The sequence below is a fragment of the Patagioenas fasciata genome, chromosome 5 (assembly GCF_037038585.1).
Source record: "Patagioenas fasciata isolate bPatFas1 chromosome 5, bPatFas1.hap1, whole genome shotgun sequence".
NCBI classification, from domain to species: Eukaryota; Metazoa; Chordata; class Aves; order Columbiformes; family Columbidae; genus Patagioenas; species Patagioenas fasciata.
In genome coordinates, this window is record NC_092524.1 from 5188370 (window position 1) to 5332548 (window position 144179).

At 38.7% G+C, this 144179-nt stretch overlaps 2 protein-coding genes across 7 annotated transcripts; one reads left to right on the forward strand and one right to left on the reverse strand.

The window, feature by feature from the left end:
- The first annotated feature begins 1156 nt into the window (after positions 1-1156).
- Positions 1157-88989, forward strand: GAS2 (growth arrest specific 2). 6 transcript variants are annotated; one of them, XM_071808821.1, is made up of 12 exons: positions 1907-2013; positions 6423-6517; positions 6840-6881; positions 8245-8309; positions 11521-11554; positions 11832-11993; positions 20234-20358; positions 38511-38652; positions 48677-48740; positions 52238-52382; positions 55523-55630; positions 87620-88989. In XM_071808821.1, exons 6-12 carry the CDS (start codon positions 11852-11854, stop codon positions 87836-87838), a joined length of 945 nt encoding a protein of 314 aa, XP_071664922.1. In that variant the 5' UTR covers positions 1907-2013; positions 6423-6517; positions 6840-6881; positions 8245-8309; positions 11521-11554; positions 11832-11851; the 3' UTR covers positions 87839-88989. The 6 variants fall into 6 exon arrangements, with proteins under 6 accessions (XP_065694949.1, XP_065694952.1, XP_071664923.1 ...); XM_071808822.1 differs by lacking the exon at positions 6423-6517 and having other exon boundaries at positions 1890-2013; XM_065838878.2 differs by lacking the exon at positions 11521-11554.
- A 3730-nt stretch (positions 88990-92719) lies between these two features.
- Positions 92720-99695, reverse strand: SVIP (small VCP interacting protein). The gene is made up of 4 exons (XM_065838883.2): positions 99533-99695; positions 97596-97646; positions 94995-95108; positions 92720-94192 (listed from the first exon to the last, which is right to left on the reverse strand). The coding sequence occupies exons 1-4, from the start codon at positions 99593-99595 to the stop codon at positions 94178-94180; spliced, it is 243 nt and encodes an 80-aa protein (XP_065694955.2). The 5' UTR covers positions 99596-99695; the 3' UTR covers positions 92720-94177.
- Positions 99696-144179: the final 44484 nt, after the last annotated feature.

Genomic DNA, 144179 nt, shown 5'->3' on the forward strand with positions numbered 1-144179 from the left:
CTTACAGTGCAATTATTGAGAAATAGCGGGGCGTTAATTGTGCAAATCAAGTTTTCCCAGCAGATCAGAGTACAAAGCAAAGAATGTAAATAAAAAATAAGGGTCAGCTTGATGTGCTTTTCAGCAATCAGGTTAAAACAATTCTTTCAGTATAATTATACATAATGTGCTTTGGCTAGAACAATTTAATTAAGTGGATATATATCGTGAAAGAAAAAAATAAGTGTGTTATTTAACTGGAGCACTCTTATGGAAAGTGATAACATGATACCATTAGGAAACTTTACAAGACAATCTACATCCATGTTCTCAGAGAAGCAGAAGCTTGAACATCTGTTTCCCGCTATTGAATTCACGAAAGGGGCTTCTCTGTGCAGGGAATAAGAGAACAAACAACAGTTGGAGGAGGTTATCTCTGACATTTAACAAATTGTTGAAATGTCACGAAAATGAAATAAGTTGAGAATGAAATGACTGAAATGCAGGTGTGCTAAGAGTTATCTTGGCAAATGAAACACAGACATACAAGAACAAGCAAAAACCTCTAGCCATCACTCTTATAAAAGTGTAATATAAGAATGATTAATTTATGAGCAGCATACTTTTCTTGTGGTTCAAAATAGACTGCAAGATGGCATTATATAACTTTGCAGAAACGTGTGGTACAGCAGAGTTCCCCAAGGTACAAAGCTGAAATTATGTTCCTGTAGCCAGAAGAGAAAAAAGAGTCCAGCATGTGACAATTAAAAGAGTGCTATTAAGTTTTAAAAAGTCCCTGAGACTGCTAGTCAAATTAAAGAAAAAGAGTTTTATCTTGGATGTGAAATTTTCCTTTCTCTCCCCCCCCTTTTTTTTTTTTCCCACAATCAAGAGTCTTGGAAAGGGAGTAATAACAATAAAAGAGAAACGGACCCAAGCACCAACTCGCTGCCAAGGGCTGTAATACAATGTCTCAGCATTTCAAGGGTAAACCAGTGTGAACTGCGTTTGCCGCCCCTTTGAAAAAAAGTAAGTCTTAAACTTCCGTTCAGCCGGTGCGGAGTGCTGAGATCTAGGAAATCGGCTTCGGAGAGGAAAAAAAAAAAAAGAAAAGAAAAAAAAAAAAAAGGCCGGGTTTCCCAAAGCGAGCCCCGAGCGGAGCGGACAGAAGTATGAAGAGCGGCAGCGCGGCTGCTGCGGGTCTGCTCAGCTCGGCTCAGCTCGGCTCGGCTCAGCGTGGGGGGACGGCGGCGGCTGCTGGGGGCGGGGGGTCAGCGCCGCGGCGGCGGCCGGTGAGTGCGGCCCCGGGGGAGCGGAGGGAGCCCTGTCTGTCTGTCTGTCTGTCTATCTATCTATCTATCTATCTCTCTATCGTATCTGCTCTGCCTGCCCCGGCGGCGGAGGGAGCCCTGCCTGCCCCAACGGAGCTCGCTACCGTCCCCGCAGCCCGGACTCCTTTAAATTGAGGGGCGTTTCGTGCGTCTCGCCGGCTGTCTGCAAGTGTAAAGAGAGAAGGGCCGGGGAGCGGGAAGGTGAGCTTTGCCCGGCGGCTCCTCGCTAAGGATTAAGTGCTTTTGTTTGATTTCCCTGTGTCCCGAGGCGGCCGTGGGTGAGCCCGCCGGGGAAGCGGCAGCGCTCGGTAGCGGCACCGCGGGACGGGGACGGCTGCAGGCGCTGGGCAGCGGGGGCTTCATTCTGGTTGTGAGTTTTTGTGTGTTTGGTTCGTGGTTTGTTTTTTGTTTCTCCCGCTCTCCGTGTGGAGTTTGGAAGCATCGCAGAGGCGGAATGAGAGCGTGCGTGGGTGTGCGGTACGAATCCACGAGCAGTTCACCCGGGGTTGCTGGCGGACCGCCCCGGGCATCCCGCGGAGGGGCCGGGGGGCCGCGGCGGGTTTGCTTGGTCCTGCCCCCGAGGGGCAGAGCTGAGAGCAGCTTCCAGCACTCATGGCAAAGCCATTAGCTCAGCCTTACTGTGGAGGGGCCCCGAGCAGGACAAACGCATCCCTGCGCAGCGCGGAGCCGGGCTCCGCGGCGGGTGAGAGCGGGGGCGGCGGCTGCGCGGCGCTCGGAGCGGTGCGGGCAAAACGTGGAGGGGGGAGAAATCCCCTTGCGGGGCGCTGCGCGCGTTTCCAGCCCATCTTTCGGGTCGTTCCTACTCGCTGTGCGCTCCCCACTCAACCCGCCCCAACCTCTGGCTTATTTTTTGTGCCGCTTCGCGTAGCCCTGGGTTGCTGGTGGTGCAGGAGGGGGAGCAGGGGACGGGTTTTGGAGGTTTAGAGCACTCATGGGAAACGCGAGCGGCTGCAGCGGAGGCTGCGGCAAGTTTGGGGTGGGAGGCGGCCAAGCGCTGCCGCAGGGCGGGTGGTTGTGCCGAGGCGCTCCCGTCCTGCCCCCTCCGCTGCCCCAAAGGGCAGGCGGGATGAGATACCTCTCATCCCCAAATCCATCCTTCCAGGTTCTTGCTTTTCTCTTCAGGCTCTAGATTCAAATCTCAGGAGGGCAGAGCTTGACTTGAAGAGGGCTCTGCTTTTTCAATAGTGCTTTACTTGCAAGAAATTGAGGTTGCTGTTTGCCTTGTCTAGGGTCGCTGTCAGCATCCTCCTCCTATGGTGTGTGTCAGCTGAGCCCGCAGACTCTGTGTGCTCCTAGGGGAGAAGGGCTTTTGGGGTACCAGGCAGGAAGCATGGCAGGCTTCCCAGTGCACTTCCAGCACACTTCTGACATGACTTTGAAATTTAAAATAAACAAAAAAAGGGGTATTCTTCAGTTTCCATGTACATTAAATTATGAATGGTTTCTTCACTGTGGAGTAGATGCTGTGCCAAATGTAATGGCTTTATGATGGTTTTGTGATGTGGACTGTGATTTAATAGGAAATTAGCTGACATTCCTAAATTCATATCATATGGTACCATAGACCATCTGCTCAGCATTATACTGTGGTACCCTGGTTGGAACCGCAACCAAACCAAACCTAGATGGAGCTGCTGAGGAAGAGTCAGTACTATCTTCAGGTCTCTAGCTCTTACTGACTCTAGGCTACTACTAACTTATTTGGTCAATTTTTTTATTTTACCCACAGTCTTATTTAAATTGGCACACTTACTACCCAAAGTACCTCCTTGGCTCCACTTTACGCCTCTCAGTTAAGCTTCACGCTAATTTCAGGATAGGATTTGGAAATCGAACTTAATATCTAAAAGCAAAGCTGATGGTTTGGAGTCAGCTTGTAATACTGTCCGTATAATGTGCTTATACACGCTTATACTCCTTGTAAGATGTGATATGTCAGTTTAAATATGTATTTCCTGTTCTAGTTGGTGGAAGTTGAAACTTCTTTTGTATGAATTTTTAATGGCTATTTTGCTTAGACAAGCACAAAAAACATACAGTAAGAGCCAGGCAAAGAGAAGTCAACTTGAAAGTTTTTGGACCATGTTAGGAATTGGGCTCAGTTTCCAGAAGTTATAATTTTATGAGCAAATAGATATTGAACATTCCTAAAGTTTTGGTTTGGTCAATGTGAGAAGGACCTTTTGCTTTCCTTTTGGTAGGGGAGACGTTATCTAGGCAACAAAATTGCTTCTGCTAGGCATAGTCCTGAAAATGTGTGGGCTTCCAATGATTAGCTCAGATTTTTACATGTGGTTAACTTCGTTTAGGTCTGGCCTCAGACCAAGGGCTTTACAGGTCTAAAGTGTCCGTGAGCTGTTGTGCCAGGTTCTCTATCCTCTGCTCAAAGTATTGCACACATTCATAACAAGTATATTCATAATGTAAAGGACAAAGGCTTCTTGTGATTAAAGTTTAGTTTATCGCTGGAGATCACATTTTGATGTAAGCCCTTAAAAATTCTAATTGATTAATGAGTTTCAGATGGTGGTTCCCCTCCAGTGCCCCTCCCCCTGCTCCTAACATGTACAGAATGCTCCAAGTTAATCTGGGAAAGCTCCAGAAACCTTGGGCTAAATTGGTTGTGGTATAGTTTATACGGATAATAAAATAACTAGAAAAATTGAATTTCCTTACAAAATATGCTTGCTGCATTTGTGAACTGATGTTTTATCTGCCTCTTTATGATAACGCAAAACTTAAGATTACAGATACCTATTTAGGATGATGCAGATGAGACTGATCTGCTGTTTCTTAGAGAAGGGAAAGCTCTGTAATAGCTCTTGAAGAGGAGTTATGAGATAGATGTAGTAGCAGAATCACTTAAAAATGATTGTGTTTGTTTTTTCCTATGTGAAAGGGCAAAAGGAGAGTGATTGCTGTTCTGTAGTAAACTGGAAATTGCAGGTGGCAAAGGCTGCCTGAGTAACATCTCTCAGTGAGTGGTAGCTCTGTATTTTTTCCTATAGCATTTTTTTTGGTCCATTTTAAGGATTTAAAGTGGAGGAGCTTTCACAGTTTTGCCTGGGGAAATTATTCCACTGTCTTGCAGATCTCACCACAGGGGACAGTTTCCTGACAGTAAAAACATAAATTGTTAGTTGTTAGTTACATCTGTAGCTCTCAATGAAGACATTAACATATCCCCCCCCCCTTGCTGCATATATGTGTATGTATACATAGATGTATCTATATGGATGAGGAAGTGGAAAAACAAGAGCAGCCTTTAGTCTATAAACTAATTATACACTCTCCAAATCTGAAAACTATGCCAACACTGAGGCAGGAAAACTGAAATCAGTTTTGGAAATGTGAATGTATTTATGCTTGGACATGCTGTGTGTGTCAAACTGGCACTTGCTTATGTGAAAGTGGTGATTTGAAGTATGGGTCCCAAATTGTGGGCAGCCTCATTTCTGCTTGCACAAATGTGCATTTTGTCGCTGCAACTTAATCTGTTTATGAACACTGAATCTTTTATTTAAGCCTCTTTTACACCCAACTCACAGTTGCAGTAAGTGAATGCTTCACTCAGCCCGCTTAAACTCCAGTAAAATTTCAAACTGTTCTTTTCCATCTGCTTGAGGTGATTAGAACTAGCAGGGAGATCCAGCAGAGACCCTTGCCAGATACTCATGAGCTCTGTTCTGGCTTTTGATCCTCTGTCTCCTCTCTTTCCAGGATGGCTGCTTTCCAATAGCATTACCTTCTCTCTGAGACAGCAGGAGATTGTCTGCAGTTACAGCCGATACCCCTCTGTCAAAGCCAATGTGCAGTCTAGTGCTCAAGTTCCAGTTCCTTCAGAGAAAGCTCTTGCTGCTCTTGTCTAAGTTGCTGTCTGCTCTCTCTCTGCTGTCGAGAGTAAAGCTGTTGCACAGTTGCGTGCAGGATGTTTTGTGTCTTGTACAACTGCTAGCTAATGTGCTTCCTCAGTCGCATTACAACAGACTTCATTTCACAAGTTTAAAGTCTGTGTGTTTAATTCTATGATGATTTTATGACAGAGAGTCTATGAACCCAGTGTCCAAGGCAGAGTTATGTCATCTTCTGTTCCAGTTGTTCCAGCTGTGTGGAGCAGCTAGGCCACTGAATTGGCACATGTGCAGATCTTCAGCCCTGGATGACTCTGGTTTGGCTGCCAACTGAGCAGGGCCAGTCAAATATTATTAGTTAATTACTAATAGCTTTCCTGCTAGGTGATATTAGTGGGGTGGACCGAAACAGATGTGTCTTGCCTGATGTCACAGTCAAGCTGGTCTGGTACAAAAGGAACATCATTTAGGGGACACCTTTGCATCAGAGATTATTCAGTTGATCTCTAAATACAGTTCTGTGTTTGCTTTGTAGGTTTTTTTTCTCTTCATAGACACTTTACAAATTTTTTTTAATTCCTTTCTAACTGAATACAAATACCAAGATAAAGCACTTGTTTTGCTGGATACTTATTTCTATGCTAATTCTTAAGCCAAATCATAAAGAACAAATGACTCGGCAACACTTCTTCATCTCCGACCTGGAAGGATTATATCTAGATTCAAGTTAAAAGGAGTAGTTGAAACCTCTTTTTTTTGGGAACTAATGCACATGCTGTAATTAAGAATAAGGCTGCAGCGACAAAGAAGCTGGTGTAATGCAGAGAGGACCGCATAGCCAGCAGCTGCTCCATCTGAGCCATAATGCTTATGTGCTGGAACTGGATGGGTAATTTGGAGTGAAAACTTACTGGTTTGTATGATTAATTCACAGGGTGGAACATGTGTATTTTCTGCCTATGTATATCTATGCATACATGCACACTTTTGTATATACTTTTTACTGTATAGAATACATTTTTTCTTTCTGATTATACTTGGTTTTGGTTGAAGAGTACTATTAATCTCAATTTTACAGGTAAGGAAAGTGGTTGGAATAGGAAATAGAATTGAATCCAGGGATCTGCAACTTTGAGTGCCTAATTGTGCAGCCAGTTTTACTTTCTGGATAAAACAGTCTTTCCCTCTTCTGTGTTTTGAATACAGAGAGTATCATTCTTAAATCCTTTTGTTCTGCCAGTTAACTCCAAGAAAAGCCAGTGGAATTACAGAAGATTACTTGTTTGATTCTCACTGCTTTCACCTGATGATCACTGACAACAATCACCAGATAGTGTAAGTTACACTGCTGGCAAAACACAAATAGTGAGCTACAATAGGCAGAAAACTAAATGTACTACTGTAAAGCAAAATAAAACCTTCACTGTTTGGTAGGGAGAAGTCTAACCTTTCAGTGTGTTGAATCTGTTACATGTCATTGGGTGTACTGTAAACTATCCCACACTGAATTCTTCAGCTAGACAATAAGTCTAAGAATTTGAGATGTCATCCTCTTATTGAGAGAGGTGGAAAAAAAGGCTGTGCTGCATAAATATGATCTGTAACAAAACAGAATGAAAAGTAGTTAAAGACCTTTCCTTGTCTGCCTTCAAAATAGCAGGGGGAAGAAGTTGCTTTTTGAGGAACAAAGCATTTAGAGGTAAGTTTGAAAATGCTTCTGCGTATCTCATGTCAGCCTCAACCATTTATAGAGAAGTGTAACGTTCTATTAAATATTTCACATGTTTATGTTCCCTAGTTTTAAAGACCTGTATATCATGATTTGATGTTGCTATTAGAAAGTGGTGAGATTAGGAAGATTTTTGGGCTACTTTGTTCATACCTTATATCTGCCAAAATGGAAAGATGAAGCGGTTGTTGGAGCCAAAGAAGCTTGTCTCAGCTGGGGTGATGGATCCTTGAATGCTACTGTCTACCTCTGTGACAAGTTACCCCATTTCTCTGACCAAATTCTTCACTGCTAAATTGTTAATAAACTTTTCTCCAGCTCACCAGAAAATAAATACATTAAGACATTTTAAGGAGGTGAGTTGGTGGTATGTGAGCAAAGAACCAAAAGCCTGGCTTTAACTACAGGTAGAATCCTCAAAGGGTTCTTGAAGGAACTCAGGACCCAACTGCTGTCACCTTCACCTGACTTAGTTCAGCTTCTTCACAGATCCCAGCTAGTATGGGATGAAGTTTTAATAATTAATGTACGGACTATTACAATTGTTGAAGTAAATGAACACTGTAATGGAACTTAGGTGCTTCAGCACTGAAGTATCGTGGAGGCTTAAGTTCAACTCCAAGTTCAGTAGCAGTCAGTGTTTGCATAAAGAATAATTAGGAGCTTCATAGTTTCTGATGCTTGTAGTTTGGTAACTGACCCACAATATCACTCATAGAATTTGTGGTGGAAGCTACAGGTAAGAGATTGTGCTCTGCTCCTTGAAGGCTGATTTTTATTTAATATTTTTTTATTTTTTAAAAATCCAAGGTAGGAATTTTGTTGCTTTGGCTCTACAAGAAAGTATTTTACTGAAGTGTAGGGCAGGTTTTCAGAAAAATGGAGGGGAAGGGGAAAATTAATTCCTTTTAGAAATGAAATTAAAGAAAGAGAGAAGGTAAGGTTGGATTGTACTTGATTCAACTGTGATTCTTCTCAGTGGAGACTCTTCATCAGTAATAAATGTCTCATTCCATGGTCCTCACTTAGCATGCCTGCTTCACAAATTAACCCATGCTTTTTTGTTAATTCAGGGCTACTATTTCAAGCAGCCCTAGCTCCAATATAGAGATGCCTGAATCATTTTCAGTTTCTAGAGATTTTGTCACAGGTCTTTCTGCCTTTCCTCATCTTTCCCAGTTTCCTGTTCTGAGAACCTGTGTCCTATTAAACCTACCTTAAACACAGAATAGTCCTCTTGTTTCTGGTGCTTTTCTCTTGTTACTACCAAACTCATGCACTCATGCATCCTCCAAAATCCAAGCTCTTTATTCTCCAATTTTTCTTCCTGCAGTGAGTCTCAAAATTTCATCGAGACCTTCACACAGCCTGGTTACTGAGTTTTATGAAACAAAAGAGGTAGGTCAGTGTGAAATATATTTAAAGACAGCCCTGGATTTTAGAGCCAAACTGAAGTAATATCTCAAATCCCTGAATTCTCTGCTCTGTGACTGCACAGAGATCAGCTTGAGCCATAAACAGGCTGTAGGGCTTGTTTCACAGAGTGATGAAGAGACCCAAACTGCCTCCATGTAGCTGCTCCAGAAGCCTTCCCTCATTTCTTTAGTGTCAAAGAAACCCAACATTAAGATTGTAGAATTACTTCAGCCCCACCAGTAGCAGGAGCCTATATTGTATCTGGCTGTCAGGTGTATTAGGATGTTGTTGGTTATTAAGTAGCTCCAGGTTTCACAAGGCACTTCATATGCATGGTCTTGGAAATGAAAAGGTAGGTGGACCTTTCCTGAGATGAAAGAAAAGGATGTTATCTCTGTAGTTTTCCTATTAACGCAGCTGAGCTTGGTTGCTGTGCCACATATTATGCCCCTAACACGGCAGAATCCGCATAGGGTCCCAGGATGAATATCAGTGTGCACATCCTTGAAGTATAAAATTACAAAATAGTTCAGGTTGGAAGGGACCTCCGGGGTGATCTAGTGTAACCTCCTCCTCAAGTCATGTATGAACTGTGACATTTTTTCCAGTGAAGAGGTGCTGTGTCTAACTGGGTCCTTTAGTACAGTAGTGCTTATTTTTTCAGGTGTGTTTTTCCAATCTGTATGTCCAAAGAAACAAACTGCAGGGTTTTGTTTCCAGAATATTTAGATACATAGGTGTTAATAAACTGAAAAACTGATGGCAAAAAAATATGTATTTTACTGTGCTTTATCAGTGAATTCTATAAAGAACCATAGGATAGTTTGGGTAGGAAGGGACCTTCAAAGCTCATCCAGTGCCACCCCTGCCATGACAGGGACATCTTCACCAGCTCAGGTTGCTCAGAGCCCCGTCCAGCCTGGCCTAGGATGTCTCCAGGGATGGTTCATCCACCACCTCTCTGGGCAACCTGGGCCAGGCTCTCACCACCCTCAGTGTAAAAAATTTCTTCCTTATGTCCAGCCTGAATCTCCCCATTAGTTTAAAACTGTCACCCCTTGTCCTATGACAACAACCCCTGCTAAGAAGTCTGTCCCGATCTTTATTACAGGCCCCTTTTAAATATTGAAAGGCCACAATAAGGTCTTTCTCAAGACTTTTCTTCTCCAGCTTGAACAACCCCAACTCTTTGAACTTGAGTATTCTGTGTTGAACTCTATGAAGTGAACATTCAGGAATGAGAAGTTTTTTTGTTTCTTTTTACTGATATCATTTCAGAAGTGATTTAAGAGAAGAAACTAATTCTCACCTTATCAGTGGAGTTTATGGACTCCAGAAATCAGTAAAAAAATTACTTTAAGGTTGTTTTTTTTTTTTCTGGAAAGAAAGTATATGAGAGAGGTATTTATACCTCATTTTCCCCATATAATCTTTGAAGACAAGTTGGTGTCAATTAGCAGTCTTGCCTCAGTCTCCATCTGTCCAAAATGTAGCAGTGATTTGAAGCACTAAATTGTGTGGTTCTGAGTGACTTAGAGCAACTTTAAATACGCTGTCATTGTAACTCTTTAGCTGTTAGTATCATCTAGTGTGAAGGAATTTGAGTGTGACATTCCAGATTGATTTTTTTGCAGAGCTAACAGCCTAATTCTTCTCCTTCTACCCCCTGCACCCCATCCCAAATGTACAGGTATGATTTGGATTTAATCAACCAGGAAACCATCAATCCAAGCTGACATTTTTACATTTTTACACCGTTTTCAGAACAGAGCTGTGCTTAGATTCCATACTGTAGTCTGCCTTAAACTCCTCTACTTTCAGAGGAACTTTGATACACAAAGATATTATATTTTGTTCAAAAAAATGTAAAAATCTGCTCATAATACAGAAATGTGCGTTTATACAAAGAGAGACAGTATTTTTAAATATATATTCCGCCCTCCCCAACTGAAAAAAAAGTCTAATTTCAATAAGAAGTCTATTTGTAGTAAAAGCTGTTCCTGTCTCAAAGGCAAGCCAAACGTCAAGATTTGGGGTGAGGTGCTCTCAACAAGAACTTAAGCATATGTTTTTGCAAACAAGGTGTTTAGTTACCCAGGGTATGGTTAAAAAATGTTGGAGTATTTTAATATAAGCATTAAAATATCCAGAAAAGCATTTCATATGTTTGGAAATGTCGGTTACAGCACGGTTTAATGGAAAGGCAATTACTTTTTACATTCAGTAAACATTTTTCCTTTTTTTTTTTTGGGCAAAGGAATTGTTTTTAGTGTTCTTGTTATTCTGGGCCACAGTGGAATAATATAACAATTTATTCTTTCTGCTGGTTGTTTTAAAATCACTATTACCTCTTACCTGACTTCAGAGGTATGCCAAGGACAGAAAGAAATGGTATTTGCAGTGCATCAAAGGCTGAAACCAGCTGACACGTGTCCCCATTGTTGACGTGGATCAGCCAGTTGACAATAATCAAAGACCTGTTCCTTATGGACCTCACACCCCCAGTTAATGCCTAGTGCTACCTATTTAAGACCTGGTGACTTGCTGGTTGGTGGGACTGGGCCTTCAGCAGGCTACAGCCTACCAGGCAAGAAATCAGCTCATTGCTATGAGCTTCAGGGTCCAGATCTGATTTTCTTTTCAGAGAGAAAAATAACCTCAATTCCTTTGCACACTTATGCCACAGGTTGGGGAATTAGTGCTTCAGGAGCAGAGATACAGGTCCAGGGGGCCTAACGTCTCTGGCTGCTGCAAGAGTCAGAACACATAACTAATATTTAACACAGGACACATTGTTTCACCTGAAACTAAAGTTTTGCTAAGTTGTCACTTAAGCGGAGGAGTATTTGTGTAGAAGGTGGAAATGGGAAGTATGGGTGACCAGCGCTAGTTGTTGTGCTGCTTTCTGAAGAAATAATGCTATTCAATAAATATATCTACTGTGTTTTGTTTTGTTTTTAATAATTCTAAAGCTTTGGAATAGACTGTTTCAGTTTGGGAACTGCAGTTGTTAATTGTTAATAAGTTTGCTGTAGTAGTGTAACTCAGTTGTTCCCGTGTTTTTCTTGGGCCTGATCCAAAAATCTCTGAAGCTTTCAGTTTATTTTGAATGGAGATTGGATCAGGCACTGTAGTAAGTTTTTAGCTTTGTGTAAAATGTTTATTTTGATTTGATCTTAATCGTTCCTTGCAGAATATTTGGTTATGTGTTGGCAACGTGTAGCTTGGTGAGTACAACTGAAATTGACGTTTATCTGTATGATTTAATCCCTTGCAATATGATCCATTAACAAAGCAAAGCTTCGATCATCGGTGTTGTATTCATGTGTTAGATCCACATCTGTTTGTCTGACATCTGGTTTCTTAGAATCATAGTTGCTGTCGTTATCTTCCACAATTCTAGAAAGAGAACCTAATAACTTGATTTGGTATAATGAAGTAATCAAGTACTATTTTTTTCCCTTTTTTTTTTTTTGTTTTGTTTTGTTTTTAATAATAAAACAGGTACAGCAAGCGGATAAGCAATGTGCACTGCCCTGAGCCCGAAGGCACGTGGGCCTGGCCTCTCTGATATGCACCAGTACAGCCAGTGGCTTGCAAGTAGACATGAGGCCAATCTGTTGCCAATGAAAGAGGATTTGGCCCTGTGGCTCACGAACCTACTGGGTAAGATACAAAAAGATTAAATGAAGATACTGGGTGGTAAGAGAACCCTGTGCACTGTTAGCTGGGACCTCAGTCCTTCACGCTCTTGCATTTCACAAATACAGGTAGTTATGATGAGATTGCTACCTCTGCATAGGGCAACTGTTAATGAGGGCAGAAAAAATAATTATTAGTTTGCTTCCACAGTGTGTCTGTGAGTAGCATAATTGAACTTCACTATTAGTTTCATTTATTTCCTCAAATTTCCTTTTAAATGTTCTTTTGCATGTGTTTTCTGTATTAATACCATTAAGCTGAATGGTGCTATCAAGTACGTCTTCCATTTTTATTGTTAGGCCTCCTAAAGAGTATGGGTATATTGATTGTCTTGAAGGGAAGGAGCCATTAAATAATTGTCTGCTGACCAAGCAGCACAGTGATTGATGGTTGTCACCCAAGGCAATGCATAAGACCTGGGGAAGCTGGTGCATGGAGGGGTCTGACCAGTGGCCCCAGCTGGGACCTGCGGATCTGCTGGTTGCAGCCGCACATCTTGGTGTGTGAAGCCAAAACATGTTGGTGATGAAAGAGGATGCAAACCAAAAGACAAGAAAAAAACCCAAACAGGTACACATGAAGAAGAGCAAATGAGAGTATGTCCCTGGTAGGAAAGAGAGAGAGATTTCTTTGGGATTTATGACTCATTCAGGAAGGTGGAGTTTAGAAACTGAGCCAGGAAATAGTATGTTGTTTGCTGAGAGCACTTAGAGGAAAATGGCTTTTGTATGATCTCTGTATTTCAAAAGGATTCTACCAAAGAAATCCGTGGCTTAGAAAATACTTCATTCTAAGGGAAACATGCCAATATATCCTGTCATTAAACAAAGAGGAGAAAATATTTTAGAGCAGGCGATGTTTACATGAAACTTCTGCTGATATTATTTTGGAGGAAAATTGGGATGATCATTTAAAATTTTTTTGTGTGTGGGGAGGGTTATTTATTTATCTATTAACTTTATTTTTTCCTGAAATTCTACTCTGGTGAGATATAGGCAATATCTTGCCTTGGCCAATGCTGTAGCTGAAACTTCTCTGTGATATCCTACAATAATAAAGTGTATCTGATGCTTTTCATCTGCATGTTCTTCGTTGCTCTATTGCCCCATTTTTTTTACGAGGAAGGGAAGTATTGCTGTGTTACCAGAGCTGTAGTTGATAAACAGTGTCAACAGAATGCAAGGACATGATATTTTGGAGGTAGGCGATTTTAGAGTTGGAAGAGTTATGAATCCACAATTGCAAAAGTGCCACTCGCTTTAGATTACATCTTTGTGTGGTACTTCCATTTAAATTAATCAGTTTTGAATATAAAACTGTCTAGACAATACCAGAACAAAATCCAGAAATCCTGACTCTTCATTCCAATTACCACAAGACAGCAGTCCAAAAGACTGGTTTTTGAATCAGAAGCAGCATGTTCCATGAAGGATTTACTATATTGTTTGAATGTTTTAAACAATGAAGTTTTAGTGAGCCACTCTAAAACAAATAGAAGCTTGTTTGCAGTTCATAACAGTGACAAGTTTAGGAATGAGGTCACTTTTTTAGCAGGAAAGTAGCAACCAGCAGGAGATTCTGAAATGCCAACTATAATTAATAATCTGATTTATTTTTTTTTAGGCACACCAAATTCTGCAATGCAGAATTAAATGAGCACAACCTTCTTTTAATTAAGCAGCATACACAGTTCATTTGCTTAATGTATTCCCCCATACTGTCTCACACCAAGCTCTTTTTTTTCTCAGAGTTGGTTCTGAAAAACTGAAATTATAGTGATTTGTTAAACTGCTTTGAATTCCTCTATAGACATTGTTATTCAAATTAATAATTCAATTAAGTTAAAATTCACATTCAAAATAAATAAAGTGTAACTGAATTAAAGTAATTAGTATTAAAATAAATATATTAACTCGGAATTCAAATTTGGTTTAATTACTGCATAATTAGGTTAACTTTAATGAAAGCAAGGGAATGCGAGTGTGTCGCTGTAAGATAAAATAGGTATGAATTTATAGCATGCTATTACCTTATTGTAAAAACCTGTTTGTGCTCTCACTTTTCAGCATCTAAACCGATAAAAGGATATGCAAGCCTGTTAGTTTGCTTGTTTTGTTGTGTGGTGTTGGTTGGTTGGGTTTTTCTTTCCTTTATAGGAACAATAATATACTTTGCATTAATGGTCAATAGATTTTTCACGTGCATGCCTGTGCAGATAACAGAGCAGATAATACTCTATATATCTGCACCCTAGCTTGCTCTGTGCTATAACTTGTGTGGCCTCACTCTAAGTGTCTTTTTGCCAGTTTCAATGCAATAGGATTATTTGAGTTATAAAAAGATTAATATGCTTTTCAATTAATTTTTGCCATGTTGGTTCATGTTTGCTTTGATCTATATTCATTCATTTGGACTATGAATCAACAAGAGCACATAATCTTTTTAAATAAATGTAGATTTAAAAAAATATAATAAAAAGTATTTTAGACAAGAATAGGGCTGAACATCTTTCACATAGTTTGGTCAACAGATGGTGGTTTTGGAAATTTGTGTGTCCTACACAGTGTAACTATGAGTTAAAATAGTGACAGTTTTGCGGTAGCAAAGCCTGGTGTGGACATTACAAACTGGAAAACATTAGAGGGATATTGCACTCTACAATAAGAACAAAGGGTTTTGATATTAGGTGGAAATTGTGCATAGCTGGGTTTGACCTTACCTGAGTGACAGATTGGAAGACTAAGACACATGGTGCATCTCGAAAATAACACTAAGAATTTTTAATCCCGAGACTTTGCACATTTTATTCTAATTTAGCTAATTATTTTTGGAACCATGTCAGAGAAACTCAGAGCTTCTGAGAGAACAGTTTGTCATTACAGCTCCATTGCTGAATAGATTTTAGCTGCCTGTATTCTGGGGGCTGGAAAAAGAACATTGCAGATGAAATCAATGTGTTGGATGGGAATGACGCATACAATATTGTATTCTGTGCTGTATTATAGCATTCTTATGGTGGGATATAAACATTGCTGGGGTTGGGGTTCCTATGCTGAAGAAGGCTGGAGCTATGGATGATGTGTCTCTTATCCTCACTTCACTCTGCTTTGGTGGCTCAATCAAGAGATCTGTTCAGTGGCAAAGTTAAGGAGATGTGTTGACCCAGCCATCTTGCAAATCATAATCATCTCTCAAACTTGTTTTTATTAGGTATAGAGCCAATGAAGCACTCAGCAATGCTCTTGTTGCTGACACTCATCAAATTTGGTAGATTGTATATATACTTATTTTAGTGGAATGCTCTTGAAGATACCGAAAACTTCTCTTTCCCCTTAAGCAAACTTCACAGTTGGACACAGAATTAGCACAGTTGGGACACCACAGAATCACAGAATGGTTGGGGTTGGAAGGGACCTCTGGAGATCATCCAGTCCAACCCACCTGCTAAAGCAGGTTCACCAGAGCAGATCACACAGGAAGGTGTCCAGGTGGGTTGGAATGTCTCAGAAAGAGACTCCACAACCTCTCTGGGCAGCCTGGTCCAGGGCTCTGGCACCCTCAGGGTAGAGAAGTTTCTCCTCATATTCAGATGGAACCTCCTGTGCTTCAGTCTGTGCCTGTTGCCCCTCATCCTGTTGTTGGGCACCACTGAGAAGAGTCTGGTCCATCGTCTTGACACCCACCCTTGAGATACTTATAAACACTGATGAGATCCCCTCTCAGCTTCTCTTCTCCAGGCCATACTAATCTTCAAGCAGAGGTCAAATGGCAATTTGAAAGCAAAGAGGTTTTGCTTGTCTGCTGTCCTGTCCAGTACTGTCTTATTTTCTCTAACGTGTCTGCAGAGGGGACAAGGCTGACATGCCAAGTGGGCCTCATCACCAGCCTGGAGTTTAAGAAGAATACAAAGGGATGGTTTCTCTGTTTCCCCTTTGGCTATTGTGTAGTCTTCTAATCTTTTTTCCCATTCCTGGAGCCCATTTATCAGCAGAACAGAGTTAGGATATTGTAGCTTGTTCCATCGCACTTCATTTAGTATGTGGGACCACAGAATATATCCATAAGATGTGCCCAAGGCACAACAACCAAGGTTATAACACTGAGGCTTCTTCTAATAGAGCTTTCTGGGCTTCAGAAGCTCACAGAGGAGGAACTGGAAAATGCAGGATGCTGAGGAACTGGACATGTAAATATTTGAATGTTAAATGAGGCATTAGAAGTTGCTTGGGTGCAGAAATGAAGTAGGTTTGGAGAAAAGGAACAGAGAGATGAGGATGTTAGGAGAGGCCTTGGGTTGAAGACCTGGCTTGGAATTTAAAGGTGTATTGAAGGAGGCATAAAGTTGGAGGGCTTAAGGGTAGGAAATCTTCTGCAAGAAAACTGTCTTTCCTAGATTCCAAATGAAAGCAAAACTTGATTCAGTTGCATGATCTTGATCATCTTGCTGTCTATAAGGGTTCTATAGCTGTACCTTTATTTTCAACATCAACATGTTCAGCTCAAGCTAGCGGGAAATGCAGGTTTTAAATATCTGAATATCAAGACATTTGTGATACTTCTAGTGATTCTGCACTGATGTAGTTTCTAATTTATTTGAGGGACTTTATAACTTTCTTTAGTATCAACATGCCTTTGGGGTTGTTTGTATGTCCTTTTGTAAGTAAGTGATAATGTCTCAAAGTTATCAACTATTTTCTTGCTTCTAGGATACAGAGTAGCCTTGTCAGAAAAGAACCAGTTTTGCATGTGCGTAAATCATTGGCCTCTTTTAAAATTGCAATTATTATTTTTATTTCTGTTGGGTTTTGTTATCTTGGGTTTAAATGCCACCCGATTTGAGAGGGTCAGGAAGAGTCGTTCCCACTGGTACCTCAGTATTGTAGAAGCTCATTCTTCTACTGAGTTTGAGATTCGCTTAAGTGAAATATTTCTACTTGTCAACTCGTAGTTTTGTGTTGCCGCTGAAGTGTACAATTAAGGTAGTTGATCATCTGGTTCTGTGGCTGGAGTTGGTGTCTTACTCTGTTGTTTAAGCGTGGAACAACTCAGTGCAAAAATAGAGGAGCCAACTCAATTTTGGTATTTGTTTTCATCTTTGCGTTCCCCCCACCTTCTTCTGAAGGCTCTGCCCTTCTGAGATGCCCCACAGGGAATGCTTTATCTTTGACATTTTGGCCACACACCCTGGGTTTGTGCTCTTTTTAGTTACTTTTTCATAGACCTCCCAGTCTGGTTATATTAGGACCCTGGGACTGGGTGGCCTTAGAGAGAGCTGCCCACAGTTCCGGGTGGTGGGTTTTCAGATATAAAAGTTTGTCTTTTTAAGGGGCATCTGGTGATTGTGGTAAAAGAGGGTAAGTAATGCTTAGAGGTTTGAGAAAGCCTTCATATTCCTGGTTATTTTTTCATACTTTTAGTGTTGTTTTTTTATTATACTTAATGTTATTACCATTCTATAAAAACATTGCAACTGCTTTCTTGTAATTATAGGGGGAGTTATACATTTTTAATGGAGCTTAATGTTTTTTCCATACAAATATACAGAGCTTTTTTTTTTTTTCCTCAGGCTATGAACATTACTCTCATTTGAATCAATACATTTCAACTGTTAAATATGTCAGAGTGTCTGTTTTAGCAAAGAAATGCCACCTTTTGGAGCCATAAAATACAGTGAATTGAAAGCTGACACCTAATATATTTTTTATTGGATACAGATGTTCAATGCAAAACTCATTCTTTCAGCTTTCATAAAAGGGAACAGAACTTAAATACAATATGCAGTGACCAAACTGCTAATGCAATTCAGCATTTAAAATAATATAAACATATTGTTAAGTAGCAGAAGAAGATAGAAGAATTTTTCCATGTCTGTTTAAAGAGAAAATGCCTCTCAATAGGGTTGTTTGTTTGTTTGAAAATAATAAGTCTATAAATTATAAGGCAGAACAGATACATAGAAGGTGATATTTTTTTCTTTTGCCCCTGTGAAAAAATTTGCTTTCTAAAAGAGAATAAAAATCTAAAGTAGGTTAAAAATATTTGAAATAAATTTTTAGAAGAAAATGAGTCTATTATAAAATGCAATACCCTATTAAAAATAAAGCAGTTCCTATAACATAGTAATTTTTCCAGTTTAGCTTTCTAATGGCTTTATACCTTTTGCCAAGAATGCCGATGGGGCAGATAGGAAATATGTAGGCCAGGATGGCAAAGAAGGCTTCTGAGGTGCTGAGATGTTCAGTTGTGGTGTCTGTGGGCTATGATGGCTTCAGCTGAGCTGGAGGTGCTGCTATAATATTGTCAATGATGCACAAGCTACCAGTGAATGTCTGCAGTGCTGCTGCTGCTCTTCTGCCTGGGAAGTCAGTTGTGTACACAGGAGCTATGAAGTGGTCCACATGGTAGAGAGGATTAAGGGGGAATAAAAAGGGGAAAAAACCTCATATTAAACAGATATTTCTGAAGTAAAAATATGTTAGAAAAACAACAGGTTTATGTTCAGCCAAAAATATAAGTCTGTTGTATCTGAAGATGATTTGCTGCAAAGATCTGTAACTTATTTCTTGATTTTAATTGACCAAATTGAAAAGACTCCTATTTTTTTGTCCAAAGGGTGCTGAAGTGTCTAACAGTTTTCAGGCAAGGGCCTAGAGAAGTTTTTGTAAACCAATGCTTTCTAATACTGCTATACTCAGCATTAGAAGGTATAGTGACTATCAGATTACAATGTACCAGCAATATTAGAAGTACAATATTAATATTTTATTATCTACTTCATTTTTCTTACTTGTGAGTGTCAGTTTTCCCCTCTCTTCTGAATGAAAAGGTATAAAAATCTTTACTTCTCTTTTGTAAATGTACTTTTCCTAGGTTTATGATCTGTTCTAAGCAGATTGATGTTTTCACTTCCCAGGCATCTCATGGAAAATAAATTTCCCCAAACTAACGAGAGGGGGAAAGAAAAAGAAACACACAAAAAACCCCCAAACTAACCAAACCCTGGATTTAATCAGACAGCTCTTTGCCAGTCAAATTAATGCGGCAAAAAAAAAGCTTCCACCTACTGTTGGTTTTGCAAACAAACCAGTTTTGAGTAGCAGGAGTGGGTCTGGATGGGATGAAGAGCCACTCTCACTTCAGCGTTTTTTAGTATTATTATTTTATTGGCAGGGTAGACTATTGTTACTGATGATGGCTGTGTAACAGCCTATGAAAAATGAGTTCTCGAATTACAAATTTAGATATCATCAAAAATAAATAAATCCTGTCTTAATAGGAAGACTAAGAATTAGTCCTTGATGTTCTCTTAATATTGGTAGAAGCTAACAGGGCTGAAAAATACAGCAGCTGGTCAAAAAATTGTCCAAAGGGAAGGCAAATTTTCCCATAGAAATGTGAAAATGGAAAACCTTCAATAAAAAAATAGGAATATTTATGCCTGGAGGTGATGTTAAGATCCTGAAAGTGTAGTCCAGTGTGATAAATTGTCTTCTACTCCGGCCTGTCCAACCTGTTTGGAAGGCCCATCTCCTCCTGTGGTAGCTGAAGTACAGCATCATCTAGCATGATAACAACTGATATATTTTGAAATCCGAGTATTTTGGCTTTGTTCATTGGGTGAAAATTTTAATCCGTGTGGCGAGTAGATACATAACATGAAATTTTCCTCTCTCCTTTTTCTTTGTGTACCCAACTTCTGAAAAAGCATTGCAGTCACTGTAGGATCTTGTCAACGTCTTGCAGGATTGTCTTAAAGTCTTTAAAAAATATGTATTTATTCACTTCTTGTTACGGTTTTCTACTTCTGTTACAAAATAACCCGCGGGAGCATTAGCAACTCTTACATTATAGCTACCCATGCATGCTGATGTGAAATGTTTGCCTGCTGTCCTGTGTTTTAAAACACTATGTTAAAAGCACCGGAATTTCATAAGTAAAATGCGATATGCGGAGTCTGATATGCTAGAATTATTTTCCAAATAGCACATGCCTTTCCAAAGCAAGCATCTTATTTTTTTAATAATTTGCTGTATGTCTACCAGTAAAGTAGTAGTGAGGTTATTCACTAAATATTCAGAGTAATGCAAGATTAAAGCATATTTCAAATTGTTGTCAAGACTTCTGTTGATTTTTGTTGTTTTACACAAATGCATTCTATACTATAGCACATTTTCTGCCATGTTAACTTTCTGTTTGCTGTTCAGGTAGAGAAATAACAGCAGAAACCTTTATGGAGAAATTGGATAATGGTGCCTTGCTTTGTCGGTTAGCTGAGACCCTGCAGGAGAAATTTAAAGAAAACAGCTTTGATGCAAACAAGCCTGGCAAAGTAAGTGTTGGTAAATGTTCTAGCATGTATTATCAGGATCTGAGGTGTCCGACTGTTTTGGTACTGAACTTGTTTTGGGCAGTTAAGAGATTTCATTTGTGGAAGTTCTGCAAATGGGCAGGGAGGTAATTGCTCTGTGTAGAAAAAAATACAATATAAAATTGGGGGAATTAATCTTGGGTAATTATTAAGGTAACTATGGGAGAAAGCTACTCAAAAAATGACATGTAACATGGAGGATGAGACATGGAACAAGATTAGCTGTGTCATGTAGTAGCTAATAGCGAAAACGTGGTCCTTATATTTAGTTGCAAGGGGGATACTGTGTAGCTTTGGTAGGCACCTTTTCCTCTATGAACTGTTCTAAGGAGGCCAATAATAAAATTCTGTAGTTGGTTTTGGTGCCTTGGGATTAAAGATCCTGCTGATGGTACTGGAAGGGGTTAAGTAAAGACAAAGTCATGTGGATGATGTGGAAAATATGAACCTTCAGAAAATACAGAAGAGCTTTGCAAAGATCAGGTTAAGGTCTTGCTTGACCACAATGTCCCTTTAATTTAAATGATTTTCATAAGACAGTCTTGGGAGAAATTGAAAAGTACAGCAAATTTATTTCTGGGAGAAGTGAAATTAAATGGTTGACATATTAATGCGTTTACTCTGAAACTGTTTCTATTTTTCTGGTTGAATTTGGCTCCACCTTCCTTGAAAACTAAAACAGGGAAATATACAGCAGGTAAAAAAAGAGCCCAGGAATAGAAATCACATAATGCATCTTCTATTCTTTATGTTTGAAATAACTAGTGTGTAGCAGAAATTAGGGCACAGGATAAATTTTATCGGCAGTTCTGGGAACTGACAGCCTTGTGTCAGCTGCAGCTGCATACGTTGTTTTTCTTGGTTCCAAGCTCATAATTGTTGTTGCAGAAGAAATTGTCTGGCCTAAGGCAGGCTTTATTAATTTAATTATTTTTAACCTTCTGCGGGTTGGGGTGCGTGCAGGGGACCATTATTTGCTTGCTTTGGTGCCTTTTTTTTAAGAAAAAAGGAAGAAATAGCTGGGAAGAAAGATCAGTAGAGAAGGAAGGAAGTCTTCCTTCCTCCACAAAAGAAGAAAAGACAGCTGGAATTCATATTTCATATTTCAAATTTCAAATTCTAATCAGGCTTTGGGTAGTAGAAGGACTGGATGACTTCCGAGTTGCTCTTTATAATATGGTCCAGCTTGTCTTTCCTAAGTGATGGCCTTTTAGTGTTATGGTATTTCCCAAGTTGAGAAAACACTTACGGAAGTATTTTTAATTGAGCCTAGGAAGTAGCTAAGCAGAAAGAAGGGTTACTTGTTCTTTTGTTGTGTGAGGTTTGTTTAGTTGTTTTTCTCTAAACAATCAAAAGGTACCATTATTGACAAAAGCTACTGAAAGCTTCAGTGAATACCCAAAAAGTAAACTTGGCTATATAGTCCAAAAACATTCCCTTTCCATCTCTTGCCCAGTTGGTGCACTAGAAACCCAATTAAATCGCAAAGCGTAAGGCATTTTTTCACAGACTGACAGCTCCGAAAACTGCCTATTTCATACAAAATTCTCAGGAGAATAATACTCATAAATTCTACTACAAAGCTCTAGCGAATATTCAGAAATTCAAACAATATGTTTTTGTTAGCTATCTAACTACTGCTTTTTGGTTTGTGTGTGGTTTGTTTTCTGTTTTTGTGGTGTGTTTGGTGTGTCATTGTTTGTTTTTCTTTTTTCTATCATTTGGAGCGAGCTCTCTTTGGTACATTCCTGGGTTATGTTTCCAACGTTTAGTACTTCTGGTTTTGCCACTGAAAAGAGGTGTAGACCTCCTTCTATGAACTTCTTAGCTGAGAATCTGACCTTCTTTATTTCACTTAGCTGATCCCCTTTTGTTGAGCCTATGCTACATTAGAAGCCAATTAGACATTTGTAATCCCATATGTTGTAATTACTTAGATTTGTTAGTCTTTTTTTGTCAAACTGATAGGCAATGCAATTAAAGGGAGAAAATTCTACTCCACTGCTATTTTCTTAATGTATATTATTTCATATTTAGTATAGTAAGAATTCAAAGAAATGGCAGAGTAATAGATTTGTGTCATTGTAGGCTATTAGAGAGTTATTTATCCTTTCAGATTACAATTCCCTGTGTAGCCGTCCTAGGCAATAGGACTAGTCTGCACATTGGAAAATCTGACTTGTGGTGCCAAGGAAATTTATAAGAAGACTATACCGTATGAAATTTAGCATAGTAAGAATTCCACAATCCTCCCCTGAATCATTATTATGTATTCTGTTCATAATAAATGTGGAATTTTTAAGCCATTTGTCGTTCCTCTGTGCACAGGAAAACAGAAACATTATGGTCTTTCACCCAGGAGCCCTGGTGACTTCACTGGCAGATGGAAGTTCTATAGGTTCCAGCTTCTATCAAAACCAATAACATGCTTTTCTATCTCTATATATAACTTTTATTCTTTTTAGATAGAAGCAGACTGATACAAAATGGGTGGCTGCCAGAAGGATCAGCTTGCAGGCAGCACCAGGTTGCAGCTGAGTGAGGGAGACAGGATAAGACAGACTATAGATAGTGGGGAAAAAAACCCTCTGATCAAGTCCCCCTACTTGAAGATTTAGGAAAAGGTTCTTCACCCAGAGGTGCTGGACACTGGAACAGGCTCCCCAGGGAGGTGTCACAGCCCCAAGCCTGACAGTGTTCAAGAAGAGACTGGACAATGTCCTCAGACACACGATGTGAACTGTGGCGTTGTCACATGCAGGGACAAGAATTGGACTCAATGATCCTTGTGCGTCCCTTCCAACCCAGGACGTTCTATGATTCTATGATCTGGTTTGTTTTCGTAAGTGAAGTTTTTCCTTTTATGGAAGTTACTTCCTAGATGGCAAAGCTCCAACAAATATTTTGGGTTTAGTTTTGTCTTAAAGGAAGATGCTACATCCTGTTCTGCTTGGTATGTACTACTAATCGTGACTTATTTATGAAGCTTTTTGGGGCTGTCTGGCCAGTCTAACAGCTATAGCAACACATGTTAGAAGACATTAAAAACTAATATTGCATACACTGACTCATCAGTTGTTTGCCACAATTCTTTACATTCATATTGCAATGCTCTACAGAATGGCAGAGGTTAAATCCTATTGCTTCTGGGTTAACTGCTTGTGTGATATGTTTCTAGTCACTGTAAGTTTTGGAGTTTGTTTCTTGATGGAACTGTATAATTTCATTTCTTATTAGAGAGAACTGAACTTCCATCAGCTTTCAGGGACCCCCTAGGTAAGCATCAGCCTTTCTGAGAGTGGAATAAATCAGGAATGCATAAACCAAAAAAAATTGTGACTCCTTTTATATCACGTGGTGACACTTGTCGATACTGGGGACATTTTCAAAAGTTAGGAAGCCACTGATAATGTGACTTGGGAATACAGCTTTAAAAAACTGAGAAGGAGATTTAAAGGTGTGGGATGCAAAAGTCTTCTTTCCTTAAAGAAAGGCAATGAAGGAGTAACTTTTTGTGTGAGTAGGTTGGGATTCTTCAGTGTGGAAAGAGTTGGCCTGGGGGCATATGATGGGACTTGCAAAATCAGGAATGGCGTGGTAGATATTCAGTCTTATCTATACAAAAAAAATGAAGTGAGTAGGAGCCGAACGAACAAAAGGGCGTCCTTGTGAACAAACTGGTTGGAAATTTCTTGCTAATGAATGTTAAAGTTTACCTGGGCTCAAGAAAGCACTGGATAAAGTGATGGAAGAGAGATCTCTTGAAAGGTTGAATACACAGAAACACCATCTAGATAAGGAAGTCCCCATAGCTGAGAATGGTTGGAGCTTGAAAAAGTATTGAGAGGTGTAATGTTTGTTACAGTCTTAGTCTTCCCTAGATACTTACAGGCAGTCGGGGTTGGATGAACCTTCAGCTGACTCATCGTTCTTGGTTCTCAGGGCTGAATGCATTATTGGTTGTGCGGGTGGACATAGTCAAACCTATCGTTTCACAAGGGTCAAACTTCAAAGAAATTATTTTAAAATAATTTTGTACGTTTTGCTCTATGTAAAGATACCTCTTTAGGATTGAATCCCTACGGCTAAGAATATCACCTGCGTTCCACTTTGGTATGTGTTACTCAGGGTAGTAACATGTGATGGAGAGCGTGGGGTTGGAAGCCTCTGCTGCCATTTACGCAGCTTCTACTCATTGCCCGTCAGAGCTCAATGCCATAATAGGCAGGTTTGGATATCATAATAAATATCCTGAATGTGTCCTCCACAAGTCTAGCTCCCTCACCTTGTGGTGTTGGATTTGTTAATCATTTTGGTAAAAGCATTTCAGTTTCTGAAGACGAAGCATTTAGCAGTTGCTCATTTCAAAGGATACTGGGATTTTTGCAAATCTTAGAAGACAATGTTCTTCATTCTTAAGCAGCTAAACCATGATTTGAAACCTAATGATTCTGAGAACATTTATGTTGTATCTGATGCTTTGCTTCAGACAAAAAAAATTTTGAGTTTTAAATGAAAATGGAAATTTTAAACAGTGAGGGCAGTATTAGACTGGTGTGAATGTAGGATATATTTTTAAAGAAGTAATTTTTTCCCCTTTCTGGCGATATTACACTCATAAATAAATCTAGTCACGTACGTTTATAAAATGACAAGGAGTTGACTGATATCAGTCTTAATAAATGCTCAAGATTTGTATGGCAGTAAGTTGTTGGAACTACTCGTGCTGTTGCTGCTAATGATCTACTGTCTAGAAACTACAGACTTATTATTATAGCAGGAGTTATTCCATAAAAGTGATTCATGTCACAGGATGCCATTTTGTAATTTTCTCCCATTGGCTTGGATTTCATCTCCATGCTCTCTTGGCAATATTTTACTTTTCCTGACAGATAGTTAATTTGAGAATTTCACAGCTGTACAAACAAATTCAAAGCATCAAGGCATGTATAGTATGTGCAGAGCCCACATTTGCTTGGGCTTAGTTTAGTAAGCCCATTAGTTAGGATTTTAAAATAAACATAAATTGTGTTAATAGTTATCACCATTTTAATAGGCAGAGCATACTACTCTGCCCACCGTCCTTGAAACTGCCTAGATATTTATGAATATTCCATTGAAAAAAATGTTTTCATGCCAAATGAATGAAAATAGGTTGGAGCTGAATTGCCGTTTTTCTCTGAGTTCTCAGAGGTTAATTAGGTGAATCTCAACTCAAATCTCTCTAGGAAATACTTTTGAAGAGTGAATCAGAATCTAAAATTAAACTTCATTTTCAGGAATGCAGGTTCTAGATTTCATTTGGCCTATAAAAGAAATAGAAGTAAGCACAAAATAAATCCAGATGCAAGTATTTCTTAAGTCTTAGAATGTTGAATTCAAATAAGCACTTAATTTTATTCTTTCAATGGGACCTGATTTAATAAGAGTAAAACGAATGTGCCCTGAAATAAAGCTGTTGTGTAGAAAATAATGAGTAAATTCTGTCCTTGGACATGCACGGACACTTCCATTAAAACTGTCTATGGAAACAGTAAATTGTGTGTGCACACACTGATGGATTTCATAACATTAAGAGGTTCTGTCCACATCTTACCCGCAGTCCTATTATCTGAAGTGTATTTTGCAGTTGCTCCAAATCCAAAACTTCCATTTGCTCCTGGGAAATACACTCAGCAAATCTGATGCTCAGTGGGTGCTGATCACTGGAACAGTGTTGGCTTCTCAGAGTTGTGCAGGTTTGCATAAGGTGAGATTTTGGCCTAGTGAGAGCACTTTGAGGGTCACATTATGCACTTTGGGAGTTACAACTAAGAGATCTAAACCAATGTTTGGGATGGAAGTTTTTTGCCCTTAATTAAGTTCTAATGTTTAAGTTGGATCTCAGAGGTGAAACAATTCAGCAATTACACAACTGAAAACTCATAGTTTGTTTTAAATTTCAAGATGTTTGTATTTCTAAAGAGAATTATGTAAATCTGTGGAAGTAGTGGCAGAATTCTTTAAACTAAGAGACTCGAAAAGCCAGGGAATTGACTTGAATTCTGTCAATATTGAGAGAAGGGGCTACTGACAAGATTATAAACTGGAGACCAAAATAATGTCTGGTCTCAGCTCTAAGCTTATTGCTTGTTTTCTGGAGAGCACATTTCTGTGCTTTTGTTTTCCACATCTGTAACCTGGGAATACTGTTCAGTGTACCATAGTGGCTTGATTTGTGAACACTGTAAAGCGCTTTGTGCCAAACAGTATCACTACCTTGTTTTGTGGGTTGTGATTAAGCAGTTTTATTATTAAAACAATTTGATGTTTGACTCTGCTTATTTACAAGAAACATGGAAGCTCATGGTTTTCTAAGTGTAGATAGGAGGCATACATTTCTTATGAATCCATTGCTTCAAAGAGCTTTGAATCTGCCCTGCAATGGGACTGCAAGCAGATGTGGTGAACCCCCTCCTCCTAAAGAAGAGACTGTACCAATGATTTGGGGTTTGACTCATTTCTCAAACCAGTGGGAGTCAGGATTGAGTAACAGCTCTGAGATTACTCCTACAATTTATAAGCATGAAAGATATGTTTATGCTTGTTCTATCTTTTCAATAATTCCTTTGCATAAGGGGAATTATGTGAATGGAGAAATTATCAGTGTCCTGGAGGTTCATGAGAAGGAACAAATGCCTCTGAGTCCCCAAGGCATGTATTGTCAAGGAACACAAAGTGTCTGGCAGCAGTTTAGAAATGAGGACATTTGTTTTTAGAAGATATTATATATCACCATATGGATAATTATCACATAGGTTAAATGACAAATGAATATTGTACTGTAACCCTCACTTTAAGTAATCCAGGAAGATCTATTCAAGTCTTGGACACGGGGAGACACTTGTACAGACACTGTAAGGTTAAATTGTTGGTTTTGTTTACAGAAGACCGTACACATCAAACCAATTGTAGAAGGTGTAAGAGGTTGTGTTAGTATATTTTAACCTAAAACCAGGAAGAGAACTAGGACAATATTTAATAGTTTCCCAAGGCAGATGGCTTGGCTGGTGGACAGGAGGCGGCCTGTGCTTGGCATAATTCAAAGTAGTTGGTTTAACATCTAAAAAAACTGAATAAAGTAGTAAAGACCACAGGACTTTTGAAGGACTTTCAAAAATGAGGAGGCTAGTAAAAAATATATATAGTTTATAAAATCAACACTGAAGCTCTTTGACCTTCCCTTACTGGAGCTGTCAAAAAGTAGGTGTGCATTAAAATTGTACAGGATTATTAAAATGCAAGAAGTAGGCCAAACCAGATAATTTCTTTTCCTTCTTCAAGTAGAAAAGGTCCCGCCCTAAGGAAATCTTCGTCTTGAGAAAAAAATTGAGGTGCAATGAATATTAGTAAATTTATAATTTCCTTTCATTTGGTCTTTCTGAAATATAATAATACTTTTTGAACTTACTGCATTAATATATTCTCAAATAAGAATAAGACAAACAGATTCTCAAGCAGAATCAGGTACGTGTGATTGCTATGAGACCATCCATAGGTACAACAGAAAGAGTTGCTTGAATTTTTTCTTGAATTTGGAAAGGATATAAATTTTCATGCCTTGAAGATACGATTTGAGTTCAAATGGAAAGGGCTGAGAAGAATTTTTCTCTTCTATCTTTGTCTGCATTGAAATATCTTCCTTTGTATCATGTGAATCTCAGTCCTCTTAGACCTTGAGTCACCAAGCTGAAAATCTGATGTGCTCTGATAACGAAGTGGTTCTATTTTTATTGTAGGCTTCAGTTCTCAAGTTTATCTGTGTCCTGTAGATCGAGTGGATTCGCAGGAGACACAGACTCTGTAAGTTTGGTGCCTTCAACCTGTCTGCCAAGCGTACAAAGTCCTCTGCTATGGCAGGGCCATGTTCAGGTGCTCTCTGTAAGTTAAAATCTGACTTTCCAGTCGAGAATTGCGTGGACGTGCGTAGGCTCCGAAGAGATTCGTTGTGGTCTGGGGCAGCAAGTTGCTTCTCTGCACACTTGTACTTTCTGGAGACTTTTGTTTTGCAGTAAAAGCTTGTGGAGCCAATTTCTAATCGTTTACAGTATAGATATGGCCCTCAGTTACTTGGGAGGAAAAAAATTGTAGAGCATTGTCTTTTTGTATATTAATCTTCATAGTGACAGACTGCTGTGGATATGAGAGGAAAAGAATAATCTTGTGAAATGACTCACAAGTGCTAATCCATCTGGAAGGAATCATTTCCACAAGACTGTTGAGCTGTTTGTTAGAGAATTCCTTGTACCTTTCTCAGACATGTCAGTAGTTTGCTGAGCTCATGTTCAACTGGATCGCTACCAGGTTTCTTGCAGATACCACAAGATTTGCCTGCAACAGTTCATGTGAACAAACCCTATATGCCTCAGCAAATAACTCTTCCAAGTGAGGCTTTTCTGCTTGCAGGAGCAATGTGTGGTGGGATGGAGTTCTGTTTTTCACCAGACCATAGAAGGAGAGTTCTGAACAAATTCAGGATATTCTGTGGTTGTCTTCACCTTCTAGATTGAAAAGCTTTTTGTAAGCTTTTGGGTGCACTTGAAGCCATGCAATGTGTTGGGACAGAGCTACACAATTCTGGAAGGACACTGAGATGTCTCTCTCCAGATTTTCTTCCCATTGATACTTGTTGTCTTTGGGAAAACATATTTCATTCCTTTGTTTGGCTGGAGCACATTTAATCCACACAGAATCACAGAATGTCAGGGATTGGAAGGGACCTCAAAAGATCATCCAGTCCAATCCCCTGGAGCAGGAACATCCAGATGAGGGTGTGAAGTGGCCTTGCTCTTGTCAGTGAACCTGAGGTTCTCCTGCATAACCCTCCTTGTGCTCCTGTTTGACATTGCAGAAATAATTAGAATTTGCATCTCAAGGTAGTTGTCACGGAAAAAGCAGATTTAAGCAGTTAACTGGCTGTTAGATCCTGCTCTGGAAAATATCCTCATGATTCAAACTGCAAATCAGGTCATGAGGAGAACAAACTTTGATTTCTAATAATATCATTTAACTAGAAGACATATCAAGTGTTTTTGTTAACTTTTTTTTTTTATGGATTACTAATATGTAAACACCTCAAAACTGGAAGTTTTGATAACATTTTTACCATTACTTCAGTCCAGCTATTGCAAATAGGGATGACATATTTTTTGAGATATATAAGCAGCCATTTTCAGACTTGCTGGATTTTGTCTTTGATGTAAAATGCATTGTAACAATCCTATTATTTATTCTGTTGAGGTTTAAAGCAAATTGTGAAAATGTTTGTAACAGATCTTTCTATGGGACTTTTCATTTAGACTGTTAGGAATAGTCTGGAACAGAAATAGAAGATTAGGGACTCAAACAGAATTTAGCATGCATTTGTATAAATTTGAGAAAACATAATTTAGAACAACTATCTTCAGCCTATTTGTGCAATTTTTAGGTTCAAATTTAGTAGTTTTTAGGGAATAATGAATAAGGAAGAACTATAGAATTTGCTCCATTTACCAGTAGTGAGTCTTGAACTTGGAATAATGAACCAAAATTTCTGAAACAATGGGAACAGTGAATTTACAGCCATAAGTGGTGACTGCAATGCAGAAGGAGAAAACAGAAGTCACTTTCAGGCATAGACACCAATTTATAGATATCATGATTATGTTTAATTTGTTTATTTAAATAAACATGTACTCCCATTTGGGCTTGTGGATGTAAATTATCCCCAAATGCTTCAAGTATACAATAAAGCTTTGTTCGCAACTTTAGAGGCTGATTTAAGGCTGGTGTGGAAATTTGGCTGTATAGATTAACATTCCAACATGTTTTTCAAATCATGGACATTTTTAAAATCTACGCCAGCGTAGAATTCCCAGGGCTCTTGCAGTTTCCTTGTGGTTTCTAATTGGAAAACTCACAGAAAATCAGATTCTTTATCATAAAGGCAAAGATGTAATTTTTCTTACAAATGAACATACAGGGCTTTGGAGAACCAGACTTACCTGCAGTGAGCTACACATCAAATGCTTTCTGAATGTTTTCATCATCTGCATAAAAACTGTGTCTTTGTTAAACATCTGGAAATGCAAAAAGCAAACAGATAAAGCATCTGAAAGAATTCTGTCTTCCTTTAGAGCGTGGAGATCTTTATCACCGTCTTCCTTGACACTTGGCTCATGTTAGGTAAAGCACCATTTGGAATTAATCTTACAGAAAGAGCTCGGAACCCCTCATCCTGCCTCACACTTCACAAAGTCATGGTCACCAAGTGTGAGATTGGTCATTGAGAGAAAAAACAGGAGGGAAAGGGAGAAGAGACATGTCTATAAGACAGCGATATACCCAACATTATAATTATTACATCAAGGAATTTGAATGGCTTCTTACCAGACTGCCAGTGAAAAGTTATCCGCTCTAAATATATATTGGCTATTTGAGCTATATTACACCACACTGTAGGTGAAAGTATGGAAACATCTTTCAGTATGAAATTTTAGAGTGTATAATGTGGTTTGATGGACTTCAGCTCTTCAGACTGAATTTTTCTAAGCATTGTCCTTAGCTTGTGTTCTTCTGGAATGATTAAGGGGAAAAAATGATTTTGAAATTTCTGAGCTTAAAATGAGTTGTTTTTGCCAAAATGTAATATTTTTCATATTTAACTTTATTTTGAGAGAATCACATCCCCTTCAAGAATGTGATGCCTGATAAGAAATTATTGTGGGTTGATAAGATGCTTTTTGAAATGTGTCCTAGGAAAATCCACTCAGATTTGACCAGCGTATATCTCATGGGAAATTGTTACTTATGCATGTAGTGCCATGTGCATTCACAGGTCCTGTTGTGTGACAATGAAATAGCCACAGACAACCTACTCAAATGCAACCCTCCTGGTTTTTCTCATGAAATTACAATACAAATGAGAGAAATTCAGAAACAACAGTTCTTCAACTAACTCTGTGTTAATTCAGCTCTGGTTTCTGTGGTTGTGATGGGGAAAAGCTCATGGTCATGTATTGAAGATAAGGTGTAAGTGTCCTCTGAAGGAGCAACTGCAAGAATTGCCATTCTGTTCTAATCAGGTGTTATCCAAGACACTTATTATGAAATACCAATTTTTAATCCTTTTCTAAACATAAATTCTGAAAACTAGAGGTCTGAGGACAAAGTACAGCCCTGTGCGTTTGTTTTCAGAGACATTGCAAGGAGGTCTTTGCTATGATTTACTTTAGCATCTCCATTTATTACATTTTAGTAAACTTATTTGATTTTTTTTATTTTCATTGCAGTCACTCTCTTTAATGCTATTTAACAGTAGTCATTCTCTTTAATCCTACAATAGCATTAGAAAAAGAACCAAGCCAACTTTAATTTTTGTGTTTGGCCTGCTAGCATTTTCAGATTGTAGATATATAGAAGTAATGGCTTTTAATTTGTGGTGCCTATGTGCCTGGAGTTTGTAAATTAATTCTGCAAGATCTTTGAAAGACTATTAATAAAAGTGAACTTGTCAGTAGGCAAAGATATGTTATAGAGTCAGATGTCTGGAAGTTTTGAAAGTTGATTTATAAATGTCCCCAAGATTTTGGGCTATAGTGACTTAGTCCCATCTTCGATGACACAAATGTAGTGGGCAGGGGCAGGGTTTGAGATTTGTTTAAATGGGCCCTTTGGTGTCAGCTGCCATTACTTGCAGTCTTCCTGTTAGATTGGTTTTTTGATAATTATTTATTATTGTTTGAATGACAATGTTTTAATCTTTTGCTACATGGCCAATAAGCTGCTTTTTAGACAGAGGTCTAAGAAGAACAAAGCAATAAACAAAATTGTAGCTTTTAAAGCTCTATTGTTGTTAAATTAAGCATATTCCCCATCTACGCTTACTCCTAAGAAATTAATGCTACGTGGAAGAAGTGAGGGAATGTTTTCTTTGATACTAACAGCATGGCTAAACCATTCACATAGGTCTGTATTTATTTTAACATTGTACTTTGATGTAAAGTCTTGATGATGCCGTATTTTTATTGGCATATCATAAATCCATTAGGTATTCCAAAGTGATCACAAATGCTTTCTTAGAATCTAGGAAGTTGATAATGAGTGATTTTTGGCTTTTGATGATCTCTGCGGTGATTACATAGGATAAAAATCTGGTCAACACATGGTCTTTAAACTTGAAATCCAACCTGCTATTCCATTAAAATGATATCACTCTACAGTACTTAATGTGACAGTGCAAAGACAGCATTTTGCTGAAAGACAATGTTTCACCAATTGTTAAGTGAATTGCTTAGGGATCCTTTCTTTCTAAGTGCAATGTCATTTTTCATTAATCTGGAAGCTGTTCCTGGTTGAATGTCTGTTGAAAAGTTTGGCAATTTTTATTGATGTCTCCTAAGCCTTCGAAATTTCCATATTGAGCTTTGGATTTTTCTTTTCCTTTGTGGTGTGTGGTGATTTTTTTTCCTTAAATTTTCCTGGTTTTTAACATTTATTATGGCCTTGAGAGGCCTGCAAGGGGATTATAGTTGTTTTTTAGGCCTCTTTTTTTTTTCACTCTGTGACAAATTCTATATATGTATTTCCATATTCAGAGCTCTTTTATCCATTTTGCATATGCGTTTAACACATTCTTTTGATTTTTGGGTCAGTTGTTATATTTGGAAGTGGTCTCTCCTATAGTAAATGGAATGGGGGAAAACAAACCTGGACCCACCTTACCAAGGAGTAATTATTTTACCTTGTAGGTATTACAGTTTAATTTATTTAATGTCTAGTTCATACTTGTCTGTGCTTCATGACTATTCACTAAACCTGAATTTTGGCACTGCAAAGCAGCCTAAGCTAAACTTAATTGTCCTTTGCTGGAGTGTCTGGGACACCACTTCTGTCATTTATAAATGCGTTCCAAAATGGTTTAGGTTTGAGTTCCTGAAGAATTAAGAATAGCAACTGAATAAATGATGGTTGACTAGGTCTATTGTCACCGTGATGAGGTGAATTGTAACAGTTCAATGAGAGTGAGCTCTTGTAGCAATGAGCTTCTATTTAACAAGGAGCAAAATCCCATTTACAGAGAAGTTTGTGGCAGAACTTCTCTCTTGTATTCCCTGTCCTAAAGAGCTCATTCAGATTTTATAAGAGGAGGGGGGCTTTTCTAAGAACACTTGAGCAAAAGGAAGGAAGAATTTAAGGAGGAAAAGAATGGCCCTGTGGTCAGTATCAAAGTTAAAGGCAAAATCGTAAAAAAATTTTAAGCAGATACATCTATCTAGCTGATATACTCAAATTTCAGTATGAATTTATGCTTATGTAACACAAAATAGCCACATGAGACACAACTGCAGCTGATACTGCAGTCTCCATGTGTAATTTTTCCTCCAGTTTTGGTTAATGTAGCTCATCAGGCGATAAAAGCAAATTTTTCCAATGAGTGCCTATCTAACTGTAACTCTCCTCCGTAACAACCAAAATTACCCATCTTTTTCCTTTTATTCAAGTGCGAGTGACAGTTCAAAAAGTTGTGAAATCATCTATTCAAAGAGGGAAGGATGATTAGGGATCTTCAAAATGGAGCTCAAATCTGCTATTGGAAAAAATGGGGGTTTTAACACACATTTGTGGACCCTCATTTTGGAAAAACAGTACCCCAAAAATACATTTTTCCATGTGATTTCAGAGCATGGGTGTAAGAGAGTCCCTTTTGGGTTCAGAAGTGAACCTGACAGCATTTTTCCAGGATTGCATCATATGTTTCACTCACACTTTCACATCCTGCATTAAACCACATGCACGCACATCAACAAGACAAGATTGTAAAAGGAGTGTAACTGGGGAACTGTTTTCATGATATTTGATAGGAGTAATTGCGGCCACTGCTGTTTCAAAGCAACTGCGGTTATGCTACACTATGTCAACAAAAGTCACTTTTGCCATATGGAAACCTAATTACTTCAGAATGATCTGTTAGAAAGCACTTTTGAGATAGTCAGGCCATTTATACAAATCAGTAAAAAATATTTGCGCATGAAACCGATCTTAAATAAGAGCTTTCATATGTTATAGGTTGAACATTACAGTGACAGTTTTGGAAATATGAAAAAAAAAAAAGTAGCCTTCTATTTAGAAGGTGATAGGGAAATTTATTAGGTGATAAGAAAATACAAGTATTTCCCTATGATTTCTGTGATAATCCTGATTGTGCTGTTGTTGAATGGTGAGGAGGTTTTTTTACTGTTCTCGTTAGCAAGACCCTAATATTGTAGAAAATGGGATGAAATCTAGAATGCTGCAATTTAGTGAGATCGTGTGGTGCCTGAGATATTTATCTGTGCGGTATTTGTCCCATACAGTGACTTAAAGCACTTTTGTTTTTCCTTTCAATAATGTAGGTTTTTTCCCTTCTGTAGTTCAGGACATGCCTTGTTTTTACATTTGGGTGTTTGTCACTTCTGAGATGTTTAGGACACCTGTTAATCAGATACTTTCCCCTATGAAACCAAAGAATAGCACAAGTTTGATTAGTTAAGTGTGATAACTGTGTACCTAGACTCTTTTATTACTGTCAATAACTGTTACTACAAAAATGTACTTTTAAAAGACAGTGTAATCTTTATAATTGTAAAAAAATATTGCAAGCTCTGTGAGTGTCTTAAGTTTCACAGTGAAGCTGGGGTGACTGATGTATTTAAAGGTCTGTCAGTTGTCAAGGTACAGAAGCGTTATTTATGGACAGTCCGTTACATACATGAAGTTTTAGATGGTTTATTTGCTGACTCTAAGTGCCTCGATTTCTGACACATAAACCATCTGTTCTGAATTGCTTTTCTTGAAATAGTTTCTATATTCAGCCATTATAGTCTACCTAAATCTGAACACATTAAATATTTAGCACCAGATTTATTTGTGTGTTGTTAGTCCTGGGGAGCAGCGGTGACCCAGGGAAAACTGGAGTTTTCTGCATTCCTGCCAGCAATTGCGATGCCTTCCCAGCAGCCACTAGAAGAAAGGCATGAAGATTCTCCTGGCTTTCTGCTCTCTTTTAGCTGGTTTTGTACCGCTGAGGGCATCGGTGCCAAGGAGCAGCTCCTGTTCTCCAGGGCCATCCCCTCTGGGCTCAGCGCCCAGTAGAGCAAGTTGGTTATGCCCACACTGAGCCCAAGTCTTCTCTGTTTGCCAAATGGCAGCCACTAACCATATAGCACATTTTTTTTGTGTATGTAGTTTGTTTTTTGTCTTCCTAGTTGAAATTTCCTGAAATAATATGAAGATTTTATCACAGACTTCCAGAACAGTGTTTAATACCCTTAGCATGACATGAAAGAATATGGGCTGGTTATTGGAGAATGTGGCAGGACAAAGTGGTTGAAAAGCACAGAATCAGCTGGGCTGGAGTTGGGGAACTGAGTGGAAGGAAACAAAGCTGGTATGACTTCACCTGTAGTGCCCTTCCAGGCTGTTCCTGGGGTTATAAACAGGTTTTACCTTGGAGAAGACTCACTGGTTTTCTGCAAAGGAGAGCCTGAGAACAAAGTAATGTATAGACACTGGAAAATCCAGAGCTGGGAACTGAGTGAGCTGGGAAGTGAGATGATTTGACATTGCAGGTCTGCTTGCAGACAAAAGTAACTGTAGCATTATCTCTTTTCCATGCTCTCTGAGTAGCTTATGCACAAGTCTACAAGTGCTAGGAATACTAGAGCTGGCTTCTTTTCATCTTGTTCCCGTCACAGTGCTGCTAATCCATTATAAAGTCATCCAGGATTTGTACTGCACATCGGACATAATAAAAAATGTCAATGAATATAGTTTTGTCCGATATTATTTGTTTGGCCCCCTTTTGTTCACCTTTTAACTCGGTTCAACATCACTTCAGACTCCGGTCCAAGCAGAGTTAATATGGGAAAAGAATTTAATCCCATTTAAATTTAATGATGTTAAACCGATTTATAGCTGCTGGTAATTTGGTTCTGTGAGGATATGGTCAAGTATGTTGTAAACAGAGTGGATGTTTCATGTAATTGTATTAAAATACAGTGCTATGAAATGACACTTGTTTGAATCTACTCGAGAAGCTGGAGTCGATTATAAACTAGCTTGTGTACTTCTGATGGGATTGATTCTGTTGGAATACTAAGAAATACATAGCAGTTGCTCTCAGGACCTAGGGGAACCAAAATACCTTCATAGTCACGACCAGCCGCACCTGGGACCCCAACCCACCCATGGCCCAGAAGCTCCTCTTGACCTCAGCCCATCTTGCCTGAGCCACATTGTGGACAGACCATCTCCAGCCTGGCTTCGTGGCTGGAGCCTCAGCCTGTGCTTGTAGCCTTGTGTCCAGCTTTATCTCCTGCTGTTTCTGACTTAGTTCCTGGCTTATCTTCCCTCATGGAGCAGCCTAACTCTTGCTGCTCTCAGCCTGTTTCCCATCTTGCTTCCTGCTGCTGTTGGCCAGTCGAACATCCCTGCCTGCAACACTTGTTCCTGTTCTGCACTGGTGGAAAATCAGGTTACATTTTTGCTGTGGAAATCTTTTTGAAGAAGGAACTTCTTTAAGGTTTTTGTTATGTTTTATGTAAGATTTTAGTAAAAAACCATGAAACAAAAGGCTTGTTTTGACAGCTTTTCTCTGAGTGAAGATTGGACTACTTGACCTTCCTCCAGCAGGCTGCCAGAGAATTTTGTGTGACTCCTTTTAACAGAAGCATGTACTCTTTTAAGACTACTAGACTTGTCCAATTAAAATCTTCTGAGAAAGGATATGGGGGGCAAAGATGAACAAATGCTGCATTACTTCTTCCTGAAGTAATCACAAAGGGAAATTCAAGGTGTGAAGCAGTCTCTAGAGCATAATGAGAATTTGCCTCAGGATATCCTCCTCTCTCCTTGTCAAGAACGGAGAGGGATTTAAAATAATGGTCAACTTCATTATTCTCTGGTCTGTAAGGTTGTTCCATATCTAGAGCCGCTTGGAAGAATTCCAGTTGCATTGGTTTTTATTTGTACTGGGTTTATTGAATAGTCAAATAGCCTTTGTGACTTTCTTCCTTCTTCCCCTCTCTAATTCCAGGATGGTCCAGGAGGTGATGTGGTGTTCATGACACAAGGTTTACTTGGATTTTTCTTTAAAATATCACATAGAACCAGTCAGTGTTTTCTGAGAATACAAAATAGGGAGGTGTTAATGTCTCCTTTTAAATATTTTGAAACAGAAGCATGATTTTTGCAGAACAGGAAAATGTAAAAAGAAGTGTAATTGGAATAAGAAACATTGGGGAACGAAAGGTAGATGATGATCTGAGGAACAGGTCTAAACATTTATAAGGCATGTGTGTATGTCTAAAGCTATTTATAAGCTCCCATTGCCATACCGATAGAATGAGTAGAATGGTGTTGATCCCTGTAGCCATTCTACTTGGAGTTTATTTGGTTTATCAGGCATATAGAGGTGAGTAGTTCTGTGCATGCAGATGTATTCTGCAATTACATTGCTGCTGTCATATGTCTAATATAAAATTGTATATAAACTGTTTCTAAACTGTTTTTAAATACAGACATGACTATGCTACCAGCAGCTATTGTACTGGGAAGCCTACTCCTCCATCTATTTCCCTCTCCACATTTACAATTATTTTGGGCTGTTAAAACCAGAATTTTGGACATAGGTCTAGGAACCAGTAGATCCGAAATGAATTCACCCTTAATTTTGGGGAAGCTCAGTTCCTAGTTAAAAGTCTGCCTTTATAATTTTATTTGTTGTATTTTTTTAATGCAGTGAACTGGACCAAACACTAAATCCCCAAATTGTTCTCACTCACAGTCCTACTGTTCTTAAGAAGCTTCTAATATTGATTCAGCTCTGAACTTCACATTGTGTAGCCTGTCGTGATGCTTATGAAAAGACTTTGTGGTTGACAACTTCCTGCTGTTAAATTCACTTCTCATTCTTCTTTACTTGGATTTTTTTGATGGACAAGGAAATATATTGGTGGCAATCACCAATCTAGGCAAAACCTGTATATTGATTTCATAATACTTAAAGATTATACTGGTATGTATCATTATCTCAACAAAGAACTTCTGTTTTTCAGACCTTACCAGTACGGAAAATTCCATGCAAAGCCAATGCTCCTTCAGGGTCTTTTTTTGCACGAGACAACACAGCAAATTTCTTATCCTGGTGCAGAGATGTAGGAGTGGATGACACCTGCCTGTTTGAGTCAGAAGGTTTGGGTAAGTATTTGTTTATATAGTAACTGATAATTTTAAATAACTTCTGTGTTTTGCTGTGAAAGGCAGAATAGCTCTCTTAGTAGATCCTGACTCCAAATCTGACCTGTGTCTGACTGTACTAATTCTGCTGCTTATCTGAAGCATGAACAAATGAAGTACACATCATTTAAAATCCATTTAAGTCAATTTTAAGAGGAGCTTAAATGAGACAAAAATCCTGCTATGATTTCTTGCACACAGATGGCTTTTCACCTTGCACACATTTTTTGATCATGAAATGCTGTGCCTTAGTTCAATGCATAAGAAGATTCTTTCCTGTTTCAGGACAGCAGGACACAAGTGCATGCTCCATTTTGGCTGCAGACATTTATTTATTTGTGCAGATTCAATGGGTTGCTTGGGTGGCAAGAAAATACGGAATTTTTCTCTGCATCCTGTACTGACCTTTTTTCCAGGTGATCTGCTAGCACTTCAGCTCCATCAAAAGAAACGGACTGCTTAGGAAATCACTGTTCTAATAGGACACATTCTTCAGCATTTTAACTTTTCTCTCTTCAAAGGAAACCTTATGAATATTACATTGAGAGTTTGGTTCAGCCAAATATCATGAAATGAAGAGAATCAAATGTTTGTTTTCTGAACTCAGGTAGAAGTGTAAAACAGTTGTGATGATAGACAGCTCAGTGTCCGTGGAAGACAAATGAACAGACTGTTCTGAATCAAGAGGCTTCTTTGTTCTGTTGCTCAAAAGGTCTTTGCCCAGTTGAAATTGTTATCTGTGTTGCAAGCGATCAAATCCCCTTCTTTTACCATCTTGCTCTTCTAGCACAGCTATTTCTGAAGCCATTTTTTTGATTTGTCTGCTTTTATCCTGTAAGGTTTTTGTAGTTAAATTAAATTATTTTATATCCCCAGGAGAAAATGCTTGGCAGAGAAGAAATTAGTATCACAGATACAAATGACAGATAGCAAGGAGGCTATATGTCTCTGTTTTGTTAATTAAATCCTGAATATGAATTTTTTATTGGACATGCTTAATCATGTGAAAGATGAACAATAATTGTATTTCCAAAGATTTGAAATTATGGAGAAGTTGGACATAGCGTAGGACAAAGAAACTTGCAAACACAGGAAGGAAGGAAACACAGGTCTCTGATGTCTGAGATAAACAGAAGAACCTGTGGTTAATCCAACACTGAAATTAATTTAGACTTTTTACTGCTATGGTAAACTCAGCAGTTTGCCATTGTTCCAATAACAGGTTAACTGTCTAGTCAGGAGTGTGTTTATAAAGAATTTTCTTGTGCATTGTTAAAAAACCAGATCTTAATAAGAGATGGAATTGACATAACTAAAATACCAACATTCCTTGAATAAGTTAATTTTTACACATACACGATGCTTTGCCTACCGCAATGTAACACTGAGTGCAAACGCACCTGGAAACTTAATGTTCAGGATTAATTCCTCGCTTGGAAAAGCAAAATGAAATAGCCCAGATACGGAGTGCACAAACCAGATATGTCTGTATTGCATTTGTTTGATTAGTGACTCATTTTTTTCTTCACCGATTGAAAACTAGGTTCTGTTGTTTCCCTTCTCTGAGTGTTACCGTTTATAGACTCACAGAATCACACAATGTCAGGGATTGGAAGGGACCTCGAAAGATCATCCAGTCCAATCCCCCTGGCGGAGCAGGAACATTCCTGGATGAGGTTACACAGGAAGGTGTTCAGGTGGGTTTTGAATGTCTCCAGAGAAGGAGATTCCACAACCCCCCTGGGCAGCCTGGTCCATTGTCTGTCACCCTCACTGAGAAGTTTCTTCTCATATTTAAGTGGAACCTCCTGTATTCCAGTTTGTACCCATTACCCCTTGTCTTACCATTCGTTGTCACTGAGAAGAACCTGGCTCCATCCTTCTGACACTGGCCTTTTACATATTTATAACCATGAATGAGATCACCCCTCAGTCTCCTCTTCTCCAAACTCCAGAGCCCCAGCTCCCTCAACCTTTCCTCGTAAGGGAGATGCTCCACTCCCTTCACCATCTTTGTTGCCCTGCGCTGGACTCTCTCCAGCAGTTCCCTGTCCTTCTGGAACTGAGGGGCCCAGAACTGGACACAATATTCCAGATGTGGTCTCACCAGGGCAGAGTAGAGGGGAAGCAGAACCTCTCTCGACCTACTGACCACCCTCCTTCTAATCCATCCCAGGTACCATTGGCCTTCCTGGCCACAAGGGCACAGTGCTGGCTCGTGGTCATCCTGCTGTCCCCCAGTACCCCCAGTTTCCCCTGTGCTGCTCTCTAATAGGTCATTTCCCAACTTATATTGAAACCTGGGGTTGTTCCTGCCCAGATGCAAGAGTCTACACTTGCCCTTGTTATATTTCATTAAATTTTTCCCCACCCAGCTCTCCAGCGTGTCCAGGTCTCTGGATAGCAGCACAGCTTCCAGTGTCAGCCACTCCTCCCAGCTTGGTGTCATCAGTGAATGTACCTGTTAAAAAGACTTACAGTACTGGAACTAGCATTAGGACTTGATAATATTTTGACTTCTTTTTCCGAACTTGAGAATTGGGATATTGACCATGCCATTTCTAAAAACGATAAAAATAGAAGCTACTGTTCTTCCTTGGTTTGAACTACAATTTTTATAAGTTTTGATTTCATTTGAGGTTTTTCTAATGCATTAGAAATAATGATGAATCACAAAGTTACCAATCTAAGGCTTTTATGTTCCCCTCTCTCCCACGAATCATTTCTTCACTGCACAGGAAATAAAACTTCAGCAAAGGTAAGTAATGGCAAAATTCAAAGTGGTGAGAAACATGTGTGAATGCCATTTAAGTGTTTGTGTTGCCTCATGGAAGTCTGTTCTATTTTTGATAATAAATAGTTGTGGTGAAATTATGGTTACAGAGGTAACTGGTTTTTGTTTGTTTTTCCTATGTCTAATAAACGGTATTGATGTGTAAATTGCTAGTGATAAAACAGCTATTTTCTCTCTATATTGAGGAACTTTACTGTCTTAATGTTCTTAATTGGGTTGAGTTTTGTATTCCCTTTTGCTGTATTCTGTTTGCCTTATTGAATGTAAATACTGTATTATTTAACTGAATGCAGACAGTGATATTTTCTTCATGCCATTGTATCGCATAAAGCATTCCTGAGGCCTTTTTCTGGCAAATTTCTGTTCTAACATTATAAGAGTAATTTTGAAGACTTATTGCACTGAAACATTGGAATGATGGATTTATGACACTCCTGATTTAATAAAAAAAATTCCAAGTCTATTCAGAGATCAGCAAAATTAGATATATACTAGCTAATAAATTATTAATTGCTATTATTTCTCATTGCTTAAAAATATGTTCTCATCCTGATGAGTTCTGAAGTCTTGGAAATCATTTAAGCGTAACTGCACACCAATGCCTCCGACACTCCCACCTTTTTAGCCCTGAGATTGAAGTCCTGTGAAAGTATTTGTGGTTAGGATGGAACTGTGTCAAACGCAGACTATGGCAGAGCGGTGCCATCCGTGCTTGAGGAGCTCGCAGGTGAGGGATTTTAATAGGAATCTTAAGTGTTTCTAGAAGCTTGGTACTGCAAAGTGGCAACATTCTAAGGCTGATCCAGACGAGCAGGTGAGTAGAATTACTAACATTGCTTTATGTCTTTGTCCATCACTTGTGGACTGATTTAGTAATTGATTTAATTATTTGAAGTTAAGCACAGGTTCAAATGCTTTGGATTTGGGATATCTAGATGAGCTAAACAAGGAAACAGGATCAGTGTTTTTCTTGAAAATAAATAGAAGAAAAAAGTGGTATTTGTTATCCTGATAGATACGATTATGACTTCTAATCCATAGTGTTAATTTAAAAGTTCTTGAAAGAGATAAATACAGAGCTTGAAAATTTTAAAACAATGCACTTGTACAAATAACTTGCAGTTAGTAGTCTATAATATGGTGCATTTTGTCTTGCTGAATGTTATAACACCTTAACATAGCTTTAAATACAAACAAATTGGAAATATCACTTTCCATAGAGATTTATAATACAGCCAGAGCTGACTGGTAGCAATCTATACATATTTTACACTTTGCACTTAATGGAGAGACATGGCAAGAGAGTCTCAGAGCTAATGCCTCAGCAAAGAAAAGATGAACACTCTGCATGTTGTATAAGCTGCAGAAAAAACATGAGCATCTGCAACAAATACAGCAACACAGTGTGTAAGGATGAACTTGAATGCTGTAAGATAGAGGGTGACTCTGCCTGCTCCCTGCACTCATTGACCACCTTAGCATGCTTTCCATAGTAGTTGTTTTTATAGTTAGTGTATCTAAAGAAGAAGGGATTAGCTGCTCTGATACCAAAACCTATGCTCTGAAGTCCAAATTTTCTTCATCTGGGCAGATCTTGAGACACACTGTCTTTGAATGAGGTTCTTAGATATCTCATAGGTCAAAATTTGTCCCATGTCTAGGAATCAGAAGATAATGCATTAACTCTTTTCAATCTAAGAAAAGCAACACTGTCTGTAACTCCTCTGTTCCCATGATACGTACACTTTGTAAGTTCTCCATTGTAGGTTTTAGGGCAGCAGATCCGCACAGCTATGGTAATTCAACTTCTGGAAGCATTTTTGGTGGAGATATTTGTAATCATGGTGCTCAAGGCCAGAGAGTGTAATGCTCAAAGAAAACTCTTCTTGGCCAAATAGTGAGAATGGTAAGTTTTTCTATGATTGCCTTAGTTAACTGAACTTAAAGCTTAAGTGATGAACTCTTTGTTGGTAACATAGTGTTGTTGGATGATTATAGGATTTGGAACCAGTGAATATGCTGCATCTCTTCTATGAGAAAGACTACACCCAGCAAGAAAAAGGGTTTGCCACCAAGAGTGACAGCATGCTAATGTGTGTTGTTTGTTTTGGGAGTTGCTGGATGATACTGTTGTATTAATGTTTTGTGCTTGTGTATTCTGTAACTGTGCGTGTGTACACACAATGTGACATGGACTTCTTTTGATGCAACTCGTTGGTTATAGAGTTTAACGGACAGGTTCTCTAAACAAAGGCATCTAGTATTTTAATGGAAATAATAGACTTTCATACAAACACCTCTGATCTCTAATGTTATTTTTTTCTAAGTAAAAAAAACACCACAAAAAATAAGTAAATGTTTATTTTTTTAAAATATCTTACACATGGACAAATTATTTTTTTAAAATTAATACTCTAGTTTATCTAATTTCATATTACAAGATGGAAGTATTTTGAGCAGTCTTTCACAGTGACACATTACAGCTTGGAAGAGCGTGTTAAGTTTCACATGTAGTTGCATCAGAATAAGGCTTTGTCCCATCTTTCACAACATTTAACTAAACAACTCATACTATTGTTGAGTATGTCTTATTTTGAGGACTATAGAAGCATCCTGGACACTGTGTTAGAACCATTGGATCAGAATATTTCCTGTAAAAGGAGGAAGCAACAAGACGGAACCAGTGTGGAGAAAGAAGTTCTAGCTAGAAAGGGGCAGGGATGAAAGCTTGTTAGGAGCTGAAAAAGGAGGATTGCTCAAAGAGAGTGACTGGAAGTACCTTGAAAAGATGCAGGCAATGAGGACAGCGGATAGGGAGGATTTGAAATGAACAAGATGGAAAGCAAAAGGGTCTGTAGCTGTCAGGACACCTAAAATTAGCTGGACTTGTATGCACTCTTTCCAAATCTTCATGCTGGTTTCTTGTCAAGCAAATAGCATCAGTGAGATTCTCTGGCAAGGCAGATGGTTCCAGCTGTCTTATGCAGTAGATCTGTGTAGTTCATGTATCTTCTACATTTCCAAATTGGTACTTGATTATAGTCACCTACTCAGACAATTCACATTGCTAATATTTGATAGTGGAGGACCGGCCAGTGATTCTCCAAGAATATTGTTTTCTTCCGGATATGAAAGTGTGAAAAATTACAGGAAATTGCACATAAAGATTGTATTAGTACTGTGAAGTACTTGGGCTATAACTAAGACTGGCTATGCTATATTGGTTAAACCATTTAACTGTTATGATACACACATCAACTTTTCATGTGGTCCATGGGCTATTTTTCCCCCTGGAATTGCTGTGTTCTCTTTAGGACCTTGCTCTGCCAACATCTTGGTGTGGTATGGTTCATGAACTGAAGGAAACTCTTCTTGGTATGTTATTTTCTCTTCACAAGCCTCATTTATTGCAAAAATCTGAAGACATCTGGACTATGATGGAAGATGCTGAAGGACGGTATTTGGATATTTCTACTGAAGGGTGCCTGAAGAAGTGACACAGAAGTGTCAGGTCCCACATGCAGCAGGAGGGTCCATATCAGGTTTTGTAGTGGGATCAGTAGTTGTATTGGCTTTGCGTTCATACAAAATGTAGCATTAAGAAACTCAAAAATGCCCTGGAGTTCAGGCAGGAAGTATTTTAAAACAGCACCTACATAACTGTGCTTTCTTTGTGTTTTATATATATACTTCCATGTATAAGATAGGGACAGTAATATCCCCTACTTTAGGGAACTGTTGGAGAAATCTTCATTTTTGCTTTTTTTTTGAATTCTTCACAGCATACAGTAGCACTGTTGTGCAAATGAGTTGCGATGTGTTCAGTGTAGACTTATAATAATGTGCAGCGAATTGTGTGCGTAGTTGTAGGTAGAATGAATGTGGCTCCTAAGAATAATTTTTCGGCTTCCAGTGCTTACTATGTTTGTGTATAAATTGCTACAGTTGCAGAAAATGTGTTGCTTAGCAAATGCCTGTTTGTAGAATATCTGGGATTGACTAGCCGGTCAGGTAAAATATTGAGGTGATGCCTACTATTGAAATGCAACTATTAGTATAGATCATAGTAAGGAATTCAGAAAACAGTAGCTGTAGTTTCCACAAGGTACAATAGAATACCATGGGTACAGGTGTTACATTCCAATCTGAACTTGTAACCAGTCACTTCAGAGTTGCCTGTAGTCCTCAAATGATTAGTTATTACCATACATCTGTGCACAATTCCATGTTTATAAAACTGTGTACATGTGTGTAGTGTAGTTAACCATGGACTGCAGTACGGTCAGAATATAAATGTCAATTTAAATTACAGAACAGTGAGAATTTAAATGTGAATTCTGAAGATATCTACGGATTTTCTTTTTTAGTGGCATGCTTATTATAAACAATGAAGTAAGTGATTTTGCTGTGCTGTGCCTCTGAAATAGTTTTTGCCATCTTTTCTATCAGAAGTCTTGAAGTGGTTCGAAAATATTAACTCAACTGCTATGTGTAAAACTAAAAGAAATATAAGTAGTGTTTCTCTTTCTGTACTCTAGGTGGAGAAAAATGAAAGGTAGCTTTTTTAAAATAAAAGCTTAGGCGGCAATCTTTTGAAAATGACTGTAAATACCTAGTTCTTTCAGTTATTGTGAAATAGCACCAGACACAAAGTATCTCAAAGTAAGCACTCAGAAATCAAGATACTCAGAACGGCTGCTTGTTCTGAAAGATAATGGTTATACTGAATGTGTGGGACCAAGATAGGTGTGGAAATGCTGTCTTGTGTCTCTGTGCCTTCTGCTGTAACTCCTGACTGTTGTGAGCTGGTAGCCCATTAACCGGAACAATGAAAATGAAAATTTTGCTTTGAGAATCTCAATTATTTCCAGTGGGTATTGCAGTATACAAAATAACATTGTTTGTCTCTGAAGTCCCCGAATACATATGCTGGTATAGTCCTCAGGAATGCTAACATTTTCTTGTTGGAAGTGCTGTGTCTTCTCACCAGATGAGCAAATGCTTGTTATTGTGGTTGGTTATTGCCTGCACAGCTCTTCATCCTCTAACAACAGTTTCACTGTGGCACGTTGTTCCATGTGAAATGCATGAAGTGTGTCTAGATTATGTTGAGTCAGATTTGCTAAAGGACTTTGAATTTTGTTTGGGTCGAAGAGCTTTAAGCATTGACAGAAAAACATTTTGTCTGTCTTAATCAAATCCTCGTCCAGTTCTATTTATGAATCTTTTTGCAAATAATATTACTTGAGCCTCCTTTTCTTCTCCCTTCCAAAGTCATTCAGATGTGCATATGTGTGAATTGCAATTCAGAAATATTGGACTCCCTTTGACTGTTTAAAAAATGTTTATTCCATTGTATTTGGGGGATGCCTTATTTCTTAAAAATCAAGTTTTATTTTGAGACAGTCCCAACTGATTTAGAACCAAAGCAGTGGAATACATTTCTAGGGTCATGAATGTAACACTTCAAAAATACTGAGTATGAGTAAAGGTAACTGTTTCGTAGAATCATAAAATGTCCTGAGTTGGAAGGGACCCACAAAGGTCATTGAGTCCAGTTTCATAAAATTACTGTGGTGTGGCAAGGAAGAATAATGAGAAGAGCTGAACGTCCAAGTCTGCATCTTTTATATTCCTAAGAACAGCTGGCTAAAGGATAAAACTAGTTTTCCTAGTGCAGTGCCATTTTAGTTTTCGTGCTTTGCAGTTTCACTTCTGGAATTATAGTTGGATGACACTTGAGGGGAAGAATCCATACATCTCAAGGTGCTACATATACACTAAAAAAAGACATTGGGATGAGCATTCAACTCACACAACTTAGCAGAGGTTTATTCAAGTCAGTGGAGCTGCAAGTTGAAGTTGCGGAAGCTGAAGATCTGTCCCAGCATGCATTAGTTATTTAGAGACGTTTAAGCCTGTGGATTCCCGTTCCGGGTCTCATACGTACAAAATAGGACAAATCAATGACTTTCAGAGCTTTAACTAGACATTGAAATATCTTTTTCACGTATGGTATTTTTTCCCTCATGCATTTGAGTTAGGTGAGTCTTTAGATAACCAAGATGTTTATATAGCAGATATCTTGACCTTAACTTATTAAAACCAAAGTAATTTTGCTGCGGTTTCTCTTTTCTAATTTATACAAATATTCACACAATTATTTTTGCTGTCAACTCAATCTGAAGTATAAGGTACAAAGCTTTTTACTGTTGTGGAAATGTTAAGAACTGGAAGTTTATTCACAACATGAGGGTTTTACTGCAATAGATATTTCTGGACAGAAGATGACAGTGTACTCATAATTCCTTTTTCGTCTTTCCTTTCCTCTTTTTTTGACTTTTGGGGAATTGATTATGCAAGTAGCCATGGGACTTTACTCATCTATTCATTTTGCTTATATATTTTGCTGGATTTCTCTGCAGAACATCACCTAACTGAACTGTGGTAAAAAAATAATTATCTTGGATTATGGTGGTATTTCTTAATGAGAAGTTCATGCTGTCCAGCTGCTTCTGAAGCTTAAAACTCCAGGTCTTGTGTGGAAGCCAGGCATGAAAATTTGCACATGTGTGTGCATATGTAGAGAAGAAAAGATTTTGTTTGGTTGGGGATTTTTCTGTGATGAGCTGAATTCCTAAAGTATTCTAGTTTCGTGTTTTCTTTAAAAGTAGATGTATAATGTATGCAGGACCCAATTTATAATGAGATTTATCTTTGCTAGTGCAGTTTTGTTCTTTTTCTGATTTAAATAGGCAAAGGAAAATAGTGCCTAAAGACAGGAATTCTCTTACTTAGTAGAAAGAGAAGTACCATTTTAATGTTATCTATTTTTGACATTCTACTATTTTTTGTGTTCTGCCAGAGCTTTTGATTATTTTTAAATAAATGTGATCTGCTTGCAGGTTACCGAATAGCCCAAGTAATTACTCATTGGATTAGATTTAGAATGATATTTTCAAAGGAACAAAAGGAAAACTAAATGGGAACTTCCTAAACCATCTGCACTCTGAGAACCACTCCTCAATCCCATCATTTTTATTCCAGTAAAAATCCACTGCAAGCCAAAGAAAACCAAGTTTTATCTGAGTCGAGATTTATAGATGTCGATGATTAGGTTCCATTCATCACTAAGATCTTTAAAATAGCTTTTAGTTATAAATGTTTTCTATCTTCGTTTTGCTTTTCCAGTTCTCCACAAGCAGCCAAGAGAAGTGTGCCTTTGTTTGCTGGAACTTGGAAGGATTGCAGCAAGGTAGGCGAAAATATTTAAAGAATGCAGAAATATTTACATTCTTGAGAGCAGTGGCTATTGAGAGACTCACTAAATCGGCACATCTCAAGCAATCTTTTGTGCTCATTGGGTTCAAGGAGAAAGCTTGTCTTGACGTCACTCGCAGTTGTTAATAAATATAATCAAATCTCTGTACCATCACCTCAGTGAAGGTATTTGGGTATCCTCAGAAGGGGGAAGAGTTGACGATTGTTGTCTCAATGGAGGTTTGAGCTGTTTCTCCTGCTAACAGTCAGATCTCTCTGTAAACAACTGAGATTTCATTAACTTTACTGATAACAAATTGGTCTTTGGATGACCTAAATGTGATCTAAGCAACAGTGACTCTTACCTCATTTATGTAAATAAACTTAACACTGATTTTTGGCAAGAGAAGCAAGATGAGAATTGAATTAACCCTCTGTATTCCATCTCTGTCAGATATTTCCACCCTCAATACACTGTATTGTTACCTTGAGCATCAAGACAATGGTGGCTTTTGCTAAACAATGACAACAACAGTAATTAGAATGTGTGGTGGGGTTTGTTTTTGTTTTGTTTTGAATTTTTTTGCAGATGCAGATTTAACCAGTGTAGCACATAAGATTTGCTATAAAATAGCTGTGCAGCAGTTCTGCTGCTGCCCAGTCTTGCATGTAAATTGAAGTTCCATTCACCCGTGTGTGTGGAACTGGAGTGCCCTGCTATTCAAATACTTCCATTAGTTTCAGAAGAATTCCTTATGATTACAAGAAACATGCAGGAGACCTGTGTTTATCCCTACCTTAAGAATTAGTATTTCCATGTTAAAACTGCATTATGGATATTTGTATTTTATAAAAGCAACTCAATTGGGAAGTTGCTTAACTTTGTGTCTTGGTCAAGTTTCAGAAAAGCCATTGTCATCAGTGGGTTTGCATAGGAATAGTGTTGGCCGGAAAAAGATTTCCAGTTTTCTTATTTCTCTAAAACTTGAATTCAGTCTGACATGGAAACAAAACAAAAATCACTTTCCATGAATAAGAGAGTCTTCTGATCTGTAGGTGCTCAGTGACATTGATTTTCATGAATCTTAATTGACCTGAGCAAACAAAATTGTGCTTTCAAGATCCCTGGCTTGGGGATAGATCTTCCAGCATCCATAGACTCCATACCCAGCATAGCCAGGGCACAGCTCTCAGGAATGTCTGCCCCAGCTTCATTACTTGATGGGATCCAGCTACCTCGGGGAACGCTGCTCAGTGATCAGGCAGTGTTGGTGGAGTTAGATTAATCTCACTCTGCAATGAGATTTGACTTCTCAACAGATCTACAAAGGAGTGATGATAATATCTTACCCTTCATATTTGCCTTAAGCATCCATGTCTCGGATATTCTCCAGGCATGGAAACAAATACTGAACCAAGAAATGAACCGTGTTTTCATTTATTATACGTATCTATCCCTTTGCCTTTAAAATATCTTTATTTTTATTTATAATACATGTCTGTTACCGCCTCATACCCCCATACCCACTCACTCGTGCCTTAATCCCAAGCCTGTTGCCATTAAGAAGAAAGAAAAGGAGCATTGACAATACACAGGACTGTTGCAGTGAGTTGCACAGGTCCAACGTTCTCCCAAGTATTTTAAAGTCAGGGTGAATCATTTAAAGTGAACTGATGTGAGAACAGAATCAATCACTATGCGATCTGTGTAATCTTTGTAATCAAGACTTCATGGAAAACGTAATTATTTGCAAGTAGATGTACATATGACGTCTGTGTGTGTGTTTAAAGAGAGATTATACAGTGGAAAACAGCTAAATTATCTTTTCTGCAGAAAGAATGAAGTTCTTGAGTAACTTTAAACTCTGGGGGGTTAAACAACCCCAGCAGGTCTTTTGAAATTACTGTTGAGCAATTTCAGGATCTTTCTGCTATTGTATTCAATTTTTCCTTGGAAAAAAAATGGGAAGTGGTGCTCTCAGAAGGCTGTTGGAGATCATGTTACAGTCCAGTGCTGCTTCATTTTTAGTTATGAGAAGACAGCCTAGAAAACATCAGAAAAGGAAATTGTCAGCATACCTTCCAGACCAGAATTTGCACCTCTACCCCTCCCAGAAAAAATGGGGTTTTTTTACCATTTCAGCTTTCCAGCAACTTTGCTTCAGGTTAATACAATACATAGGGGAAAAAAAGTGCGTATGTATGTTTGTTCATTTGTTTTATTTTTCATCTCATCACCAGAGGAATTCAGAATATTGGAAACAAATTGTCTGCCACAATGGCAAAAATTGGAGATTATGAAAAGCACTAGAAGCAAAGAAGGAGCATTGCTTAGAGTGGAAGGGTTTTATTTGATGAGTAAGGCCGTGTGCAGGTGTAGGCTTAGAGCCCGGGGGGAATTTAATGATTTACAGCCTGTCGGCATCTGCAGACAGACAGGAAATAAATGGATTGTATATAAGTGCTTGCTCCAGTGTTGGCTGACTTTTCATTAGGCAGACTGCACCAGTTAGAAGCCAATACAAGCACAGATTTGGGTTTTGGTTTTCTTTATGTTAATTTACTAGGCAATAGTGTTACTAAATTAGAAGTTACCATAAAAATACGAAAGACAGTATATGCGCTTGTGCCCTTTTTCTGTACGCTTTCAACATTATTATGGTATTAAGCTTAGATTTTCAGAATATGTTTGTTACTGCTTAGTATTTTAGTATCCAGATCTTAAGCCAGATGGGTCAGCACAGTTCTGCATCTGGGCTCTGGACTTTTCTGCTACAAATTAAAATACGGTTTCATTTACACAAGTAGTTTGCTGTGAGAAACCTGCCTGGCATGATAGCTTTTTCAAGCTGAAATCCTTCTCTGAAGAAGGAAATCTTTCAACCAATCTGCAGAGTGGCTGTCAAAAATCGACTAGAAAAAGCTTTAACCACTTCCGAAAAAAATAGTGTCCATGTCTCAATTTATTTATCTGTAAATTCAATGCAACAGTTGAGACCAGGATAACCTTTAATCACTTTTCACCTGGATTTCTTTGACTAATGCTTACAGAACATATAAGCTGTCAAGTACTTTGAGAGGATGTTGTTGTGGGGGGGACAAAAACCAAACCAAAACACACAAAAACCAAAAAACACTATGGAAAAATAAGATGTGCTGAACTTGAATGTGTCCTACATGGTAGAGCAATTTTTGAGCCCTAGTGCTGTTTATAAATTAGTCATTCACCAACAGATATGTTATCAGAGAGAAAAGTTGAAGAAATAAGTATTTCCTGTAAACTAGGTCAACAGAGAGCTGCCATTTAAATCGCTTTATTAATTTGGAATGACAGCATTAATGTTTTATACATTCATACTTGTTCATTAATGTATGTAACAATCTATTATTGCACAATACTGCAATACAGAAAGTATAAATTCTTACCACAGTTTTGCTTTGAAATATGAAATACTTACAAGGACTATTCATTTGTTTGCATGTTTCCAAAAGGTTTGGGGTGGAGCCTCCTGGACTAATAAAGTTGGAAAAAGAGATTGAACAAGAGGAAACACTTTCAGCCCCCCTTCCATCTCCTTCACCATCACCAACAAAGTCTCCTGGGAAAAAGAGCACAGGGAAACTGTTGGATGATGCTGTAAGTTGTGGGAGGAATCTTGTTCCTATCTGCCACATTCTGGTATGCACTGACTTGCAAAAGACACAGAAGCCAAGTTCCCTTCTTATTACTCAATTTTCTTTTTCTGTTCACTTCTTATTCATCAACTCCCACTTGGTGTTTTGTCTGAGAAATGACCGAGTCAGGACTCGGAGATTTGGCCCATACTGACTTGCACAGAATGTTAACAAACACTTCTAAGTTATCTCAGCCTAATTTTTATGCTGCTGTTCTGCATGTTTCTCACGTGGTAGAAAAAAAACAAGCATTTTTTTTCCTCATTGTTAGAAAGCGTCTTGCTTTGAATTTCATTAAACTCTTTGCACTGTACTGCAGTGTTCATTTCTCTGTTGCAAACCCTAGAGGGATTCATTTGAAATAGCTGGAATCAGATGAAAAGGACACATTTTGAGACCAGGAAGAGGTTAAACCTGAAAAGTACAAATATATTCTATAAAAAGAAGCTGTTACTATAGTAACTGCTTTATTACAAGGTAGATGTGCCACCTGGGAGTTACAAAGCACTTCTTGAAAAATCCATGGGCCACTTTTTTGTTACAAAGAGCAGATGGAATACAATGTTCGTTCATTTTATTTAAATACTTTGTACCATTTGATGCAAACAATTACATTTAACATTCTTTACATTTTGTATTTCTTCCTTAACTTTGCAAAAGCACTTGCTTATATTTCAACAGAATTGAGAAAGAAGAATGTGTAGAAGGAAGGTGGTGACTGAGTATCTTGTAGGAACAGAAGAGAGTATGAAGGTTGTCTCCAACCACCTCCTTTAATTTAGAAAGCAGTAGGGATAGAAACAGAATGGAATTCATCCAGCTAGATTCCTGACCCACACTGCCCCAGACACTCACACCATAAAATAGCAGCAGTGCTTATGTAGTCCAGACACAAAATAAAATAGGATATAATTCTTCCCTCTGCTTCCTTATTTGATTTCCAAATTCCACTCAATAATACTTCTGTGTCCTTTGGGATAGCAAGGCAATGGAAGCCTCAATAGCAGGATCAGTAGTGGAAGTCTCATTATCCTCAGTTTTACACCAGTACAAATCTGTTGGCTTTCAATTCTCCGCACCCCAAACATGGCTCGATTTTGCTTACACAGTTCCAAACAACCTTGAACCTGTTGAGTCCGGCTGCTCTGGGTTTTTTTCTTGCTTAGATGAGCTCTGGTAGATGCGACTACTAAGGCACAGTCCACACTATCCATTTTCAGCTTTTATTTTCAGGAGTGTCTTCAGAGGTGATAAATGTCATAGGGTGTTATGTCAGAAATCCTCTAAGCACAATCCCAGTCTTGGTACCACATCCTGAGAGATACAGGAATGCATCTGTTGTGTCCTCAGCAACCTGCACTTGGATTTGAGTCGTTAACCACTGACTCCATAGAAGTTATTCCTGTTGTGCCCTGTCTATCTAAATAGTTTGATTCTCCAGAAAAGGAGGCTGTCACTCACCCATGCTGATTAAAAATCACCAAAATAATTGGGTGATTGTACATTCAAACTGAGGACAACTCATCTGATACTTGAGAAACACTTCTTGTGTGTAAAATACATGTAGAGTTCTCTGCTAAGAGTTATTTTTAAATGATTTTTTTCACAAAGATATCATGCCCTGATTTAAAAGAAAAAGAATATAAGAATAATTATTAAAAAATATTCCACAAAGTAAAAAGATATTCACATAGCAACATTGAACAATTTCAGAAAGAATAGAAAAGCTCTTAAATCAGTCAAGAGGGCTAGTTTCAAAAGCATTTGTGCTCCCTGTTCTAGAGTTAACCAATTATTGTTTTTATACTAAATTTCTTTCTGGTTTGTTTAAGGTACTATAACTTTATTCTAAAAGCAGATGTGAAAAATGTTTGTTGTACTTCAGAAGCCTTTCGTGTTCATTTACTCAAGATAACCGAAACACCTCTCAGAGTGCCACAGCCCTGATATTTTTTTTCCTTTCTGAAACAGTTCAAGACTTTGATTTGTTAGCTCTTCTGAAAATATTCATTCCCAAACCTCAGACCACTTTTACAGGCCTTGGTTTACAAAATGGATTTGGAAAGGTCTTTAGAATATTAGGTAAAGTGGACAAAACCTCTCAGAACTTCCTCTGGCATTTTGCATCGTTTGACACTGACATAGTAGGTCAGCTCTCATCAAAGAAAACAGCAGTGTATGAAAATGCCGCACTTGTTCCTGCTGTTCCTACACAGTAGTGCGGTTTGAATGTCAAATAAGAGTTTCTTGACCAGATCTGCTCTTTTGGCATAGATGGCTGTGCTGCTTTCAGATCACTGAAGAGTACAAAATATTCTTCTACTAAGCATTAATGCATTTACTAACACAAGTTTTCACAAGAGGCTGAAGTCAAGCTGATGCAGCTGATAAAAAGCAGGAAAGCAGTTTTTATCTGTATTTTCTCAGCCCTTACTGTTGGCACTGATAAAACAGAGTATTCTTGAGGCCCCTTTCAGTTACCCTTGATTGTGCCAATGCCCTCAGATGTATATTATCAAGGGGTAGTTCACAATCCTGGGGGTCATCTTGGTATGGATTTGTGATTACGTCACAGTATTCTCTATATACTTTTTTTTTTAAGGTGTTAGTGCACTATTTGAAACTGTCAAGTGAAGGTATTGGGCAGGGCCTCTTATTGCGAAGCAAGATGCTTCTGTGTTTATTATATTTACTTACAAGGGAAAATACATCCTATGAAATCTTCATTTTGCCTGTCAGCTATATCAGCACTTTGACAGTTGAGCTGATTCACCAGAAAACACTGAGAACTCATCTACAAAAATTTGATGCAGAACTCAAATTAGCAAACTGCTTGACTTCAGTTAAACGGTGCAAATTTTATGTTGAATTGTGTGACAGTGGTCTCTGCTTTTACTGCATCGCAGCCGTAAAATAATTCTTGATGGTGGAAGCACAATAGTCTGGGATTACAGAAATATTAAGAAAATTAAGGAAAACTAAGAAAATATCATCAGTGAAGACTTAGATTAGTGACATCACATTATGGCAAAGGTCTTCTTGAATGTTTTGCTACACAGGCTATTTTAAACAGTTTCTGTTAATAACTTCTATGTTTTCCAGGTTAAACACATTTCTGAAGATCCACCTTGTAAATGCCCTAACAAATTCTGTGTGGAGCGTCTTTCACAAGGAAGGTACAGAGTTGGAGAGAAGATCCTCTTTATTAGGGTAAAGGTTTTATTTTTTATTTTGTAGTGAATTGCCAGTATCTGCTACCTTCCACTTTGCAAACAGCACTGATTAACAGGAGAGAATATTTTCTTATTAACCAGCACTGTCTCATTTTTATGATGCTGTCAGGGAGTAAAGTACAGTGGGTTAACTGAGCCAAGGAATTATTAGCATGTGGTAGATCCTCCTAACTTTAGGTCATTGAATTTGCTTGGTTTTGATCAATGGTAACCAAAAGTCTTCATAAGTGGAGATGATGAGTTCCTCTCAGTTTGGTTTGAAAGAACGTCCACTGCATTAAAACAGCCCTTTCTCCCATTTTTTGACTGATGCTATTTGATGAGCCAGGAAAGAGATAAAAGACTTCATGATCATTGAATTACCAAGTCATGATGAAGACATGTTGCTAAGGTAGGGTGAGCAAAACACTAATGTCCATCTTATTCCATTTGATTAACAGGTATTTCCAAACTGAGTGTTGTCTTTCAGATCTTGTATGTAGTGTATTAACTCCCATAGCACAAAGTTAATCGTTAATATATTTGCTAGCATTAGTATCTGGATGAGTTTAGCACAAATATCATATCCATACATAGTTTTGATCTTCTTAATCTCTATATATGCTTAAGGTAATAATAATGAAAATATGCTAATCATGTTATTCTGTAGTAGTAGGTAAAGAATCTGATTCATGCTATGCTGTTTTCTATTTTCTATTTTCCTCTCCACATGTCCTGTTCTTGAGTAATGACAAAACGATAGCTTTTGCTCTCAAATCACTGTTATTCCCATTTTGCTAAATGCACACAACTGTGACTTGATAAAGTCGAGGATTTAGCACTTGTGAGAACAAAAAGTCAGAGGGACTTCTTCCCATCTGTGGAAGTCAAGCTCCTAGTTCAACACAACACCAGAGTGCTTGCTCTCATAAACTGATGCTTAACTTACAATGAAGTCAGATTTAGATAAGGATTTAGGTTTTCTCATGTGTATAAAGTTGAGAATATGGTTAAGTACTGTGCTTAGTTGAGTTTGAGAACTCCCAATTAATTAGGTAATACCTCAAAAAGAAGAAATACAGGATTTGTCACAGGTAGTTTGAGATTTAACATGCTAGTATAAAGGATTAATAGGTTTTCTGTTTCATATCCAGTGAGACTTTGTTTAATTCTGCAGTAGTCTTTAGGTACTAGCTTTATTACTAGATTCAAATGACTTTGAAGAAGGCAATGATCATTAACCAAAGATCCCACTAATCTGCCAGTTGAATGCTTGTGTTTTCTTCATTTTAATTTTAATTTCAAATAACAATTTCAAATTATTTTTAATCTTCTAGTTTTGAGAAATTCAAGTTTTTCTGCCAGAATGGTGAGTGTCAAATTCCCTTTCACTGGCTTCTTTATTGTGCAGTCTAGTCCAAGTCAGATTTCATTCCAAGTTTGCAAACAAAACACCCTTTTCATATCACGCTACTGCATTCCAAGTTGAATTGTGCCAAAAAATAACAGTAATATAGATTAGACATTAAACTGCAGTATTAGGGCTCATTCCTACAACAGTGATATCAACGGAAACTTGCCATGAACATCAGTGGGAGCAAGCCCATATTCCTAGGTTTGAAAGTCAGTTGTCTTTTTGTTTTGGTTCATATGAACCTCATTTTGGACCCCTTCACTGGATCACAGTAAGTTTTCACTCTTTATTGTACATGTTATTATTGTGTACTTAAGCAGATTTATTAGCCTTCCTTTAGAATCCTTTGTGAGAAAACACATTTGCAATGCATAGCTGACTTTTAATTCTGTTGATGTTTGGCACCCTATTTGATGCCGCTGAGGTAGATTTTCCTATGTTTTATGTTCCTTACACAGCATGACACAGCCAGATGTATGCCATTTGTTTATAACCCAACATGTTCCAGTTGAATTGAGATCGAAGGTTTTGTTGTTTTAAGTTGGCTTAGCATACCCATTACCATCTATTAGCTTTCTCCAGTAACCTATATATGATTTTAAACATATCATTTCAATTATGCTACAAGTGTGATAAAGCAGTACAAGTGCTAAGTTTAAAGTGGAGTTAGCACCTATTAATTGATGGTTAATATTATTTTTTCAGAAAATATTTAATAATATCAGTAACAAATTTGTTTTATTCTAGTCCTCTTAAAAAAAGGGGGGAAAAAAGTGTCTAACTTCATCTCTGTTACTTTTTATCTGTATATGAAACAAGTGGAAAAAGTAATAGCAGAAGCCCATGGACATCTCCCTGTTAACATTGTACTTGATGCTGTGTTGGTGCTGAACACAAGAGCACCTACAATTCCACTCTCTGCTCCATATATTTTTCCTCGACATCCTTCTTTTTTGCGTGGCCGTTGATGTTAATTTCATGTCTAGAGCTTGTGTGTGTTGGGGCAGTTTGGGATGCATTGTGAGAGAAAATGCTTTGAAAGGATTTGTTGTAAACTTCTTCACAAAAAAAGCTAAGTTAAATTCTTAGCTGTTAATTTAATGGAAAAGTGATTAGGTTCCTCCTTTTTACTTTCACTCAAATGGTATTCTCGTTAGTCTTGGTTGAAAATGTTTTGACGGAATATATCTCCAGTGCACTATTCTGACTCAATGGAACTGATAGACTGTGCAGTAGCTTAATATTTCTCACTGGCTTAGACCTGTTTGCCTTAGTGACCTCTGCTGTGGACAATTGAATATTGTGTCTTCTTTGATTCCCAGTGTCTCCCTCAATGCAATATCCCTCAATGAGAACGCCAGTTGGGTGTTTGAAAAATCTTTAGCAAACCATATTGTGCTTTTAGAGGATGTAATGCATCTTCAAGGAGTGTCACATCCTGGCCATTGAAATGACTAATACACCTGCAGCAATTTCCTGCCAAGATATTTATAATTTAGGCTCCTAGAGTCAAATTTATAACAATATAATGTTCCCTGCATTCAGTGGGAAGAGAAACCTCCCTTGGGAGCTGGCTCAGAACAGGAGGCCAGGGTAGGGTATTCTGAAGCTGTATGTGTAACATCTTTAAAAGCACCACCCAAAAATTCAGCTGATTTCCTTAGTAATGTGATTCAGATATAGGACCAAATTCTCCAACTCCTCTCCTGTTTGTGTCCCACCCCCCACCCCTTATTTTTCTTTTTGTCTACTGCTTTAATTCCTGTTATATGAAAGGTACTGGGTCAGCATCTGCATATCTAAAAGCACAGAGGCTGCTGATCCAATCCACCATTAGTCTAGAATTACTTTGCAAAATGAAAAAGCCTTTATAGTTTGTTATTGACAACTACAGATTGGGTCCCATAAGATTATACTGAAAGTGTTAATAGGGGAAAGCATTTCCTTTTTGTTCAGTTATTTTCTTGTTGTGGTTCTATTTCACAGATAAATCATTTTGTTAGATTCCATTTTACACTTTGTAGACACTAATACATTTTACAGTAAAGATGAAAAAGTAGTTAGTGCTTGCAGTTTGGCACTAGTAAGCCTGATGTATCAGAACTGAAGATGCAGCTGTTTAAGGAGGATAACACCAAGCTTTGCATTTTCTTATTTAAACCTCTTCCTTGCTGAGGTGAAAAGGTCTTGTATGACAGTAATGTAAATAATATGTAGCACAAAGTGAGCACATCTGTCTTTTATAGGATGATGCTGCAATATTTTATGGGGTAAATTAAAGTTGATATTCTTCACTATGGCTTTAGATAATTAGTATATAATGCTAATTAAAAAAAATGTTGTGATATACGTTGTATACAGTATACATTTACACTATAAACATAACTCATGCTACCATCTAGAGAAACAACAATAAATGAGGCTTATGTGGTGGCACCAGTAAACTGAAGTTTCTGCACCATTCATCAGAGATTGCCATTGAAAAATGAGGATTCAGGTGTGAAGATACATTAATTATCTCTTGCAATGTTCTTTAGCCTTAGGGTGATATTCTTGAAGAACTTGTAGCTTACATGGGAATTTCCAACTGGACTTTAAATCTTGACTCAGGAATGATGGTTCTACATAGAAATGAACTGGGCATGATTTAACAAAAATGGTATGTAGGCTTTAAAAATATTTAATACAATGTGGTTTGGCCTTTCCGTTCCTGAAATAACAGGAAAAAGTTCAAGTGGATTTTAAAAAGTGTTTTATTTCTTTGTCATTCTTATCAGTGTGAAAGCAATGGTTTTTCCTCCTGTTGCATTTAGTTACACTTTGTATCCATTCATGTTCCTCACTAAAAGCTATCTATATGTACTGTATTTTATTTTGAAGTTAAGCTCCGTTGCATCTCTGTGGCAACGTGCGTGTAAAGAACCTCTTACCATAAACAAAGGCAGCAGGATTTTATCCCGTGTGTTTACTGATGAGTTTATCCTCTTTGTTGTCTTCTCATTCTGACCAGCAGAAAAGCTGTAAATGCTCTATTTCCAAATCTTTGTCACGTTGAAATAGAGAATATTGTGTTTTAATGAGAGTATTCATGACTTGCATACCAATGGATTTGTCAACAGATCTGTTCCGCTAACATGGTTTTTCCTAGCTGAAGTTGATGTGCCTGCTCTTCCTAAAGAGACTTGGGGGAAGTTGAGGTTTTATTTTTTGTTTCCATTCTCTTAAAAAATGAATATTACTTTCAGAATCCAAGGTCTGGATTTCTCTCTCCTTGGTTTGATGCCTACAGGGCTGTTTTCCATGCAGAGGAACGTGTAATTCCCCTCTTTCTATGATGTTGATTAACTGGATAGTTCATCAACTTAGAGATTTACATGACATATTACAATATTTATCTCTTACATTTAAAAAGTAATGTGTTTGTTTGAGATATTCTTTGCTCTAAATTAAATTATGGGGAAATTTTTTTTACATTGATTTTTCAAGATTCCATCTTGATGTTATGTTCAAAATTTAAAAGAGAATAAAACAAAATTTCAGCTGCATCTGTGTGAGTCAGTAGGAATTGATTTCTCTTTCAAAACCAAAAGAAAAAGCATTTATCAAGAATAATTTTTCTGGTGGTGAATGGATAAAGCAATGAGACATTTATCTGTAGCAGTTATGTCTTTGAATTATTTATTAACCTGTCTAGGAGCCAAAGACTATGAAATAGTTATAATAATGTAGTGTATCTATCTTATATATGCAATAGTGTAGAGATATTACTTTCAGGATATATTGAACTAGTAGAAATCTTTAGATTTTTTTTTTTTTTGTAACTACAGTGTAATAAATTTCTCCTTTGAAAAGTAATTTGCTGTTAATAATTTAGCACAGGATGAATAGTTAAATTTACTTCATATTTTAAAATTCGTTTGCTAATTTAATCATTAAAAAAAAGCCTGGTTGGTAAATGCTCTTGCTTACAGCACAAAAAAAAAAGGAAAGGTGTTTTGAGGTGATGTGCACTCACATTTGGTGGTATATTTTGGTCTCATTGCCCATTCAAGTTGTTTGTGCTGAATATATAGAATTTAGTTTATTATCAAGATACACAAACAGATTACAATGCAGGTTTTACTAGTTCTCCATGTCAAAGCCTAGACTAGGCTGGATCTTTTACTGTCTCTGCTTCTTGAACGTGTGACCTCTTTGTATGTGGTAAATGGAAATAGTTGCAGCAAACGACTGTCCCAGTTCACAGGGAACCAAAATGATCCTTCCATGGCTCCTCCATCAACAGAAGTTGTAAATACACAACCAAGGTCAATATTTGAGCCTGACTTTATTTTTTGTGGTTTTGTTTAATATCTTCATACCATTAGCAGTAGCATTTGTTGAGTCCAAGTCCACTTATATGCTTTGTGCGTCAAGTAATGGATTTTCACATAAGTTATTTTCTGCGTAGTTTTACTTGTTTAGCAATGGAACATTAAAAAGACTATAATTACTGCCATTTTGCCTTGATGAAGTTTATTAATTATCACGTGAATGCTATAAAGTGCCAACTTGGAGACAAATATGAGTTGGTCGACAAACACTGAAGACAGTGCTAGCCCGTAAAAGCCAAGGGTAAAACTTCTCACTTCTCCAAATGTGGAATTTGGAGTTAAAATTGGATATTATGTTCTATTATTTAGTGCCATTATTTAACCTTAACAACATAGTTTTCTTTGCTTGAGTCCAGTAGTGATTTATTGTGATGATCTTGAAGTAATGAGTTATTTCCTTGAGGGATATCTATACATGAAAACAGGCTTTTCTATGTATTTGCCCATTTTCTATGTTCCGTCAAATGTATTTTCAGTCTTTTCCCTGTTCAAATGTACCAAAAAATGTAATGAAAGCAAATGAGATCTGCAAGTGGGAAGTAAAATAGATACATAAAAGTAAACTTGAAGGCAGTTTACAGCTTTAGCTTAAAAATCACACACATCCACAACCCCCAAATGTCAAGGGGGTATAGTTACTACTATTTCTTCTCAGTATGCATATAAAACACAGACATCTATTACAAAGAACGTAAGGATAATCCTGGCTGGCTTGAAAAACCTTCTTTGCAAAAAGTCTGTATTTTAAATATCAATATTCTGTTGTGTCTGAGGTGTAGAACCACAGTGGCATTCAGAATTCTGTGTAAAACCTTCTCACCAGAGTCACATAAATCAGGTAAAATGACAGGCTGGCGTTTTAGGTAAACCAGCTTTCCAGAAATGACTATGCTGTTTGTGCTAATTTCTTGGTTCGTGTTACTTAACTGCTTCCCCGTGATTTACTGAGGGGCAAGAGGGAGAAGGAGTCATTTGGTGTTTCATAAGGGTACAAAGAACCCTGTTTCTCTTTCCTTCCCTCCTCCCTGCCCCAGTACTTCCAAGTATATATATTAGCGAGCCAAAGAATGATATCATGGCGCTTTCGGGCTGAAAGTGTACATTGTTCTCAAGTCTCCTTCTCCTTAGTCTACTTTGGTAGAGTGGTGGGTGGTTTTTTTCTTTAAATTAAATTTACTGCTTGCAAAAGAAGCTATAGGAAGTCCTCCATAAGGAAACTCAGAGCGTAAGCCCTGATTTTGAAGGAGTCAATGAAAACCTGCTCTACATGTCTTGATAATTGTGTTTCATTATCTCACAGATTCAGGTATAACGTAGCTACTTTGCTTAGGGTTACTGACTTACTGGCCTAATTTCAGAACACCTTTTTCCAACTAAGGAAAAGTAATAGCAAAATGGGGATGTTATTTGTTTGGTTTGAACTTTTTTTTTAAAATCAGATATTATAATTTAAGTGTTTAGTCTTGACCTAGCCCTAGTTCCAAAAAAAAAAACCAACAAAAAAACCTCACCACTCTCTATGGAGTTAAGTTGGTTCTCAGTGCTTCAGCAAATCCCATCAGCACACAAAAAAGGTAGTAAGGATAAATGAACTCCTAGTGCATTAGGAGCACCTGAATATGTGTAGAACAGTAGGGAAAGACCTTTTCTTAAAAGCGCTAAGCATCCAGATCCCTTTTGTCAGCTAGTGAAAAACATTGCAAGATGTCCTTAACATACTGACTAGGCTTGTGATGCTTTCTTAACTCCTCTGCCTTTTCTCTACTGTGATTTCAATTTTGTCCAAAAAAGCTGGCCTGAGGGTTAAGCCAGATGAGATGCCTTCAAGCTCAAAGCTTTATACTGTGTAATATGGTGCCTGTGGTATGAAAGTCTTTGCCGTAGGAAATATGGAGATGAAGCGTTTGATCCAGGTCTGGCAGTGTGTCTACATCTGTAGAAAAGGTTGGTCAGTGAATTCTTCTGCAAAGCCAAGAGTCTGGCTGCATTTGGCTTAGAGCCTTCAAGTAATTTTTTGGGCTTCTAGTGAATATTAATACATTGCCATTTAATACTTCAGGAATTGTTACGTAGTATCCCTGCTTTTCTAATAGTGAAGTAAAGAATCCAATAGGAAAATAAGACTACTGATGGTGAGAGATGATGTTGTCATGAAAACAGAAATAATTATATTTTTACACTGTCTTCTTCACAGGAGGAATTAATTCATGCTTCCTAGCTGTTAAAAAATCATAGTACTTCCTTAGGAGATACTTTGAGCAGAAAATATGGGAAGAATTTCTCAGAACTGGTGTTTAGCATCAGTGGTCTAAGGGAGAGGTCTCTGTAGCTTTGTGGCTCTCTCTGGGACTGCTGATTGGGTTTGTCCATGACCATGTAAGAAGTTGAAATCCACAGGCTTATTGTAATGATGAGTTTCCACTTTCAAAATTAACCTAATAACAAAAACCACTTTAAAAGCAAAGTATTTTTCAGAATAGAAGCTAAAACTAGCTTAACAGATCCTCCAGCCTGAAGCAGCTTTGCTTGGCAACACACAATTCTTTGACTTTAGCTGTAACACAGAAGTGGAAAAAAATGTTATGAACCAGTTGACCTACCACCCAAATACATGTTTACATTTAGGAAGCCTGCTTTCTATACCATGTGCACACTTAGACGTGCTCCCACGTATCATTCCTGTGTCAGCTGGGTGGTTCTGTGTTTCCATACTACGCTGGACTTTGGTGGAAGCAAAGTCTGTAGAGCCAGTTGTGAACTTTGTAGGACAAAGAATGAGAAGACCAGTCAGTTCAAATCTAGAAATACTCCCCGGCCTTTTCTTAATGCATGAAATTCATCATTCCTTCTTCAATGTTTATCATTGATTTTTCAGATATTCCCCCCATCTCCCAAGCTTAGATCTTTTCCTACTGAGAGATAGCTCTTGACCCATCCTAAAGGCATGGGTGCTGCCCTAACTGCTCCACAAAATGCCTACGGCTTCAAGCAAGTTCAGGTGAGCTGATCTTTTACAGTTATAGTGGTCACCTAAGTGCACTGACTAGCCCCCTCCTCTTGGTCTAATATGACCCTGCCAAATGCCCACCTTGAAGAAGTTAGAACATGCACATGGTGAGAGACACCATGCAGAACACTTCTTCACCAAAAGGGTTGTCAGGCACTGGAACAGGTTGCCCAGGGAAGTGTTGAAGTCACTGTCCCTGGAGGTATTTAAAAGATATGTAGACAAGGTTCTTAGTGACATGGTTTAGCGCTAGAGTTAGGTTATGGTTGGATGTGATGACCTCAAGGGTCTCTTCCAACCTAAATGATTCTATGATACTATGACAGTAGAAATTAATCCCCTCAGTGCCAACTGGGAAACTGATTTCTCACAAACAGTTCTCTTGAAGACCTGATTTTGTGACAAGGTACATGCCAGCAGGATCTGCTTTCAAGCAGACATGCCTTAGTAAATGTATCTCACTTGCCATGCAGTTGCAATGAATTTCTTTGCAGGATTCTGGGCATGAAGACTTTGGCCCTTAGTATCTTATTTGAAAGGGTGCACTTGTTCACTTTCACTGTTTAATATGTCACATTTGTAGAATTTCAGTATATGGTTTCAAGAAGTCAAGCATTGTCATGCTTCATTCTCAGGTTATTTTTATATAAGTAATAATCTACTCACTGTGGATGGATTAATGGATCAAAACAAGGCTTTAGGGATTTAACAGACCTGTAGGTTCAACTAAGATTTTTAGGAACTGCAACAGTAGTTCCTTCTAGGCAGCTCTGGCCATGTTCAGATTATGAAATAGATGTCATTTTGGGCACATGGGGTTTCTTGAATGTCCAGATTGAGTATGCAGCTAGAGCTGCTGTGGCTTCTCTTCTGTGGAAACCTGAAGGTAAAAAAAAGGTAAAAAAAGAATAAAAATCTTGCTTTCTCATGGTTTATAATGTGGCCAGCGCACCACATACAGATACGGAACAAAGAAAGTGCTTTATACCCCACAGTTCAGATGTATCCGCAATAAATGTGAGAGAATAAATGAGAAGGCATTTCAGCCACAAATGTTTCCATAGCCTTTTCAGGCTTTACTGGAGCATCACCCGATCACCTTAACAGAAGAACTAACCAAAATTAACAGAAGAAGAACTAACCAAAAAAACCCAAGTACAACAAAACCAGAACAACCTCCCCCTCAGTTATACAGGTAAATGTTTTCACTGTGCAAGGTCATCTTGTAAACATTCATTAAATTCTCTATTGAAGCATTATCAAAGGAAAATCTATTATGCTGACAGTAAGCAAAAAGCACTTCGAAATCTAAGGGTGAAGTATTGAAGTATGCAAGTATCCTTTCATACTGGGTTTGTCTAAAGGTAGTTCTTCCTTTTGTTAGAAAGACTTTTTCTCTTTTCTTCATTGTTTTTTAAGCAGTTTTCCATAATTCCTGCTATTGAAATCATGGTTAAAAAGCATACAGGCAGTAGAAGTGGTTTCTGTCCCTATCTTGTCTGCACGCACCCTGTCTTTTGCAACGTAAGACTAAATGATATAAAAATCATTTGTGCTTTTGAGTAAGTGAAAACTGGCTCGGGTACTCTGAGACAATAAAGTCACATATAGTCTCGCTATGCACAAACTAGCAGTGAGGAAAACACCTTTGCCAGGAGAGTCGGTTCTAAATCAGAAACAAGTTCACATATTAAAAGGAAAAGGATAGAAACTCCAGGCTACTCTGCTACAGTAATCAGTGCCTTTTTGGCAACCAGCGCGTTTTCCCATTCCAAGATCTTTGCCAGAACCTAAAAAGATCTTTCTTCTGGTATTTGCGGAAAGATATAAAACTGACGAGTGCAAAGAGATCCAACATACTAGAATATATACAACAGGGGATTTCCATGTGACTAAATCTAAATGCCGTCAGGTTACAGCTGGCAGCTATCAAAACTAAACTAAATTACTAATACTAACTTTAAATAATTCATTCCTGCGTCAAGAGAGTTATCACAGTCCTAAAATTATTAAATATCCCAAAGAAAAAGAGCACTCTGCGAAAAATCTGTGCACTGTTTAACTTTGATTTCCTCTCCCCTTGACCCCATCGGTTCTTTAACTTAATTTTGACACCAAGGAAGTGGCATTTTTTGGTAGCACTCACAGCATTTAAATGGATTTTAGGGCTTGGCACCTGGTCAACCACTCACGAGTGACATGAAAGTACAGTAAACTGTCCTGGAACACATTCCAAAGATAAACTTGGAATTCTGCAGAACAAAAGTGATAGTATTACCATGATTTTTCCTGGATCTGTCCCATGGAAAAGTGAGGATTAGGCACAAAGTTAATATCAGATGTGCTGTCAAAGTAGGGCTGAGAAGAACAAAAACATCAGTATTTTCTCTTTTATCACCCAAATTTACTAAACTGGTAAATCTTTGCGGTTTCATGTCCATGTAAAATGTTTTGTCTTGTGTCAAAACAATTAAAAAGTCAACATGACACATCAGACTCTGATTTCAGCTGATTTTCCTTTGGGCTGAACTGTTTTTAAAGAAATGCCTGATTAAACAAACAAAAAGGAAAACTCAGATGATTCATATGTGTACAGTTTAGAACATTAGAAATATTTGTTAATGTTCCTGGGAACTGAAATCACTGTAGTTTGTATGTTCAGTTATGGGTAGTATTGGTGGTGGGCTAGTGTAAGGTTATATATGGAGTGCTGCTAAGGACATCCAAAAATGGGTGTAATGACTGTGACAAAGTGGTTATGTGTGTGAAATGAAACAGTCAACTTCAATATGTAAAATTCATACATTTTGTAAGTTGAAATGCAGATCCTTCAATTCTCTGTGGCGCTATAATTTCAGAGTAAACCCATTTTAGGTTCAAATGCACTGGAAATTTGATTCAAGATGACTGTGAGTGCTAATCTGATCCCAGAAAGAAAGGAAAAAGATGGAGCAAGAAAAGCTGGCAACAGTGACATTTCATGCAGCCATCTCATCATAGGTTAATTTGTGCTTATGCTACCCTCATCAATGCAATTAAATCACCTCTGATTTGCATTTGGATGACTATTTTTAGAATCTGGGAGAAGGACCAGATGTGGATTTCCTGTATCAGGAGTAGACTTTGCCCACTTAATGTGCTGGTTTAAATTCACTAGCCATTTGCACTCTTTTCCAGTAGTGGCACCTGATATGTAATTTCCAGTATTATTTATACTCTGACCAAATTTTGCCCAAATACTTCCAGTCAAGCTGCAGTCACTTGAAATACGGTGGATTCAAATTTAGATAATATACTATAGATTGTACTTGACTGGATTTGGCTCTATAGCCAAATACATATATATATATATATATATATGAATCTATTATCAAGGCTGATGATTACCATCTCAGGTAAATAATTTCTGGTCTGTAATATCTTAATTTTGTTCAAAGTTGTTTATTCCATTCAGATTGTTTTCATAATTTTTTAACACATTAGTATAGCTTTGGTTCATTACTTACAATGTTGCTTTCATAGATTTCCAGTGACATAATTTCATTCCAATGTCGTAACATCATACCCCATAGACTCGCGCTGACATAATTTTGAAAACTTTGAGAGGATGCTTTGTGCTAGTTAAAGGAAATTAAGGCAAAGTATAAACATTATTGAAATTATGCTACCCTCATTACCCCAGTGTAAAGCATTTTAATGAAACCCGTGGAGTTAAACAAGTGTATTTCAGGCCTGTTTATTTAAAAGAATAATCGGTAGTCTTAATTCAAGCAAGATCTGATAAAATAATCTGTACTAGATACTTTCCAAATGTAATTTTCTTGGTTATGCATGGAGCTCTGATTTAAAAAACAGGGGATGGAGGTAGGAGGCAGTTACCCAACTTCTGCATCATACATGAGACTGTTTTCATGATTTTGGTGTTGTCCTGAACTGTTCATAGATAAGACTGTGGAAAACAAATCTTGAGACTTTTGTGTTCTTTGTCTGTTAGATTTTACCTAAAGCACATGGACTAAGGTTTCCAGCATAACTAAGAATCACAAAACAGAAGGAATCAGAAGCACCCTGTAGACAACCAACCAATATCTTGGGCTATCTGTGCTCTGCACAGGGTTTCTGAAGTATTTTAGAGAATCCTGACAGTTCTTGTGAATAAAATCAGTCAGTGATGGTTGCAGGAATGTTATCTGAATATTTCCAGCTTATCCATATTTTTATTATAAGTTATTTATCTCTATTATAAGTGCTAGCAACCCAAAGATTCTTCTCTGAGATAATATTCCTATAAAAACTACATTCCACTGATAGATCAAGGTAAGTGATGACACTGCGGGATAGAGTTGGCAGCGGACTTACTGCTTGGGATCTTAGGTTTCTTAGATAATATTTATTCCTTTATTCTGTTATTTAATTCCAATCTAAATGAATGTAAAAACTGTTTGTATTTTGACTGTGTCACATATTTAAAGGCATATTGGAATCTGAAAAGAAATCGAGCTGAAATTTGACAACAGTGAGAACATCATGTTGATAAAAGAGATAAGGGTCAACCATAGGACAATTATGGTATAGAGACTTGCAGGCACTCAGGACTAAGATGGAGAAAGAGTGTGAAAAAGAGTGAAATAAAATACATAAATGATGCATTTTTCAATGGCAACTGCTGTACAAATAAAAAAGCCCATATAAACCTGGACTGAAAATAATCAAAAAGAGCTGTTAGAATGAGCGTGTGACATACTGATATTCAGTATAATCATTGTTAATTATCAGTTGTTAACTACTATGTGTTCACAAGATAAATGATGAATATTAGAGGAGATCTAGACATAGCCATATCATGACCTTTAATCTTAAATGTTTTTTGCCTTACTGTGCTCTGCCTGGAGGGTTTGTGAATCTAGGAGGGCATTTTTCGAAACAGGAAAAGGACACCTAGGTGAATGGAACTCTAGTAGTGGGATTGTATAAATACGAGGAAAAAGATATATCTTCTTAACTATTCTGTCTATTATTTGTCCTTCTGTCCATGTACCCTTCTTGATGTGCATGATGTATCCCCAGTGAGGCAGGGGTGGCGTTGGGCTGGAGCCCGGAAGTTCTTTACTGCTTACTATAAGCAATGAGGGTGTAAAGGTGCTTCATGCAATAAGATGCTCTCCTGCAACTCATCAAGGGAAGGAGGTGGAGTCTGGAGTGGTGGAAACATTCCTACCAGAGCGAGCGTGAGTGAGAGGAGATGGGATTGCAGCTCTTGCTGCAACTGGAGGCCAAGCCTTCACTCCATGGTCCAGAACCTTTTGGAAATGAGTCAGACTAGAAGATCTGTTTCAATATATTGGGAATTAGTTGACATCTCTCTAGCGCTAGAGTATGCTACTTAAATTTTGGGGCAAATTAACCAAGTTACTTTTAGGGTGTGAGTTGAGCAATAGTCCCTACTGCACTGGTACTAAAATTAAATTGTACCTATCTGAGGACTATTCTGGCCTCAGAATACCAAGGTGCTGGGAGATGGGTGAGAACAGTTCCCTGTTTTCTCCTCCTTGCCATTTTGGAGAACTGGATTGTCATGGGGTCCTTGTAAAGAGAAGATGTGTGCCCTTCTCTGTTTCTGTACTTGTTGCTTTGTATTTCCATTCTTTGGCAGGTTTTAATTTTCTCTCACCTATAATGCAGAGAACAGATTTCCCTAAAGCTTGTGGGTTGTGGAAAGTGAAGGAAAAAAATCATCTTGTCGAAAAAAGATGAAGGAAAAATGGATGGATTAAATTATTGAAGTGTAACCTACCCTTAAACATGATAAATGTACCTCAGTGGTGTTTACTAATTCCTGTTGCTATTAGAAGAGATTTTGTAAGCAATATTCTCAGTGGAGCCACATTTTAATGAGTCTTTTTCATAGAGAATAGTATAAAGGAATAGTTTCCTTCTAACAGACCATATTGTTAAATCTATTGAGTGATAAGTCTAGACAATAACATGTAACCTTTTCAATTAGTCAGAATAAAAGCCCTATGAATTTCTTTACATCTCTATTCTAGGATCACTAAGCAACCAAGGACAAATGGCTTTATGTCTGTCCGGTATATTGCGTTGCTTTTAAAAGCTTTTCAAAAAAGCATTAGTTCTTTGGCACAGGAAGAAATAGGTTGTAAACATACTGCAGCTCCTCTTGAATAATTTCTGGGGTTTGACACATGATCTCCCCAGGCCAATGTAATCAGAGGCCTGGGGCTTCCCAGTTTTAGATTTCTGACTTTAATGAAACTTCAATACTATCATCATTACAGTGCATAATGTTGATGTTGTTCTTTTCTGTTTGTTTGTTATTTTTTTATATTTATTTTTTTTAATAAGCTGCATTCACACTGAGATGGGGCTCAGTGCATATTGAAATTGTGCTCTACATTTGCTGTATCTTCGGACATGTGTAGGTGGCACGATAATTTCATCTGCAAACATTCAGTGAGGAGTCATGTTAATGCATGTGTTCATCTTAAAAACTGCTTTTAATTTCAACCATAACTACTCTCTGACTGGTTTATGTCAGTTACTAGAAACTGTTCTTTCTAGCGTCGATGTTTTATCCACATATATTCAAAGATCCTATCTTTGAATAGCCAGCAAGCCAGTACACAGAAGAAATGGAAAAAATAAGTCTTGTTATGCCTAGAGACCTGAAGTATAGAATTACAGTATATTTCCTTGCTGAAGGTCATGCAAAAAATATGTCTTAGAGCTTGTAATTAAAATAACGTCTCTCTCATGAATTTGAGGAAGCGAAATGGTATTATAGTTGTTGCATATTATTTATTCCTATGGGTTGGATCAGACACCCCAGCACTCTGCCAGTCCTGAAAGTAATGCCATGAGGAGGTAAATAAGTCTGAGCAATAAAGGCGTTATTGAACTTTTCATCGAAAAAAAATTCTAGGCAACTTCTTATTCTGAGAATATCCACAAAAATACAAATCTTATTAGCATTCTTTTGCTGGGGCCCTCACTGCAGAGTGCTTTGCAGGGTTTTTGTTGGAGTGTTACTGTTGCTTTCCTGGAAAAAGATGTAATGAAACATCTTCCCGTGTAAATTCCAAAGGCAATGTCATCTTGATATAGCACAGATTGAAGGCGATACAGAGATGCTGCTGGATGCCGCAGTGGACGTTATGGTTGTGAGAGCTTCCCTGGGTACACAGCAAGCTGTTCAGCTGGATATTGAAGCCCAGACACACAGCAGGAGCTGTTGGCATCAGCTCCGAGTTCAGTATGAAAATTATTCTGTGGTGATTGTTACTTGTGATATAATTCAGCTTGTGGAAATCAAATATATGGATAAAGGAAAAGAGAATCTTTTTTCAAAAATCTCTTCCAACTAAAAGTAAACCTGAGTAGAAATTGGAAATAGGAACATGCCTTCCCTGTCAGGTACCTGTGCTGGAAACAACGGGTCTGTGTTCTGCCTTAAACCCACAGACAAGGTTTTTCCTCAGTCCAATGCTCAAACAGAAATGATAGCATCTTATCCATCCTAGGAGCACACAGTCTTTGTGGTCTGTATCTCACAGCTAAGATAAACGACATGTTGTCACTGCACAGACCTCTTTTCTCCAGTCTAGAAAACACCTCGGGCTATTTTCTTTCCTTTTGCTTACTTGATAGTGTCAAACCAAATGACAAGGTGCTAATACCACAGAGAAGGTACTAATACCAGATGAGCTCATAGACTGCAGAGAACGATCTAAAGTCGAGCTATGGGTCATGCTGATCAGTGCAGATGACCTCTTGGAGCACCAAATATTTTTTAGTTCTTCACAAAGATAAATCTGCAAACATAAAATACATGCCATTCAGTCCCTTCTAATCTGGTATGGAGTCTGGAGATTATTTAGTGTCCATTAGTTTTCATTACAGAAGGAAGTGAAAAAGTTCCAGCTGTCCTTTATGAGATCTTTATTTGTCCTGAACACCCTTTTTCCTTCCTTTTTTTCTCGTGCATTTAATTGATTGTGGTGTTTGTCTGCCTCCTTGTGACTTTCTTTATAATTGCAATCCTGATGTGTTTGGGGTTTAGTGTGCGTGCGGTTGGTTGGTTGGTTGGTTTTTTGCATAGGCTGCGCTAAGCGGTTGAATTGTATTGTGATGACTCCAGGCATGCCATTTTTTATTTATTTCTCAGAAATGCATAAGAGTGATGCCCTTGAGAGACTCATCAATGAGCATGATCCCATACTTTGTCATCATTTTGTCTTTGCGTAAGTGAGAGCTGATGCTATTACATCTTCCCATTGCTGACTAGGTTTTTAGTCTTGTGACTCAGTAAGAAATTACACTATCCTAAAAGTGACTTCATCTTGTGCCATGACATTTTGCTACTCCAGGCAACAACATTTTCTGTTTCAAGTAATGTTAATTTGTAGTATGGGGTGCACAGCCATGAAAAGTAGGTGTTTCTCTTAAAAAAGGTTGAAAATAAAATGGTTAAAACAAGATCCAACTGTAAAAAAAATCCTGAAATTTGGGAATTCTGAATAAATTATTCCGTTATTTGTCTGTTCGTTTAGAGGTTAGGGCAGAGTGGTGATGTTTTTGCAAATGTTTGGTTTACAGTATAAGAAAATGGGGTAGTTCTGTTTTATAACTTTATTAATGTTAAATGTTCTGGTTTTATTCTGCAGTGAAGTCTGCAAGACCCAACCAAAATCAGATCTCACATGTTAGACACTGTAAAAACTCATACTAGAAGCTAATTCTGTTTAGGTTTTTAGATTATCAGATTAAACAAAGTAGAAGGGCAGTGAAAGAAAAGAGTGTGTTCATGGAATTGATTTCCCGAGGTCATGGGGAAGGTCAGTCACGAAAAGTGGAATAATCACCAATCGTGTGTCCAGTTCTTGTCTCACTGACCTGCTCGAACCTGCGGTCTGTGGAAGCTCAGAAGGTTAAGTAGCAAAAATGTTTAAAGGCACTAATTGTTGGGGTCATGCTTTAATACTGCGGTTTGCAGTTTGGGGGTTTTCTTCCAAAGTATTATGACTTTGGACCTAACACATTAAACTGAAATACTAACAGCCAACTTGAGGATGCTGACATACCTTAAACATAATTTTATGATTTATGGGTCATGTTTTTTTACTAGTAAGGGGGCTGGTAGCATCTTGATTTCAATAGGAGGCAAAAGATGGGCATATTGTTTTTCAACACAACCAGAAGAAAATCCAGACGTGCAAGCAGGAAAGGAATGAGGGGACCAGAATTACAGGGAGAAGCATGAGCTGCTGGTTTAAAACAGCCACTAGTGAATCAAATCTATATGAAATGCAGCTCAAACTCCTATTGTTTGAAATAAGATAAGAGGTTTCACCTTCTGGCTCTGAGCAATTTGTGTTCACAAACACTTAATATCACCATCTCATGTGCTAGAAAAATATAATTACAGATACTGACAGCTTTATTTCAGCAAAAATACATTCATCTACTTTACTTAAATGTTTTTCTACTCAAGGACTTTCCAGCCTCCACAACATGCCTGACTGTCATATGCTTTAAGTGGAATGAATGACTCCTAATAACAAAACTTCCCTTATTTTTCCTCCACACTTGTGAGAAACCACATTCCACTTGCTTGCTTTTCTGTGCACAGGGTATGGTCCTGCTGCAACGCTGCTTCTGAAAACATCTTTTTAGGTTTAGTGTCTATAGAGGTCAGAATGGCTCACTGATAACTAATAGTGTCTTGTCCACTGAGGAAAATAGTGGCTGGGGAAAATGTCCTATAGTCACATTCGTGACAAATATTACAAAGATCACAAGCACAGGAAAGTGATTGCTGGGTCTTCCATACTGATATCCCTGAGGATATGGATGCACAAAGAAGCAAGCACATTTTAACTCCAGGTTCTGCATTAATCTTGCATATACTTCAAAGTAGCGGTGGTTTTCTTTTATTTAATTGCAGGGAATATTTTCTGTTGTGCTGTTTTGAAGCTGTTATTCAGGAAATTAGGAGAGAAAGAACGAGTCTTGAGAAAATAGCTAGAAAACAGATGGCACTTTAGGGTTCAAAAGAACATTTTCATGTACTGCGGTGCTGTAACACGAGCGTGTTCACATGCAACCCACGCACATTTGCATGGTGAAATGCTAGATTTGCTGAATTCAGTGGCAAAATCTAAATGGATGATTGCTCTGTGCATGAATACACTTTGTAAATTACTCAACATCCTGAAAGGAATGTGAATTAGGAGAATCTTGATAATCTGGGTAAAATTAATCCCTTTTGTACTTAGAAAGGTTTCTGTTTAAAAGTAGTGTAGTTTATAAACAGAACTCATGCTTTATATTCTCATTAGATTTTGCCTCTCTAACTCATTCTGAGTAATATCTCACTTCAGTGGTGTTCCTGGAGGGGTAAAAACTTACTTAACTTTAGAAAGTGAGATAGAATTGTCCCTTAGCAATTTGTTTTTAAGAGATGCATTTCAAGGCTCAAAATGCTAATAGAAATATTAACTATCTACAGTTAAGAAAATTAATTATAGTTTTATTCAAAGGTAAGAGTAGAGCCTTTTTCTTCTTTTTAAGTGGTCACTCACAGATTTATTTTGGCAGCCTCATGCTTATGGTTTTGAATTTTTTGTTTCTGAAAGAAAGTCTCCTCTCTCCCCATTATTTGATCTTAGTACATCTGGCTTCCCATGTCTCCATCCAGAGACAGCATTTGCCAGTTTACGCTTTCTCTTTCACTTAACCTCATAAACTCTGTCTCATTTCTTTTTCTGTATTTCATCTGTTTGCCATATCATATCTTCCGCTGAGCGTTGCATAAAATATTTCTTAGGAGTCAGTGCTGTGGCTAGAAACAACCAGATTTCTGTTGGATATCCCACATTTCAGGGAATAAACCTGTTTTGTAGCTGGTCCACACATCGTATGGATGTGAAGCAACAAGAAACTGTCACCCTCATTGTCCTCACCCAGGTACAGCATCTTACCCAAAGTGCTTGGAAATGCCCAGTCCCTTTACTTACAAATGTCATTCTGAACGTGACTCCCACATCTAAATAATTTTCCTCGACAATATTCCTCCTAGTCCAAGAAATAAAAGCCTCCACTTGTCAGAAATTCACTTGTCTCCTAATGAGTAAGCAAGTGTGTTTGCTTCTGTCTGTGTCTGAGTCATTTCTCGCACACAAAGCGCTCGCCTACGCTGGATGCTTTTTTCAAACCGCAGCTGAGGTCTAGTGTTAATTAGACACCAAACGTGTACTATTCCCAAAACCTATAAAATTGTGCCAGACAAAAGCTAAAAGTAAGGTTTGAGGGAAAGTTTACTCAAGAGGGAGAAGCCCACGTTTCCAAACTCATGTTGTTTATATCCAAACACACTCCAAGGTGTTCAGTAAGTTAGGCGGGAATACTTTGAGTAATTATTTCGATCAGTGCTATATTCTGAAACCAGAAATGAAGGTGCCACATTTGTGCTATAGACAATACTTTGACCTTCTCCAGTGCTTTCTCTTTGTAAAAATGCTTTATGCAACTTTGCCTTAACCTCTAGAGGTCAATAGGCTGTTGACCTTCAGGTGTCTGTGCCACGCAGGATTTACGTGGCTGTGGTTTTACCTTCTAATCCTACTCCTGGGTTCTTCAAGTCTATGAAAAGTGATTAAACTCCTGCTGTAATCCAGAGCCTTGCAAACAAGGCTGGCTGCCTGCATGTGTATTCAATCCAGAGCTGAAACAGTGGAACAGGCCATTTTCTTCATTAGTCTGCATCCACGTGCGTTAGTGTTTTATGCCATTATACCAAGCATATTCACTTCATTTCTTGCCAAGAACAAATAGAGGGAGGAGGCTGCATTTTCGCAATGTGAAAGGGGAAAAATTCCAGTTTCCTCACTTGATTATTTCTTTTGCAGAAAGCGAGATATTATTTCATGCGTTCTAAGTATCTTTAATGGTGGAAATGCTACTCCTCACGCTGAGACCTCTACATTAATCAGTGCCTCAGGCTTAATGAGATCTTTCTGTTCACTTCACTGTGCCAGTGGTCCTTTTTTTTTTCATCCTGCTTTCCTATAAAATTCTTAGTTGCCCTGACACCACCTTCCATGTGTCTTTGTGTGTGCTTCAGCTCCCCATGTCAGGTATCACGTACAATTCTCTTGATCATTGCTCCATAGTTTCAGTCTCTACCGTCTCTTTGGGTGACTGGGTGTCAGCTAAAAATCATCTCTATGCTAGATCCCATCATTTACAGGATGGTGTTGACAGTCGCACATCCAATTTGTCATTCAAGTCTTTAAATTGTCTTTCGATGGTTTCAGTAATTACTGTTAGTTGCCCTGAGATCTCCCTGCCCATCCTTTATTCCATGTCTCTCATCAGTTCAGGGTTTTGGTGTGCTGCTTGATTGTTGCTAGCTCTTCGACACCTACTCAAAAGAAACTTGATTTCCCCAGCTCTTATGTACTGCTGGCTTTAATATTGCAGTGGGTGTTTCTGGGTTACCCATTTGTTGTCATCTCACTTATCAATGATTCTATTCTCTGATCCCCACATCCTGGGACACCCTGTTTTCTACCCTGTCATTCTGTCACCACCCTGCGGTTACTGTACTTGTGATAAATCCATTAGTTGTTACCCCATGTAAGCTGTTAGATTGGATTTACAGGAGCCTTGTTGTCAGGAATTCCTGTTGCCTGTTTTGGGAGGCTGTGTGCTGTTCTAGTGTGATCTTCTGCTGAAATATCAAATAGAAAAATCTGGCACATGATGCCTGTTACGACTATAACCATGCCATTTACCTGGTCTCTGACTGCTTAAGTGGATGTCTTGGTCCTGGTTTTATCCTGTGTTATTTCCCAAAGACTGTATGAGGCTTTAGTCATTTAGTATCCTATTTCTTCCGTTTTCTTAGACACCCTGTGTCTTTATGTGCAACTATATGTTTCCTGGCTTCCTTCAGACCTTTATAAACTTCCCACTTTGAGCAACTGTTAAACCAAGATGTAACTAAGAAGCCATCCCAACTTTTCCACAGATGTCCACTCCACTAGGAACAATTTATAAACTCTTTCCCCTTGTTTTTGGGTTTCTAACCTGATCGCACACTAGTTTGCTGGGCTGTGACTGAATCTAAAAGATTCTTTGTTTTCATTTCATACTGCTGTGATGCTTGGTGAGAAGGATTTGCCTCCTGGATAAACAATAACCAAGGAGCAGGATTTAGCTCTATGTAAGGGTGAAAGGCAGAGACTTGAGGTACTTGTGAGCAGTGTCCCCAGATTTTTAAAGGGTTAGACAAGTTCCACTTGCCTTCCTGCTAAGGGGAATTTACAATCATGTATGAATTATATGTCACTTAAGCAGTGTTAGAGCATTTTAATTTTCTTCAGCAGGTTACTGGGTAATATAGGTCATACCAACAAGGTATGTTAATATATGATGCCTTTGTGTTTTGAGCTACATCAGTCTGATTTCAGCCAAATCATTAGATGCTTAGACAGATAGCAGATATCTCCAGTCCCCAGTTGCATCCTCAGCCCTGTGCTGAAAATGTGACATCTTACAACAGTGTTTCATAAGCACTAGAAAGAAAGAGTTTTGACTCATAAAGTAGTTTAACAAGTCAGATAAGTATGGGAAAAAATAAATTGAAAAGTTGCGTGGTGCAAATCTCAAATGAGGCCCAGAGATCCTGTAGTAGAAACTTGCAAATGGAATAAAGAAGGTTCAAAAAGAAACTAAGTCCCAAGAGGCAAAGGTGTTCTCATTTCAGGTTAGCTTTATTTGCCCTCCTTTTGCTGAAGTTTCTCATTGGAAGGAGTGTTTTTGCAAGTGAAAACAGTTGCTGAATGGACAGATGATGAATGAAGAGTAATGTCAGTCTAGAAAAAGGAGAAATCAACACGCAAGCAAAATGACTGACTTGTTAATGAAGGACGAGTTCATGTTTCAAGAGGAGAGAACTCTCCACAGTGTGATACTTAGTGAAGTAAAAAAGTTGATGTTCATATGCACCTTTTCATAGAAATATCTATGAGATGAAAAGGAGAATGAGAGGGCTGCTTTGTAAGGAGCGGATTTAATTAACAAAGGACATGGTGGGTATGGTTTTAAAGCCCTTATCCTTGAGGCTTCTTCAGAAAAGAAAAAAACACTTATTTTGTAAAAGGGTCAGGTTCAGATTTCAGAAAAACATGACCCAAAATATGTTTCAAAGAATTAGATAAATTCCCATTGGCTTCAGTAGGAACTGGATCAGCCACTTAATGAAAATGTTGTGTAACTGGTCTCATTCAGTTTTATTAGATTTAATTCTGTTTCCTCTGAGGCTTTTTGGTGCATATGTTAGTTAATCTGCTAGGAGACCAGGAGTTAACTTACGCACCTCCCATGGATCATCTTCATATCGATGTTTAAGTATTTTGAAGCTTGCAGGCATTATGTTGTAAGTATTGTTAGTGAGCCTCTGGTTTTGTGGCAAAGTAATAGTGCTTCTTCATGCTTCAAACACCACTCCTTCTGCCTCTTGAATAGTGGCATTTTCATGTTGATGCAGAACTGTCTTAAGAAGTCAACTTCTGTTATGAGAGAAAAACCCTGTGAGCAAGGGAGGATACAAAAATAACACAGTTAAATAATTTAGTACCTGTAATATCCACCTTTCCTACACGGTATTGAAGAACAAAAATCAGATGCAACTCTGGCTTCCAAAACTTCCTCAATCAGATCAGCAAAGGCCTGAACTGGCAGCAGCATTTTGAGGAATAAGAGCCCAGGCTTGGCCAAGTCTCTGATCTTTTTGCTAACATCATCAAAAACAAAACATGCTTTACAATTGGGCAACAGCTCTCTGCTTTGAGACCACAGACATTTGACAGAGCCCACAAAGAATTACATATTTCAGGTCAGATTTGAATAAGCAAAGTTGGAAGAAAATCTCTATCTACTGTCTACCCAGATTCATTACATTCTGTGCCAAGTTTTCAATTTCTTAATTCCCACTAAGTCTGTAAAAGGAATAGGAGACAGAGGGGTTTGTATTTTTGAGTAGGCTTCCAAAATTTGGAGATTGGCTCTTTGCTTTCTTTATATGTTTAAACATTTCCATTTCTACTTCCTTGCAGAATTTGTTAATAGATTTAACAGTGAAACAGTAGGTAATACCTATTCAATACTATGCTACAATAATGCCATGTTAAAATAAAAAATTATAGTACATAATATTAATACTATAAGCTGCTGTCACTTTGCAAATGCTGAAGAATTTCTACATCCTTTTTGAGGCTTAATTATGTGATAGAAAACTGACAAATATCTGGGTAGGAACAACAGTTTAATGGAAACACAGATACAACAATTAAAAATCAAACATTTTTCCCTTTGGAGAATAGTGGCTGTTAAAGGTGTCAGTTGATTGTCACTAAACCTTATGAGTCTCTCATGTCTTAACTTATTTGAAGGTAGGCGGCTTTTAAGAGAGCTGAGTCTTATTATTAATGCGAGTCTGATGTGTGTATCTGAAGCATTTGGAGTTTAATATGATAAATGGTATGAAAATATGTCATTAGTACCCTAAATCTTTATTTGTTGTGTGTTGGGCACCAGGCACAGATCAGGGATCCCACCATAAATAAGGTGGAAGTTAGTGTTTGTCTTAAAGATGTCACTGTGTGTAATATATTGCGCCACTAACATTCCTTCTTTTATCTTCAGCACTCTAATACAACAGTTCTTGCCTAGGAGAATGTATGGAAATTAGTACTCAGCTCAGAAAGCCTCACTTACTCACTTTTAACTTCAAAATAGATAAGGATAAACTTAAAACCTCATTCTTTACTGTGGCTGACCCCCTGAATGAAGAGAGATAAGTCTATAGTTCTCTCTGATGAATTTTGTTTGACTGAGTGAAGTGACAGCCAGATATCGAAAAGGAAAAAAGCAGATACACCTGCCATTTTCTGTTTCATACTTCTCAAGTTTAAATTGTCTTTTGTGTATTTACATGTGGCGATGATTATTTAGATGCCCTCTGTGTTTGCATACACAAAGTCTGCTTGTTCTTTTGATCTGAAACAAAGTGAAAAAATGACTCAATGGATTATAGGAGGTTTCTGGTTGATATTTAGTGTAAGGCCTGGTCTATATACACTTTAAAGGCCTCTGAGGGTGCCTCACCTGGAAAATCTATCAGCCTTCAGTATATCAGCAGTCACTGAAAATCATTCCAGCTGGAATGATACTGATATGATTTTTTGTACCACCTATTTAAGTCAATACTTCTTTTTGGTGTCGTTCCACCCCATATGTCAATCAATAGAGAACATAATTGTGGTGGTGTTGCTGAAGCGGTTGGGAACTTTGTTAAGTTCTGCGTGAAAACCGAGCTCCTCGTTCAGTGAGAAATATCACTTGACAAAAAGCAATAAATATTATTCTGCCCAAAAATGGAGATGTAGAGATTCTGATGAATGCCTCCATTCTGGTTTATTTTCCACCATTAATATTTACTATAAAATGTTTGCATTTGATTGTTTTCAGGAATACAGACTTGAATCAGTGAAGCTTACAAATGATTTATAAAGTATCATTCCATCCTATTCTTTTTTTTTGTACAACATGGTGTAAGAGATCGTTTCAATTAACTGTTTCAATAAACTGTTAATGTGTTTGATACAGCCCAAGACAGAACATTAAAATAAAGTTCTTTATAATTCAGAAAGTGTGTTAATTATAAACCCCAGCTCTAGCACAGCTAGAAATATTGTGACAAGCAATTACTGTGGGCTCTTGACATCTTTTTTTTCAAGCTGAGCTTTTTTATAATGCTTTTTCCAGCTAAGTGAGATCCATTTAGTGTGATTTACTACATATAAATCCCTGAAAATGAGGAGGAGATGTTAATCCAGCGAGCTGTCTACTTTCCATGTCATTATCATGGTGTCTGCAGAAAAGGGAAATGCAAACTCCTTTATTGGGGTTTCAGAACAGCATAGAAACTCGGAGGAGGTCCCTAAATAAATCCATATGTAGTGCCTGGAGTGATACAAGTCGCATCATTTGGAACTTTTAAAACCAGTAGACATAATCCAAAACAGTTTTGTATAATCCTATATCAAGAGAAGGCCTAGAGAAAATGGGACTTAATGAGGGATGACGGGGAAAATTGAGGAGCGCATTGTTCCTGTTTTTCAGGTGAGGAAAGAGTTGGTTTTGTGTTTTGTTTCTTTTTTCTTAATAGAATCGGATCCTAGGATAATTCACATTGGAAGGGACTAATATACTGTTGCCTGCCAAAACACACATTAATATGCTATAAGTAGATTACTTCAGTGTGGATGAATAATTAATATCTGGAATTGGCCACATAATTTGCACTTTTTCAGCTTTGCAGAGTTGAGGTTTAATCTGAGTTCCTTCAAGATGCACTTTAGGCACATTAGTGAGTTCTTAAAAATCTAAAATACGCTTTATGTTTTATCAGACTCAAACTTTTCTCTAGGAAGACAACACACAAATTCAATGACAAAATGAGAAGGAAAGCCAAAAAAATAATAAAAATAGATGGAGGGAAAGTTTGTAGCTTCCTAGCTGGAAGCTGGTTTCCTTCTGTATCCTCTTGGGAATTGCTCCCGTGATTCCTTGTGTCCATAAGGATGAACTCTATGTATGTAGCAGCAGTTATACCCTTTATAAAATGTATGCTGCAGTGGCTGTAAACTTTTAAAAAGAAGAATGTATCTAAATCTAACCTGAGTGGTATTCAAATCTGATGCTATTGCAGGATTTTGCTCTAAATTTTACAATGGACTCTGGAGAAGAAGTTACATGATCTCTGCTAACAAGGTACTTTGAGCATCTGTGATGAGATGGCTTGCAGCAATTAGTCAGATGGCTGTCACGCATCCTTGGTGGCGTTTTCAGGTCGTTGAATTGTCAGGGAAACAGAAAAACTCCACATAGCAACAGCTACCTGCGAATATCTGAAAATTCACTTCCCCATTTGAATGTATTTAGAAAACTTGGTGTAAATGCCTACTACTGTATTTACTACACGGGTATTTACTGGAAATGAGTAAACTGTCAGTATCATGCCATTAATATTACAGAAATATGTGGTTGCTATACATCACTATTAAGGACTAATCCATGGTCCACAGGGCAGCGCTGCAGCTCTTCATTTTTGTTCATTGCTCTCGCACTTGCTCATGTTGGGTCTCATCAACACCTTCACGGACCAAGGAGCAATGCTATATCCAGTCTGCTGTGCCCTGTGGAATCATTTATCATTACTTGACAATACCCCATTCTAGATAAAGGCTCAGAGACTTGCTGGGGAAGGCTGGTAGCCCAGATTCGGGTCCTGTTCCAGGTCCGAGTTTTGTGTCTTGCCCTCACCTTTTCTCTAAGAATGGTTAGTGAATAATACTGAGATTTGAGAAAGACAGGAGGGTAGAACATTGATGTAAATGGTACAGACAAGCTGGAGCAAAATGATTCCCAAGTAACAGCAGCTGGAGTTGCAGCAAAATCATAAAGTAGAGGTGCCATGTCTGAGCCTACCATGTGTGTGTTTGTATTTACGTCAGACCTCGAATCCTGCAGTGGTTGTGGGGAGTTATTCCAGCTCGCTATGGGTACTGGTCTGGCACAGTAATGTGGATAGGTCTTAACAGCACTGGGATTTCCTTGGTGTTGGCCTGGGATGTCTTTGAGCTCAGTGTAAAAACATATTGATCCAGTAAGCTCATTTCATGGGCCGAGTGTCTCTCAAACAAGGTGCTAAGATAAGAGAAATAAGGGTTCTATCTGCTGATAACAATGAGTCTAAGTGGCTCATATTCAGTAAAAAGCAATTGAAATGTATTCAGTTCTTCTCTTTCCCAATCTCATTATCATTTCACTTTGGGAGTGCAACATTTACTCTGCACAGCCACTGGTGTGATGCACTGCATTATTTTGCCAAACATCCTTGGATTTTATAGTCAATATTCTCTCAGTATGTAACCTACATAGTTTCTTAAGTTGGCCTAAAATCACAAGTAACTCCAGGCTATGATTTGCTTTGAGTTGCTGTGTTTGTGTTCCAGAGCCCAGCCCAAGTTCCTTTCGAGTCAGTAGGGTTCTTTCTGTTGGCTTTTGCAGGACTTGGAACAGATCCATAGTGTGTAATGCTTCCCCTCCCCTCCCTAAAATATTATTTAAGAAAGTTATAATATAATCTGAAGAATAACAACATTGGGCAGATTTTCAGTTCCAATAAAACGAAAGAGGTTTTTTTTTAAGTCAGTAAAACTATGCTCATTTACATAAGCTTAAATACATTTACATACATGATGTCTTGAATAAGGCATAAGACTCTGTAAACTGATTTATGTGAAAACCAGAACCATTTAGACTACATTTCACTTTGATACCAAAGTCCTATACAATGACAGCTTAGTTTACCTTTTATTGACTATTTTCATGTTATGTCTTGATACAGCCTTATGCATACTGAAGCAATCTCTAATTGCTCCTCTGATGCTATTGTCTGGTCATCTGCTTTCTCATCTGTTTCCTTCACCATAGATTCAACTGTTCTAACCTCAACACAGATTCTAGGGGGAACAGCTTTACTGACAGCCCTGCCTCAGACACAACAGAAATAAGGAAGATTTATGGATATCATAACCATATGTTGAATTTTATCTTACAGAAAGGGTTTTCTCAGTTTCAATTAGCTAGATAGCAGTGTGAAAATACACGTATGTCATGAATTTATTTACATTGATAAGTGACTGATGATATTTATTATTGTACAGTCTGACTTCTTTCTCAGAGATCTCGTGCAATGGAAAAGCTGGATTGGGTGGATCATAAAAAACTCAAAAGTTTCACCTTCAACTGAAATATGTTGCAGAGGAAACTGCTTTTTCACTTAGAAAGTAGAGCAAGTTTTGGATTTGTTTTTGTTTATTTTTATTTTCTTTTTGGTGAAAAATTCTTCAATTCTGTAGCTAGCAGAATTATTCTGGATTTGTGCTGGTGTTATTAACATAGAAATATGGCCAATATGGTGCTTTTGTGGCACGGCACAGCACAGCATGAACATGGACTATATTTAGCATATAGGAAAACCCAGTCTCTATAGAAAGCAAGCATTCAATGACTTTTATAATAGTCTAATACTACAAAGAGAAAGAAGAAAAGAGTGGAAAGGCAGAAGATGTAAATTTAACCTGAGCATCAGGAAATAACATCCCAGCAGTAGGTTTTATTTGTCTGCACAGTAGTCCCTAAGGGAAATGGAACTAAATATACTTTTTGCTAACTTTCCACTCCCAGCTCTTAATCAAAAGTCCAGATACTGGCTGCTCTTGGAACGTGAACCCCCCTGTGACAATACGTGGAAGCTGAAATTCAGCAGCAATTCATTCCTTCCTGCATCACATGTTGCAGCGGACTAAAGTTGGGCTTAAAATGCTTTTCTGTGAAAAGTTTTTGGGGCATTTCTTGAACGCTTTTTAGACATTCAAAGAGGAGAAAGCCGCTAAATAAAATTCTGTAGACTCTGTTGTCTCAAGGCTATGTCACTGTTTGAGCTGCACTTTACAAACTTGATGTAAAAACCGTTTGCTTCGTTCATGATATATTGTCCAGACCAAAGACCCAATTCAAATCTTATATGGCTAAAGGCTGCTCATGCCATTGCCAGTTCAAAATGAAGCCTTGAAACTAAAACACAAAGCTTGAGAGGAAAGAGAAAAAGTCTAATTGGCAAAGATGTGAGTCTGAAAAACCTCCCTTGTGTATAGCTATTGCAGAGACTAACACTTTACAACCCAGAGCAACAGCACAGGATGTCTCAGGAGCTGAGAGATGTTAATTAAATGGAGAGTACTTGAGTGTGCTCTCGTTAGGATGGATCAGAAGTAACTTTATTTTTCCGTATCTATAAAGCTGAATTGACTTCCCACTGCGTTTCACATAAAAACCAGAATGCAGAAACAAGAATTTCCTTGCATTAAAATGTTTGAAATGAAAGCTTTCTAACAAGATTTCATCTGCAGCTGCTTGTTCAAATGAAGAGTTTGATTCCTTTAAAACTTACCCAGATTTTCCAGCATCACAAAGCTGTACAGTTTGCCACGGTTTCCTCACTCCAGGTGAATCTGTCGCCTCACGTAACACAAGTCAAATAACATATTTTTAGGCTGTTTTGGTTTGGCTTGCTTATTTTTTTTCCCCAGTTACATTTTTGCCGTTAATTTTCTGTGATTTTGTTTGACTGGGAATGTTTCTTCTTTTGTCGTCTATGCTATGTGCATTAATCTGAATTGTGCTATGTTACAAAAGGCTTATGTGCTACATAAATCTCAACTGCCAATACTATCAGCCCTCGAGGAGGTTTTGGATGCGTAGAAGAGCCCGTATACACATTGCGGCTGTAAATCCAAATGTCACCACCCTGATTACATGAAGCATCTTGTGGCGTGCCTTTTACAGGGGCAAATTTGAATTTCTGGCACTACAACTAAATGATGATTGCATTTCATAAGATGTACTAATCAAAGCACTTTTCAATATGTGATTTATGACGTGGCTTCTATAGACAATGCTGCTTTATGATACCTCACTGGTATTTATTTGACTTTTCCGTGTGGAGAACCAGAGGGGAGAAATTAGTGAAACTGCCAATTGAACTCAGAGGTGCGGCCATGGGAGAAGTGACATCGGGACTTGGTGAAAAACATAGAGTTTAGGCACAAAATGAGTGTGAATTTGGAGGATATACGTTAGAGACAGGTACCTAATTTGGCAGTTACATACCCCTCTCAGCCTGAAATTGCTTGGTTGGTCAAACCCTGGTGTGTCTGGAATACAGTCAGCAGTACTGAGATTTCCCACTAGTAAGAGCTTGGGGACTTTACCCCTATTTTCTTTCACAACTCAGCATAAATTCAGATATCTCCAAACTGTTCCAGATATATTATTTCTGATGTCCGTCATTAGACTAATTTAATTACAGTATTAGGCTGTTTTAGATAGAATATATGTCAGCAATACTAAATTGTTCAACTAAATGGTACTTCATTTTCTTACGTAATTATTTTGATGTTTTAGGAGATTAAGATGATTGTTTTGGTTGTTTGCCCTTCACTGCTCCTTTTCTGTAGTTTCCTATCCTATAAAAAAAGCAGTTCCAAGACATGTAAAATAGTGTCTTTACTAGCATATTTAAAAAGAAAAAAATCTAAAAACCATTCATGTTCCCTAACGTGTTTATACTAAACACATGAAAAAAAGGATCACTTGGTGCTACAGGACTGGAAAAACATGTATCATTGTTTACATAAAATATGAAAACCTTGAGTTTTAAATGCTATCTCATTTTCTTAAGGTTTTTAATTTACTTATTAAATTAAAATAAGAAACATTCTACTATTTTCCTTTCCTTTTTCCTTTCCTTTTTCCTTTCCTTTTTCCTCTCCTCTCCTCTCCTCTCCTCTCCTCTCCTCTCCTCTCCTCTCCTCTCCTCTCCTCTCCTCTCCTCTCCTTTCCTCCCCTTTCCTTTCCTCCCCTTTCCTTTCCTTTCCTCCCCTTTCCTCCCCTTTCCTTTCCTTTCCTTTCCTCCCCTTTCCCCCTTTCTTCTTCCCCTCCCCTCCCCTTCCTTCTCCTCCCCTCCCCTTCCTTCTCCACCCCTCCCCTTCCTTCTCCCCCCCTTCCCCCTTCCTTCTCTTCCCCTTCCCTCTTCCCCCTTCCCCCTTCCCTTCTCCCCCTTCCCTCTTCCCCCTTCCCTCTCCCCTTTCCCCCTTCCCTCTTCCCCCTTCCCCCTTCCCTCTTCCCCCTTCCCCCTTCCCTCTTCCCCCTTCCCTCTTCCCTTTCCCCCTTCCCCCTTCCCCTCCCCCTTCCCTTCCCCCTTCCCTTCCCCCTTCCCTTCCCCCTTCCCTTCCCCCTTCCCTTCCCCCTTCCCTTCCCTTCCCTTCCCTTCCCTTCCCTTCCCTTCCCTTCCCTTCCCTTCCCTTCCCTTCCCTTCCCTTCCCTTCCCTATGAAGCAGACTATTAACGTCTGTGACTTTCAATTAAAGCAAGCACAGCTTTTCCCAGCAGAAAAAAACAAATGCGATTCCCCAGTGAATTGTTCACTTTCAAGAGTTGTTTTTCTGTTTGTTTGTTTGTTTTCTGTATATGCAATTTCAGATGCTGCACAACAAACACGTGATGGTTCGCGTCGGAGGAGGATGGGAGACTTTTGCGGGTTATTTACTGAAGCACGACCCGTGCCGAATGCTGCAGATCTCCCGGGTGGATGGGAAAACTTCTCCGATCCAGAGCAAATCTCCAACCCTCAGGGACATGAATCCAGACAATTACCTGGTTGTTTCTGCCCATTACAAAACCAAGAAGGAGATTAAGTGAAATAAGCTTCTCATGTGATCGGGACTCTATGTATGTAGGTCCAAATTATTTTCTCAAGTGTAGTAAATTTAGCTTCTGCTTTAAAAGGACTTTGGAACATTTAAGACAGACTGGAAATGGCAACCCATTTTGAAGATCTTCGAATCGTAGAACTATTTATTTCTAGTACTGTATCTTTTATAGCAAATTACCCTCGATAGGCTAATTACTACAATCAGATAAGAAATAGACATATATTTTTAGCCAAATTATTACTCTTTAATATGTGAATGTATACTTAGAGTTCCATAAAGGAGTGGATCCTGGTAATGGAAGAAAATACACAATACAATATATTTGTATGAAAATCTTATTACATTGAATCCTTGATTTTTAGGCTAGTTGAAAAATATATATGCAGGTGGAAAACGAATATTTGTGGAAATTATTTGGTAATGCCGCTTGAAATGAAATAAAAATTTACTATTTTTATGGGTTGCAAGATTTTCTTAACCAGTAGAACATAAAGACTTTTTGCATGCCAAATGACTTCCCAAAGCAATTACTTTTTAATACAAAAAAAAGCCCGAGAAACGCCCTGCACACCTACTCTTTAAAGCTAAAGCCAATTCTCAGCGCTAGATCTGTATGTCAATCCTTCCTGGTTTTTTTACAAAGTCGCCCAAAATAGAAGCCCCGGGGGAAATGGAGATGTTGCCCCTTCCTCTATCAGACAACAGACACCCCATGGTACGGGCGCTGGACCACTAAGGGAAGCAGGAAAAGATGCCCAACCCTTTGACCCCAGGAGGAGCCTCGGAAGACGCGAGTCCCTCCCGAGCCACAAAACACGACGCTGTTCCCGAATCCCGGCTTTTCCTTCCCGATTTGTACTTTTGTTGGTCATGCCAAACGTGAAATATTCATTACCCTGTCAGTAGAGTGATTCACGTTCTTGTAAATCACTCACACACCTCTGAAATAGCTGAAGGCGTATGGGGGCTTAGTTCATTATTTTGGCTACTTTTCTATGTTTATATTTGGTAATTTATGTGCCTTGTAACGTCCTAGAAAAATCATTTTATAGGATTATTTCACTGACTGTATAAATTTGAGCAGAACTCAGTTGTTTCATTAAAAATGAAATAAATTTTTTTAAAAATACTCATACATTTTGGAAGTCTTATTTGTTATTTGTAATCTGTGTTCCTGCACTTTGCTACTACTGACTGGATGCCTATGATATCCAATACTGCTGCTGACCTAATAGTGCGGTACACGGTGAATGGGACGAGCATTCACTTACTACAGGTAGTAAGTATATTATCCGTATTTTTTGAAGTTTAATTTCAAAACACATCCTTTTGATCTGTTCCTGTTATCTTTAAAATTAACCAAAGAGGATCTGCTGGCCAGGCAGGATCAAGACCTTCTTCTTTCATGTTCTGTGCCTTATTAAAATCAGCACATTGTGTTGTATTTCTGTGGAACCCTCTTTCCTCGCCATCTAAAAACTTCTGCTAAATACAGACGTGTCACAATTGCTTGGTTGCACCATACTCAGGTACACATTCAAACATGGTTTTGGAAAGCAAAATGGTAGCCTTTTATTCTTATTTTGAGATGTTTTCTAGGAAGATTAAACACAAGCAGGAAATCATTTGAAAAGCCATAGGAAGATGCAGTTCTCATAGAAGCAACGTATGTAGCTCTTATGGGAGCGTAAAACAGGCCGTAAGCAACACTATTTTTAAAAATGCAGCACAGCTGAAAACAAAACACCTTCTTAATATATGAACTGAGAGATTTGGTTTTAAATGAACAGAGAAAAAAGAAAATAAAACCAACTTGTGAAAGTGTCGGATGTTTATTTTGAAATAACAGTCACTCTTTTAAACATAAATTCTTGTATTTCCCTCATCCAAGATAAAGTTTGCATTACTATTATGTTTTTTCTTTAAAATATTTGAAGGTGTTTACACGTTAATAAAGTCAGAGCAGATAATTATGAAAACAGTGTTGTAAGGTTTATTTTAATATCAAACTTCAACAAGTGAGCCTGTTAAATCCAAACCAAGATTTTAAATTAAACATGAATTGCTTTATGTGCTTGGACTGTAACTATCAAAATAGCATTTTTTTTCATTCAGGGTGCTCAAGCATCTTAAAAAGAAATCAGATTAAACCAGTTCCTGGCTTGAAACTTCGACTTCGTTGCAGAAAGGGAGACCTATAAAGGACCTTTTACAGCATTGCCACTACCACCTAATCTGTGTAAAAAGCTGCAGGTGGGACTCAGTGCATTTGATGCACCTGGTGTGGGTGTGGATTGCAGAGGAGGAAATTAAAGCATCAATAAAGCAAATTAAAAAAATGTGGTAGGCTAGTAAGCAGTGGAGGAAGGGGTTGGCTACTTTTTATTTAGAAGGTGTTACTAATGATACAAATCGTGTTTTCTTAGGGTGCTAGACCCTATAGCAGCGTAGGAGTTGGGGAATTTATTGTGACTTGGACTGCTCAGATGAGTTAGGAGCCTAAGGCTTATCTTAAAAAGTTGAAGCTGAGCAGCAGGATTCTGGAGGTTTTTGTGCCATGGTGTATGATGTGACAGTACCAAGTGTGGTTTTTAGGGGGCTGAGCTGCATGGCAGGTTGCCAAGAGGGGAGACCTGCAGCTCTTGTCACCCCAGGTGAGGGAGGCTGTGCTGAGACTGGGAAATAGTTTCTTCTTAAAAGGCGATGAAATGCTGAACTAGCCATGGAAGACGACTGTAAGGAAGAGTGCTGTGCAGTGATTTTTGCTTATTCTACCGCTGCATAACTCAGCTGAACCTAAGTGAGGAGGCTGAAAATTCTGAAGAGGTGAACTGTTAGGAGCTGCAGTGAAGCCTTCTCAAAGTCCTCATTGGGTTGTAGAACAAACCCCATGGGAGCTCCTGCTGGCTGTGAATGAGCAACTGTGCTAAAACTCAAGATGGCTAAATTATGTGAGATTACTTTTAAAAACTACTATTATTGTATGATGTCAAATAAGCATTGCCATGCTGGAAGCAAGGAAGAACTGGTTTGGAAATGTAACTGTAACATCTGTTAATGCTCATTACGGGAGGTACCTTCTGTCACCTCCCTGTTTGTGTATTAACTGGAGTTTTTCTTCCAAGCAGGATTATTTACATAACTGATTAAGATTTTTTATTATCTTTATTACAGTGATAATTGCTCCTTCCTTTGCGTTACCACCTTTTTCCCGACAGCATTTTAGAGGCGATTTATAACATCTATGTAAACTAGTTCAAGGGCTGTCGGTGGGGATGGGTGAAACAGGGAGGTGTCAGTGTATGTGTGGGAAGGTTTAGCAAGTTTCTTGTAACTTAAGATGCAACACTGAATTAATTACATGCGTTCATTCTGGAGCAGGGAAATGAGCTGTTTGCAGCACCACGGTGTGACAGAAGCATTTGCTAGAGATGTTTCCAAGGGTTTGGTTCTTTTGGGGCTTACGTTTTATGGTGCCTTGTTAGTGCTGAGAGGCAGTACCTGACCGGGAGGCGGTGAAGTGGGGTTTTTTTGGCTTTGTGTCTCCTACTTTCTTAGCCTGTGGTATGTTAGGAATCTAATGCGAGGTGGAACAGACACGTGGGATCACGCGAACATTTATGGGGCTGGAGAGGTTTTTCCATCCCAGTCCAACTGCTGGCACCACTTGTGCCTGATGAGCTGTGTCCCTACTATTTAGTCCGTCCCCATGCCAAGTCCACACGCTGAAGTCATCTCGTTTCCTAAGGGCCTGCAGTGGCAGGACCTACCCCCATGGAGACGCAGCTTCTGTGTCCTCCCAAACCTCGGGGGGTTCCGCTCTCAACGCTCTCTCCCTGGCATCATCTTGTGTATTTTCACAACACGCAGTAGCAGGTGGTTTCATTTTCTGTTACTCCAGCAAAGATGACGCTGTCGCAGTCACCAGGAGTCTGCACTTTTGGTGCAGCTTACAAACATTTGTCTTTGCCATGAGTATTTTGAGTGATCTGCAAGAAACTGAAAATGCTTTCAGAAGGTGGAGAGAAGAGGAATGGTGGTACTGGTGTGAAGCAAAGAACATGTCAACTGCCCAGATAATCTACACAAATGGGTGTATTTTAACAGCCTCTAAGGTAAAGTAAACACCTAGGATTAGGGAAAATAAGGGCAAAATTCCTATTGTGTTTCATATTTACTTAGTGTGGCGCTAAGTGGCAAGAAAGAGGGGAAGCGTCTCTTTCTACAGGTACAGAGCAGCTCTGATCCACATACCTCTCAGCCTTACCATTTAACGGTACTGTTAGGTAGCCATCAGTTGTGTACTGCTGGGTTTGTTTTTATTCTGAACTGAATTTAATGTTAGCAAGAAGCTTAAACCAACATGAGGTGGTTTTATTTACCCAAATCATTTCCCTGAGTCAGTTCAGTGGCCATTCAAATAGATGGGTATGGTGTAGAAACCTCTTTATCAATTAGCTGTTTGTAATATAGAGCTACATACCCCAAATCCTCTGTGTTTCTTAGTTGTAGGAATAATGTTGACATTCAAAACAGAAGCACAGACATATCTGGCTTTTACTTAGAGGATGGAGAGAGAGCAGTATTTTCTTCCATGTTAATCCTGAATTGCAAGAATTGCCTCTTGAATACCAGGTCTACTGAGTCTGAGGTGATGCAGACCTTTCCTTCCACCTTTGAGAAAAGCTGCCAAAAGAGGCTGATGGTTATTTCTTCCCAATATGGTTTTTGGGGGAGCAACATGATGGAGAGTGAAAAGAAGAATGGATTAACTTTGAAATATCCCAAGTGACCAACCAAGTGTGAAGTGCTGCTTAAGTGTCTCTGTCAGATACCCACTGTGTCAGATGTTGGATTGAAATTCACGTTTCAAATGAACGTTTAGCATATTTTATTATATTTCAATGCATTTTCATTAGACTTAAAATTCACTATGACCAACTAATACAATAAGAGAGCAATTGCCAGCAATCAAAGGAAAGTGAAGGACACGGCCTTTTAGCTCAAACACCATTATATTAAAACTGAAAAGTCTGCCTTCTCAACTCAATTCCAGGCTACGCCAGGAAACTCATTGTGTCAGGTCTGTGCTCCTAAGACAGCGTGAGACACTATCTGGGGAGGTAAAAGAAGGAAATATTTAGTTTAAAAAAAGCCTTTATAGCCTAAACTAGGTCAAAAATGGGGCCAGTAACACACTGAGGCCAAGCAAAATGCTCTCTGGCTAAATTCTCAGTCTTGATCATGCTGCAACAGATCTCCCTCATCTACCAAGGCAGCAGCTCAAGGCCACTAGTTTGAAAATCTAGTTGTAACATCACAGTTTAGGTAGCTTGAAATAATCAAAGGCAGCTTCCCATTGGAGAGAGGGATTACAGACATTGCTGGTACAGATTAAAAGTCACAGAGCTTTGGGCATTTGGCAAATATTACTGCACTGTGACAAACCCACCTAGATACTACAGAAAATTTAGGACATGAATGATCTAAGAGATGATGTAATAAGTCTTTTGCTTTTTACCAAAATCCTCAGAAGTGCAGCATTGCCCTCTTGTGGTAATAAAGGAAAACAATGACAGTATTTTTAATTTAACTTCCAGTGTTCATTATAAATACTTACAGAATCAGAAATCCACATCAGAAAATGAGAACAATTATTAGACTCATAACAAAACAGCTTTCTTGCTATGCAAGTATACAGCGTTTATAAAGGTTTCAACTAGTGCGACAAAATGCCTCAGTTTTCAAGGGCCCACTGTGAATCTGCTTTCTTTTCTGAGAAAGGCACTAAATCCCTAAGCAGCTCAGAAGTCATTAGGAAACTGAAGAGAAATGCTGTCACCCGCATATTCAAATATATATATTTATGAACAGCTTTCTACGTAAGGACTTAGGGAATATTTGAATTGTAGAGCTTGAAATATGCATTGAAAACAACACGTGGGCACCTGAGCTGTGCCTAAGCCAGTCACACACAGACAGACATACGTACGTACATTAACTGACCGGACAACACACTCATATGGACTGACTACAGGTAATGAGACCACTTCCACGTGAGAAAACCCATCTCCCCACAGCTGACAGGCAAGCAATAAAAACATGCACATAAAACAAACAAATTTGGCCAAAACTTAGTGTTCAGAGTTAGTTCTTAAGTTTTCTATTGGATGTTTCCACATCTGTCCTCCCACGATGGCAAAGTACTGCTGGGTCTTCATATGCAAACAGCAAAAGCCACATGATGGGTAAGTGCTGCTCTGCTGCAGAAACTGGCAAGTTACTGGCAGTAAACATCAGTCTTCTCTCCATAAGTTGTATTTCCTTATCCAACCTGCCACTAAAGACAAAAACAACAAAATGCACCGCAGGTTTGTATGAAGATAAGGGAAATAAAACAAACAAAAACCCATAAAAAAATTAATCACAAGGCTGTCTAAAGACAATAAACTCCCTATTATAGTGAAAGTGAGAAACATGCAGCCCACCAGCAGCTTCTTACACAAACTCCCACTCCTGAGTCATTTATAGCAATAAGGGAAAGAGGCTTAGGAGGCCTGTGTTTCAATAAGCAGACGCATCTATTGCCTTGGAGAGATTCTAACTCTTCATTACATCTCTGTCTGGCTTTCTGAGACAAAGTTTATATTAGAAAACTGGTAGTAGTAGCAGTAAAGTCATTCAGTTTCTATGCTGTCGCTATGGGGTTTTTTTGTAAAAAGGTACAGGTACATGAAACCCAAAGCCATTCCCCTACTTAGATCAAACATTTTCTATAAACTCTGAGGGAAAGGAGGCAATCTCAACTGGTACTGAAAAGGGACGCCGAGTACAGGTCACCTCGGTGAGGAGGTGCCCAGTGCTGAGTACTGCAAAACTGATGTGTTGTAAGTGCAGAAACTGGGGAAGAAGAGGAGGGAAAAAAAGAAAAATAAGCTCTCTGCCATCCTTGCTGCCTTTATGTCCTCGAAATGAAGTCTCATTGAGAATACTGTGTGATAATGACACATACTTCCACTTCTACTCCATTTCCCTTCCTCTTGGCTTTTCCTCAAGTTATTCCCTCCTGTAGACGACAACAATACAGGATTTTTCTCAGTGAATATAAGGACACTTGCATCATGTTTCTTTTTTGAACTTACTCTTAGTCCTCCTTCTCCTCCAGAACCCGAAGCTGCCATTCTTTTTTCTATTTCTTCCTGTTTCTTTTTCTTTTGCTCTACAGAGTAAACGTTCTTAATCCCTCGAGAGGAAGCCTGGCAGAAAACACATTTGGGAAAGACCACTTAGCTCTTTTTCTGGATAGAAACCAAACTGCAAGTCTCAGCCACAGCATTTTGGGAACTCTTCTTTACATGAAAAGACTGAAACATCAAGTAATGCTATTATTACATAAACCCAGACCTTTCAGGATGCTTCTTCATACTGTGAGCTATTGGTATGCAAAGGTGGTTTTGTTTAATATTGTTATTACATCCAGGTCAACATATTTAATGCCATTACATGTACCTGCTTTGCATCCTGAGATGCAAAAACAGAACTTCCCTTCCCAAAAGTCCCATAAGTTTTTAGTCTGTGGTGTCTTTTTTTTTCCATAGTCAGGGCCTATTCTCACCCTTCCTAACAGAATTAACTGGGAAGAGATAATTTGGACAGACAGAACTTCCAAGAACTTGAGCTGTTTCATCATCCGTTCACTTCTTCTATCTCTTTTATCAAAAGGCTCCCTAGAGAATAGGATCTAGATGATGGAAATCGGAATGACAGCTTCTATTCTACCACTCAATAAGCGGGCAGAGAAAGTCACAAGCTCTGCGTAGTTACTAGAGAAATCGATAGGAACTCTACATGTGGGGGAGAAAAAAGGTTGTGTTATTACAGTAGTGCTAGCCCAGGCTGTGAGAAATCCAACTTCTAAATTGTGATCTGCCAGAAATAACCTGTGTGACAGTCCACCCTTCAGCTTCACAGGACGTGTGGAGAGCAGCAGGACACAGATGCGAAATGTTGTCAACTGCCTGTGTCACATCCTCATGGTGAGTCTGATGAGGACCTGGACTAGATGGTAGGAACATCTGAACTACAAACAAACAGTTAACACTGTGAACCTAGAAAGAAAATGTTTTAAAAACTGATTCTTAGCAAGTTTAGGGTTCTGATGCTACAGCATAAGCTATGCACAAGATGTGAAAACCTACCAAAAGAAACCAGCAATGCTCTCACCTGAAATTCAAAGCCTTGGTACCAAACACTATTCTCAACAGGCTACTATAGCAAATCTGACCAACAAATACTAACTTACTCAGAGCCCGTGATTTCTCACTTTAGACAAGTGGCCTTCCAGGTGAGTTAGGTACCCAGACTCTCTATACAACACCTCAAAAGGAAGAACATCTCACACCATTTCAGGCTGAATAATGAACGGTTCAGAAGCACGTTCAGAAAAACACTACGCAGGGAAGAAGATGTGATCTACTCCCTTATCCCTCACGAGGGGGTAATTTAATTAGACTACTTGCAAGACATCTCTGTTGCTCAACATTCAGAGGCTAAAACGCTCTCAGAAAAATCTGGTAGATGTTTTAGCTCTTTCGCTTTTAAGAAAACAAGAAGTAACATAGAGTGATAGTTACGTTTTTCTTTAGCAGCTGAATGGTTACCATGCAACTCCAGAGCCATCCATAAGTTGTTTTGTTCCTCCTTCCTCCCAGGGAAGCTTTTTATCAACTTAATAGCTAGATGGGGATGTCCCCATTTCATACATTTCTCAAAAGTGTATTTCCTGCAGTTTTGCTTAAAAGCCCTTTGAGATTTCAGATGACACATGGATTGCTTTTAGTATGTAGTCTGACACAAAATAAATAGTTTTTAGAGAGGAACTCTGAAGCACCACTCAGCTGTTGCTCCAGTTATTCACCAAACTCCCTTAAAACCAGATCAATACGGTCCTCGTCAATAATGGTCGAATTTTAATTCAATACATAACGTCACTAACACTCATACAAACAACACGTTCCTCTTTCCTCATAGTTCAGCTGTGATCTCTTAAGTCACATTTTTGATTTATTGCAGATTTTGTATAGTGCATGTTATAAGCCTTTTTTGAAAAGAACAGAAGAAATAGGCTTCCTAGTTCTACACTCTGCTAGAATATTTGCACCTTATCTCTTCTAAATTGAAGGATACTGAAGTAGTTAAAGATTAGCAAGCTTAAAAAGACAGAATAAGTTAATACTACTTCTTTGCTGGAATTTGAGCTGAGAAATGTGCTCAATTGTTGCCAGGTTGATAAACTGAACTTGCAAGTGCCCACCACCTGCATTTGTAAGAGAAATACAAGTGCAGAACCACTAGAAATTGCCACCACAACAGCTGTTTGACAAATCCAGTTTGAAATATTTTTCAATCTTTCGTATTCAAGTTTTACAGTGGGGAAAAAAATAATGTTGAACTTGCTATTCAGTTCTTAGGTTATTTTCTAACTACTGCAAAACTTCTCCCATTCAAACAAAATCGGTTATCTTGCAATGGTCTCTGGGCACTTACCTAGCGGTGAAACGCTATTGCAAATACATATTAAAATAGTACAAAGGTAAAACACTAATAATATTATGAAAATATTTAATGGCGATTCCCACAATCCAACCATGGCATCTAGTGTTCCTCCAGAAGCCTGAGCTATTTTCCCCACAAACCAGTTACCAAAACGCACTTTGAATAAATGGCATTTTATCAGACATTACCTCCATCTGCCTCTTTTCAGCAGCTTCTGCTAGTTGTCTTCTTTTTATTTCCTAAATAAAACATGAAAGATAGTGAAATTCTATCCCAGTACAGTCTGTACATTCGTTTATAAGTCTTAAATTCTAAATATGACTCAAATCTGCAAAGCAAACTGCCACAAAATGCCAACCTTAAGTCAATTAGCATCAGTTGCCAGTCTGTAAGAAAAAAAAATGGTTTTAATGACTAATGTGCTGGAGGAACAGCTGCTGACCCCACCAGTCAAACCCCACCAGAACTCTGTATTCAGCTGCCTGCGTGACGCCTTCACTCCAAAAAATTCAGACTGGAATGAGAAGGCACATGGTGTGAAATGCCTTTTTGGAGTAAAAGGAAAGTAAGTCAAGCAAGCTGACTGTTTGCTTTCTGTCCCCACACTACTGTTCCTGCAGAAATGTGTGCTTGGTTACATGGCACCACGGCGTCACGTCACGCTGTAGTTGCTTGTTCTTTGGGAACTAATGGATATTTTGCATTTGGCTCTTTCAAATCAAGCATTGACTGTGTATGATTGTGGTTAACAGCCAAGGACTAAAATTACCACAAGACTGCGTACGGTACCTGTTGTGTGGTGGTGGTATTTTTCTGTTTGGTTGGTATATATATACATTCAACAGAGTAATTTCTAAAGACCAGTACTCATAAAGATAAATAATTAGCATGATGCTTCAACCATGAATCTCACTTGACATAATCAAGCCCTTAGTAACCTTGGTCCCCAACAAACCTGGTAAACTGAAATTCTTAGAGACATCTAAACGTTACTGCAGAGAAAAATGGCTGAGAAGGGCTGAGCTGAGCAATACATGAAAAACACTATTCTGTGACAATCTTTTTAAACATGTCTTACATGTAACGGAACTCCCCAAAAATCAGTTGTGATACTTTTCAGTCGCAGTGGTTAACGTTGGCAAGACTTGTTCATGAGACCTTTGCTGTCCTTTTCTGTCTTGTTTCAGTTTTACGGCATATTTACATCAGCCAGATATTTATCATATCATATTCCAAGTCCCTTTTCTGTGTTCAAAGGGCAGCAAAGAAAATAATGTGATACATAATTCCCTTCCCCAACAAACCCCTCAGGTGAGGGCTACCAACAACACACAGAGATGGGTTCTGAGCTACGCAGGAGAAACTTCACAGAATCCCAGAATTTCAGGGGTTGGAAAGGACCTGGAAAGCTCATCCGGCGCAATCCCCCCATGGAGCAGGAACACCCAGCTGAGGTTCCACAGGAAGGTGTCCAGGCGGGTTTGAATGCCTGCAGAGAAGGAGACTCCACAACCTCCCTGGGCAGCCTGGGCCAGGCTCTGCCACCCTCACTGAGAAGAAGTTTCTTCTCATATTTAAGTGGAACCTCCTGTGTTCCAGTTTGAACCCATTACCCCTTGTCCTATTGTTGGTTGTCACGGAGAAGAGCCTGGCTCCATCCTCATGAAACTCACCCTTTATATATTTGTAAACATTAATAAATTTCACCCTATGAAGGTGATTTAAAAGTGAGCATAACTGTGCATTTGAGAGAAAAGCAGAGTTTCGCCGTTTCTGGTTAAAATGAGGGGCACCTCGGCCTCGATTATGTCACAAACCCTCCACAAAAGCGCTAAGGAAAGGGCCGGGACAGAACTCAGGGAGGGTACGCGGTGCCAGGCCCCGGGGAGCCCCGGCAGTTCCCCCTCTGGGGCCTGGGCCGAGCCTCCCCCGCAGCCGCTCCCCGGGCACCGTGAGGCCTCGCACCGAGCGCGGCCGCGGAGCCCCGGCCCCACGTTGGGGAAGGCGGCCCGTTCCCCCCACCCCGCCCCGGCGCCGCTGGGCGTCACCGCCCGCTCACAAACAACCGGGCGGAAGAAGGGAAGAGAGCGAAACCGCCCCGGGGCCGTCGCGGGCCCGCACTCACCGGGTCGGGCGTCTCCACCACGTCCTTGACGGCGCCCCCCATGCAGGGCAGGCACAGCCCCATGGCGGCCCCGGGCCGGCGGCCGTTGGGGTGACGGCGGCTGGGGAAGCAGCGGCGGCCCCGGCCCCGCCCGCGGCCCCACGCTCCGGCAGGGCCCGCCCCGTCATGGGGCCGGGCGCGGCGCTCCGAGCTGCCGGGGGCGGGCATGGCCGGGCCGGAGAGGCCGGCGGGGTACGGGGGGCGGCTCCGGCGGGCCCGCGCTGGTTTCCCTGCCTCGGCAGTTAAACTAAATTAAATCGATTCTGTTCGGACAAAAGGGATAACGATCTAATTAACGTCAAGCTCGGCCCGGTAAACATGATACGGGGATTCAGAGCCCGCTGGAAGTTGTTTCAACGATTCCCCGGCCCGGTGCTGCCGCCCGGCGGCCGGGAGAGCGCACGGGAGCGCCGGGCGCTGGGCACGGAACTGCTGGGGAGTCCAGCCCAGGGCAACGGAGGTGATGGAATGGAGCATCTCCCGGGGAACTGGGGCTCTTGAGCTTGGAGGGGACTGATTAAGTGATACATTGTTTAGAAGTAGAGTGCTTAGTTTATATTTAACTAATAATTAATAGATGTATTGTAAGTAAGAAATTGAACAGTTATAACTAACACAATAAAATATTTCTTAGTATAGATGTATGTCAAAATTTTCAAAAATTGTAATCTATATGTGATAATTATGTGAATATGAGCAACACAAGAGCATCCAATCTTTGGAGCACTTACAGAGGATGATCCCCAGCACTGATTAAATAAAGAATACCACTTAACAGCGTAATTGACTCTGCTATTAAGTTTATTTCTCCGTTTCACTGGTGAAAGCTGGTGCTGTTTTGCCTGTTGCCAAAACCTGGTCTGCTCTCCACTGGTGCGGCCTTGGTCTCTTTGGTGACCGATGACAGAACCCAAGGGAATGGCAGGAAGATGTGCCAGGGGAGGGTCAGGTTGCACATTAGCAAAAGGTTCTTCACCCAGAGGGTGCTGGACACTGGAACAGGCTCCCCAGGGAGGTGTCACAGCCCCAAGCCTGACAGTGTTCAAGAAGAGACTGGACAAGGGCCTCATACACGGTGCGAACTGTGGGGTTGTCACATGCAGGGACAGCAGTTGGACTCAATGATCCTTGTGCGTCGCTTCCAACTCAGGACATTCTATGAGTTTCTTCTTTCCTGTTACCCCATTGCAAAGCTGCGCAAGTTGGGCTGTCTCAAAGAATAATTCATATAGTCATTTCAAATATGATGGGCTGCAAGACAGTAATTTTTCATATATTTTGCTGAATCAGCTTAGATTTACTCTAAAAATTACAGTATTACACTCACTTCAGTTGAGTTCTTTTCATTTTTAAAAATCCTATTTCAAAATTCGAAAACAAAGCTGTGTATTTTCCATTTAGAAGAAATAGTTCTTACTGTAGAAGGTGACTTGAGGATAGAGATCTAATAAACAGAAGAGGAAGCTTGGTCTGCTTCTGTTTCACACCTGCTGAGCAGTGGAACCGCTTGGGACACAAGGCATTGATGCAATAGGTGCTCAAGTCTTTCAGGATTGACACTTGTTAAAATTAATGTTCCACAGATATATTTTAAACTGATTTCTGACCATCTGTGGGTCCCTTCCAGCTCAGGATGTTCTATGATTTTCTGTCAGTGTTCTCATGCAACCTTGGCTTGCAGCCACCTCACCAATCAGCACCAAAGGCCCCTCCGTGTGCTGCTTTTTCCCCAAGAACCCAAGAACAGCCGACTCAATGGGTCAGGGTGGATTTTGAGCAGCTCAGGGCTGGGTGGGTTTGACAGAGACCTGTGCAGCCCTTTCCTTGTGCCGAGGTGACATGTGCATCTGTGTCACCCAGCAGCTTTAGCCTTTTTGACTTGTATGCGTAGCGGAAGGAAACATAATTCGTATTTTTTGGTAATCATTTATGTTCATCCTGAGATGTATGTGACTTTTCTTCCTATTTTAATATATTTTAAATGAGAAAACTACTGTTTTTAAATGGATTGATGCTTTGTTTGATGTTCAGTCTTTTGTCCTCTCTGAAATAATTTGCTGTGGCTTATGGCCAGGAGCTGCCATGCAAGATTTTCTGTCCTTGCAGGCCTACATTGGTTTCCTCAGTTTACTGATACCAAGTTTTCCAGAAGTCTGTTTTCTGGCTGTTCTAGTATTACTTTTTCTTAATTTTTTTTTACCACCTTGTCTCCTAGTTATTTGTAGTTGACTTCAGCATCACCCTGTTCAACAACATTTCCTGATTTTGGGTGTCGGTTTGTACATCCATCCCCAAGGACGATGTGGAGAGTGTAATTTGTATTCTTCATAAACAGTGCAACATCTACCCAGTTCTCTGTGATTTTGAACATGATATATCTTTTTGCATCAATGTTCTGGTCCTGCAATTTATTCCACAACCCCATGATGTCCTACATTATTATAAAGTACTGATTTAAGTTGTGTTTGTTTCTTGCAGCTGTAATAAGCCATCAGAGAGCATTACTGCGTTGCTGAACTCAGGCTACAAGTCACAACGTGGTCCTGAGCTTTCTGAACTGAATAATGGAAGTCTGGCTGCCATCAGGCTCCTCGAAGGGGGAGCAGAAGGAGGCTCAGCTGCTGCCCATCACTGAATAACGAGGCTGAGATTGTCTGCAGGAGCCCACAAAAGCTCTGAGGGCAGCTGGGCTGTGTTGTGTTGGCCTGGGAACTGCAGCAGAGGTGCTGCAGCTTTCCTGCTGTGAGGTGTAGTGTAATTTCTGCTTTGAATTGAAAGCATTTATTTTTTTTTAATTTTAGTTATGTGGGTTAAGTGCTTAGTGTTTGTTAAGCTTCAGGTTAGAGCTGAGGGGTCCTTGGTTGGTTGTGACCCTTGCTTGATCCATCAGTTGAGGATCCCTGAGTGCAGTTAAAAGACGCTTTTCTGCATCTAAATGGTTTAGAGGAAGATTGAAGCACATTTGGACAGAATTCTGTATGGAGAAAGTGCAGCTTTCTAGCAGCAAGAAGTGGTAAAACACAACTGAAAAGGTGAGTAGTTCAAGCTAAACTTCAGTTCTTTGCGAGTGCCTTCATAAGGCAGTCAGAAAGTTGTTTAATGAGAAGTAGTAGGAAACATGGTAACAAGTTTTTGTTCTGTAACAAAGGGCTTATAGAGTATCACTGAGGGTTTTCAAGGCTTGTGCTTTTACAGCTGAAGTTTTATAAAGAACCTTTCAATAAAGTCAATTAGTTTGAAGTTGTTTAGTAACTGGAGCTTTCTGCAATGAGCTTAAAGAAACTCTGCATCCATGTAGTTTGAAATGAAATCAACAGGATCTGTGAGTGAAGATACATTGATAACCAGTGGTAGCTTGAAAATTGGATACAAATTCACCTTTTGGGGGTAATTTGGGCTCTATATGAGGGAGTAGCAAGCCCTGCTGTGTTCCGGGAGCCAGGTGAGGACTGATAAAGTTCTCTCTGTCTTGGAGCAGCTGGTTCTCCAGGGTGTGTGTGTGATACCACCAGTGAAACAGATCTGCCCTGTGGTTTTTGGCTGAATTAATCTGTGTTGCCTTGGGAAGCTTATCTGAAACATGCAGTGACAGTTGACTGTCTTTCTTAGGAGAGAGTCTCCTAATCCTTCCCACTCAAGCTCTGCTTTTCTTTGGAAACTTCCTCCCTGTGCTGAGGGTGAACAGTGCAGAGCATCCCGCTGTCCTTTGCCTGTAAAAGGGTTGAAGCTCATCTTCATCAACACAGCAGCGATCGATTGACAGTGAAGTGTACTCTTTGCAATTATGGGTTGCTCTTCAATTATGTGCTTGAGTATTTCTTGATGCTGTGAGATCAGAAATGATGTCTGGTAGCTCAATAGTAATGGATGATTGGAGTTTTTTGGTTGTTAGTTTTAGTGGTTTGGGTTCTTTTTTTGGTCTGCTTCCCCCACTCTGCTAAATAATATTGTAGTGGAATAACTTTAGGAAGACAAAAATTAAAAAGACAAGAAAACCCTCCCACCAAAAAACCCCAAACCAACCAAATAAAAAACAAAGAAAAAAACCCAAAGCAAAACCAACCAAACAAAACCACACATACATAACACTAATGTTAATCTTAGTAGCACATTGCATTTTAAATGGAGCTGCTAGGTTGATCAATTAGTTGTGTTTTTTTGTTTTTTTTTTTTTTTAATTAATTTGATGAATTGTGTGTAAGGAGTTCTGAGTATCTGCTTTAACAAGAAATACATATTAAAATTGTCGGTGAGTCTTCTGCTGGTTTTTTTTTGCAGCTCATTAGAGAATCTGGTGATTTGTTAATGGTTCGTTTGTAACAGTTTAGTTATGGTGGAATTTGTGTAAGAATGGCATTGAGTTCTGTCATAATCTCTTATCAGTGTTGATTAGTCTCTAACTTTTATCCTCTCAAAATCCAGCAGGTGGTACTATTGACACAAAAGTTTCCTACGTTTCCCAAAGGTATAACCACACCTCCAATTTATTGTTTTGTATTGATATTACAGGCAGTGTGGCTTGGAATAGGAATGAAGATGCTATATCTGCTACATTTCTGAAGTGCCACAAAGCTTTTCACAATAGCTGACAGGGGCTGCAGGGCAGGGGAAAGGCGATTTTTACCCTGCACTCTTGTGTGTGCAGAATAATGCAGGTACAAGGGAAATTGTTTCAAAAATCCTGGCCAAGTGACTTGCAGGTTGATGATTGTCATTTCCAAGGTGACACTCTTTACATAGTACTCAGTCTGCCCCATAAATGTCTATTTCGATACCTCTGTCTTATGAAACTCTTCATATCGTTGCACTGCTACAAGAAAATCTATCGAGTACAAGGTCTGAAAGGGCACAGTGATTCTAGTGTTGATCTTTGAACAGGGCAACTTACTGGTAATGAAGGAATCATGTTGTTGTTATTGCACGAAAGCCTAGAGAGAGAACCTATTCCTGAGTTTTGCAAGTTATGCTCATTTAATTATTTAAAAAGAAGCCTTATTGCTGACTAAATTATAGATGGGAATTAACTCGGGAGTGTTCAGATACTTGCTATACCTCTCTTCCAGCTAATAGAAATATTCATTTGAATTTTAAACTTCAGGCAAGTGGCTGCAAGAGTGGCTTTGATGCCATTGTAACTGTGGCTTGGGAGTCAGCAGTACTTGCTTTCGCCATGGGTGGTTTTTTAAAGCAACAAAGACATGTAGCCCTATCCAGAAAAGGTGTGGAACAGCTCAGTGCCAGGCAAAGTACCTGCAGCACCTGTGGATATTTATAGAAGACTTTGCAGCTCTGGCATGTTACTCTACAGTCATTAACCGTCAGTTTAAATATCACTAGGAGAGGACTGAAGCTGATCAATACCAGCACTGTCACTGGTTTCTACGGGAGCAGGCACAGCCCCGACGGGCGGTGGTGGGCACGGTGTCTGTCAGGGTTGGTTAGCAAAGCCTCCAGCTCTGACGCTCTCCACAGCAGTTCTACTTAGTCAGTCCCACTTCAGTTATTTCTCCTCTGGCTTTGTTGTGTGCCACCATCATCTCAGAGGAGTGGATTAAAGGGGAAAATCAATTTCTGGTTGCAGAAGAGTTCTTGTCTCTGTAAATGCCACCTGTAATAGAAAGCAATGTGCTTATGGAACCCTCTGAGTTACAGAGCAGCAGGTCAGGCTGGAAGGGAGAGTTTCCACCGCTGTCCTGTCCTCTTCAGGGCCATTCAAGTGCTCTATGAAACATCTATAATCCAGACAATAAGTGCTTAGCTGCAAGAAACAAGCAGGCTGTGCTGTGTCTTGGGCACGCTGAAGATATTGAGATTGACAATGGTGCTGGTTTTGGACCCCCAGCTGCTTTGTTCTGCCTCCTTCCTTCTTGGGGGCGTTCAAGGACAACTACATGTGTAAAACCTTCTGTCCAAAGGGCTCTGTGTACTGGCATAATTAACTAATAAACCACATTACTCTGGTTATGATTCAGATCATGAAATCTGAAGATGGAAGTTCATTCTCAGCCTGGTGCCCTCTTAGTTCCATTGGAGTCCAGATAAACATCTGTTCTTACTGTTGCTGAACTGATGTTTGTGGGCCAAGAGAAAAGACACAGTTGCATGGGATGAGTGCAATTTAGTGACTTAGTATTCTCTGATGCTTTTATAGGTGTGTATTTCAAGAACTACATCTGATAAGAACTTTAGATTTGTACCTGTCTGGAAACATACAATATGAAAACTTCTAGGTGGTGTCTGGTTTTGGACTATTTAAAAAGCTAGCTCTTAAATCACTAACTTTATACAAAAGGTATTTTATATTTGTGCATAATAGAATATAAGCAGTGAAATAATAAGGAACTTTAATTTCTTCCCTCTACTTAGATGTATATAATTCAACACAAAATGTAGGGAAGGACATGGGATCTGTAAGGAGCAGTTCTATGAAAATAGGTAATTAATGCTTCATAACAGATTAAATGTGATATTTCTTAACATCATTGAAAGTTTGAGAATATAATGTAGCAAAGCTGTCTTTTTAGAGAAAACAACTATTATTCGAACTCCTTCTAACCAGAGGTGAGTGAATATGGTGTAGTGCTTAATTATAGATTACAGATGCAGATATCCAGTGTTCACTTCATGAGTTTCCTCAATTTTCTTTTATATTTTAGTTTAGGAATTACTGTGTGTCGGAGTGCAATCCAAGCTCTGTCTGATCTCAGAGTTCAGATTTTGTTGAAGGCCATGAAAGCTGAGCTTTAAACTCTGACTTAACTTCATAAGCTTTCAGCTAATCTAGGTAGTTTTCCTTCATTAGCATTGAATCCCTTTATATTAGTTTCCCATTTTTGGGAATGGATTGTCACAATCTGCTCTACAAAAGCAAGACGGCTCTTCAGATTACAGGATGTTGCTTGTTTGTGACTATAAACTTTCATACAAGCCTTCTGTCTATATACTTCTGTGCAAAAAAAAATACAGGATGCATTGAAATTTCCATGAAAATTCAATTTACAACTTGGTAGCATATCCTTGAATAAAATGTGTAAAAGCACATGGAAATCCTGCTTGAGTGACTGTCCAGCATCTAATGAAAAAATCTGAATCTTGGTGAAACCCCTTCAGGTTTCTTTTCTAGGTAAAACAAGGCATGTTTTTAGGTACTGTGCTGAGCATGTTCATTTGGTGCATTTATCAGCCTGGAATACCTCGGTTAGACAGTAATTGGGACTGCCAAAAGAACATCTGTTTACAGTCGCCACTTCTAAGGATAAATTTGCATCATGAAATAGCTCACGCTTGAGTACAAGGGCAATTAAAACCGAGAAGGAAGATTTCTCTGCTTTTTAAGGTCAATTTGTACTCTGCTTGCCTTTGTGCTGCTCCACTGTGCGATGGGCTCATTTACCAGACATACAGCAATGCACGTGCTTTCTCCCTCTAGCCTGTTAGCACAGATAGGCTCTGAGTTATTTGGCGTAAAATGAGTTCTAAAACAAGTAAAATGCAGACTGTTTTCCCACAATTGAATGAGCAGATGATTCCTGGCCTTTGTACATCTCTGTCCCTGCTTGGGGCACCGGTTTAATTTCTTGGGTACAGAATGGAATTAAACTCTCGCACATCTGGCTTCTGCATGTCGAATAACCCTCACCGGTTTGTCAGAGGGGTTCACGGTCTGTTTTCTGCTATAGTGTCTGTATTCCCAGAGGCTGGTGCAGCTTTAACTTGCCCTATGAAATAATTATATTCTTGCTGGAATTTTGTCCTGCTCAGTGGGGAGCACTTGGATTCACTTACACATTTTAAATCATTATTGTGGGGTAAGGCAGAACCCAAAAGGTGAAGGACACAGACATGCATTTCTCTTTCTCTCAGACTGTAAATGTGACTTAAAAGTTAAGTCTTTAATTTAAGAAAAAAGTAATACACTCTACCTGTACCGATGCAAGCATCAATTTTTGATGCTTTGTTGTCAGCAGGTGCTGGAGTGTCTGACAGCATACTTGGCTGAAATCTACCTTTTCTTCCTCTTTTCTGTTTTTGGGTAGTGTATCAGACTAGATCTTAAGGATAAAAATGTTAGTGATATGTCAATGATTCTGTTGCCAGAACCCATGGATGCATGTTCTGGCATGTATTTGCAGTGTTGATGTTTTGTGATCTCTTCGGTCATGGCAACATGTCTGTGTGATTCCATGAACACAGTGATATTTCTTTGTGTGATTCCATTAATGTAGTGATTTCTTTTCCTCAATTATCTGCTTGAAACAAGGGGGGAACATACCTAAACTTTACCTAGACACATGGGCTGTGTCTAGTGATAAATTCATGAGTAATGACTTTAGGATTTCATTTACAGTGTAATGTAGCCCAATAAATAAATTGGAAAACTAAAGGGTAAAAATAAATGATGTAACGTTATGATAGAGTACTAGGAAGTTCTAATAGTTAAACTTGTCAGAGTTATATGGAAAAAGAACTCCTGCTAGACTGTTAGAATAAATAGATATAATTCTGGTAGGTTGCTTAACAATAAATGGACTATGTAATCTCTTTATTATTCCATTTGCAGTAGTGTATTTTGTAGGAAATAATATCTTTGAGCCTTAAATTATATAAACTTCTGGTTTCTGGTCTGAATGACGATATTTAATAAAGGCTCTAGGAATAATTGAACAGAAGTTGTTGTGAAGATATTATAGGTTGCATCTCTAACCATAGTGAAACTCAAGAAGTAGTGAAGACATGTTAAGCTCATAGAATTTTGCCTGTATATCACGATACCAACAAATCTTGTTGCAGTGAGTTGTCTTTATTCACTGGTGTTTCTAGACATGGTTGTCATAGTTTTCAGAACACATTGGTCTCAGAGACTGTCAATATTTCAATCCCATACTAGAAGAGAATGGCAATGGGAACAAGACTTCATGTTCACAGCCCTTTACTCTCCTTTGACATCATGGTAGATCAAGTGTGTTCTTGCTAATTCCCAGCTAAATGCAAAGAAACAGGCTGTGTGCTTTTCAACTGTAGCAAAATCCCATGTACATGTTTGTATTTAGAAATGCACCTAAATGCTTAATGGGCACAAAAGTAGAAAAGTTCGCTTGGAGGATAACGAAGGGATTTTTTTCATTGCTATAGGAACTCCTTAAGAATTTGCCTTGTCTCCCAGGTTGCTGGATCGGAGCAGGCTGGTGGGAGCACTGTTGATGTGTGGGGTAGGAGATTTCAGAGCTGATCCTGAGCAGAACAAGCATTTCGCTGCCTGGAGTGCCGAGCACAGCAGAGCCGAGAGTAAACCTTGTCAGACGCAGCTGACACACTCATGTTTAATAACCTTATCCCTTCATCCTGTGACATTTTAACACTTATACTCCCATGTGTTTCATGTCTCACCAGCATTTCAACTTTCATGTTCTTTTCTCTCAGCTGCTTCTTGTCTTAGTTTTCCAACTGCTTTTGTCAGCAATCTTGCAAAATCCTCTGTCCACATATTGACCCTGCGGAAGAACAGTCTCAATTCTGCATTTCTACATGTGCTTATTATAGACAGAAGCACTTGTGTCACTTGGTGAAAGTTTCCTGACACTTAGCGTGAGAAGATTTGGGTTTCAGCTTTTTCTGATGCTGCCAAACTTGAGCTGCTCAGACTGAAATTCTTCATGTGGGTGTTTGCCTCAGGCTGCTGTTCTTTGAGGAGCTCAAGCAAAAAAGTTTCACTACTCTGGGTAATATTTGGGATGCTTAATGCAAACAGCTGCCCCAAGACTTTTCTGATGTCAGGGATGTGCAGGGTTAAGATGCCAGCCCTTGAAAACTGGAAGTACTGGTCAACATTGGGAATACAAGGGAGTTTTGGATGACTGGTGGAGGAAAAGATGTGCAGGTGGAAGAGTAAGTGGGAAACAGAGCCAGCATGAAGCAGTTATCACTTTAATACTCTTGACTGTATCTTGAGAAGCAGCGCTTGCTATTTTTAACTGGCTGGAGCAATTAAAAAGAAATGCTGTCTTTTCTGTGAACTGGAGATCAAATCTGTAACTTGTTAGTATAGAGTTTCCATGGCAACGCTTTGCATGTTTATTCTATGTAGTTGAATGCAGAATTTGGGTTCAGACAAGATTTATGTTCCATGCAAGTAACAAGTTATCACTTTAAAAACTGAATTTAAAAAATTATGCCCAGCTACTGTAGACTGATATGTACTTTTTGGTGGGATATTAATGTATCCTAGTGCTGAATGTGAGTCATTTCCAACTGATAGTTGACTACAAGTAAATGTGAAATAATAAATGTGAAATACAAATTTCTCTTTAGGCCTGCCCAGCTATCAGTCAGACTTTCTTTGAGTAGTTTTTCAGACTGTGAAAGAGTTTTTCCAAGCACTACAGATTATATATATGCTGCTACAGGTCATGGTAATAGCATCTGTAGAAAAACATGCCTTGTAGAACTAGCAGGCTTCTCCTTATCCTTAAGGACTCAAGGAATATCAGTGAAATCCAGGCTGCAAATTAGTCATGAATATGCGTTTTGCATGATTGCAAGTTTGCAGTTTATCCCAATATATTTTCAAACCATGTATAAAATGAAGTTGTATGAAGTGCGACTCTGAGGTGCAACTGAAATAGATGACGATGTGATCAAAGTTTAATATCGTATTACAGGAGCCATTGAACTGCAGCAGTATTGGATATGGAGTGGTCACCACTGGAACAATTGAGCACTAATGTGGCACTGTGGAAATGGTTAATGCTACAGGTCTTTTTTCTGACTGCAACAACTTGCTAAATACAGATAACATAACAAAGAAAGGACAATAATAAGCATGTTATCGTAGATGGGTTCTATACATCTCTTTAACTGACTGCTGCAAAACGTGTAGTACTGTCTTACTGAGATTTATTTTCAATACTTCTGTTGCTTCTCCTATTTATCTTACTTTTTGGGTATTAACTTGTTAATGACTAACTTCATCTGGTATTTATTTATTGGCAGAAAAATACATCTGGATTGTGAGAATGAGGTGTAACTTATAGCTGTATTTAAGGAATTTATGAGCCAGAGATGGATCTCACAGGTATGAACTGTACTCACAAGATGGTGGCAGTTGTTAATCAGATTAATGAGAAGTATGCCCAAATGTCCTATAAGGCTGTGTTATTGATACGCTGTATAAATTGAAAGTAATCTTTCACAACATTTTCAACCTGATGCTTTTTAAAAAGTAGTATTCTAAATTCAGTTTGGAATATATTTATATTTGGTACTTGAAATTAAAATGTACGAATCTTGTAAGGGAGTCTGCATCCTTCCATCTCTTTCTGTATATATGTACGTGCACGCACACAATTGCCAAGTGCGATGTTTTGACAAGTGCTGTCATCGCAACACGTCTTCTGTCGGGCACTGGTGAGAGCCCAAATTAAAGCAGACCAAGAGGGATGCTGGTGAGCACACTCCAGAAAGCCAAGACATGACTTGGAGAAATACCAGTGGAAATTATCTTTCAGCTGTGAAAACATAAAGTGGTATGTAAGAAACAGAAGAGGAATGATACAGTATCACTAGATATCTGATTATCTGTGATGGAATTTAATGGCAAATGAATAATCAAGGTATCGTTTGAGCACAGATGCTTCTGGGTGTCTCAGGGATTACATCTAGATATTTGAAGAATGGCTTCTATCTCTGTTCATAACAATTCAAAAAGCCAGCAGCTGCCTGTTTGGGCAAAAGATGAGTTTGTAATGATCAAGATCCCACAACTCTACTTATTGTTCTACAAAATCACCTATTCTCAGGACTTTGACATCAGACCTACTATTAGGTTTGAATAGTAGTGCAGACCACATACTTATATCATTAAAGCAACCAATAACGTAAATGAATGTGTTTTCCTAATTATTAGCAATAGATGCCTGTTGGATTTTCTCCCTGCACCCCCAAGCTTCCTGTGGTCTATTTAAGCACCAGAAACGTGTTTAGAACCTGAAGAATGTTCTTTTCTGGCTTAAAACTGTGGGGATTAAAAAACTTGATGCCTTTTAATGAAGAAGAGTTTGTCATTCAGTCCAAGTGATTTGACACGAAATGAGAAAATTCATGAAGCCCCAGTAAACGTCAGGGCGAGCAAATCTGGTATTTCATGGAGTGGGCAAAAAAACCCGACCTTTTCAATAGCTTCTGTATTTAAGTTGCTGTTGCCCAGGAGTTGTAGCCAAGTGTTCCATTTAGTTGTGCCATTTGCTCTTTCTTGGTGTCGTTTAGTTGCTTTGGGTGAAGAAATTCTATTTAATGGAGGTTTTATTCTATTCTCATACTCCCTCATTCCACCAGAGTTTTCTAATGAAAGGAAAGTGGGTCACACGTTAAAGAAACTTTGCCTGCTGTTCTAAGGAAATCCTGCAGCATCTGCTCTTGAGCGTGATCTTTTGTATCTTTTAACTAAGGTCCTCTAAGTAAGTAGTTCATGTAGCAGAGTTTAAAAGTCTATACCTGCCTGATCAATTCTGTGCTGCCTTTTTTTCCTGTCAGCCACCTAAAAACTTCAACTGTGAAAGTACATACTTTTTAGAGGCATTAATTCAGCAGTTTTGAAGAATAATTCTGGTTGGTAATATTAGATATATATACATTTTCTTTTTTACAATATTAAAGCTTCCAAGGTGAGTGCTTTTCTTCCTGCTGTACAAAAAAATTCGCTATGCCTTTATGTACATGTGCATTCACAGCGTGGAAGTCACTGATAAATTACCCTGAAATTTAGTGTTTGTGGAATTCCATCTTCTTTGGTTGCCTCCTGCTTAATGTAAAGTTTTGTGTTTATACATCTTGGAATCACATATTTAAGTTATGACTAAGTCTCTCTTCACTCCTGAAATACAATAGGCAAGAAGCTATATAAAAGTACTCCTGTGTTATGTAAAATATCAGGACCATAAGAACAGGAGCTATTACTCTAAGTGTAGAATTAAACATGATGAAAGGAAGAATTAACTTTCCCACATCTTTATATTCCTTATTCCTACGGGAATAATGTATCTACTGATGTCATAACACTTACTGGTTGCACCAAGAATGGAACTTTTTGTAAGGTGTAAATGTTCATACATATCCGTGTAAATTTTACAGGGAAATTCCTAATAATAAGACCATTTATTCTAATACATCAGTTTCAGGTGTTTCTGGTAGGTGGAGAACTTGAAGGCTCCATGATAGTAATGTGCTCTTATTCTGCAAACCTGGGCTTCCATGAGCTTTGGTGCTGTTCTTATATCTCCCTGTTAAGAAATATGGATATTGAAGACACAGTGCTGCAGCTTAGAGATCCTAAATACAGCTAAGGTCCATTATACAGTGATGTTAAATGCATAGTTAAGATATGCATCCCCCTTCATTTGTCATACATATTAATGGCTTGCAAGTGGGAGGGTGTGAAAAAGGTTCATATATATGCATTTATAATATATATGCATATACATGTACATATATGTATATTTTTAAAGAAACGTAATTAAGAGGTTAACACAATTAAGAAGTTTCAACTAGAATGGAAATGGGTGATATTGTTCTTCAGAAATACTATTTATTTTCTTGAGACTTTTCCAGAACCATGTACAACTGCCTTATTGTTGTTGTGCATCCTGCAATTTTGTGTGATAATCTAAGATATTTAGGGCTTTTCTTTTTAGACCTCCTGTTATTTTTCGTCTCACTTAAGGTAAAAATTCAAAGCAAACCTTATTTATCAAATCTGTTGATCTTTGGATTAACAGGAGTAGTTAAACTGTTTTGCAGAGCTTGTTTTTGAGAGTGATTAAGTTTCAAATCTTTCCCCATATTTGATTGGACAGTGATTTTTAGGATTACTGCATAGTTTAAATTCTCTATAATTTTGGAGACTTTTTATGAGTTGTAGTAGAAGCAGTGCCACATTTCTAGTTACTTGTAAATGTACACGGTTTATGGAATACTTTCATTGTATAGTCACTATTCCAGAAGAAGAAATTGAACTTAGTCATTTCAATAGAGTTTGTCTGGATGGAAAGACGTGGGTCTGAGTTGAATTTCATGTCTAATGCTGTAGGACTAGTTAACTAGCTGTATAACTCACAAATGAGTGAAGAAACCTCAGAGGAGGAGTTTGCATTTTAGGCTAGCCCTGTCCTTTTTAATGTAGGTCAGAAAAATGCTTTTATTAATTCATGGGATTAAATAAATTTAAAATGGTATTTTTTTCCTTCTGAAATTAATTCCATTATGGAGAGTCCTATGGCATTTAACAGGAATAAAACCAATAAGGTTTTCTACATAAATTACATTAGAAATGTGCATATTTTAAAGAAATGATCTGGTTTTTAAAGAGGGTATTTGAACCCTTCTCCAGAGTTGCATTGCAGGGATAGAATTCTTTCAATGCCAGGAGATACTTTAGGATGAATGGCCCTTTTGTGATATTTTAATAAAACCTTCCACAAGGGTTTCCGTCATAAGATGTTCTGCTATAATGCAATTTGTGACATTTTCTTTCAGGTGAGTCAGATGTTCTGCAGACTTGAATTTGAACAGGAGGTGAAAAATGTTTGTTTTATTTTAGAAGAACCATAGTGGAGCAGGGAAGGGAAGGAATGACTTTCAGATGTTTAAGATGTGCATGAGTCACATCTTGACTGATCATGACCTGCTTTGAACCACACTGGGCTATGTGGAAAGTTATTGGCTGCAGGAATAGTCATTCAAGGTCTGAAACGTAGTAGATGAATAAAATGTAGCCTGACCTCCTCTCACTGACATACACAAACACATAGCAAAAACATCTTTTGGAGTTTCGACTCAATTACAAGAGTTATGTGTGTATATTGAAATAAAAATTATTATTTTTATTTATAAGAGAGTAACTATTAATGTTGTTCTTTCTGTTCATGGTTATATTTCACTTTACCATGCCCAGTCAACTTGTGGACATGGCTTGGGGCTGGGGTCCATGAGAATGTCTTGCTACATGACCAAGCATCACATATTTATTCTAATCCCCACAAGTGAAAGGGCAGAGGTTCCGCTTTTACAATAAATCAGCGGAATTGAGGACAGAAATGAACAATTTTGTATGACAGCTCTGGGTTAGAGAAGAAGCGTTGCTTCTGAGAGCAGATCCTGAATATTGGTGGTGCCTCTCTCACGTTCCCATCAGAGACCCGGTGGCAGAAAATAGTCTTGAGAGGCTGGAAGTGGTGTTATAAATCTCTGGAAGAAGCAATTGAATTGAGTCTCAATCTTGCACCTCCTGGCCCACGCTTAGCAAAAGGGTGCATGATACTATTTAAAAATCTGTCCTGCCTTTATCCTTTACCCCCTTGGGCCCTTTAGGAGGAAAGATATTGTTCAAAACTTTTGGGAAAGAGTTCTGGATCTGTGGTCCAAGGAAAAGCTGAGGGTGAGATGCTGGAGCTCCAGAAAACATAATTCAACATATGCTTACTCCTTATTTTGTTAGCTAAATTTCTTGCTGGGTAAGTGACTGGCTTTCTCTGTGCCTTAGTCTGCTTTGTTGTGTAACTTCCTACCCCTCTGTTAACACAGGATTTGACATCTTGTTTTCAGGGTGGGGGTTTTTAAAGTGAGATACTGCAATGCCATTTCTGATGTCACAATCACTTCATAGCGGTAGACTTTATGCTGCACAAGGACATATTACAGACTATTATGGTGTTCATAGGTGTCATTATGAGTAGCTAATGACTTCAACATGTGACAGCCAGCAGCTGTGGGCCTCCATTCAATAATTCTAGCAAGTCTTCAAAACAACTTCCTCCCAATTTGTTCTTGTCATCAACTTTGAGATGATAAACTGGAGATAACAATGACTTCCTGAAACATGTCTAATAAAGCCAGCAGCAGCAGTAAGGGTTGAATATTCAGCTTGTAGGGATTTGCAGTGTCTGCAAGATAATTGTGTCAGGATAGCGTGATGTACATGGCTATCCCGGGTGCTGCCATCCTGCTCTTCCCTTCTTAGAGAGCGAAGATCCAACAGACAAGAATAGTCCCTAAGTTATAGCTCTCTTAAATATCTTGGAAGAGATTCCAGACTAGAGGAAATAGTAAGTTTTGAGCCTTGGGAAGTAACAGCCTTGAAAGGAGGAAGGAAGGTTTTGTGGTGTCTAGATTTGTCACTTGCCCAAATGGGCTTGTAAAGGAGGCTCATGCCTACAACACCTTGCAGAGCAAAGCTCATGCTGGGGCTTGTGCTGGTCACTGATACCTACAGCACTTGATCAATAGCTAATGTTACTCCCTCTTATTTGTTTGTTGCATAATAAAACTACAGGTCTTGCATAGCACCCTGACCTGTGTTAAGCAGCTGAAGTTCATATTAATGAAAATGAGAAGACCAAGAGCCAAACAGAGCACTTGGTGTTAGGGCTAGTTTGAGTTATTGGTTTTCTACAGGGGGTTTTTCTGATGAAAGAGGGATCCTCCAATGAGTATGTTACTGAAGTTTAGTCCGTGCACCCAAGCAATTAATACCCTTATAGAATAGTTTGTTATGGAGTAGACCTGTGGCTAGTATGGTGGGGAGAATGATGCAATACTCTACTTGAAACCAGACAAACTTGTGCTTTGTTGTTAGTTGGTGTGAATGGTGCTAGAATGAGAGGGCTGACTTGAATTTTACTGTGGGCTCTCACATGGGTGAACCTGAGCAAGGCACCGCACTGAATTTCTTTGTCTCTGTCAACATCCTACCATAGGACTCTGTTCCTTTCTACACGGACCAGTCACTACCTGTCTCTATCTTCATCACTGTGCTTTCAACAGGGAGGCACCTGGGAAATTCTGCATATTAAACAATTGTAATTTTTGTTAATAAATGTGACATTCTCTATTTGCATTGTCACCACCATGGGTGACATCTGGAACTCTACCTTTTGCTGCTTGTACAAAGCTCATTTAATTTGATTTTTCTCTGGCTGGATTTGGTCCTGTGTTAGATTGTTTGTAAGCATCTTTTCACCTGAGGTGCCCTGAAATAGCACATAAAATGCTGAGCAAATGTTTTTGAAGGTCAAGGTAGAAAAACATGCATCTTCTTTTCCTTGAATATTGAAGTATTCTTTACTGGGAGACCTGCAAAGTTATCAGTATGCTGTTTAGTTTTTACTGGTAAATTGGAAAGACATAGCAATTCTATCAAAAGGTTGTAATTAAAAAAAAAAAAAAGTTAGAAACTTTCAGATTAGTTTCATGGCTTGTTTTCAGCCTAATTTCTGTTGGATGTTTTGAGTATGTTCAATGCAAAGCATCTGCCTGTACTCATGTGTGAACCATATTTTTGGAGTTTATTTTTCAAAGCACCTGTGTATTAGCCTTTAATAAAAGAGAAATTTTCATTTTCTGGTTTGAACAAAGTGCCCTTAATATGGAATCTTGACCTTGTACAATTGTCTCCTGTAACCTGCTCTGTGGGCTTGGTTTTAGTGTGTTTGTTTTATCTCCTTCAGAGACTTGCATTAACCTTGCAGCTAATCTAATATTGATTTATTTACCAGAATTTTATTGTTTGCAATTGGAAGTATTTTTAAGATTGGATGCTATATTAATTTTTCACTGGAAAGGATTTGCAGTACATGGGTTGCCGGCTGAGACAGTGAGGACAGGAGAACCACAAGTGCCCGACACCCAAGGTCCCCATCTCAGGTGTGAGTGTTCCTGAAATACATGATCATCTGAGCCAGATTTCATAAGGCTCTAAAACATTAGAAGTAATTATAATAGAATAATAAATGGTTTGGGTTGGATGTGACCTTCAAAGGTCGTTTAGTCCAATTCTCCTGCAATGAGCAGGGATATCTTCAACTAATTCTAAGATTCCTGGTCAACATCAGCACACTCATTGCAGTGGGGCAAATCCTGAATTCTGCTATGCTTTTATCATGAAAAGAGGATTGTGCCTTTTGCCCAGGAGAGGTTTAGGGGCTCGGGGGTAAGCTAGAGGCCAGGGAAAGCCACATGGAGTCTTTCCATCCATAACAACGCTTGCTTTTCAGTCCCAGCACATCTTGAGTATGTAATGTAGCCTTTCTGACGCAAAGCTAGGTATTTTGTTTCCCATTTCAGTTACTCTTTAAAATGCATCATCCATCATAGTGGTTTAGCATGTGAATAGCCCCAGTGATTGCAGATTGAATCAGATCAGGGTTTACAATAAGACATCTGTCGAGAAAATACACTTACTGACAATGTAAATATTGTATTCAGATACAAATGTGAATCCTCTTGAAATTATGCATTGATTTAGAACAAATGAAGTGATATTTATCTCTTTTCTCTCTCTTAGCACTGTATCCTACAACACTGGAATGCTTTCTGCCTCTATTATGTGACTCTCTTTAGTGTCTCCATCCTTTCAGGCCCCTGGGCTGCAAACAGGAAAAGTCGATTTTGGGCCTGATGTGACTACTTTTCTTCATGATTTAGAACACATTAGCCTGAAACTACTGTAAATCAACTTGTGGGCAAATCTCTTATATGTTGGAGTAAATTTTGGCATAGTCCATTCAAACCAGAAATTAAAATAAGTTTCAGTTCTTGAGCTGGCTGCTGAAAAATGTTGCCTGCAGCAGGTTCTGCATCCCACAGCTCCTGCACCTTTCAGAAGCTGTTGCTGGTATTTGATAGACTGCCTGACTTGTGGGCTTTGTGGTGGCTTCTTAGCTCAAGTTGAGGAGACCATGAGTATGGAGGGTCCAGTAGGTTTCCCACTCCTGGACTACCTTTAGTCCTTTGTCCTGAAATTACATTGCTAATTCTACCTCTTTGAAGACAGTGAGGACTTAGTCCCTTTGCCAGTGTTTCAAAAGAAGACTTAAAAGTGACAGCCATAACACTGGAGGAACAGGTCTACAAACATATAAGTAACCTGTCCAGTAATTTTAATAATTCAAAGTACTCCAAGCTTCCTTGAGCAAAGGGTTCACCACCTTCAGAGTATCTGGTACTTCATACCACAATCTGCATGGGGACAGTCAACCAGGTAGGCTACCCATTGCATGACAGAATTATCCCTCTTTATTTTAATGGAAATCAACTACGGCTACAGGAGGCAGGATGTTTGTTTAGGTGCCTAACACTTAGCTTTACAGGTAGAATATTTTGCCCTTCCACTGTGTTCCTTTTTTGCTCTTTCTTCCCAAGCAAAAGGCAGGAATAGATAAAATGACTGTTTTCTTCTGATTTGCCAGTTTCTTCTCTAGGTCTTTCTGTTGCTATTCAACCCTCCACAGTTATAACCTTCCTGTGTCCAGCAGAAACACTTGGAGGAGCCTAATTCCTATGGAATCCTGTGTCTGGCAATTGTTTGGCTCCTGCCCTTCTGGGCTCATGCATAGTTAGTTGATTTAAAAAGTTGATGCTGATGTAGTTTCATTAGAGTGGAGTTGCTGTGAGCTAACATATGGTTTTGTAAAGGCTGTCGTAAGCCTCAGTGTGATTATTTCTTTCAGCAGCTTGTTTCTTGGTTATCTTTGTGGATTATTTTTATACTTCAAGAATATTCTCCGCAACTCAGTTCCTTGACAAGAAAGGTGACCCTTATGATGAATGTGAAGACTCGATTTTTCAAAACATTGCACTAAAACACCTGCTGAAAACTAATTTTCTACACCTATGTATGGCTCCTTCTCCCACCTCTTTCTCTGAAAGCAATGTAACATTTCAGTTGGTTCTGTCAAAGAACCTGAAATGGCTATGTCAGGTTTCTGCATCATGTTGATAAACTTCAGCTTGACAAAGTTACAAGTAAAAGAAACAGGTTTTGCAATAAAAAGTCAGAGAGAGAGTATCTACTGTTATCTGAATTGTGTTTTCTATGTGCGTTTAAAAAAATAATAATAAAAAAATAAACCAAATGCACCCCATCCACCCTGAAGAAAAACCTTCTGCCAAAGCAGAGCTGGTCCCTGCTTAGGCTCTTCTGTTTAGACAAATACAAGCTGTGCTCATAATCACTTCCATTTGTGGTAGAAAGGCTCTTTCAAGCGTGAATTCCTTTCTGGAACCTCTCTGTACCTTGAAAGGCAAAAATTAAAGATGCCCAACCTCAGTGAGAAGGTTTTGGATGCTATGAGCGAGCTTTGTGCTGCATGTTCACCCTGTGTTCTGCCTAAATCCAAGACTTGGAAGGACTTTCTGTGGGTTGGGGATCCTTGCAGAGTTGAGGACAAATCCATGCTGGAAATCTCTAGAAACCGAGGGAGCAAAAGGAAGATTCATTTGACCATTTGTTGGAAAGCAATAACCATTCTTCATATACAGAGCTTTCTGTGTTGGTTGTTCTGTATAAATAGATTTATTATGTATAATAAGTCATTAAGGATTAAATAAGCTGGCTATCATAGTGACTGCATTTTGACAAGCCATTCACAAAGCTCTGTGATATTTTGCAGCATTGTAAGTTTGTTTTGTCTTTTTTTTCTTAATGATTCTGCTATTGCATTAAACAATAGGAGCTTGCAATGGCTGCTGGTCTGTATATCCGCGAAGTTATTTTTCAGGCATTGAAATGAAACTGTTCTGTATGCATCTTGTGCTCATGCAAATTTTTTCTCTGTAGTGGTTTTAGGGAGGTAAACCCTTTAAGATAGTATTACAATTAAATGTAAAGGACCAATCCTACAGTTCTTTTCCACTGAAGTTCTTACTGAAATCAGTAAGGCAAGTCCTGTAGCCCTTATTCAGTGACAGGTTTGCTTATCTGAGGCTGGATCTGGTGCTGTATTAGTTATTTTCATTCAGTGGATGTACAACCCCTCCTTTCTGCCTCCCAAAGGAAATCTGGCAGCTTGTCTGTTCCAGAGGCTGTGAAATATCGGCAGGTTTCAAAACTAAATGTGTCAGCCTCTCTGACAAACAGTCAGTCAAAGGGCGGACGCATTCCTATCGCTTTCTCTGAGAGAAACTGGCTCCATGAAATCGGAACTGCAATAAGAGATTTCCCAAAGTGCTGCCTGTGAATGTGCATTAATGTTGAAGACGGCGCAGCCTGCACCTCAGGCATATTCTGCTACTTCCAGAAGAGGGGAAAAAATATCAGACCTGTGAGGCTGCAAGTCTTGTCTTTGTGCTACAAAATCCCATCCTGCTGGTCATTCAAGTGGCTCTGGAATCACAGGAGGAACTAGAGCGTGGAGGCCCTGATGTTGCTGCCTTTGCCTTGGTTTTGGAGGAGCAGCCTCATCCAGTTTTAAGTTTTTGAGTTGGCCGATGCTTCAGTGGAGGATTTGGACTTGATGACTGGAAAAGACAGGAGTGTTTTTTTTTTTACGTGCCTAATGTCATGCATGGATGCCTGTATCTAACACGCTCATAGACTGGTTTGAGTTGGAAGGGACCTCTAAAGATCACCTAGTTCCAGCCCCACTGCCATGGGCAGGGACACCTTCAACGAGATCAGGTTGCTTGTTATTAAAGTCAATTGGGTATCAAATGTCAGTTCTGTGTGATTGCAAGAGTGCAACGTAAGAGTGGTCCTGGGGATTTCAGGCCAGACTTATGGCAATGTGGGGTGAGGAGAACACTATGGAGCATTTTTGTTTCTTTTGGCCTTCGTGGTGGGACCTGGACAGCTCAGGCATTGAGAGTTGTCCTGCGGTCAAATCAATTGCAACCTAAAGGGTGTTAAACCTTACCTTTGGCTAGCTGTTCATAATTCACCGATAAACAAATTAACTGTTTCAAATTGTAGTGTGTTGGGTTTTTTTTCCTAATTCTGATTAGGAGACCATACACCCAGGGGTGTCTAGTGATGCTGTAACAATAATTCCGGCATGACATCATTTAGTCATGCAGCCCGTGGTTAATTTTTTGCATTTTCAAAGCTATCAAAATAGCAACACTTTGGAGATTCCCTACCTTAGACGTGATGCTACTTAATTCATTTGCCCTATCTTTGCTGCCTCTTAAAGACAAGTTTCAATGTTTCCATTAACTTGGGGATTTCTGCCAGAAATGATTTTTAAGTCTGTTGTGGGATGAACAGTTCATTAAACTGGGAAATGATTTTAAAGGATTCAAGAGCCTGGGACTGTGGTAGCAATCAAGGCTGCAAATGGTCCCCAGCTCTAAGGCATATTTCTGATTATTTAGAAGGATCAGGGGTTTTAGTACTTCTTGCAACTTTGCAAACCCAGTGTTTTAGTTTGGAAATCATCTTTTGGTGGTGCTTTTTTTCCAATAAATGAACTTGTAGGTTTATTCAGCTCTACTTTTTGAGGATGGGAAGAACCTGTGTCCTTTTTTAAACCAGTTGTATCATGCTTCAATAGATTAATGTACTTTCATGCAGCAGAGATGAGAAATACTAAAATACCACAAAACAGATTGTGTGTATTTCTAGTCCGTTTGGAAGCAGGAAGGGGAAATCTTTCAACAGATTGTTTTTATGAGACTGATAGCCAAATGCTACAGATTTTCAGGGCTCTGCTTTAAATAAAAAGTGCTTTAATTGAGGGCATGTTCTTTTTGGTGTGTTGTGTTTTTTGATTTTCTTTTTTAAAGACAGAACTTGAGTTTTAGAGCTCCATCTGCAAGTATTTGGATTCATAGCATTAGAATTGTGAAGGGTACTTGTAGCACTTTGGGAGCAGTTCACAGTGAAAATACATTTATAATTATGTAGTATGTAGAAGTAAATAATAAGAGATAAAATCGTGGGGTCCTGGAAGTCATAAAGCTGAGTTGTTGTTATACTCCCCTGAAGTAATTTGCTCATGTTGGGAAGAAATTCAATGACTCTTGTATCTGTGGGTAGGTTGATACTGTGTCTCATGGTGTCTATCAAGGGATTTTCTTTGCTACCCGTTGAACACAGAAAAGAGACTTTGAATGTATCTAAAGAATCATGATAAATAACTGGCTGATGTAAATATGCTGTAAGCCTGCAACAAGATAGAAAAGGACACCAAGGGCATCATGAACAAGACTTGCCAATGTTAACCGCTGTGATTACAAAGTATCATGACCGATTTTTAGGGAGTTCTATTTTATGTAAGACATGTTTAAAAATATTGTCACAGAAGAGTATTTTTCAATAAAGAAAAAAAATGATACGCATTTTAATAGAGAATGGGAGTATGTTGAGAAAGAGACTTCTTTTTCTCTTAAGACCAGGAAAAAGAAAAGGAGTGTATGATTTCTAATGAGTTTTGAAAGAAGGTAAACTTGGCACCATGGTTCATAATCCAATTTCCAAAATACTTGAGCTGCACTGGTAAATAAGCGTGTGTGTTATCTTTTGTCTTTCACTTGAGGGGAAATCTTGCTAGGATTTTATGCATTAAGACAAGAATCACCATGGATTCATATTCAGCAGATGATGAAAGAGTGGTGAAATAATCTAGTTTCTTCTGTTATTCTAACCGATAAAGGAGGTTAGCTTTGCAATTGAAGAAGTAATGTTTGACTACCCTGTACTTACATGTTGAGTTCCTTAAATCACCGAGAACACTTCTTAATCTATCATTAACCCACAGTTTTACTATGAGTTTTGATAACTTGCTTATTTAAGCTTCTGAGTGTAAGGCATAAATAAAAAGTGTTTTAGTCTTCAATGTGTGTCTAGATAATCAGTTTCTCCAGTGACTGCAGAAGCTTTTAATATCTAAATTCATGATGACATTTCACTCTCCCTTCTTGCAATGAGAGAGAAATGTTCATACCTTGGAAATTTTGAGCATTTTATTTGTTGACTGTTCATAAATGATCACTGTTCACATTTTCTTTTTTTTTTTTTTTTGTATATTTAATACATCTAAAAATACATTTTATGCATTTGGAAGTCTTGGCTATCTGGTAGGGCACAGGGTAGATTCTGTATTGCAGTGATACGGTACGTGCAGCTGGTCTGGAGAAACACAGACCTTTTAATGACGATGCTCTGTCTTTAAGGATCCTCCTCAATCTGCTATTATTTTGCACTAAGAGCATGGCACAAATGCACAAAGCCATTTCAACAAACTTATGCTCAAGTGCGCTTTTGTTGCACAAAATCTCTGATAAGCAGAGAAGATGGTATATAGTGTTTTCTGTAGCCCAATGCAAATCTAGGTGTCTATGTGACTATGAATTGTGAAGTGAAATACATTTATTGTGAAGCAATGCTCTATCAAAGTGACACAGCAAATATAAATCATAAAAACTATCTGCCGACTTCTTATTTACTTGCTTCAGGGAAAACTTTCCTACTGATTGTTATCCTACATTTATCGTGTCTTTCTGATACTTTGTATTCTTCTAGCTCCAATCTGTGATCATTTGCTGATTATATTTTGAATTTCTGTCTGAAAATAATGTCAATGTGGAGTAACTGGACAAATAGAAATATGTGGATGTTTAAAAAGTTACTCTTTTGTTTTCCCTCCTTGTTGTATGAGATATAAGTGTGAAGGGAAGTAGCTGTGAGTGTAACTATTTTGGTTGACAAAAATGCCATTTTAACAAAGGTTGAATGAGTAAAATCAAGTTTTTCAATGTAAACTGTTTTCCCATGTCAGCCAGCATGGGAATGAATACTGTGAGCAGCAATAACTAAGCTGATTTGTTCATGAAATGTTCTCATAATGGCTTTCAGGGTAAATAGGTGTTTAAAATATGTTAAGAAAACACATTGAAATCCCCATAAAGATGAACAGTATTTGAAAATAACATATATAAGTATTCTTGGGCAGGAGAAATTGCTTACAGTGGCCATGGCATACTTAAAATTGAACTGTCTTAAATGCTGTTGCTTCTGCTCCCGGTTCCAAAATGTGATTGTAAAGAACCTTAAAGGAAGTGGGGGAAAAAGTAAGTAGGTTTCATGAAATCCAAATGCTGTTTTGATACACAGATAAAAAAAAACCCTTTCACTTTCTGACAGCCCAAGGGAAATTTGGTATTCATTACCACACAGAGTAATGAAGTATCTTTTCATACTGGATTTTTCAGCTTAGGAGATGTTGTGTTTGCAGTCATAACGTGGGAAAGGCAGGCAGTCCCAAGTGGAGGCGCAGAGCTCTGAGCACAGGCAGACTCGCTCTGCTCGGGAATGTTTTTCACATTGTTAGAAATAATTTTGAAGCTCCACAACAAAAAAACCCCGACTAAACAGTAACAACACCCACAAAATGCCGAACAAGAACCCCCACTACTGTAAGGAGCAGATTATCAGAGTATTAAGGCACTGCATTAATTCCTTTGTTCATTCTAATAGAGGCAACTGTTTCATAAAGCAAAATAGATTAAGTCAATTCAGATAAAATATACTCTGTATAGGCGACTTCCTCCACTATTTAGTTTCCTTAAACACTTGATTAACCAGCATTAATATTATCTCCTGTCACTTCAAAGCACTTAAATTCTTTATTGTGTGTTTCAAAATGACTTTAAGAAAGGAAGAAAAGCAAGAGCAGTGTGTAAGACTGAAGGGCTGGGCTGAGCTTTTGTTTATGGTTTTACCCATGGATTTTCTGTATGAGATGCATTTGCTGAGCTCCTACTTTTCCCAGTTGTAAAATATCTCATATTTTATATATATAATATATAATCACCTGCACCACTTTCTTTGACACTTGGTTTGCTTCTGTTTACGCAACACTATGATGGCCTTGAGTAGGCAGTTCTGTGGGCAGTGCCAATGATTTGATAAGATGCTATGGTGATAATTATAAATTGCTTTGATCAAGTACTGTGTGGGACAGATCAGATGAATAGGTAGAAAACTCGATCATCAGTGCTGGGCTGGCACAAGTTCTTGTCGGAATGAGGCAGCCACTGGCCCAAATACAGCAGTAGAAGGCTGGCATGGAGAAGGTGGCTGTCTTGTGGCTTCCTCTGGCAACAAGTGACATCCCTAGAATCACAGAATAGTTGGGGTTGGGAGGGACCTCTGGAGATCATCCAGTCAAACCCACCTGTTAAAGCAGGTTCACCAGAGCAGATCACACAGGAAGGTGTCCAGGTGGGTTTGAATGTCTCCAGAAAAGGAGACTCCACAACCTCTCTGGGCAGGCTGTTCCAGGGCTCTGGCATCTCAAAGTTTCTCCCCATATTCAGATGGAACCTCCTGTACTTCAGTCTGTGCCCATTGGGCACCACTGAAAAGAGCCTGGTCCCATTCATCCTGAAATCTGTAGTCGTTTGAAGAAAACTAATTCAAATGCTTCATGTTATTTGTTGTATAGACCAGTAGCAGTTGGGGGTTCGATGGGCCCTTTGCCAACACTGAAGTGCACTTTTGGTAGCCTGACTTCTTGCGGTTCATGAGTTCTCTTTGTTTTTCATGTACCTTTCTTGATTTTACAGTAGAGAGCTCTCTTACTGTTGCTTTATTTTACAGCAAAGTTCAAGTGCTCCCTTACTTGGGGAAGTTTGATCACTGCTGTTTTTTTTCCCCCCTCCAAATTTCCATCACAGTAAATTTGTGAGCATGCCGGAATGGCCTTTCTTTTCCAGAAGAGCTATAAGCTCCTGGTCTGATGGATGTTAGCAGTCCCCAGGACTCCAGGATGGATTATATGGAATCATCCTATTAAGTCTATCACAGCTCGGCTATACCGTTTTTGCAACAGTAACTATAAAATCAATATGGAGAAAATGTTCAGATAAATCAATGACTGAAAGAATGATAAATAGTGTTCATCCAAACAGAAATAAGCTTTATATACAGCAAATGCAAAGCAATTCTTATAAGGAGTGTGAGGTTACTTCAAATGAGAAATCACCCTGGAAGGCGGCAGCTAAAATGGCCTGGGGGTAACAGCATATGAGCACCAGAACTTATGTTCTCTGTGTGATGCTGTAACCAACCCAGGTGAGATGCTCTGCAGGGGGATGAATTGGGGAGTAGTAAATAGGAGCAAGGAAGTGATTCATCTCTTTACAGCACTAGTGAGAATGGTGGTCCTGCTGGCACGGAGTTTTCAATAACTTATTTTAATGTTGTGACATGCAATTGCTGGTGTAAAAGGAGAAATGGGTCTGACAATTTCAAAAGCAGATGAGGACTAATTGGAATGAGGGAAGGATCAAGCTATTTAGTACTTCAAAATCAAAGAAGAAAGGAAAGAGGGAGCGAGCAGTGACAATATATATATATATATATAGATCTAACAAGAGGAAAAACAATAAAACACAAACAACCCACCCACTGATCACCAAAGCACTGCAGCCTGGTGGTGCCCTGCAGCTGGAAGCTGAAACCTGGCGTGTTTATCTTGGAATCAGATTTTTTTTGGTTGCTTTATTCTTTTTCCCCCCCTCTCCATTGCAATGTGATAACCAACCACTGGAGCCAATTACCAGGGAAGCTGTAATTCTTTCTGTAATCTCAGTGTTTTAAATCAAGACCGACTGCATCCGTGCAAGCTGCGGTTTAGCAAATGCACGTTACTGGATCTGGTGCAGGAGCAACTGCACGAACAATAAAGCCTTTGGCTTTACAGGAGCTCAGGGTAATAAACTAATATCCCTTTTCAATTTATCTGTGCGTTCAGGGCCTGCATGACCTTTTCTGTCAAGTCAGCTTTGTACCTTGCCCCACACCACTCAGGGTTCAGGTGTTTTGTAGAGTATGGGCTGATTAAAGGAATCCATCAACTCTCTCGATTCATTTTTTGCTACCTTTTTGCTTGCAGGAAGTGGTTGGAAAGAGAAAATTAACTATATATATTTTCGGTTTCCCTATTTATTTGACTGGACAACAGGTGTTTTCCTAATTAAATGGAACTACCCTGCTTGCTATGGTGCATAACAACTTCATGTGTTGGATGCTGGTTGAGTTTTTGCACAGCTGGCATATACACACCCCCATATGCATATTAAAAATATAAATATAAAAATACAGGAAGAGGTTGTGTGTTCTTTTTTAAAAAAGAAAAGACTGTAGAGGGAAAGGCAATTATTAAACCACTTGCCTCACTTTTAACCTGACTACAAAGTTGAGATCTAGGTTATATGAATTAACACTACTTCCTAGACATCTAAAACATCGCTGTGGGTGCCGCTTCTCCCAATGAACAAGCACAATTTCCTAATTCCTGCTGTTCTGCCCCCTGCTCTTGGATCCCTTGTGCTCCTCAGGACACCACATATTGGCCATTTAATCTTTAAAATGAGGCTTTGAGTGAGGCCTGTGGGGCATGTCATGAAAATATTGGTTTCATTTCTTTTATTTCAGTTGATTCTATGCACCAGTGATCCCTGTCACTGTTGTTCTTGCAGCTTGGGGTTTATATATTAATCTCAAAGAAAAATTCCTATTAAACCAACAATTTTCAAGGACAGCAGTGAATTTCTTTTTTTGTTACTGAGCTTTATAAATTCACCCAGAGCTTTGTGGACTGTTTGGTAGCCATGAGCCAGGCATCATAGACCAGGTCCTTGGCGAGTGTTAACGACTTTCACGGTTTCTGCATCATCGATCGGAATGAAACTACGGTGCTTCGTTATTGCTGAGGATCCAACCTCTCTCTGGAAATCCCAGAGTCTGAGAAATTTTATATGGTTATCAGTCCAAAAAAAATGACTGAGTTGTATCAACCTGCTTACTGTAGCTCTTCTTGATAAGCAGCTCACGGCAGCACTTATCAACTATCATATGCTCAAAGTGAGTGGCCCGATGATCTGGTTAATAATGTCCAGAGTTGTTCTGTAATACATGTGGGAGGAGGAGTCCTTTGACTGTGTCCCTCCAAATTGCCTTCCTCACTGAACGATGAATTGCAATCTGTGCCACACAACAGCAGAGACAATAACAACTCTAATGGGTTTGAATCCTTAGTCGCCATGGCTGAATTTCTGATGCCCTGGAGATATATTGCAAGAAAAAAAATAAAAAGCACACATAATTTCTAGTTTATTAGTTCTGTTTCGCTGGTCTTCTATGGTCTCTTTGGTCCTAGTTGGCTTAAGTATGCAAAAAGGGGGCATGGAAATGACATTTATTAGAAATGTGTTGACTGACTTGACAAATTTGAATTCCAACGCACTGGAGCATTTTCTGGTCTGTGCACAAAGCTGATAGTTTGGCATAAGTTCTGCTGTTTTCTACTCAAAAAAGACTTTCCTATGCTTCCTTTTCCTATCAAAAGTTATATTTCTAGAGAAAATCATTGCTATAAATTTGGATAGCAAACTACTATGTTTTTTTCAGTAAATATGAAGTGAATATTTATGGAAAATTTCCTATCATTCGGTTAGCTATTTGTGAACAGCTTGCAAATATAGATAACGGGAACTAATGCAAGTCAAGCTTTTTATTCAGCAATCTGCCCAGTGGCAAAACTTATTTTGTTGTAGAACTTAATTTTCATTGTATGCATTGCTGGAGATGATCCCCAAATTACTGTTTTTGAAGCGAGTCCTTGGGGATCAAACCTACCACATTCCACCACAAAACCAGAAATAACTTCAAGCATCTGACAAAGCCACTGTACATTCATTACAGCAGATATTTTTTTGCATTCCGCTAACCCTAGGAAAATAATTGCAATGGCTTCTGGTTAGAGCATAAACAAAGATCTTTTTCTATTTCTTCTCATTAGTCTAGCGAGGAAATTTAAATGTGGCTTTTCCTGCTGTGACTACACGGCTAGTGGTTCATTACTACAGGAGGATTTTTCTAACACTTCACATGCATGTACACTGCAGCTAATTTGAAAATTGGATGGGCTATTTTTTTGGAGACTTGTAGGAAACTGTTATTTCTATATGCTGCTTCACAACAAAAATATGTTGCGGTCTGTATCTTCCACTGCTTATAAATATTTTATTATGGTAGTAACCAATCACTCATCAGAGTTGCAGACAACACTGGCTATTAATTGGGGATAATAAAAATAACTAGATACTTGTGTACTAATGTGTGCTGTGACCAGATATGTCAGTTTCTCACAAACAAGCCCATTCAGTTTGTCTGGGGGGGGCGGTTTCCTGCTTGCTTTGGCTTGGTGTTGAATATTTTTTGGTGTTGTCAGACATAGGGACATTATACTCCAAAACACTGATAAACCCTTAAAGGTCGAAAGAGCTTCAGCCTCCTTAACCTGATTCCCTTTGTGCAGAAGGGTTAAATATTTGTTGGCGTAGCAAATAGAGCTGGCAGGACTCTAAAGCCTGGTGGCCCTGGTGGTTGACTGGGAGATAAGGAGACATCCATCCCTGTCTCTGTGCTGTTCAACACTTTCTTAACATTAAGCATTCAATGGAGCAGTACAGAAAGCTGTGTTTCCCTGGTGAATAATCAGGTAGCCAAGCCAGTGGTCTGCGAATCCTTTTTCTCCTCTTCTTGGCTCGATGAATATTTAATTTGTCCCAGTGAAGCAATTTAGCTTCAGTAGAAAAGATTGATATGGTTGCTTTTGCTACCTCAGACTTGCCTGTACCTGGAGGTTTAAACATTTACTGTGGCAGCTTAAATAAGACAAAGAATGGAACTGAGCTTGTCTGCCATATCTTCTGTCACAAGTTTAGCGCTGGCAGTAGGAAGGATGAGAGGACAGAGCAGGACTGTCACCATCTCTGACACCTCGTCCACCAGATACTTGCAGACCAGGTGCCAAAAGTAGGTCTTGCAAAGTCTGGGGGTGCCAGAGAACCCAGTTTCACCACAGCTGGGCTTAGAAACCCAGACACTTGCTGATGGGCACTGCCAGGTCATGTGTAGCTCTTGGAAATACTTCAGGCAGAGTTTTAGGTGCATGAAGAATCTTAATTTGGAAAATTTAGGTCCTGTGGATTTTGAACTGACATTGCAATCGAGTAGTATCTGTGGTGGGGAGGAAGCCCTGCGTGGAATCAGTTTGTGGTGTTTGACCCTCATTTCTCTGCCAACGGAGCTCCTATCTCTCCCTTCTCTAGGGAGGAGAAATTAAGACAGGAATGTTGAGACTGGCTTTGGTTCTGCAGTGCACAAGAAACTGGGCTCTGGCTTTGCATGGCTGAATGCACTAAAAAACTGTGCTACTGGAATTAGCTATAGCTAAACTTATTTTAAAACCATTTGTAAATTGCAGGAGAGGATTTTTATTTCTTTTTTTTTTAAACTTCAGACTCAGGCTCGACTTTCTCAGCACCAGCTTGGTTGTTCATTGATCAGGGAAGGTTGTAACAAGATCGTCTGGGCTAGAATTGCTTTGGAGGGAAGACTGAAAGCAGGTGCTGTGTATGGACAATGAGGACTTCAGGAAGGCTGATTGCAACACAGAGATGAGTCCGGTGTGTGCAAACAGCAAAGAAATGTTCTTGCTGCTTCTGTACAATTCAAGAGCAAAGTTTTCACTGACTCAGAGGTACAGGTTCAAAGAGGAAGATCCAGAAAGGACAAACTGGAATTTTGCTCATTAGGAATCCGCCTTAGATTTTGTTTTGCTTCCCCAGCATTAGCGCCTTATAGTAGCGTGTAATCTATGTTATCTTGGCAAAACCCATTAATCTCAGCAGGGATAGTATTCAGAATTTGTTTTGTAACTGTACCAATATCGCTATCAGAGCTGAGAAGCAGCAATGCAGGTTTTAGTTTTCCCAAATGGTAGAAGGGCTATCATTCAGACTCTGGTTTTGTAGCTATAAAGTTATAGGACGCAACACATCTACTTGTACTCATTTGAGATACTAAACAGAGGAAAGGCATTGGGAAAATCTCATACTAAACATTGATCTGTTGTGATTATTTCATGAAATGCTTGTACACATTTCTCTTTAGGATGGGAGCTCTGTGCTATAGAGTATCTGTCATTCAGTAACAGCTGTCAAGCAGACAGGCAGATGTTGTTTGTGTATATAAGAAAAGGCTTGAAAATACTAAAAAACCCACGGTATTCCTTCTCTGAAACTTTTTGTATTTCTAGTTAGGTTTAGTACCCAGCTGGCTGGGACATGAGTTGTTTTTATCTTATGAAAAAGTAATTTGAATTACTGCATTATATGTGGTACAGGTGAGCTGTAGAGAAGGGAAATATAATATAACTCCACTCTCTAGTAAAGTGCTGTTTGGAAATTTGGAGTGACAGGTATCTAAATTCTTCTCCGCCTGATCCCACAGCAGTCCATGTTCCCAAGCTTCCCTACCAAAAATAATATGATGTGTAATCAATCCCCCCCCTCCCAAAAGCCACTGTACAACAACAGCAGCAGAGTGGGGAGCTTCTGAGTTGTGTTACTGTCCCTGTCTGTGGCCTAAGTCACCTATATATGAGATCACACACTTGGCCATTTCTCTCTTCTGGTATTCTTTTGACTAGCGCTTAAATAGCTGTCTTAAGGTTTTTTCAGGGTCAACAGTGCAGGTAGACAACACAGACAGCAGAGAACACACAGTGTATAACTTTGATTCTGGAAAATAAATAGGAAACTTTATCCCAAAATAGCCATAACCAGTTTATATAGCTCAAAAATCCCATATATTCATGTATGTAAACCTTTATTAAAAAAAAAAAGTGGCAGCTTGTATCTCCTGGTGCGTGTTTCCAGTTGTACACACTTCTTCAGGCTGGTTTGCAGAGAGCTTTGATTCAGCAGTGAATCAGACCAGAGATAAGCATTCATTCCTGGTGTTTGCAGGGCTCTAATTTCCTTACTGAAGGCAAGAAAATAGATGACACCAGAGCCCTGGAGCTTAACTGCGAGACATTAACAAAAAATCTTACTGGAAGGGCTTTTAAATTTATAATATCCTTACACTTTGTATGCTGACTTCTCTTACCAGCTCATTAGACTTCCTTTCTCTGGTGCTATCTCACTTTAGGCATTACATAAAATAATGCTTAAAAAACCTGAGGTCCAATATTTTTGTACTAAACACTTAAATGTATGCATGTGTAAAAATATGTATTACATAAATATTCAGATAATTGTGGGAAGTTGGGTGGATGTGATCCATGTGTCCTTTCCTGCAGCAGAATGCTGCTTCTCAGCTTGTGTGCATGTACCTAACCAGGAGAACCTAGCAAGACTCTTTATTTTTCTGGAAAGTGTTTCATATATGTTTTGAAGAGTATCAGAAATGCGTATGTTATCAACTGCACAACATTTCTATTAAGCCCCCATAGCTTTTTCTACTTGAGGGTGATCAGGGATTTTAAATGATTCTTCTGAATAATGGAAATAGATCCATATTTTATTGAAACCTACCTGAAATCAAAGTTCTATCATTTAAGCCTTTTTTAAAAAAATAAAAATAAATAACCAGGGGCTGCTTATTCATGTATAATTAAATGCTACAGCACTGTCTTGGAAGTCAACAGATTTTGAAAGTGAATAATAACATAGGCTGGAGTCCACTGGCAAAACATCACAGCAAGTCATTCTGCTGTTTTCTGCAGGCTTGTGAAAATATTCATGACCCCAGCCAAGCCCTCAGTCTTCCTTATATTTTATTTGCTTTATTCTCGTAGACTAAAAAAATCCCTATTTTGCCCCTGTGTTTTTCGGAAACATTTTTCTGACCTGAAGTTTGCAAATGGCTCCTACATGTAAATGAAATGGTAATCACTGAACTGTTTATTGCCTAACAAATAAGAAATTCAGTTACATCTAATAGTGAGTCAAGTCACGCCTGGTATTTAAAGCTTCCCTTTGTGTGTTTGTCTGTTGTAAACCACTGTGTATTCCAGTGGAGGATGCTTCAAGGTTACATTAGGGTGGTTTTGCCTTATTTGAGTTCTTTAGTTCTGAGTTTTCCATTTGTGTAGTGACTCATTCCTATGGTTTTCCGTGAACTTGGAAAAAGTGGCATCCTGTTTTGTCTTGTTCCCCAGTGTGATACATTACTCTATTACAGCCACAAAGAGATACAGTTCTGTCAAAATCTGCTTTGCTGTACAAAACCAGACCCTGACCCAGAGGTATCACAGTCATAAAAAGATTTTGGAACAGGCTGCAGCACATTTATCTCTCTGGCTTGGCTCAGAAAGACCACACAGTTTTCCAGCATCTTCTCCTTTCTTTTTATATGGATCACATCTCAAAGAGGCCAGGTGCCTCACCAAATTTAGCCTGCGGATACGTGACACTCTTCTTATTGTATTTGGATTAGTTTATACTAATTGGCTGGGAATTTTGGTGCATTCAATTACAACGACAGTTTTTTTCTAAATAACGAGAACTGAAGACAACTGACAGCATGAGGTGGAGAAATACACTGTACAGAGAAATAATATCTGTTAAATGAGTTCTTATTTGTTTTCTTACAAGTCTTTATCAAATGAAGACACTGAACTGCATGTGAAGAAATGGGGTTTGTGTTGTTGTGGACTGAAAATTTACTGGTCCCTGTACTAATGCCATAACTGATTTTCATCTTGGAAGGTCATCGAAGGAAACACTGATGAATTTAATATAAACGATGGCTTATATGGAGACTGATAGAATCACGAGCTCTCAGTTCTCTTAATTTTTAAATTCAGATCTAAGGCACTTGCATGATGATATTTTTTCATTCCATGAGGAATTATGGTGTACTGCAAAAATATTGGGTGAGGTTCTAGGATTCATGTGTTTTACTGGGAATCAGAATATCTAATATCCTTTGTTTCTAAGACAGCCTATGTTTGAAAGGCATAAATCAAGAAAACTGTGTAAAAGTATCTTAAGAAAATAGTTATTTTTAAGAAGCCACCAATCTGCACGAGGAACAATGTGGTTGGATTTGGGTGGACTACATATTAAATTAATGCTTGTGTGGGCATGCCTGAGAACTGTAGCAATTGAAATTGCTGTAGTTCCAATTGCACAGCTCTGTCTGTTTTGTACATAATATCCTGGGATCTCCTGATATCACAGGTATTGCTTGGTCTTTCAATTACTAGTCTGTTCATGCACATATTGGAGATGCAGACAATTTTTTCCTATCAAGAAATCTTCCCTCCAATATGATCTTGTCAAGGATTTATCAGCATAGGTTACAGGAAAAATTTTGATTCATATTAGTCTGTGTGTCCTGCCCTGACCTCTCTTTTTGGAAACAGCACAGCATTGTAGGTGTTGGTGAAGTTAAAATTACTACCTTTTTTCAAATATTATTGCATGTATGGTACATTTTTTTCCTTGCAGTGTAAAGTCTGGTTTTGGATAAATATGAATAACTGGAAAAAAAAAAATTAAGGTGCTTTTCTTTTTGGTTATCCATGCTCTGCATGGATTTCATGGGTATTTACACAACAACATAGCCATTATGTACAGAATGGCTGTCTACACCCATTGCGGCAAACATAGTGGATTCTGGTCTGACCTTATTCTTCAGAGGAATGGGTAACATAGGATTTTAGTCTTTGAAAGGACAATAGAGAAGAGAGGATATGTATTCGCGTGCATTATTCAAAGCAGAAAAGAACAGTTGCAGTCCAACTGTCCTGTGCCCTGAACTATTGCTGCATTCAGACACCTTCAGAAGCAAAGCGGGTATGAAATATTTGGACTGTAGAGCGTTGTCCACCTGTTCACTGCTGTTGTGGATGGATCAGCTGGCTGATGGGGAACGAAGAAATTAAATGTGAAACAAGAAGTCTGTGGCTATGCCTATTCTGTGTAGTTACAGAAATACTTTTTCCCTCTTTTAAACAAGACTCAGCAGTGTGTCTGATATGTAAAGGGCTTTGCAATAGCAGAAAGTACTTCGAGAGGTCTTCAGTGATGCTCAGAAACCTGTTACTACATTTAGGTGCAAGACTAATTTCCTACAGAAATCCACAACTTGCCTGTTCTTGCTGTGTTCGATTAGGGTGGTAGCGTAATGAACTACTATGATGACTGTTACCTACAATTCCAGTTAGACTGATCAAATCTACAGTGTCATATGAATATTTTCAGATCTTCTTTTAGGAAAAGCCCTGAAATACAGGTAATGGTAGTTCCTAGGAAGAAAGGCTTAGTTTCAAAACAAGTCAGAGTGATGTACAGAGACAAGTTTGTGTGAGTGGATGAGAGTATATTATACATGGGTCTTTTGTGCACTTTTGGACTTCATAATTTGCAAGACACATTAATGCAATTCGCTACAAATACTGGGTATCCCCAGAAATGCTTTAGGTGTATAGCTGCACTAGAGATGGGGTTGGAAATGTCGCTGTTGTTTGTTAAAGGTGTGGGATCAGAACAACCTGTCATGTCTGAAAAAGGGAGAGGGGAAGTTTTTCTGTGTTTTTCTGTGGATCACCAGACCTGATTCATTATTTTGTGCCTGAATTTGTTAAAAAGCGCTTACCTTGTTTAATATCTCCTCAATCTTTTTCTATGTTTTCCTGAAATAGCACAGGATTTCTCAAAGAGCTGAATTGAAGTAGTGACGTCAGTAGTGATGCTGAACTCAGTTATTTGTGAGAATAAAGTGAGTTTGAAAATGCTGCTGTGACAAATACCCTGGGAGCTTTAGTGTAATTTGTCTCAATGAAGGCACACATTTTGTTACTAAATTATTAGAGCTGTAGGAAACCAAGTGAAGAAAGCTGTCTTTCAGATACAGATAAAAAGCTTGGATATATAAGCGTATCTGTGGGGTTTGCCAAACCATGCCAGAAATCAGAACCTGACAAACATTCTGCTTCCTGACCATGTTGGAAGAGCTGAGCTTGAACTCATTTTCCTTTGCGCTCCTGCAGTTCTCCTCACGTTTTGTGTAAATTTTAGTGTGTACCAATATAGTCATTGAGAGATTCTGCGTGTGAATGAGACAAGATCTGTGAGAGACGTAATATCAGATATGGTTGGAAAAAATCAAATTTTGGCATGTATGAGTTTGTACCAGCTCATTTTTTTAATTCAAGCTTTATCTATCAATCAACGTAAGAAAAGATACTACCTCACCCTACAAAAGGAGAGCTTGAGTTTAGCTAATGTGTCTGTTCCTCTCTAATTTGATTGTGGCTCAAGGCAACAAATAAGAGGGTAAAAAGAGAGAATAAAACAGTCCCTAATAATTGCCATGCTACTTTCTGATCTGCAGGTGTTGGTGAAATACCTATGGGGTATGGTGAGAATGGGTTTGCCTTCCTAATTATTTTATTCCTCTTCTTTTTCCTGTAAGGGTTTAACTTAGGGCATGAGAAGAAAAGGCATGAGATAAGAAGCAAGTCTAAACAAAAAATAATCCCTTATTAAGTCCTGTGACTTAGGAGAGTGCCTAGAAAAGTGAAAGACGTGGCCTCTTCTCCCTCCCAGCGCATACACAGGTTTTTTTTCCATGGTAGGCTTTAAAAAAAGGCCAGTGTGTGGAAAAGAGAGAATTCTTCTTGTTTATAACTAGCTGGTAGCTGTCACAGCTAATCAATATGAACAACTCCTAATCAATCTAGTCCCAATATAGGGGAAGAATTGAGTTTACAGTCTTTTCATGTAGTCAAAAACAGCCAAAGCAATTGAATTCTGTGATGGCAGAATCCTTATCAGGATCAGAAAAGAGTTTTTCTGCCTTCCAGAATGATATAGGAACTATCATGTCCTGTTTTATACATTATGGTTATTTTAAGAGTCTTTGTGTCTGATTATTTCTTATGCATTATATGAACACAGATGGATTATGGAGATATGTATGGAGTTCCCCATATGAACAGCTTCCCGGTACCTCTACTATTTTGTTATGTGAAGAGCTTTTTTCCTATTAAGTCAAGATTAAGCAAAATAATTCTCTTAAAACTTTACTGCAAATTTAGGTATACGTCTACAAAGCAGTTTTTTAAAAAGAAAACGGCTGTACATGACTCATTCAGGTAATTTAGAGTTACTGTGAGGATTTTTTTCCTGTAGTTATTTGTTCTGAATACCTGGATCTCAGTTTCTCTTTTGATGCTGCAAAAGAAGGTAAAATATTGTGCTATTAAAAAAGAAAATCTCTTTGGTATGGGTATCTCAATGTTCAATTTGTACCTTTTTCCAGCCATGAAGTTTCTGTATTTTTTTTTGATATCAGTTTTCTCTCTTGGACTTAAATGGACTGGTGGAGGAGATGTCAAAATACAAAATAAATGCAGCAAGAAGAGTTGTTAAGTTCAATTTCAGATTTTTTAATTCGTTTTCTCTTTGAATTTGAAACCAATGAGACCATCTCATTGGCTGTATAAAGGTAAAAGTTATTTATTTTGAAACTGGCTCAATCTCAACATCAGTATTAATTTTAAACCCTCCAGTGGTTGGTGCCCCGGGAACAGGTGGCTCTGGGCAGCCGGAAGGGTCACTGGTTTGTGACAGAATTGTTCTTCTAATTTTTTGTGGTAGAAATCCTGAGGCACAGATCAGTTCTGCACCTGGTATCATGGAGCAAATAATCAGCAGACACAGGAGCAGAATAAAGAGCTGCAGACTTTCTGGCGTGTGTTTCAACCGCTAAATAATTTCTCCTGCAGGAAGCCAAGAATAGTTTGTTCTGTCTGTTTGGTACTGAATCTGTGTCCACCCTGACCTCCCTCCTCTCAATAGCCTTGGTACCACATACCTTCAGCTTTCTTACTCCTCCACACCCATCACATTTATTGTCTTCTCTGTTAGGCTACTCAGCTGTTCTTTGAATCCCTGGGTTGACTCCCTTTTCCACCACTGTCAAGGAGATGTTTGTTTTCCATCCATTGTAGCCCTTCATACCTCTTGTGCTTGTCTCTATTATCCTCTCTATCTGCTCAATGACTCGAGCCTCATGTGAAGTTACTTGCATACCCCACATATATATTCTTATCTCTTATATCTCTATCATGTAAATATTCAAATCCTGATCAGCCACTCTGCTGGATACTCATGAAGCTGCAAAAATCCAGGGAGAATCTAGGAAGACAATTTTTTGTTTTTTTGTCTTAAATTTGTTATTAGGGCCACTTCCCCTTGCCCCCCTTCTTCTCCTTTATCTCTTTCTTGGTGTTTGTGAATTCTAAATTTATTTTCTTTTTAGCTCCTGGCCTCTACTGCTCTTTTCAAGCCTCCTTTCATTTGAAAGCAGCAACCCCTTCCAGTCAAATTACGCTGAGAATAAAACCAGCTCCTGTGACTTCTTGAAAAGATAAAGGTTTGGCAATTGACAGGCAGTCTTAGTTTGCAGTTTAAGGATGAATGAATATACCGCAAGTACATTTGAACTTCATTTTTTCCTCAAAGAAGGGATATGCTATAACTCAGGCTGAAGCTAAAGACATGAAGTGCCTGGGGGGAATATTTGTAAATATCCTTCATTTCCAGCCGGTTTTGAAACTGGGTCATTGAGGACACCTGGAGCCCCTGACTTACTGTCATGAATCTTTCTGGCCTTTGTCTCCAAATAACCTGAACTCTCCTCCTCTGGCTTCCTTTCAGTTGGAGCTCTTAATGCTCCCCTGGATCATATGTGATGCATCTTCCTTATCTGCCCAAGATACTCTCTGGGTGCAGCCTTTTACTCAGTGCTTCAACTCTGTGTACTGTGGTTTGTGGTGGTGGTTGTGGTTTGGTTTTGTTTGGGGGGTGTTCCTCCTCTTTTGTTTGGGGGGTGTTCCTCCTCTTTTGTTTGGGGGGTGTTCCTCCTCTTTTGTTTGGGGGGTGTTCCTCCTCTTTTGTTTGGGGGGTGTTCCTCCTCTTTTGTTTGGGGGGTGTTCCTCCTCTTTTGTTTGGGGGGTGTTCCTCCTCTTTTGTTTGGGGGGTGTTCCTCCTCTTTTGTTTGGGGGGTGTTCCTCCTCTTTTGTTTGGGGTGGTTCTTTAAAAGAATTATTAATTCTCTTAAAAGGTTAATGTAAAGGCAGCCTCCGTTTCTCTGCATCTGTTTTCTGTATATATGTATATATAACTATATATATTTGAAAAGAAAGTGGATGAGCTGTACCAGCAACGCTGTATGTAGACAGTAAGTCAAGCAGCTTGACTGTTTGCTTTCTGTCCCCACACTACTGTTCCTGCAGAAATACATGCTTGGTTACATGGCACCACATCGCGCTGTAGTTGCTTGTGCTTTGGAAACCAATGGGCATATTGCAGTTGACTCTCTTAAATCAAGCAGTGACTGTGTATGATTGTGGTTAACAGCCGAGGACGAAAATTATCAGGAGATTGTGTACAGTACCTGTTGTGTGGGGTGGCGGGTGGCTACTTGTTTTTTAATACATATTCAACAGAATAATTTCTGGAGGTCAGTACTCATAAAGCTAATTAATTAGCATGGTGCTTCAACCATGAAGCTCACTTGATATAATCAAGCCTTAAATAATATTTGGTCTCTGACAAAACTTGGAAAACTGAAATTCTTAGTCATCTAAATGTTACTACAGATAAGGGCTGAGCAATACGTAAAATCTAACTTTGCTCTGCTATCAGACATATTATTTTATTTGATTTGCCACAAGCTTTTTAAAAATAAACCATATCTTGCCACATCTGTTGAGTGCTAAAAATATACTGCCCAGGTTCTTTATATTGAATAGTATGTAGTAATCTGGACAGCATTATTAGATACAGTGCTCAGGGAATGTCTCAGTGATGATATGTCATGGCAATAACAGTTTCTCATTTGATATTCTGCTGTGAACTCATTGAAGGGTTGCATTTGCTCTTGTTTACATTGTCCTAGCATCTTATTTGTACTTGGCTAGTCTTTATCTCATGGGTGTTGAATTCTCAAGCTTACCTGTGACACACGTTCTTGGTTCCTCAAACCAATTTGCATTGAAGTGAATTCCACGTTATTTTTTACCAAAGCTGAACATACTGTGCAATATGAGATTTCTTGGGAAATAACTGTCTACTTACTTCTGCATCACCTGCAGGGCTTAAAACCACCGCATTTCTGTCCTTTCCTGTAGGATCTGTAAAGATAATGAAATACTATTCCAGGAATAGCTTTCTGAGGGAATTTCTTTAGAATAGCTTTAATTATACTTTGACATTTTCCATTTGTTGTTTTTATCAATTAACTGTATAATAACTAATAAATAATAACAATTTCAGTCAGCATTTATTTCAGTGCAAAAACTGTTATTGTACAAGACCAGATTTATGAGCACATTAAGACACTTATCTCCACAATAAACAGTAATTCTGAATCAGAACAGCTCTGAAATTAAGGCTAAATGGGTATATTTGCTGATTAAAACAACCCTTGGAAGCTAAATGATTTTCTTCAAAGATTATTTCCTCCAGGATAAGAATAGTAAAATTTCCATTGATTTGAGGTAAAAGTAAATTAGAATGTCCTATTCTGAATTATCTTTGCTTAGAATCAAACATCCCTTACGGCTTTAATTACACAAATAATAATTAGTTGACATGATATTTTTTCTAAGAAATGCTTCCATTTAGGTTACCAACTCAGCAAAATCATTTCACAAACCCAACTAATTTTAAAAGGAAAAAATCAGCTTTGTATAACAAAACCTGTTTGTTCTAATGTGTCACCATCTGTTTGTCTATCTAGGAGGGTTGGGGCATTTCTTTTAGGATGCATCTCTTATTATAAAGCATATTTGTTCTTTAACTTTCTATTTAAGGATCTTCTCTCCAGTGGGCAAAGAAAAATAAGAATGAGCTTGGTATATCTGTAATAAAAACTAAATTTGGACACCTTTGGCTTAGTTCATGTGTCTACATGCTAATGTTTGCTTTGGTCTGCACATGCTTGATGTTGGTGATGCTTACAAGATGCGTTGGCCCAGGCTTTCTCTGCCTGCTCCTCAGATTGCTTCACAAAGGATGAAAAAGCTTTTTACCTTAAGTCGTTGAGGTGTGGGTTGGTTTTTTTTAATTGTATTTTAAGAAAAAAAGAATATAAACTTGATGTAGCTGAAGCTGTCCCTGCTCATTTTAGGAGGTTGGACTAGATGACCTTTAAATGTCTCTTCTATCCCAAACTATTCTATGATTCCATGAAAGCTGCAGAAAGATGTTTAAGAACTCTCAAAATCACTTATGTGCTTCATCTTTTGAAATGTGATAATACACCTAGTTCCTTTTAAAAGGATTTATTCAGCTCCAGGTGATATATTTTTTTTTTTCCAGTTTAATGACAGAGGTTTATAGCTGAATGAAAAAGAAAAACAATATACAGGCAAATTGATCTGGTGCCTTTCAAGCTTTCTGTGAAACTGTTGCTTCTTGATGTAGCTGGCTAAGAGCCTGGGGAAACTGATGAAAATTCATCCTACATAAAGCAAAATTCATCTTACATAAAGCAGATCCACTTCTGTAGTTTGTCTGTGTTATGGAGTAGTCATTCTTTTTTTTCAGTAGTGTGAGTTTGGTTTTTGGTGGTGTTATATGTGGTGTGGATGGGCTTCTTTTGTTTACTTTTTTGGTGGTGATGGTGTTGTTTTCATTAGTGGTTTTTTGGTGTTCTTATACAAGAGCCTGCTACCAGGAACCTGGATAAATCAAAAACTGTCGGGATTGAGAGGACACCATGAGAGCTGTTGGGTTGCTGTGGCAGCAGAGTAGTTGAGCTCCTCTCTGCGTGTGCTCATGGGAGTCCAGGAAGTTGGTTCAGGGTATTGATTGGTGATCAGTTTCATTATACATCAGTAATAATATAACTGAAATGTTGTGTTTTCTTTAAAAATAGGGAAGCTGCTGGTTGACCTGTCTTACTGTGTAGGCTTCAATGTCTTCTGTTTCTAATGAAGCGTGACACTTTGCATGATCATTACAAGACAAATAAAAATAGGGCTTTTTTTTTCCCAAGAAAATAGAATGGGTCAGTCCATCCTACCTAGCAGCTTTTTTTGTTTAATATTGTTTTTTAAAATTAGAAAGTGTTTATCATACTTTCTTTCTCCCTGTACATAGTGGGTAGTATTTGAAATAGGTTACTGAGCCACTCATGCTAAGAAAATAAAATACAAACCTCTTTGCCTATAATGCATTACAGTATCTCTACTGTCATTAAATTTTAATAAAGTAAATTTTAAACAATACAAAAGTACAAAGTGAGAGCCGGTGTTCTTGTACTAATCTTTCAAGCTGAAAACCCTTAATAAAATTGCTTTAGGAATGTAAGTTACATAAAAATATTAATACACTTCATATTTTGGAAAAATCTGCAGTGGCCAATAGGTGAATTTGTAATTTTAAGGAAGCATCAGTAAACAGACCTGTCTTTTAGATGAACCATATTGGATTACAATAACCAAATTTCTGATAAATTGGCATGAGTGTTATGTTCTCTTAAAATGTTATTGAAGAGCAGCTGATGGAGAAATCCTCAGTTACCTAATCTTTATTCATGTCTCTTTTGAAACACACTGTGCTGAGCGTAAAGGTCAGCTTTATCTACTTCGAAATGATTGAAATTCAATTAAACATGCTGTTACAATCAGAAGAAGAACAAGATGTACTTTCCTCTTTCTGGAATCCTGTCCTGTTTCTAAAAGAGAGCATAGCTTATAGCAGAAATAACTGAATGCTTAGTGTCTCCTAGTTTTTTTAATTAAAATTCTTTACATGATTGAAGATATTTAATTTCCAAGACTTGCACAACAAATATCGAGTGAGTGGGACCACAGCCAGTGAAGGTACCTGGAGTAGGCCCCTTGTATGGTAGAGCTTGGATGAGCCAACTTGGCTTATAACAAAACCTTTTCATCCCACTTATTTCTTTCTACTATTACTGTGGGAGAAAATAACTGTAGGCAAACCAAAGCAATTAAACAAATGAAGTGTTAGATGAAGTCATGTTTTTGTAATTTTGCTGACATTTTAGGCACACGTGATTCTGCTTAGACATTCTTGGAAAACTGAATTACAGAAATTTCAAACCTTTTGTTGAATGGAGCACTCTAACAAATAGAGACAAATCAAGGTCAACACTGTTTCTGGCAAAATATTGAAAAAATATTTATGAATATTCAAAAATCACATAATAGCTTTACTGCTACTGGTGACTTTTCTTTGTAAATACTATTAAAGTAAATGATCAGATAGAAGATTTGGTATTTACAGGATTATTCAGACACAGCTGTTTTCCCAGAGGAGATATTCAGTTACTGTTCGCGTATCCTACTGCATTACTTTATACACAGTATCAGGAATAACATGAGGTTGATTTTTAGTCTATTTTTTTAAATACATTTACTTCAGGTGCCAACTGGAGATATGGTTATTTAGCATGGTAGGAAAGCAGAGAAAGTTGTGGCCTTTGGGAAAATTAGTAATAATTTTTTTAAGAATAGGACTTATTTGGACTACACATAGTATTTTTTATTTTCCTTAATTTTCAGTTGTGAACGATATCAGAAAACTAGCTGCTGCCTTAAAAAAGACTGTAGAGGTGTTTAGCAAATGCTGCAGTGATTCAGACCTTCTTTGTGAATGATACTCATATTCCATCTCAAATGTTCTTCTGTTTCATTACTCAGCATTATCATTTCAGATGTAACTTACGATGATGGGGTAAAACGAGTTATAGAGAAAGATGCTACAGTTGTTAGTATTTAAAAGCTACAAGCTCATGCAGAAAAAGTCCTTGTTGTATTTCCAGAGAAGACATTCCTTAGAATGTAACAATTTTGTAATAACTTTGAAATTACCCTACAGAAAAGAACACCATCTAGATTTTTCAGTCCAATGTCTGGATTCAGGAAAAGAGGCGGAAGTAGCGACAGATGCATAGTAACAATATCCTTCTACTGTGCATGAAAAAGATGCAACAAAC

Bases quoted from the DNA above. Each gene is read 5' to 3' on its own strand.
- GAS2 (XM_065838877.2), top strand. From the start codon at position 11,852: ATGTGCACTGCCCTGAGCCCGAAGGCACGTGGGCCTGGCCTCTCTGAT. The intron at 20,359-38,510 runs GTAAGTGTTGGT...TCTGTTTTTCAG, and splicing joins ATGCAAACAAGCCTGGCAAA to ACCTTACCAGTACGGAAAAT. The intron at 55,631-87,619 runs GTAAAGGTTTTA...ATGCAATTTCAG, and splicing joins AGAAGATCCTCTTTATTAGG to ATGCTGCACAACAAACACGT.
- SVIP (XM_065838883.2), bottom strand. From the start codon at position 99,595: ATGGGGCTGTGCCTGCCCTGCATGGGGGGCGCCGTCAAGGACGTGGTG. The intron at 97,647-99,532 runs GTGAGTGCGGGC...TGTTTTATTTAG, and splicing joins TGGTGGAGACGCCCGACCCG to GAAATAAAAAGAAGACAACT. The intron at 95,109-97,595 runs GTAATGTCTGAT...GTTTTCTGCCAG, and splicing joins CTGAAAAGAGGCAGATGGAG to GCTTCCTCTCGAGGGATTAA.